At 41.5% G+C, this 121896-nt stretch overlaps 2 protein-coding genes across 4 annotated transcripts; one reads left to right on the top strand and one right to left on the bottom strand.

The window, feature by feature from the left end:
• Positions 1-20417: 20417 nt before the first annotated feature.
• GPALPP1 (GPALPP motifs containing 1) lies at positions 20418-87695 on the bottom strand. 3 transcript variants are annotated; one of them, XM_089678717.1, is made up of 8 exons: positions 87458-87695; positions 61549-61684; positions 60480-60578; positions 54164-54263; positions 42007-42153; positions 40434-40598; positions 32234-32332; positions 20418-22196 (listed from the first exon to the last, which is right to left on the bottom strand). In XM_089678717.1, exons 1-8 carry the CDS (start codon positions 87531-87533, stop codon positions 21978-21980), a joined length of 1041 nt encoding a protein of 346 aa, XP_089534843.1. In that variant the 5' UTR covers positions 87534-87695; the 3' UTR covers positions 20418-21977. The 3 variants fall into 3 exon arrangements, with proteins under 3 accessions (XP_089534843.1, XP_089534836.1, XP_089534851.1); XM_089678710.1 differs by having other exon boundaries at positions 61549-61690; positions 87458-87694; XM_089678725.1 differs by lacking the exon at positions 60480-60578 and having other exon boundaries at positions 61549-61690.
• A 241-nt stretch (positions 87696-87936) lies between these two features.
• On the top strand, positions 87937-118512 carry NUFIP1 (nuclear FMR1 interacting protein 1). The gene is made up of 10 exons (XM_089678698.1): positions 87937-88187; positions 98705-98778; positions 100729-100833; positions 101600-101662; positions 103156-103232; positions 105271-105363; positions 108796-109019; positions 110730-110852; positions 113914-114146; positions 117363-118512. The coding sequence occupies exons 1-10, from the start codon at positions 87983-87985 to the stop codon at positions 117660-117662; spliced, it is 1497 nt and encodes a 498-aa protein (XP_089534824.1). The 5' UTR covers positions 87937-87982; the 3' UTR covers positions 117663-118512.
• The last annotated feature ends 3384 nt before the right edge of the window (positions 118513-121896 follow it).

Raw genomic sequence — 121896 nt, 5'->3', positions numbered from 1 at the left:
TCCTGGCAAGATCACATTCATATATTTAGAATTACTTACTATAGGCAAATTCATTTGCACTTTTTTTTATGTGACACTTTCTATTATGTTTTTGTCATCAGCAATTATATGTCATCGTGATCAATAAGCTCTGATTTTATTGTGTTTGTGCCATTTTACTGAATAATGGCAGGAAATTTGTCGATGCTTGACATTTTCAATCTTCACAAATATATAAATGTTCAAATGCATGTTAATTATTCATATTATCTGAGAATATGCCAAGTGCCAAGCTAACACAAGCAGCCAGTGGCGAGAAACATTAATTGTACTTGAGGGAGCTAGGACTGTGAAGTAGAACTGGGTCTTACAAAAAGACAGATGGATCTCTGGTAGGTCAGAAAAAGATTTAATCCAGGACTTGATCTGCTATTAATCATAAACGCCTAGCAATTAGCTGAACACACAATTGTGCAAAATGCATATGAGAAATGTTTAGTCTGAAAAAATTATTATAATATATTACTAATTCAGTCCAGGCAGTCCTATCAGAAATTACAGTCAGAACGTTTTGCCAATTACATCTCTGTTCAATAGTTGAGCATAGTCTAGGACCCACCCAAAAACTGTGAGTAGATAATACAGAAACAGAAGCACACTGATATATAATCACCGGCTACTTTATTAGGTACACCTTGCTAGTGCGAAGAAAATACCCCCACACCATTACACCACCACCAGCCTGAACTGTTGATACAAGGCAGGATAGATCCATGCTTTCATGTTGTCTACACCAAATTCTGACCCTACCATCTGCATGTTATAGCAACCAGTCTGCCCATTCTCCTCTGACATCAACAAGGAATTTTCGTCCACACAACTGCTGCTCACTGGATATTTTCTCTTTTTAAGACCATTCTCTGAAAATGCTAGAGATGGTTGTGTGTGCAAAATCCCAGTACATCAACAGTTTTTGAAATACACAGACCAGCTTATCTGGCACCAACAACTATGCCACATTCAAAGTCACTTAAATCCCCTTTCTTCTCCATTCTGCTTGGCATACATCTAGATGCCTAAATGCATTGAGTTGCTGCCATGTGATTGGCTGATTGGCAATTTGTGTTACCAAGCAAATGAACAGGTGTACCTAATAAGGTGGCCAGTGAGTGTATATACTTGCATGTGCACCTATTTGTTAATGTTGGAAATTATAGAGATCATTAGCATACTATGGGGTTTATTTACTAAAGCTGGAGAGTGAAAAATCAGGCTCACTTCTGCACAGAAACCAATCAGTTTCTAACCTCAGCCTGTTCAATTAAGCTTTGGCAATAAAACCTAAAAGTTATTTGTTTTCTATGCAGAAGTGAGTCTGATTTTGCACTCTCCAGCTTTAGTAAAAAAACCTCTGTGTTTTTAGCTACCTTCTGTCTGCCCACTATACTTAAAGTGACACTAAAGGTTTATTTTAAAAAAATTAAATAAATAAAAAACATGCTTTGCACAGACCAGCCCAGATCCTCTTCTTTTCCGGTCCCCTCTGGTGCTCCTGGCTCCTACCCCTTGAGCAGTGCCCCCAGGGAAAGCCGTTCGCCCTTGGGGCACCGCTGCATGCTCATCCCCAAGCTGCAGCTGTATGCGTCCATAAGACACATAGAGCCGCGGCTCACCCACCTGCTCTCTCCTCATTGGCTAACTGGCTGTGATTGACAGCAGAAGGAGCCAATGGGCTCCCGCTGCAGTCTCAGCCAATGAGGAGGAAGAGTCCCCAGACAGCAGAGGCTGTTGAGAACATTGCTGAATCGGAGGGGGCTCAGACAAGGATTGGGGGGAGGGTGGCACTGCACACAGAAGGTTTTTTACCTTCATGCATAGTATACATGAAGGTGAAAAACCTTGAGCCTTTAAAACCACTTTAAACAGACTGAAGTTGGACAATGCAGAGCAGAAGGCCTTTTTTAAAATGGCTTTTTTCCCTTGCTCTTTCACACCCCTTAGCATGTGCCAGAGCAAAGTATTGTGATCTCAAAGTCTGTTGGCCAGTGCAGATAAATAAAAAAGTTACAGAGCCAATCAGAATGGTTTTGCACCATTTGTTTGCTGCGGTCAATCACAGTATCACACAATGAATGGTGTGTGAGAGGAAATAAACCTTCCTGATCATAGCCAGTACCCAGTATGAAATAGTACCAGTGTCATCCAATATTGGAAACATCAAGTACCAGTGACTGTGTAAGTTGGAATAAATAATACAAATAAATATAGAATAATAATCAATGAAATTACTAGATCAACAAATCATTATTAGATAGTGATAATCAATATAAGTGAACGAAGCGCTATGATGGGCGCAAAAAAATTCTGTGAAACTGTAAAAAGTCTTATAACAAAAAAGTGTTTATGAAATAGTGAAGGCTTGACGAAATCAGGTCAGCATACAGTGCTCCAAATAAGTCCTAATGCACAAGTGATATCCAATAAATCCGTGTGGCTTTATCCGTGCGAAAGATTGTAAGAAATGCGCACTAACTAGATGCGCATGATTATTGCGCAATATGTTGAACAAGAACCTGCAGGAAGCCCCCTTTAAATGGATATGACAGACAGCATGGAACCAGGATACCTCCTCTGGACACAAGCCTCCTCTGCAGCCACGCTTCCACTGGGGTCCTGGGAATCATTAGCTCAAACCTCTGCTACACTATTGACCGGCATCTAATCGGTTCGCAGCTGGGAGTATGAGAGGAGGCAGAGGAAGCAATGGAGGCAGCGGACAGCATGGACACACTGTCACAGCAGCTGCAGACCAATTAGATGCCGGTCAATAGTGTAGCAGAGGTTTGAGCTTATGATTCCCAGGACCCCAGTGGATACGTGGCTGCAGAGGAGGCTTGTGTCCAGAGGAGGGATCCTGGTTCCATGCTGTCTGTCAGATCCATTTAAAGGGGGCTTCCTGCAGATTTTTGTTCAACATATTGAGAATTAATCATGCGCATCTGGTGAGTGTGCATTTCTTACAATCGTTGGCACGGATAAAGCCACACCGATTTATTGGATATCACTTGTGCATTAGGACTTATTTGGAGCACTGTATGCTGACCTGATTTTGTCAAGCCTCCATTATTTCATGAACACATTTTTGTTATATGACTTTTCACAGTTTCACAGAATTTCTTTGCTCCCATCATAGTGCTTTATTCACTTATATTGATTATCACTATCCAATACTGATTTATTGATCTAGTAATTTCATTGATTATTATTCTATATTTATTTATAATATTTATTCTAACTTACACTGTCCAATATTATAGCGCTGCACTGTTTTTTCTGATTATTTGCAAGGCTTTAGGGTTCCTTTTTCAGTGCATATGCGGCTTGCGCAATTGGTTTCCTGAGCACTCGCTGATTTTTTGTCTGAAGTAACAGTGACTGTTCACCCTTCTCCTGTATATGTCAGTTCCATATTGTCTCTGATCTGACCTGTATATTAACCCCTAAACTCCCTTATCCTGCACATATCTAGATTAACCCCATTCATCTCCATCATCCCACTATATGTAACCTGTACATTAACCCCTTTACCTCCTCCCCCCTCTGTATGTGGCCTATCCTTTTAATAAATCTCATGCACGATTACCAATGTTTTATCCCCTTCAATACTGGCATGTTTCTTTAAAGAGGAGGCGCTGGCATCTTAACTAAGGGAAACAGGATTTTCAGCCAATTTGCTGGCGCATTGTACTTTGTGAATGGTTCCACAGTATTCTGGGGCCCACTGAGGTAATCCAACTGGAAGTTGCCCGTTCCCCCACTTCCCAAAAAGTGCCAATTGTTAAGGGGACGGGATGCAGATAGGTAAAACTTCCCCTTTTGAGTAAGGTTCTACTTTATTACCAAAAAACTGTGGCAGAAAATCAGATCAGATACTTTTCAAAAAGGGGCCGTAAATTAGAAGTAGAACTTCACTCTCTCAAGTAACATTGATTATTTGTAATCTTTATGCTGATAGCATTAGTAAATAGATAGGAAATTTACTTCCCGGTTCCCATGCTTGGCAAAATATGTCATACATCCCATGAGTCTTCAGGAGGGGAGGAGGGGATTTCTCAGCTAAGCATACCCTCCTGCCTGCATGCCTGAGCTAAGGGCAGAGGACTCAAGGATGTAAATGCTACATGAATTATCTGCCCTTACCCAAGATGGCCACAGCCATAAATGCTAGGGGGTGTTTTTCAAATAGATTTCTCAACTAAGCATGGAGACATAGAAGGATGGGAAAGTTTGCTGGACATTAAAAATGAATTAAACAGCGTTTTCGGTTTGTGGTGCTCAGATAAAGTGTAGTTCCACTTTAATAATGGAAAGTAAGAGAATTTTTTTGTTTAGATCGAAAACATCATTGAATAATAAATCCCACCAAAAAAATGTCCTTTCAGTCCCAAAATGATAGAAATTCGATTTGGGTACAGTGTTGCATGACTGAGTAATTGTCGGTCAAATTAACACAGAGCTGAAAACTGAAAATTGGCTGGGTCAGGAAGGGGATTTAACATGCTGGTCCTCAAGTAGGAACACATGAGCAACTTATTAGTCACATAACAAGCAGTGCAATGTTTTGGTCACTGTTTCCCTGAGGAGTTAGAGCTCAGGAGCATGGTACGGCTTGTTTTGCTCCTAAACATTTGCTCATATTTGAGAAACAATATGCTGGTGATTTCTACAATTACTGGAATAAGAAAGGCACAATATGTTGTGTACCTAGAAGGTTGAGAAGCTCTTTGGAGTGCACTGTACTCTCTTCATTACTGTTTGTAAATGTTTGTTCAAATGAGCAAATTGTGTAGCAAGGGGACACAATTTAAATGAATATGACTCTTCAGCTACCCAAAAGCTACATTATGGATGTCCCAGAGCCACTTACTTGATGGTAAGCTTTTCTCTCATTGTGAAATTCTTGTCCTCAGGTGGGTTTGAATGATGGGTTCCAGTCACTTTGCTTTAGGTTTTGTAGGTCCATTACACATGTGCATTAAGCAATGGGAAGAAGAATAAAGGGAGCACAGTATACCTGCATGCTTCTTGTCAAAACATTTGCTTTCAAGTTACCACTCTCACTGGGCTGTATGGATACTAAATCCTTAGGATGGCTCCTGAGGTTCATGTGGTAACATGAGGTTCAAGTAGGGACAGCAATAGGAAGGATCCTCTTCAGGAACCTCTGCAGTCTGCTTCCAATGGACCACTACAGCTCACCATTGCAGTCAATATCTTTAGAGAGGACTCTCTGGAGGGAAGATCCCTGCAGTACTCTACACCCCTATCCCATAAGGCCTAAAGCTGGTCCTACACTGTACAAATTGTGGACAGTTCCTGAGGAACCAACCAAACTTCCCTCAGTCAGTGACTGTCTGCTGTCTCCTTCCCATCCCTCTATCCCTTTGGGCTGGCTGTCAAAATACAATAGGCACAGTGGGAGATTCATTCATCTGTGATATATGGCATGGATGGAAGAATCTGTGAGGCTCGGTTCACACTGCTTCAATCCGATTTTGATCCGACTTTCAGTGGGATTATGTAGTGCTACTTGGATTCTACTTTGAAGTGGTTTGCATATTCTATGGGGCCAAAAGCTCACTGGAATTGCACCAAAGTAGTGCAGGAACCTTTCCAAAATCTCTCCATGCTGAGTCGCATTAATATGAATGGACACCATTGAAAAAAATGTGATATCCATTGTCATGAGATTCTGTGTGACTCAAGTCACATCTGAAATCATACTAATGTGAACCAGGCCTTAGTGTATGACTAGCTTAAGAACAAGCCTGGTTTCACAGCAAGGTCCTCTCAAGGAAAAACCATGGTAGGAAAGACCATGTACTAGGAAGTGCCTTAGATATTTATTAGCTCTCCCGGCACGCACAGCAAGTTTCCATAGCCTGCTCACTGGTCAGGTATCAAGAATCACGGAAATGTTAAACCTCGCACACCCTGCTGGAGCAAGTTCAACGCAGCATGTGACTTGAGATCATTTCTCTATGCTTAGAGAACACTAGCTAGCACAGAACTAAGCTGATTACATGTCACTAACATATCACAATACAAAAAGGGAATTTGTATTAAAAAAAAAATAAATACACGGACAAAGAAAAATTGTCCAGCATACTTTAGCTAAAGTTTGGAATGCCACACCAGCTCATTAATACACACAAACATGCCAGACTTTCTGGCAAAGCATTCACAGATGTACTGAGGCTCTGGTTTGCAAATAGAAAATATCCAATTGATGTTTGAAAGTAGAACTGTACATAGAGAGATTATTTCTGTCTGTAGTGCCATGCCCCATCACTCATATATCTACTGTATATGTCAACAAGGTTTGTTTTCTTTGTGAAGAGGAACAAAGAATGTAATATAGGTCAAGTTAAAAGAAATGATTTCCTGTCAGGCTGATGGGTAGATGTGGCTGGCAGTAAATTGCCTGTATACATCTGTTGCTCACTCGCTATTTTTCCATTCATTCCTCTGAGAAACGGTTAGTCTGCTATTTTCTCTTTGCTTCCAGGCTTGCTTAATTTCCCCTTAGAAACACATCTCTGCTGGCAGAGGAGGCTCTGAGAGAATGTGTGGTTCAGCATCCTTTCCCTCAGTATCTGCTACAAGCAGAAAAGAGTAAATTAAAGTACTGAGAGTTTTTTCCCCTGGTTATAACCAAAGACATAAACATAATAGTAGCAGAAAAATCCAGATGCTACATCATTTGAATTTATAAGGCGAAATATATAAAATTGGTAAAAAGTGCTGCTATAAATGTCTTTATTCAAATCGTATTTAAAGCTGCACTCCAACCTCGCCCTCAGTCTTGCAGTTGTACAGGCTGCTTTCCTGTAATAAAAAGGCTTACAGAGATTTCCCTGCATACTGTATTTCTTACAATATGCAGTGAAACGGCACCAAGTCAGATAGAACCTACTTCATTTTCTGGCTGGATGTCCATCGTGTCCAGGATGTCCATCATGATCTAGCTCTTTCCTCACCAGTTTTATGGCCTGTGTTGATGGGTTTTTGCTTGCTTTAAGACAGTTTTGCATGCCCAATACAAGTCTAATAGAATGTAAAACCTGCTTACAGTAGATCATATTAGGGTGACCAGACATCCCGTTTCTGGATATAGTCCCCAATTCTAGAAAGCTGTCCCCAGGAACCCCAGTTCGGGTGGCTCCAGGGTAACCCAGCTAGCAACATAATTTTGTTTGGCCTTCTGCATTAGGAGGCGAGAGGGATGGGGTGCATCTGCACTGTTGTGTCCAGGGTTCTCGTAGTCTCGAGAATGTTGTGGGAGGTGAGCAAGAGGATTAGTTGCCACCCTACCCTGGCCAGCTTGACCTGAAGTGCACACCTGGGTCATAAGCCTGGGAGAAATGTATTTTTTAAGCTGTTAAGTCAACACTACACTGGGGTACAGGGCCAGACAAGTAAGGAAGGAGGGCACCTTCTACAGCTGTACAGATGATACCATTAAGAATGAGGCCAGTAAAGCAGGTAACCAGGTGCCTCAATGGTACATACCTATTAAAGCCTGCACTCCGTATTAGTTACTCCTGGTCCCTGAATTCTGCATTACTTAATACTAATTGAGGGAATTCAACAGCAACGCAATCCCAAGGTCCGGTGATTATATTTCAAGAAGGGAAAAGGGAATTTGTGCTAGAAGATGTTTTGTTAAGGGGATGGAGGGTTTGTGTTGGGAGGAGAGGGGATTTTTGCCTTTGAGGCATTCTGTGCTTTACTTACTTTTGACCTCTACACTCTGTGTATTAATTACTTCTGATCCCTGCACCCTGTGTGTTACTTACTCCTCACCCTTGTGCTCTGTGCATTACTTTCTGCCTCTACACTTTGTGCATTGCTACCCTTGATCTTTGCACTCTCTGCATTACTTACTTCCCACCCCTGCACTTTTCTAACTTTTGGCCTCTACTCTATGATAATCGGTGCATTACTTACTCCTGACCCCTGCACTCTTGGCACTTACTTCAGACCTCTGCACTCTTTTTATTACTTACTCCTGACCCCTGCCAGCATCCTTTCTGAAACTGTCTCTAGCAAAACCAGCATTCCTTTACATCTGCGTGACACTATACATGTACCAAAAGCTCTTAGCAGTTTTCTGAGCCAAACAGATGAGCAGGGGGATGGGAATTCTAAGTCATTTTTAGACAGAGTATAGTTACCATGATTGAAAGGAAGAGAATTTAGGAATAGACAGGAAGGTGTTTTAATAGGTTTACTTCTTGTAATTAACCAGGCTTCTAGACCAGGGCTGTAATTGGTGAGAGCCAGGAGCTTTAGTGGTATCTACATTATAGATTTTTATGTCAAGGGACATGTCACTGAAGCTTTGACTAACACTTGGTTGCTGTGCTGATATATACAAAGTTCGTCCAGCATATAATGAGAATGAAGTTCCTCCGCTTGAGTATGGCTCTGTGAAGGGAGAAGTTGGCCAAGGTCACTTGGCGTGGGGTTCCAGGTGTACATTAGAACAGTGTTTCTCAACCTTCTTTCAGTCAAGGCACCCTTTAAAATTATGGACAGTCTTGAGGCACCCCATTCTACAATTTTAAAAATTGTTCTAATAGTTTTATATAACGCAGCAACATCCACACATGTAGGACACCCAACATTAGAGGTGATTTATTCTTCCAAAGCAAATACACTTTTGCACACTGGTACTGAGTAGCATTCCAATGTTTCTGTTCTCCCTCAGTTTTTCTTCATCAATGAGCTAATGTGACCCCAGCACTGATGGAGAGGGGCAGGGGAGGGTCAAGTTAGGATGTTGTGCAGGCAACCAACATCCTCCTTATCAACTGATGATGTTATTGGTTGTCAGGTTGCAGGTGGCTAGAAGGTTGTAATGGTGCACAATGAAAACCTGTGGCTTTGTGTAACTAAAAGGCAGACTTGTTCCACCCACTGGCTTGTATACAAGTTTTAGGCAATTTTTAGACATTTTACCAAGGCACCCCTGAAGAAACCTCCAGGCACCCTGGTTGAGAAAGGCTACATTAGAACACTGATAAGTTGCATTCCAGCCCTGTCAGAGTTGAGACATTCTTTTTTGGGACACCCCGTTCAAGTGCCTCATATTAAGAAGCAGCAGTACGCGATACAATTTTGTGTAAAAATGCCTCAGAAACTTTGGAAATGGTGAGGAAAGCTTATGCAGAAGCTGAACTACCATCTGCACAAGTGTACCAACAGCACAAGGCCTTCAAGGAAGGACAAGAAGATGTTGAAGATGAATAATGATCAGGACGCCCCTCTTTGGCAAAAATGGAACAGAATATGGATGCAGTGGTCTATTCTTACCTGGAAGTTCTTGGTCGCTTGAGACAAAGAATTTTTCATTTGCATCTTCAGATCGCCTCAACTTGGATCCTTCGTCATGACAAGGCACAGTGCTTTTGACTATCAGAGAGTTTTGGGCTTAAAAACACATCATGGTGCTTCCCAATCCACTCTAAAGCTCTGACTTGCAACTTTTTCATATTCCCAAAGATGAAGAAAGGTTTGAAAGGACATCATTTTGGTAGTTGGATAATGTTCAAAGAGCCACTATGCAGGCTCTGAATGCCATCTCGAAGAATGGAAAAATCTTACACTCACTAGGCGCATACTTTGAAGGAGATAATATTCAATTGTAAAAATGTTCAATTAAAGAATTAAAATATAATTCTCATTAGTTTCTGGACACACCTTGTGTGTGTATGTGTATATATATCTATATATATATATAGATATATATATAGATATATATATATATATATATTACACACACATACAGTTGTGTTCAAAATAATAGCAGTGTGTTGAAAAAAGTAAATAAAGCTCAAAATCCTTCTAATAGCTTTTATTTCCATACACACAAATGCATTGGGAACACTACACATTCTATTCCAAATCAAAACATGAAGAAAAATATATCAAATTTGTGCTGTACCTCTAAACAAATTGAAGAAAAGTGAATATTAGACTGTTCAAAAAAATAGCAGTGTTTGTATTCTTCTTTACAAACTCAAACATTCACTATATAAACTGAAAAATGTTTGAAGATTTTGCTTTCCTTTGAGTCACCTAATATTTAGTTGTATAACCACTGTTTCTGAGAACTGCTGTACATCTGTGTTGCATGGAGTCAACCAACTTCTGGCACCTATGAACAGGTATTCCAGCCCAGGATGATTGGACTACATTCCACAGTTCTTCTCAATTTCTTGATTTTGCCTCAGAAACTGCATTTTTGATGTCACCCCACAAGTTTTCTATTGGATTAAGATCCGGGGATTGGGCTGGCCACTCCATAACATTAATCTTGTTGGTCTGGAACCAAGATGTTGCATGTTTACTGGTGTGTTTGGGGTCGTTGTCTTGTTGGAACACCCATTTCAAGGGCATTTCCTCTTCAGCATAATGCACTGTAACCAGCATGTACAACATTTGCTGCCTTCCTTCCTTAAATAAGGGCAATAATTGCCACCTGTTTTTCAAAGAATGAATGACCTCACTAATAGAACTCCACACTGCTATTATTTTGAACATGCCCCTTTCAATTACACAGAATCAGCAGCATGCATGTCATGACTGTTGGGTCTGTTGGATTTCTATTACACCCGCTAGTAAATTATTTGCCATGTAGAGATATAATTTCTACCAAAAACAAAAACAGTGATTGATCAGGTTAGTGATGTCTGACTACTATTATTTTGAACACAACTGTATATATATATATATATATATATATATATATATATACATACACTGCTCAAAAAAATTAAAGGAACACTTTGAAAACACATCAGATCTTAATGGGGAAAAATATCATGCTGGATATCTATACAGATATGGACTAGGTAATGTGTTAGGAACGTCAGGATGCCCTATCGTTTGATGGAAATTAAAGTTGTCAACCTACAGAGGACTAAATTCAAAGACATCCAGAAAATCAAAGCAATAAAATTATGCAGCAGGCTAGTCCATTTTGCTGAAATTTCATTGCAGTAACTCAAAATGGTACTCAGTAGTTAGTATGGCCCACACGTGCTTGTATGCATGCCTAACAACGTCAGGGCATGCTCTTAATGAGACAATGGATGGTTTCCTGGGGTATTTCCTCCCACATCTAGACCAGGGCATCACTGAGCTTCTGGACAGTCTGAGGTGCAACCTGGTGGTGTCGGATGGACCGAAACATGATATCCCAGAGGTGTTATATTGGATTTAGATCAGATGAGGGTGGGGGCCATTCAATGGCATCAATTCCTTCATCCTCCAGGAACTGCCTGCATACTCTCGCCACATGAGGTGAGGCATTGTCATGCACCAGGAGGACCCACTGCACCAGCGTAGGGTCTGACAATGGGTTTAAGGATTTCATCTTGATACCTAATGGCAGTCAGGATGCCATTGTCTAGCTTGTAGAGGTCTGTGAGTCTAGCAATAGATATGCCTCCCCAGACCATCACTGACCCACCACCAAAATGGTCATGCTGAACAATGTTACAGGCAGGATAACACTCTCCACACCCTTTCACATCTGTCACATGCTCAGAGTGAATTTGCTTTCATCTGTGAAAAGCACAGGGTGCCAGTGACAGACCTGCCAATTCTGGTGTCCAGTGCAAAATGCCAATGCAGCTCTATGGTGCTGGACAGTGAGTACAGGGACCACTAAAGGACATCAGGCCCCCAGGCCACCCTCATGAAGTCTGTTTCTGATTGTTTGGTCAGAGACATTCACACCAGGGGCCTGCTGGAGGTCATTTTGTAGGGCTCTGGCAGTGCTCATCCTGTTCCTCCTTGCACAAGGGAGCAGATACCTGTCCTGCTGATGGGTTAAGGACCTTCTATGGCCCTGTCCAGCTCTCCTAGAGTAACTTCATGTCTCCTGGATTCTCCTCCATGCTCTTGAGACTGTGCTGGGAGACACAGCAAACCTTCTGGCAATGGCATGTATTGATGTCCCATCCTGGAGGAGTTGGACTGCCTGTGCAATCTCTAGGGTCCAGGTATCGCCTCATGCTACCAGTAGTGACACTGGCCCTAACCATATGCAAACCTAGTGAAAAACAGTCAGAAAATATGAGTAGGGAAAAAAAGGTCAGCGACCTCCTCCTGCAAAACCATTCCTGTTTGGGGGGTCATTTCATTGTTGCCCATCTAGTGCACCTGTTGATAATTTCAGTAACACCAAAGAAATTGAAACTGATTAACAACCTCCTCCGATACTTAACTAACCAGATCAATATCCCAGGATTTTAATTGACTTGATGCTGTACTCTGATTAAAAAGTGTTCCTTTAACTTTTTTGAGCAATGAGTGTATATATAATTTTTTTTTTAAATAACAAACATACTTACCTACTCTGTGCAATGGTTTTGCACAGAGCAGCCCTGATCCTAATCTTCTCTGGTCCCCTGCAGGCACTCATGGCCCTCCCTTATGCCAAGTACCCCCACAGCAAGATGTTTGCTGTGGGAGCACCAGAGCAGGCTTGCTCCCGAGCTGCTGCTCTGTGTGTCCATTCACACACAGCCACAGCACGGTCTCAACCCCACTCTCTCATTGGCTATGATTGCCATTTCAGCCAATGAGGGAGAGACCTGGGACAACCGAGGCTCTTGTGCACATCGCTGAGAGGGGGCTTAGGAAAGTATAAGGAGGGCTGCTGCACATAGAAGGTTTTTACCTTCATGCATAGAATGCATGAAGACCAAAAAAAAACCTTGAGCCTTTACAACTACTCTAATAAAATGGAACGAAAATGAACAAAAGAGAAATCCAAATCCAATTAATGTTTGGTGTGACCACTCTTTACCTTCATAACAGCATCAATTCTTCTATGTACACTTGCACACAGTTTTTGAAGGAACTCGGCAGGTAGGGTGTTCCAAACATCTTGGAGACCCAACCACAGATCTTCTGTGGATATAGGCGGTCTCTTCATACAATCCCAGACAAACTCAATTATATTGAGCTTAGAGGTCTCTGAGAACTAAACCATCACTTCCAGCACTCTGTTTTCTTTACACTGAAGATAGTACTTAATGCCATTGGCTGTATATTTGGGGTCATTGTCGTGCTGCATAAAAAATTTGAGGCCATTCACATGCCTCCCTGATGGTATGGTATGGCATGATGGATAAGTACCTGCCTGTATTTCTCAGCCTTGAGGGCCCAATTGATCCTGACCAAATCCAACTCCATTTGCAGAAAAACAGCCCCATACTTGCAAGGGACCTACAACATGCTTCATTGTTGCCTTTAGACACTCGTTATTGTGCCGCTTTCTAGCTCTTCGTGAACAAACTGCCTTTTGCTACAGTCAAATATTTAAAATTTTGACTCATCAGTCCAGAGCACCTGCTACCATTTTCCTGCACTCTACTTCCTATGTTTTCAAACATAGGTCATGGAAACAAGGCTAAGCAACTCAGCTCTGCACAAAAACATAGGAACTGGGTTGCAGAAAAATGGCAGCAGGTGCTCTGGACTGTTGAGTCACAATTTGAAATATTTGGCTGTAGCAAAAGGCAGTATGTTCATGAAGGAGTGGAGAGTGGCACAATGAGTGTCACTTTCTGCAGTGCCAAATCCAGAGACACACTGTAATCAATTAAAAAAAAAAAACATTTTCTGAAAGGAAAACTGCAAATAAGCATTGAAATTAGTTGATATTTCTGTGTATCTGTATAAAAAATCTAGTGCACGGCCCACAGAATTCTAGTTACATCTAGAAATGCATATTTGTTTAATTGTAGTTCCTGCTTATTCAGGTGAAATGATCAACAGATTTTGCATCAGAAAGCTATCTCTTGGCACAGCTTGTGAAAATGGAACATACTGTAGCTCTGAGAAGGAGGCAGTGTGAAAGAGTATTGCTGAAGGCTATGAGTCCTTAACCCCCTTGCTCAAAATTTTATGTTAGTTTTAGAACAACCTTGTAGTAGAGTGTAAACAAGATCCTGTGGCAAGGTGTACAGATCAGCCAGTCACGGTCATATTATAACTTTCAGTTTAGATTAGATCACTCTGGCTACAAATAAAAGTCTAGCTAAGCAAATATGAAATGTTTATTATGTATCCACATTCTTTACCTCATGTTCAGCTACACATAGCACCAGAATTAAATTTAAAAAATGGAGGAAATGGCCTCACTGGAAAATAAAGCACATGCGCTCACAGACTATGTGGGCCCATGGGTTGATTAAAAAAAAAAAAAAAAGATTCTTCCAAATCACACAATCAGTGATTTTATGAATAAATAGAAGGCCTCCTCTGATGGTCATGTATTTCTGCATCGAATTAGCAGATTTAATGGGAAAAAGACAGCCATCTTTTTACACTTTGGTTTATCCCTCTTGTATTGAATTGTATTGTTGCTGTATTGTCTCCCGTTATATTGTAAAGCGCTGAGCAAACTGTTGGTGATATAGAAATCCTGTATAATCATAATAATAATCTTTCAGAATTATGCCTGCACAGCTACCATCTACAGTATATATCAAAATGATATATATATATATATATCACACACACACACACACATACAGTTGTGAAAAAGTGAATAAAGCTCAAAATCCTTCTAATAGCTTTTATTTCCATGCACACAAATGCATTGGGAACACTACACATTCTATTCCAAATCAAAACACGAAGAAAAATATCAAATTTGTGTTGTTCCTCTAAAAAATGTGAAGAAAAGTGAATATTAGACTGTTCAAAAAATAGCAGTGTTTGTATTCTTCTTTACAAACTCAAACATTCACTATATAAACTGAAAAATGTTTGAAGATTTTGATTTCCTTTGAATTATTATTATACAGTATTTATATAGCGCCAAAGGGTATGCTCAGCACTGTACAGTAGCAAGGGGGACAGAACATGAGACAAGACAGTAACAATACAATACACGAGGGGTTCGACGGCCCTGCTCTTTCGAGCTTACAATCTAGGAGGGAGGGGAAGGTGGCACAGGAGGAGATGGCTGTGGGGGATGGAGTGGTGGGAGGAGTGGAGGAGGTTAGTTGTTAGGTGAGGTCGGGTGTTAGGTGAGGTTGGGGTAGGCTTCCCTGAAGAGGAGGGTTTTCAGGGTGCGCCTGAAGTTGAGGAGGGTAGGCGACAGTCTGATGGATTGGGGTAGGGAGTTCCAGAGGATGGGGGAAGTCCTGGAGAAGTCCTGCAATCAGGCATGGGAGGAGGAGACCAGGGAGCTAGAGAGTAGGAGGTCCTGTGAGGAGCGGAGGGCACGGGTAGGGTAGCATCTGGGTATCAGGTCAATTTTGTAGTTTGGGGCGGCTTCGTGAATGGCTTTGTAGGTCAGAGTTAGCAGTTTGAATTTGATGCGTTGGGCAATCGGGAGCCAATAAAGGGATTGGCGGGGGGGGAGGCAGATGTGGAGCGGTTGCTGAGGTGGGTGAGTCTAGCCGCTGAGTTTGGGATCGACTGGAGTGGAGATAGCGCTTGTTTGGGTAGGCCAGTGAGAAGGGAATTGCAGTATTCCAGGCGTGAGATGATGAGGGAGTGTACAAGTTGTTTGGTGGTGTCTGGGGTGAGGAATGTGCGTATCTTGGAGATGTTGCGGAGGTGGAGCCTGCAAGATCTAGATAGCAGTTGGATGTGGGGTAGGGAGGAGAGGTGGGAGTCCAGGGTGACACCCAGGACTTTGGCGTGTGGGGTGGGAGAGATGGTGGCGTTGTTAGTAGTGATGGAGAAGATGGGAGGGGGGGCACGGGGTGGGGGGAAGACCAGGAGCTTGGTTTTGGATAGGTTAAGTTTGAGGAAATGGAGCGACATCCAGTCTGTGTCATTTAGGAGGTGGGCGATGCGAGCAGAGAATGAGGGGGTGAGGCGGGGGGTGGAGAGGTAAATTTGGGTGTCGTCGGCATAGAGGTGGTAATTGAAGCCGTGGGAGTGAATAAGTTTGCCAAGGGAGGAGGTATAGATGGAGAAGAGGAGGGGTCCGAGGACAGAGCCTTGGGGGACCCCGACAGAGAGGGGGAGGGAGGAGGAGGTGGCAGTGTTGTAGGTGACGCTGAAAGAGCGTTGGGAAAGGTAGGAGGAGAACCAGGAGAGAGCAGCGTCCTTGATGTCAAGGGAGTGCAGGTTGGCAAGGAGGAGAGGGTGGTCAACAGTGTTGAAGGCCGTGGAAAGGTCGAGGAGCAGGAGGATAGAATAGTGGCCATTGGCTTTGGCGGTTAGCAGGTCGTTGGTGATTTTAAGTAGGGCAGTTTTGGTGGAGTGCAGGGGACGGAAGCCAGACTGTAGGGGATCAAGGAGGTTGTTATCAGTGAGGTGGGCGCTTAGGGGATTGTAGGCCAGGCGCTCAAGGAGCTTGGAAGTGAAGGGCAACAAGGAGATGGGTCTAAGGTTGTTAAGGTTGGTGGGGTCAAGGGAGGGTTTTTTGAGTATGGGGGTGATGTGTGCATGCTTTAGAGGGGAGGGGAAGGTGCCAGTGGAGAGGGAGAGATTGAAGATGTGGGTGAGGGAGCGAATGATGGAGGGGGGTGGGGTGACTGGAGGAGCTGTGAGGGGATAGGGTCCAGGGGGCAGATGGTGAGGCGGGCTTCAGTGAAGATCTTAGAGACCTCCTCAGGGGTAGTTGGGCTGAAGGAGCGGAGTGTTGGGGAGGTGATGATGTGCGGGGCATTAGGTATAGTGGGGGGTAGTGCGGCTATGAGGACGGGGGAGGGGACGGTTGAGGGGTTGAAGGAGGGCGGGAGGCTGGGTGGAGAGGTGGATTGCGAGTTGACAATGTCCTTATGGATTGCATCAATCTTGTTTTGGAAGTGATTTGCAATCTCGTGGGTGGTGAATGAGGTACTGGGAGGGGGTGGGGGAGGGGAGAGAGCAGGGATTTGAAAGTGGAGAAGAGCTGACGAGGACAGGTGGAGAGGGTTTTGCTAAGGGTTATGAAATAGGCTTGCTTGGCGGCGTGGAGGGAGGTGGTGTAGGCGAGGTAGGTGGCCTTATAGAGGGAGAACGCGCGAGGGGATCTGGTTTTGTGCCATAAGCGCTCCAGCGCGCGACTGCGTCGTTTGAGGCATTTCATGTGGTCATTTGAATCACTTTTTAGTTGTATAAGCACTGTTTCTGAGAACTGCTGTACATCTGTGTTGCATGGAGTCAACCAACTTCTGGCACCTGTGAACAGGTATTCCAGCCCAGGATGATTGGACTACATTCCACAGTTCTTCTCTATTTCTTGGTTTTACCTCAGCAACTGCATTTTTGATGTCACCCCACAAGTTTTCTATTGGATTAAGATCCGGGGATTGGGCTGGCCACTCCATAACGTCAATCTTGTTGGTCTGGAACCAAGATGTTGCACGTTTACTGGTGTGTTTGGGGTCGTTGTCTTGTTGGAACACCCATTTCAAGGGCATTTCTTCTTCAGCATAAGGCAGCATGACCTCTTCAAGTATTCTGATGTATTCAAACTGATCCATGATCCCTGGTATGCGATAAATAGGCCCAACACCATAGTATGAGAAATATCCCCATATCATGATGCTTGCGCAACCATGCTTCACTGTCTTCACAGGGTACTGTGGCTTGAATTCAGTGTTTGTCGTCTGACAAACTGTCTCCGGCCACTAGACCCAAAAAGAACAATCTTACTTTCATCAGTCCACAAAATGTTGCGCCATTTCTCTTTAGGCCAGTCAATGTGCTCTTTGGCAAATTGTAACCTCTTCAGCACGTCTTTTTTTTCAACAGTGGGACTTTGCGGGGGCTTCTTGCAGATAGCTTGGCTTCACATAGGCGTCTTCTAATTGTAACAGTACTCACAGGTAACTTTAGACCTTCTTTGATCTTCCTGGAGCTGATTGTTGGCCGAGTCCTTGCCATTTTGGCTATTCTTCTATCCATTCGAATGGTAGTTTTTCGCTTTCTTCCACGTCTTTCAGGTTTTGGTTGCCATTTTAAAGCATTTGCGATCATTTTAGCTGAGCAGCCTATCATTTTCTGCACTTCTTTATATGTTTTCCCCTCTCCTATCAACTTTTTAATCAAGGTACGCTGTTCTTCTGAACAATGTCTGGAACAACGCATTTTCCTCAGAATTTCAGAGAGAAATGCACTGTAACCAGCATGTACAACATTTGCTGCCTTCCTTCCTTAAATAAGGGCAATAATTGCCACCTGTTTTTCAAAGAATGAACGACCTCACTAATAGAACTCCACACTGCTATTATTTTGAACATGCCCCTTTCAATTACATAGAATCAGCAGCATGCATGGCATGACTGTTGGTTCTGTTGGATTTCTATTACTCTACTACACCTGCTAGTAAATTATTTGCCATGTAGAAATATAATTTCTACCAAAAACAATGAATGATCAGGTTAGTGATGTCTGAAGGCTATTATTTTGAATATATATATATATATATATATATATATAACAGTGGCTAAATGGTTAGCACTTCAGCCTGGCAGTACTAGGGTTGCTGGTTCAAAACCTGACCACGGCACAATCTGCCTTGAGTTTGCATGTTCTCCCTGTGCCTGCGTGGGTTTCCTCCGGGATCTCGGGTTTCCCCCCACACTCCAAAGACATGCTGGTAGGTTAATTGGCCCTAATATGTGTATGTATGAATGTAAGTTAGGGACCTTAGATTGTACGCTCCTTGAGGGTTAGGGACTGATGTGAATGTACAATATATATGTAAAAAGCGCTGCGTAAATTGACGGTGCTATACAAGTACCTGAAATAAATATAAATACATACATACACACATATATATCTCAATGGAGAAATGACCATTGAGATACAGGATATTAGTTGAACTCTAAATTAGCATTCACAACACATTCCTACCTTAATGTTAGTCTGTTCTCATGAACTGCTAAAGCAATTGCAAATATAGTAGAACTGTCATTACTTCTGAAAAGGGGCCAGTTAATTATAGATCTCTGACTGCCATTGTGAATGCACTTGCTGCTCTTGTCAGATCCCCAAGCCTCTGGATTTGACAAATAATTTATGCAGGAAGCAATCACTCTACTTCTTGAAATATAAAGTGATATGAACTGCTAAATCACAACCAATGATTCCAATATAAGCCACTTAGGCATAATTGAGTCTTACACATTCATAGGAGAGCAACGAGTATTATGATCATTTAATAAAATCAGACTTTGCAGTACTACCATTGTAAAGCACGTGGACCCATTCTTTGAATCAGGAAAGCTGTCTTGATAGTTAAAACACGTTTCACTGATCCCTATTGACATAATCCAATCCTGAGGCTATTTACAAGTTGCTGGGAAGACTGCCATGTATACACTTAGGAGATCAGCCTGCTATTATGTCATGCTGATGTACTGGAACATACAAGGGATTTTCTGCACATATTCTGCCCAGATTATAGTGTACCTGTGATTTAAAGTAAGAATTTAATAAAAATAAAAAAAATGTATCTGCTTGCATATTTATGTTTCTGAAAAACAGTAAGGCTTAGTTACTTGCGGTTAGGGCAGAAAAAAAACGAATAAAAACTAATAACATTGCGGGTGGGATGGTTTTTAAGTGGTTACGTTTTATTTGTGGTCGGTGCCCCTTTTAGGGAGATTCATCCTATTTGTCCTGTTTATCATGATCATCAAAAGTGAAAGTAAAAGAAAATCACAAATTTTGGGTTTCCCCAGAAAAAGAGGGAAACATTTTCCAATGGGTGACCTCAAGGAATTATCTTAATTTGCAGGGATTTTCTCTCACCTCCTGTTTGGTTATGGAACAGGAAGGGAAGGGACACAGATGGAAAAAAAATAAACTAACAGGGCTTATAACCCTCCATTACACTATGCAAAAAGGAAAACAAAGTTTTGCCTATAGTTCTACTTTTAACTATAATTCTTATAGTCCTGACAAAACCATGTTCAAAGCCATTACACATTCCCTTTACATGGCTAGGAAATGTAATTATGTTTCATTGTAAGCACTTATGCGTTTTAGAATACTGGCCATATTAATACTAAACGATAAACAGCTATAAAAATGATTTGAAGGTTACTTCACTCATCATCAAATCGACAAAACAGAATCAACTTTGACAGAACAAAGGGAAAGATAGCTCTTGTCAAATTGTCTCCCAGGGGAAATTGTTCCTTTGCAATGAAAACAATGCTATATTGATTGAACCAACTATTTATTGGAAATTATTTCTAAAAGATTCAATTTTGTTCACTCAAATGGTCGTTCGAACTACTGTATATGTTCCATGTATAACCAGTAAAGATTGTGAACACGTAGTTTAATTGTGGATAAAAACGGTCTTTATTCTTCTACAATTGTGAAGACAATTAATCACTTCCCTAGTTGGAAGACGTTTGAAGAAGAAGGAAAAAAAAAAAAAATCACAATGAAAGTATTTCTCACATCTTTTATTTCCATTTCAAATCCATGTAAAATATAAAAAACATTCCAGTTACCATTTCATGTTTAAATGTTTTTTCTTTTTCTGGCAGAAAAAAAACAAACAAACCAACACACGTACTTTAAATCTTCTATGAATATAAAACAATTTTATAAAATAAGGTTAAAAAACAAAAAAAAACAGTACTATCAAATCAAAAACAAATGCTCAGTTAGGAAGCTTTCACACTGTCCCTGCAGTGCTTTGGCCACAGCGTGGGTGCAACGTAATGTACCTACAGTTGTTATGCGGGTTTAGCTGAGCTTTCCCTTACAATTCTATTATGACCTGCAGTTCTGGTGTGCTTTCAGAAAATGCCCCAAAACCATGGGACATAATAGAAGTTTATAGTAAAGCGCAGCTAACCTGCAAAATGCAGATACACTGTACTGTGACCAAAATGCAATGGATCAGTTCGGTGTGGAGCTGCCCTTACAGTTAGTAAATTTCACATCTGACAGAGCCACAACAAACAGAAACATAACTGCAGCCTGGTCATGGATATCGTGTTCTATGTACGCAAGTACCCCATTCACGCTTTGTATAGTGACTTGCTGCGGTAAGGCAGCTCATGGTTTTCAATGTTTTGACAGCACAATTATATGTACAAAAAAACTGAATCTTAATTTTTGTTTAAAACGCAGTTACAACATGTGGCAGGTACGCATTAGTGTGATGCACTGCCTGCTACTACTGTATAACTGCAATGAGGTGCCATTTAAGATGAATGGCATCATGGTTCATGCTTTATCATAGGAACACAGGGTAAAGCGTTTTTTACCACACATTACCACAATACATGTGAATAGACCTCATTGACGCTGAATAAGTATTTAGGTCAGAAGTTCTTACTCCGTTGATTGCATGCCTGTCCCAGATCAGTGATTCACAAAGGATAATGATGACAGCCCTGTAGCTTACACTTGTAAAGACAAGTCACCAATGTAGATTCTTTATTTCTTCCCAAATGTGCACAGAAATGCAAAGATTGCACAAAAAATATTTCAAGAATAGTAAATATAAAAAAGTAAAACTTGGGCTCAAATACATTGCTTAATCAGCAAATCCTTGAAGACCTTGGTTTAAGTCATATGGTGAGCAAAAATGTAAGAAGAAAAAGTCCACAAAAGTGGACCGTTTATTGTACTACAAAAAACTTTCAAACTCTTAAAAATGCCAGGAAATGGTAAGGTTATCATTAAAATGCGCATCTTGTTCGGTAAAAATGTAGTACCATAATATTTACAAACACAAAGAAGTTACCATATGCAATTTCTGGACCACAGTTTAGATTGACCAGATTAGATTTACCATAAATTATCAGGCTATACTTGTATATATCAGCTGCAGTCAATGAAGGAACAGTAGATCAGTACAGACACAGCACATATTCAGTTATGAAAGACACTGTGTCTGAGTGAAATCTGGGTTCAAAAGAAGTTGGAATAGGAAGAAGACGGCATTCTATGCATATACAATAGAATTATTTTCTACCTAGTGCAGTATTGTCTACCTACAGAAACATACTGCCGCCACCATGGGAGAATTTCGTATTCAGCTCCTGAGATTTCCGTAACAAAGCTTTCTTTTGAGCCTCATCAAAGCGATTCACTTGCAGATCTTGTTCTCTGTCAAAGGGTCTTCTCTCCTTCGTTTTATCTTTATCTTCTTCAGCTTTCCTCTTCAGCTTTTTCCGGTGAAGATCTAAGAGTGATTCTGATCTTTTTGTATCCTGGCAGGAAAAAAAATAAATATCAGAGTTAATACATAAACTGGAGGTGTTGCCACTCGCAACTAGATAGCGGCTTCCATTGTCAGACCTGCTCTAGATAAAGAACAATGACTTGCTATAGAGCAAATCCCCACTGTTAATTATTTCTGTTCTTAGTAGAGAGATAAATTCATAGCCTTAGGCAGATTTCTGCCCGTTTTTTTTTTTTTTTTTTTTTTTTTTTAGAGACTGGGTAACATCAGGGGCAATACCACTGTTCTAAAAACTAGAGAGCTCTATGGGCGGAGTACCCAAAGGTTTGGAAAGCACCACATGCAGAGTCCAGTGCCTGAAGGTCACATTCCAGAATCTATTTGTCCTGTCCATGGGCCTCCCTCCCAACAGTCTTTGGGGAATGGAACACACAAGAGTACACAGCCCTGGTCCTGTAAACCACTCTGGGGCCAACAAACCAGTACACTCTGTCTGGGGAGTGCCAATAGCAAACACCAGTCACCCAAGACCACATTAAAGCCAACTTTGCATCCTTCCATGGGGGGTACAGGTACAGCTTTCAGGGCAGTGCCGAGGATTATCGGATTTGGATAGCTGAATATACAGTTGTGACCAAAATTATTCAACCCCCAATGCTGTAAAGGGGTTTAGGGACTATAGTGTACATTTGGAATTGTATTCAGAATCAAATCCTACAAGGACGTTGTAACTACCCAAATGCAACTAAAATGACATCAATTGTTTATGTAATACAGTAGTAAATGGTTCTTATGTGGTTTCTTCATTGCCACAATTATTCAACCCCTTAAAGACTACCACTCTGAAGAACAGAGGTTCATACAGGTGCTTTCCATCAGGTATTGAAAACACCTGTGGATGTCACCGAGCAGCAATCAAGCATAATAAGCACCAATTAGGCAGCTTTAAAATGACTGTGATACTCAGCTCCTTCTAGACATTTACTGGTGTGGTTACAAACATGGTGAAGGCAAGAGAATGGTCCAGGAAGACAAGAGAAGAGGTGATTTCTCTTCACAGGAAGGGCAATGGCTATAAGAAGATTGCAAAGATGTTAAACATACCAAGAGACACCTTAGGAAGCATCATTCGCAAATTCAAGGCAAAGGGCACTGTTGAAACGCTACCTGGTCGTGGCAGAAAGAAGATGCTGACTTCGACTGCTGTGCGCTACCTGAAGCGTAGAGTGGAGAGAAGTCCCCGTGTGACTGCTGAGGAACTGAGAAAAGATTTGTCAGATGTGGGTACAGAAGTTTCAGCCCAGACAATAAGACGCACACTGCGTAATGAAGGCCTCCGTGCCAGAACTCCCAGGCGTACCCCCTTGCTGTCTCCAAAGAATAAGAAGAGTCGACTGCAGTATGCCAAAAGCCATGTGGACAAACCACAAAAGTTGTGGGATAGTGTTCTGTGGACTGATGAAACAAAATTAGAACTGTTTGGGCCCATGGATCAACGCTATGTTTGGAGGAGGAAGAACAAGGCCTATGATGAAAAGAACACCTTGCCTACTGTGAAGCATGGTGGAGGGTCAATCATGCTTTGGGGCTGTTTTGCTTCTGCAGGTACAGGGAAGCTTCAGCGTGTGCAAGGTACCATGAATTCTCTTCAGTACCAGGAGATATTGGATGGAAACGTGATGCAGTCCGTCACACACCTGAGGCTTGGGAGACGTTGGACCTTTCAACAGGACAATGATCCCAAGCATACCTCCAAGTCCACTAGAGCATGGTTGCAGAGGAAAGGCTGGAACATTTTGGAGTGGCCATCGCAGTCACCAGACTTAAATCCGATTGAGAACCTCTGGTGGGACTTAAAGAAAGCAGTTGCAGTGCGCAAGCCTAAGAATGTGACTGAACTGGAGGCCTTTGCCCATGAAGAATGGGCGAAGATACCCGTAGATCGCTGCAAGACACTTGTGTCAAGCTATGCTTCACGTTTAAAAGCTGTTATAACTGTAAAAGGATGCTGTACTAAGTACTAAGATTGAATGTCACTTGGGGGTTGAATAAAACTGATAATGCTGTGAGCACAGAAAAGACATTTGTGGTTATTTCATTATAACTGTTATGTTATATTTGTCTGACCTACAAGTGCCTCTTTAATGTAAATGTAAGCAAGATGACTGAATGATCAAAAGCAATGTCAAACTGGCCAAAACACTCAATTTCAGTGGGGGTTGAATAATTTTGGTCACAACTGTAGATCCCAGCTTAGAAATGTGTGGGTTCAATACTTGACTGAAGAGAAACACATCCATAAAGAATCAGAAATGTTCCTCAAAACAGAAAAAAATACAGATAAGATTCTCCACAGTAGAGTTGAGCAGAAAGCATCCACTTACAAAAAAACCCTTGAGGCATTATAGTTAAGGGTGGGGTTATACAGTTGAGTGGCATAACTTATTTTTTTTTTTTTTTAATAATCCAGTCCTCTAAACAGTATAACCAAGATGACAAAAATAAAAATGATTTTTGACTTCCCTTTAAATTCCATATCTTGAAGTACAATACAGAACACAGGCTGAGTATTTATAGACCCTGGGTTACAGGATGGTTCCTTTGGGTCACTGGACACAGCCCTGGGTGTCCCCCTATAACCCTATCCTGATCAAAGTTCTCAGTTTTGTAGCAAGCAATGAAGAATACTACGGAATAGAAAGGTGGGTGGCCTTTTGTCCTTACTGTACTCCAAGATATGAGATTTTCAAACTTCCTTTAATCTTAATTGCACAAACAGGACATAGGCTGAGTATTCACAGACCCTGGGAAGTCCCCAAGCAATGCAAAAGGAGGGATGACAATGACGAAAATGATCAACTTAACAGAATCCCCATCTGCAAAAATATTGGATGACTACCTAGCAGAACACTGAAAAGATATTAACAGTGGACCAGGTGGTGGCTTTACAAAGCTCAGCAACAGAGGCCTTGTGCCTGAATGACCAGAAAACACCCAATGACTCGGTGGCATGAGCATACAAAAGTGCAGGAGTTTTGTCCTTTAGAGTGTAAGCTCTGGTGAAGAGTTGTCTTATCTGATCATCTAGAGATGGTGGACGTAGAAGCAGGATATTCCTTATGAGGGTATGACAAATAAGAAGTCTATCTTCCTCCAAGAAGCGGTTGCTTTGACGTGGACTCTGATGGCTCTGACTATGTCCAGACAGTGAAGAGCAAATTCCTTTGGGTGATTTGGAACAGGTCACATTAACAGCAGAAATATGTCTTCATTGAGGTGAACGACTGATACCACCTTAGGAAAAAGAAAAAAAATGGTCTTCAGCGTAAGACTACCTTGTCTTTGTGAAGAAAAAGGAATGACTCCTTAGAAGACAGCCACTAACTCCTAACTCAGTGACATGTCTCACAGAGGTGATAGCAGAAGGCCACTTTGCAGGAGAGATCATCAAAGAGGATTTCCTCGATTGGTTCAAAAGATGGCTCGGTAGAGCAGAGAGAACCAGACTGAGGTCCCTAAAAATCAAAGGGTGCTGTAAGGGAGGCCTGATCAAAGATACACCCTGAATAAAGGTTTTCACATAGGGGAGTGAGGCCAGAGGTTTTCTTTAAAAACAATGGACAAGGCTAAAACCTGTCCTTTCAGAGGGCTTAAGGTCAGGTTATTGTCAAGTCCTGATTGTAGCAAAGTCAGAATGCAATGCACAGAGTAATTTCTGGGATTGAATAGCCAGTGTTCACACCAAGTAGATCTTTCTGGAAGTGAATTTCCATGCCATTACATGCCATTAAAGCCAGTGACTGAAAGCAGGATAGAAGAGAGGATCTTAAGACAGCAAGTCTAGCTTGTTGGGAAGAGGCCAGGGCTCATCTTTTAGTCTGAGTATTTCTGTGTACCAGGTTCTTCTGGGCAAGTTTGGTGCAATGAGAATCTATGCAGGTGGCCACATAGCAGAGATGTTGCAGTTGTTAAAATTTCCATGACTTCCGCTTCCTTCAAATTCCCAGAGACATGAGGCACAACCCACTACATCCCGTCAGCTTGACAAAGGAGTGCACTAGGACTGTTATCTCACAGTTCATGCTCAGGACATGCGTCGGTACGATGACTGGTGACATTGCGCACACGCTCGCTCTGCTGTGCGTTCCAAGTCTCGGTACCAGATCTTCTCTATCTTGCCAGCCAAAACTCCTGGCACTGAAAGATGACAGATCATCATCTAGGACTGCACACTATGCTGTTCACTGTGGCAGAATCCCATTGATGGATATTGAAATGCCATTTTTAATCTATCCTCCTGTAAGTTGCTGTCTTTTATGTGCAATAAACAAGGTTTCCTGTTCACACTAAGAGGCACCTTTCACCTCTTTTTTCTTACATGTACCCCTCTGGACTAAGCTTCAATCCAGTGAAAGGCAGCCATAAGTGAACAGGAATCTATCCACCCTGCTGGTTACAGACCTGTCATCAACTGTTTGACAGAATATCCCTTCATCTCTTTACCTCAACCCTATTGGGTCAAGTTTATATGGTATTGTTATATACATGTCATTTGCACATTGATGTTTTCTTGCCTTTCTTTCACGGTTATAGTGCCACCTCCAGATCGAATATAGGTTGCACTTTTTTCTGTTTGATTTTTTAATTTCTACTGTGGAAAAGGAGCTGTCCCTTTCTGTGACATCTTTGAATGTGTCAATTGCCTCACCAAAAAGAAGTACTCCATCAAAGGGGATATGTATGAGGCGTCTTTTACCGGCAGATTCATCTGCCCAGTCTTTGAGCCACAATATTCTGTGGATGTGAATGCATATTACAGCCATACTGGACATTTGTCTTATTACTTGTTCTAGGGTATTCACACAAAAACACAGGGCAAAAGGTAATTTCTCAGTTAAAGTACAGTCCTGGAATACAGGAGTCCTGTTGGTTGTTCATTGCTCTAGTCCAGTTAGCTGTAGTTTGACAGACAGAAATTGCAGCAATGGTTTCTTGCAGAGCTGGACCTGCAAGTTTAGAGAGCACCTTTAAGAGTGTCTCAAACTTCCTATGTACAGAATCTTTGAATGAAAGAAATCTTCAGTTGGCACAGTGAGATGTTAATGACTGAGATGGCAGGATCTACAAATGGAACAGACCACTCTTTAGTGAACTGTTCTTCCACCGAATAGAGCTTAGTAATGATTTTCAGAACAGTGAACATTTTTTCTGGATTAGCCCAATTACCAAAATTGCCCATTCTATTTGCTCTTGAATGGGAAATGCTATTTTAGATTTAGCAGGTCTCTTTGTATTGAAAGGGGCAAGACAAGATGGGAGAATCAAGTGCGACAATGATTACACTTCTGCACACAGCAGAATTGAGTGTATCCAATATTGGAAGAATATTGCATGAAGCTCTAACGTCAGGTGCACAGGAGCCTGGGGGTGAGAAATCTTCTGCTGTCTCCTCTAACACCGTCTCTGGGTCCTTTTCATTGCCTTCTATGTTTGCCTCTTCTAAGCCAGGCAGACCGGGATCCAACTCAGGTGGTATTATTATTATTATAAAGGATTTGTATAGTGCCAACAGTTTGCGCAGCGCTTTACAAAATGAAGGTAGACATTACAGTTACAATACAATTTGGTACAAGAGGAAACAGAGAGCCCTGCTCATTAGAGCTTACAATCTAAGAGGAAGGGTTGAGTAATACAAAAGGTAATAGATGAGCTGATGGATGAAATAAAAGGCAGTTTACTAGGTAGAAGCAGGATAAGCTTCTTTAAAGAGAGGCTTGCAGGGATCGTCTAAAGGTGGATAGATTAGGAGATAGCCAGACAGATTGGGGTAGGGAGTTCCATAGGATGGGAGAAGCTCGGGAGAAGTCCTTGAGGTGAGCATGGGAGGAGGTGACATGGGAACTAGAGAGCAGAAGGTTTGGTTGATATTTTGAGACGAGGTTGGTGATGTAGCTGGGGACAGAGTTGTGGATAGCTTTGTAAGTTGTTAGTATTTTGAATTTTGTCCGGTACTCACGGAAAGATTCCGATCTCCTTCTGTGATCAGGACATTTCCCGATCCTGTGACTGCCGTGACAGCGAATCACGGCAGTCACATGACCCTAAAACCCCACCCGCCTCCTGGCTTCTGAAACCCTTAAAGGGCAGGGGGGCGCCGGCGCCAAGGGGTTAAGTATGGGCAAGACTAGCACATGTTTTAGAGAGTTGCGGAAGATGCCAGTAGAAAGGGAGAGATTGAAAATATGAGTTAAATAGTGAAAGATAGAGCCAGAGGGTAACCGTAGTATTTGCGAGGGAACAGGGTCCAGGGGACAGGTGGTTAGGTAGGCTTTAGAAAAACGTTTATCAACCTCCTCTGTAGTAGCTGGGTTAAACAACGGAAGTATTGATTGTGCAGGTGGACAAGGAGTGTAGGGCAAGGGAGGTATCTCTACAGTGGAGGTCTCATCACAAACTGAATCAATCTTATTTTTGACGTGATTAACGATCTCCTGGGCAGTGAGTGAGTTAGTGGGTGGAGGAAAAGAAGGACAAAGTTAAGAGTTAAAAGTAGAAGAGTTGATGGGGATTGCGTGAGAGGGTTTTAATGAAAGTGATAAAATAGGTCTGTTTGGCAGTGTGGTGACAGAAATTGTATTTTTGAAGGGCAGATTTATATTGGTCGAAGTCTTGCTGGGTCTTAGCCTTAAGCCATAAACGCTCAAGAGCATGGCTACATTTTTTGAGGCATCTGCTTTATTGTCCGTTTTCCAGGGCTGTAGCGGTCGGGGCCTAATTCTGTCTGTAGTGAGGGGGGCCAATGTGTAGACGGTGGATGACAGTGAACTGTTGTAGACAGAAGTGGCCAGGTTGGGGCAGGACAGGGCTGAGATTTTGTCATAGAGACAAACTGTTTCAGAAAAAGTAAGAGAGGGGTTAAGATAGCAAAAGGTTTCTACAGGTAACTGTTCGGTGGATGGAAGGAAAGGAGAAGGAAGCCAAGGAGAGAGTGAAGCTAATATGGGAGTGATCAGAGAGAGGAAAAGGAAAGTTGGTGAGGTTGGAAGGCATGCATAGGTAAAGTGGTGGAACTGGATAGGGAGTCTGGGAATGTTGAGCCCTGGTCAATGATGGGTGTATTAAAGTTGTGGGTTTTTCAAGGAATTTCTGACATAGTTGTATAAAAAACAAACAGTCTTAGTTAGGTAGGCTACTTGTTGGATGTCTGTGATGGAGATAGAATCAGATGCAGAGACCGGCAGTAAGATTGGGTCCTGCTCCAGTGCAATGAAAGCCTCATCCTTAGGAGATTGAGTGTTGTAAGCAGCAAAGTCAGTACTTTCCTGAGCTTTTACCATTGCCATGTTTTGCCTGGTTTTCACCATTGCTACAGGTGAGTGTTTTCTTCTGTGGGGTCATCAAACAGCAGGGTGCAGTAAAGTGTGCAGTAGCATCTTGTCATACAACCAAGCCAAAGTGGTTGGGTTTTAGTGCCAAATTTGAAAATGTAACACTGTAATACATTCCAAACACGCACTTAATTTTTACAGTAACAATCAGAGATACAGGGTGAACCTGTCCACATCACTGGTCCCTGTAAAGGGTCCAGGCTCCACCTGTCATGGTAGCATACCACATGAACTATGGACTGCAGCTCTGAACCTGTATAGCGCCCTGAGGCTAACTACACCTGCTGCACAAAGGGCAGTGGTGAACACTTATGCAGGATCCAGGGCCTGAAGCAACATTATAGGCCATCCCCACAGTGTGGGGTCTGGGTACGGTTCTCAAAGTTTTTACAAAGGTTGCACCGATCTGGAATGCACGGTTTTCTATGTTGTATTAGAAGACAGTAAAGAGTTGATTGAAGAGTCTTAAGAGAAAATAAGAAGCTAGTTGAGCTAAACTGGTGATTTCTCCATAAGGGAAAAGAGGTCTATCACCTTAGGACACTAGTCAAAAAAAATGAGGACACACAGAGTGGGGTAGAGTTATAAGAGGGGTGTCCAGTCACCTGAAGGCACCAGCCTATAGCTCAGGGTCTATGAAAACTATACGATTAAGATTTGTGAATTACCATAAAGTGGGTAGTCAGTAGTGTGTTATAGTCTCGGTAAACGGTCCACACCGATGAATGTACATGACCTGACCAGAGTAGTGCCACAAAACAGAGGATGTCACGTTGTCTACCCAACCCAAAGCTTGGTCAAACATCAAACCACCAAATAACCAGCAAACACAAATGCTCCTGAGTTTGGGGATGGATTCGATGCAGGCTACAACCACATTAAGAATGTCCTGGAACATGAACACCTTGCTGCTCTCAATAGACTGGGGAAATCCAAATATACTGAATGGGGAAAGAACAAACAGAGGGCGCACAGGCCTAGTGCATTACCATAAAAAATGTTTAATAAGAAATAAAGTAGGCATTTTGCTCACAAACGAAAATAAAGTCAAGGCACGTCATAAAAGAACAGCTGGGTCAACACCCCGCTGAGTAACAGTCCGCAATAGGGAGTGTAGACATCCAACAGGCTGATGCGTTTCGAGGACTTGCTTCTTCCTCAGAGCCACTCTTGTGTTTATTTCTTATTAAGTATTTTTTATGGTAATGCACTAAGCTTGTGCGCCCTCTGTTTGTTCTTTCCTAATCAAACCACCAAATGGCAGTCCAGGCCACATCATCAACCACCTTGTCACATCACAGGAATATATATGCAAATATAAATTTTAAAAAAATGTACAATAAGATAACACCAACATAGACATAATGCAGTAAAAAAAAAAAAAAACATAGGTCATCTCTAAAACAGGGGTTGGCTCCTACGACTCCCACAAGTAAGCATTTCCATATTTAACCTCTTTTTGGTGTATTTGTGAAAGTTCCCTTGAATATAGGTCATAGTATAGTTACCAGTAGTTATATATGCACACACCTTTTTTTTCCTTTTCAAGTGTATTGTGCGAGAGGGTTTGGGGCCACTATTGTTTGATTTTCTTTTTAGGCCACACTTTGTTCCACTGGCATCCTGTTACCAGGACAGAAAGTGAGAGGAACCCTCCCCAAACAGATGCACAATTAAATCTAGCAGATGTTCTAACATTACTAAAGTATTAAAATTTTTTTTTTTTTATTACTTTTCCTTAAAGTGAATCTGTCATTAAAGACGTATATGAGCTGCCATTGCTGGCCGCCTGTTGAAAATGCTAGTTGTTTGGCTGTGTCTGATTTAAGTATTATTGATCAAAAGTAGTTCTAAAGCCTTAAGGTTTTCACCTTAATGCATTCTATGCATTAAAGGTGACAAACCTTCTGTGCTGCACAATATCCACCAGCAACCCCTTATTCTTACCTGAGCCTGATCCAATCTAGTGATGTGCATGAGAACAGTGGCTGTAATTGCTGTCTCCCTCTTCCCTGGGCAGATTGATAGCAGCTAGAGCCATTAAAAGTAAAAATGCTTTCTAGACTTTCCCTTCTCAGAGGCCTGGACTGCTACATAGGGAGGCTCAGCACCTAGCTGGAGTACATCACAAGGCCTCTGTAAAGAGTGCCTGAGATTTAGAGGCTTCCCAGAAGCAGAGAAAGTGAGAATTTACAAAGGGGTATTCACAGGCACCAAATGATACTTACATACTGTGGATATTTGTCAGTTTATACAATATCACCAAAAAGGTGCACGTTAATATCCAATTTGAACTTCTGAACAAGAGGTAAACAGTAAAGTATATGAAACCCCACATGGAAAAAAGTAGGCGAAAGTATGAAAAATTATTACAGTCTTTCAGTAAAATTATTTTGTAAAGTCTATTAGGAGAAATGTAAAAAATATGGATGGATGAGAAATGATTACTTTTAATTTATACACAATGAGGCTTGAGGGCGTCTAGCAACAAGTTAACATTCCTGTCTTTTTCCAAACTCTGTACAGCAGAAATCACATTTTTTTAATAAACTAACATTTTTTATGAGCATAGTTTGCATACATAAACCCCACAGTGGCTTCTAATTTAGAGAATGAATTGTACCGTTCCACTTACAGGAAAAAAAAAAAGCAATGGCACACAAGGTTATTAACTTACATTATGCGTGGATACTTGATCTGCCAGTCTTCTGTCTCTTTCTGATATCTGTGGTGTTTCTTCACCTTTATTACTGGAAGCTTTACCCTCCTGTTTTTCCTTAAAATATTAGAAATGTAGGTTAAGAGGAGAACTGTACAGTACTGTTGCCCATTTGTCCAATGACGATCAAACAGTTATTATAAAATATTAATGAGCATGATGTCCAGTGTTCCCGCATGAAAATAAATTCTGTAGGCTATCTTTTAATAATCTCTATAATGAACTACAAGAAGTAAACAAGTCAATAAGTTTACAGTTCCTTACAATATGGTTTTAAATGGAAGCCTAAAGCTAAACTCTAGGCAGGTACAAACAAACAAAACAAAACAAAAAAAACCCAAAAAAAACCACAAACTATTTTACCCAGTTCATTTAGAGAAAAATAAAAAAAAATCAGACTCAATACATAGGAAAGTTTGATCCGGTAGTGGAAATGAATTATATCCTTTGACAGCTGTAATATTGTTCAAGGTCCAAAAGATGTTAAAGCAGAACTAACATCCTCAAATACTCATCTCTGCTCTAGCAATGCGATGTCCACAAACTCTCTCACTGGAATCAACATTTTCTCTCCGACTTCTAGGTACAGGGTCTTTGCCATTTTGAACTGGCACAGGATGATGGAACTTCCTTGGACGTGCATGGGGGTTATTTATCCCAGCATCTGACAAAATGCTGGAATAGTACACCAAGCTATGAATACGCAGCCCAGTGTACAGTGTAATTTCAGTATTAACCACTTGACCTCTGGAATATTTACCCCCCATGACCAGGCAATTGTTTGCGATACGGCACTGCGTTACTTTAACTGACAGTTACACGGTCATGCAATGCTGCACATAAATGAAATTTGTCATTTTGTTCCTCACAAATAGAGCTTTCTTTTGGTGGTATTTGATCACCTCTGGGATTTGTATTTTGTACGTTAGAAATTAAAAAACACCGCCATTTTTTAAAAACAAAAAACAATATTTTTTACTTTCTGCTATAAAACATTCAATAAAAAACTAATCAAAAAAAAAAAAAATCTAATTTCATAAATTTAAGCAAAAATGTATTCTGCTATATGTTTGGTAAAAAAAATCCCAATAAGCATATATTGAGTGGTCTGCGCAAAAGCGCCTGCGAATCGCGGCATATATACTAGATTTTTTTTTTTTACAGCCTGACACTTTGTGGGAACCAGTAACACTATTACAGTGATCAGTGCTAAAAATATACACTGCAACTGTATTAATGACATTGGCAGGGAAGGTGTTAAACATCAAAGGTTTGTGTGCCTAGCCAGTGTTTTTGTGTACCCTGTGTGTAGTTTTTCCCCCTCCCTCCCCCATGGATCAACTGTGAAATCATGTTTATACAAGTAATTTTGCACAGAATGTCCACCCTATAGCAGTAAATCTGCTATAGGGCAGATGGCAAGTGGTTAAATACCTGCTTGCATCTTAATTGTTTGCTGTAAAGTCACAGTTCCACTTAAAGGTACAGACCAACTTTTCTGTTCTATTACTAAAACAAAATCACATACATGAAATTACTTTTAGAGACCTAGGAAGTTCTTTTTTGTTAAAATGATTTTCTTCTAAGCTCTGTATAAAGACATTCCAGAAGAGAATAAACCTTATTTAAAAAAAAAAAAAACAACAAAAAAAAAAAAAACCAGAGCAAAAAACACAATGACTAGATCAGTTAACATTCAGCACATTTTCTTTTCCATTCAAACTTGATTCACTAGCTGTCAAAGGATGCCATACTTTGCAAATTCTCATTGTTCTTTACACTACTTTATTGAAGAAGTGTGAATGTATACTTGGGCATACTGATTTTTTTTACATCAAAGTTTATCTTACATAAACCACTTGCAGTTTAATAATTCATTTTCGATCCAACTTAATCTGAAAAGTGTTTATTTAGCATTATTTCTTCTCATGTACACCAATAAGCGCTCTCGATTTTAAGAAGCATGTGTCAGTCTGCTTCGTCTAAGGTTTTATTTAGATGCAGAAAGTAAGTTACATTCACTGCATCCAATTACACCAAGATCAAAATACTCACAACCTATGTGTGGATTCTTTGAATTTATTGTGGTGAAAAGAGAATTGGAGTATTCATAGAATTTTTGCTCTATATGCACTTTTAGGGGGGGGGGGGGGTGGTGTAGGGGATTTTATGATGAAAAATAATCTTTTTTGGGGGGGGCGGGTATTGCTCACTGAATTGGAGTGGTACATACGGCAACATGGTAGGATTACACTGCCCTCCCTCACCCCAACAAGTACTTCCTTCACTCGGTTGCTTACGTTTATTCCACAATGCCGTGTAAGGGTAATTTTGTAGCAGCTAAAAAGTCATTTGAACGTGTAAATTCCATATCTTGGGAGTACATGGGATATAGACACGCACCTTTAAGTAATTGGACACTGACAAGCTTTTGAGGACACACACACCCCTGGGGCACCTTCCTTATATCCCTACCCTACTTTGTGAATCCTTAGTTCTGTAGCAAGCAATGCAGAGTAAACCTAGGACAGGAAAGAAGGGTGGCCCATGCCGTTTACCGTACTCCAAGATATGGAACTTACAGGTAAGTAAAACATCTTTTTTATATTAATCGTACAGTACAAGACACAAGCAACATATTTATACACCATGGGGTGTCTCCAAGCAAAGAACATGAAAGGTTGGCAACAGCTAGACAAACAGAACTTTGCAATGGTGGATTTTGAAGCAGGGTGCCACTGCAATGTCCTGAGAAGGGAACAGACAGGGAATCAGTTATTCTTAGGAAAGCTGTAGTTTCAAATATACTCTAATGGTGCTGTCCAAGCCCAGGCAATGTAGACAATTCCTTTGCATGCTTAGGAGCAGGGCTCCAGAATGGCAATACAATGCCCTCTGTAAAGTTGAACACTGAATCCAGCTTTGGAAAAAAAAGAAAGGTTATGAGAGTAAAACAACCTTGTGGTTGTGAAGTATGAGGAAAGGCTCTTTATAAGGAAGGGCCCCCAGTTCAGAAACATGCCTAACATTTATCATAGCTATCAAAAAGTCCACCTTGCTGGCAAGAACGTCCAGGGGAATATCCCTGATGGGTTCAAAGGGTGGTTTCTGCATGGCAGAGAAAACCAAATTAAGGTTACTGGGAAGTACAGGGTGCCCAAATGGGAGCCTTTCCCTTGAAAAAGATTTGCAAGGAACAAATTGAACTGTGTTGTTTCCCTTGGCAGAGGGCACTTTGTGAAGAAATTCTAACACTGGGTATATGATAAATAGATAGATCCTTTCCAGTGGATATATGGGTATTGTGATGATTTGGTGCCACCTATTTGGAGGATGTACCATTGTTCCACAACAGCAGTTTTAAAATTGTACAAATAAAATACGACCAAATCCAAAACAGTTGGGATGCTGTGTAAGACCTACATACAAAAAGAATGCAATGATTTGCAAATCTCATAAACCCATATTCTATTCACAATAAAAAACTGAGAAAATGTACCATTTTATCATAAAAAAATAAGATGGTTCTGAAATTGATGGCAGCAAAACATCTCAAAAAATTTGGGACAGGGCAACAAAAAGCTGGCAAAGTAAGTGGTAATAACAGAGCTGGAAAAACATTTTGCAACTACTGCTTGAAGAACATTTTTTAAGAAAGTGAAACCCCCTTCCACAATCGGGTCAGTGGGGTGTGTCAATAGTTTGAATAGTCAAAAAACTATTAGATGAGCATCTTAACGAACACAATATACAGGGATATAAGAAATATTGACAAACAGATGCACACACCCATACTGGTATAACTGGATGGACTGGTATCTTTATTCAACCTTACTATGTAACTAATTAGATTAATTGGCAACAGGTCAGTAACATAACTGGGTACAAAAAGAACATTTTAGAAAGGTATAGTGTCTCATGCAATAAAACAGGCATGAGTATGTGATAGACATCACTGCATGGGTTCAGGAATACTTCCAAAAATCACAGTCTGTAAACACAGTTTGCCATGTCATTAAAATGCAAGATAAAGCTCTGTCATACAAAGAAGAAGCCATATCTGAACATGATCCAGAAACGCAGCTATCTTCTCTGCGCCAAAGCTCATTTAAAATGGTCTGTGCAAACTGGAAAACTGTTTTGGTCAGATGAATCAATATTTGACATTCTGTTTGGCAACCATGGCCATGACATCCTGTGGACTAAAAAGGAGAGGCACCTTTCGGCTTGATATCAGCGCTCAGTTCAAAAGCCTGCATCTATATGGTATGAGGGTGCATTAATGCATATGGAATGGCAACTTGCACATCTCGAAAGGCTTTAGAACAGCATATGCTCTCATCCAGGGAAGGACTTGCATATTTCAAGAGGACAATGCTGAACAGCATACTGTGTGTACTGTGACAACAGCATTGCTCCATAGGAGAACGACAATACAGGACTGTTGAGCAGTTAAAGTCCTGAATGAGACAACATTCCTCACCCAAAACTCCAGTAATTGGTCTCCTCAGTTCACAGACATTTACAGAGTGTTGTTAAAAGAAGAGGGGATGCTACACTGTGGTAAAAACGGCCTTGTACAAACTTTGAGACATGTTGCCACCATCAATTTCAATACTACCTTTTTTTTCTTTAAAAATGGTACATTTTCTCAGTTCAAACATTTAATGCTTTATTGTAAAGCTCTAGGGAACACAATATTTCACAATGAATTACACTAAAAAATAATTTTTAATGTATTACCCAATGTTTTGGTAAAATATAGATATTTAAAAGCCCCCTATAGGTCATCAGTTTAGTGCTATGAAGGCAGTCTGCCACTAGAAATATTGCTTTCACTCTGTCGTGCAGGGCGATATGTAGCATGTGTATCACAATCGACAGTTTCATGTGCAGGCTCCCCTGACAGGTGCGTCTATGTTGTTATGTGTGTATACCTGGGGGGCCCTCAAAAATAAGGGGGCAAGGGATTTTATGTGCTGGGGTGTTAAATTCATTTTTTACAATCTCTATGTGATGATTTTTTGGTGACAGGTTCTCTTTAAGGAGACATCCAAGGTCTAAAAGACCCTGGATGTGTTACTTGTGCTCCACTGAATCTAATGGAGTACACATCACACTACATTAGATTCTTTCCTGGCTGTGGTGGCTGGGGACACAGAGGGGGACCTGGAAGTGCTGTTTGACACCTCGCTTCCAGGTCACCAACAAGGAGAGGAGAGTGGACACCCAGCCTTTACCAGGGGTGTGTGCAAGTAATCAGGCACCTACAGAGACCCCAGACTGCTTTCATTTAACAGACGGAAGTCAGCTTGTCCAATGTACACACACGGTAGCTGCAGCTACTGGGTGTGTGTGTAAACCCCCCCCCCCGCCAGGTCCATATGATAAATGGAACTGGCAGCGAAAGGGTTAAAGCTGAAACCTGGGTAGAGTAAGCTTGAAGTTCATAATATTCTGCACATGTGAATGGATGTCATTTTATTCATGACATGTTCTAGAGCAGCTACACAAACAAGCAGAAGGCAATTGCTGTATTTGCTCTGTAACAGCAGGATCCTGAAACACATGGTCATGTTGGTTGTCCTACTCCAATTAGTCGCAGTTTGAAATACTGAAATTGCAGTGAGAGCTGGTTGCAGGGCTAGGCATGCAAGACTAAAAGGAGAGCCTTTACGTGTGTCTTCAATTTTTATATGAAGAATCTTTGAAAGAAGGAATTTCTTCAAAATGTACAGTAAGATGTTTGTTTAGGACAGAGAGAACAGGAACAACTACAGGAATAGTCCACTTTGTGAACTCTTTTTCCACTGGATAGGGTTCTGCAAATATTTAGGGGGAACATCCTTTCACAAGTGTCCCAATTGTCACAGGCTGTATATTCTATCTGTTCATGAAGAAGAAATATTTTGAAGGTCTTTTTTGTACCCAAAGGGGTATGGCGAGATGTGGGAGAGTCAAGTTGCGCACTGCCATGGTTTTTACAGACAGAGACAAGAGAAAAATCTTCCACACCTTCATCCAATACTGCCTCAATATCCTCTTCATTTCTTTGTGTCTGCATCCTCTAGGACCCACATATTGGATCAGTTGAGAAACAGGAGTAGAAGATTTTGGGTGTTTCCGAAATCTGTATAAAGATGGCTACATAAAGGCTGTAATCTGTTCAAGCAATTGTGACATACATGCAGAAAATTCTGCTTTTGTTAGGTAGGCAGGATGTTGCGTGCCTAAAAAGGAGGTAGAACCAGATGCAGACAGTGGTGTTAGAACAAGTTTTGCACCGGTGCAAGGGACGCATTGTCACTCTGAGGATGAGTATTGTGCAGTCATTCAGCAGTGCAAATGTTAGCCTGCAATTTTGCTTTGGCTCTCTTTGCTCTGGTCCCTGCCATAGCTACAAGGGAGGGTATTTTACCGAGGGCGGGAAGAAGCACCTGAGCGTCTTATAAGGGCTCTAGGAAAAGGTGGCATTACAAGTGTGCAACCAGTGGTGTGATGTAGAAATAATTTATACCTGTGCTCAAAGCGCAATAGCTTATACATATATATGACCCATCAGGTGCTAAAGGGGTGTGACCACACGTTAAGACTAAAAATTGTGATTGAACCCTCTCCACTCTGCTATACAGCCTTTCTAGAAATTTTTGCTCAAAACAGGGATTTTTAGCTAACATACATTGCAATATGTGTCTAAGCTGGCCAACTGCGTCAAGATAATCCCTCTCTAGCCAGCCCTACTCTGCAAAACGCAAATGCGCCAGTGGATATAGTACCAATATGGGACCATTGGACACAAGCTGTAGGAAAGCTACAGGTTCCAGTCTGATCAGTGGGTTCATTCAGAATTTTGTATTAATAGGTGGTTTCACCCTTTAATGGGTGGCACCTGATGGGTTATATACTGTATGTGTATAAGCTATTGGGATTTGGGCACAGGTGTATCTTATTTCTATTGCAGTGCAGGTCAGTGACCAGCCCTGAATCCAAAACATTACAAGCCATCCCCATAGCATGGGGTCAAGGTATGGCTCCCAAGATTTTACTGAGGTTGCACCGAACCAGATACACTTCTTCTGCGCAGGCAATAGAAGACAGTGATGTGTTGATTGAAGAATTCAAATACAATAAAAACATAACATAATAGACATTAGCAAAATACTGAGGATTCACAGAGTGGGGTAAGGTTACACAGAAGGTGTCCCAAGGGGGCGTGCCCTCAAAAGTATCCAATCACCTGAAGGTATGTACTTATAACCCATGGTGTATGAATGTTGCCTGTGTTCTGTACTGTATGATCAAGGTAACTGAATTGCAGTCAATGAAAAGTAAATGTCAGAAAGATACCAGCTTTCCATACTATTTATAGACTCAACATTTACAGAAGCTACTCATAGTATTCAACACAGCAGTGATTAACCCTTTGTTTCTCAGAATGATGCCCCATACTGAGGATATGTTAATGTTTTTCTTTTAAGATCTAGCAGCCAAAACTTTGTGAAGCCAATTGGTGTCAAACTTGGCCCTCAATTTCATCGCAGGTATCCACTAACGACTGAAAACCAATCAGAGTGGTTCCTGATCATGTGATCACTATGTCAGTTAAGTGAACACATTCAGACTCTCCGGGCTTTACTGATAAATAAGCCTTCAGTCTAAAGATAGCACTGCAGCCTGCAGGTGGATGTGGGTATCAGCTTAATACTGTAATTGCCAGATACAGTAACAGTACACAAAAGATATATTTATAACAATATTCATTAAAACAGTGTACAACGCACTGCATTGCCACATACCGTGTACTTTATCTCTGTTTTACTATCAATATTAATTATGATGTCATGCACAGCCGACAGTGTCCCAGGTAGCAAGGGGCTACACATGAACTAAGGATGGTGTGTCTACAGTATGGACACTCCAGCCTCAGTGCTGTCGCCTACACGTGACAGATTAGTAAATCTTATCCCAACAGACACATGAATCTGTTGCCGACATTGACAGTCATCATGTGAAGGAGTGACAGAAATCTAAAGAGTCAAAAAAATTGGTGCCATTGACCATAGCAAGATGCCTTGTTTTTCTCAGTGATTAAACCTATAAATTTGATTTGTGCAAACGGTTTAAATTCAGAACAGTCTGTTAGTTACACAGAACTTACTCGTGCTTTCCGTTCTCTGTCAGCAGGGGTGTCTGTCCACTCAGACCGATCACCAGACTTTTCATTAGCTCTCCGTTTAAATGTTCTTGGGCCAAGTCCAAAGTTGGCTAGCTCTGGAGGCAGCTCGGTCATCCATGTCTCCCTGGTTGGATTTTTGGGGCCATCCTTTAGAGAAACATACAGTAAAGCTGAACCTACAAAATGTTTAAACATGCAGAACAGTTTCTAAATATGTTAGCTAGAAAAATAGAGCCAGACATCTTGTTACATCAAGATATTTGCAAAATGTATGCAAGAATTCATAGCAACCGAATGGAAATCATCTTTTAAATAATCTTTTAGCGGAGTCTGACTGGCTGCTACAGGTTACAACACTTTACAAATTGTGGTTGCATTTCATAGAGCTTGAGTGAATAAGCCTTCACGTGTGTTTTATCCTTAATTTTCAAATGATATGCTTTCAATATATAGCATTTACATAGCAAACTGGGCAATGCAGGAATCCCAAAACAGACACATACTCTGTTCAGGGTCTAGACATAAATGGTTGTGTATCTCTGCTCGAAGGGAAAAGATATCAACTTTGAACTTAAAGGCCAAACTGAAGTATATCAAATGGTGGATCATTATATTAATACAGTTTAAACATGGCAAAAAAAACAGATCGCAAATAATGATTAACATTTTAAAAATTGGATATGCATCGGACAGATATTACTTGGCTACTGCCCAATGTAGTGAGACAGACTGTGTACTGAAAGCCACATAAGGACCATTAACAGTTAGGGACCATGTAGTGGTACAAGATGTGCTATAGCTAACGTGTATAGTATAGTTTATTATAAACGCATTGTAATATAATAAAAACAATCATTGAGGGTCTATTCCTACCTTGGCATCCAGGTGTTAACATGTGTTTCTTTTATATATTAACATGTGATGCGTTATGGCAGTCCATTCAAACGAATGGGCTGTCAACCTACAAAAGCATCTAAAACAATTGGACATTCTGGGCAATGCAGTGCACTACAATGTACAGTAGTGCATTACTGTGCATTGTGATGCGCTGAAACAGATGTTCATTGGAGCTGCATTGCCTGAATGTTAGGGTCCCATTCAAAATGAATGGCACTGCAATGTACCAACACATGTGACATGCATTGCAGTAGCAAGGAAGAATGTCACCAGCACACCGAGGATCACTAAGATGGGTCCAAACCTGCGAGACTCCGAAACGTTGCCTTACTGCAACTATGTGATCGTTCCTTAAAAGTTTTGGCCCATCTTGGTGATCCTCGTTGTGCTGGTGACATTCTCCCTTGCTGATTCTGTTCGGTTCCAGCCGACGGTTGCTGCAGCACCCACTTAAACACACCCATTTGTACCGCAGAATTGTGTGCGTTGGATTGTACACTTGTATGCATCGCAGTTGCACGCACCTTACTGTGACACACCTTGCTGGAAAGGCATGAATGGGGCCTGAAGATTATAAGCCTGTTTGAATAAATATTTGTACATTAAATTACCAAAAAAACATCTGTCCCATAATGGGAAGCAAAACCACTGAACTTACATCTTTTGCTGTAAGTTTCTGCTTCATCCTCCAAGCTCTACGTTCAATATCCTCAGCAACATTTGACTGAATAGGGCCTTTGGCAGGAAGAGGGCCAACAATTTCATCGTCATCATCATCATCATCCTCCTCTTCACTATCTGCTGACTGAAATCAGAACAAAACTTCAAACAACAAACTTTTGTCTAATGAGTTGAATTTAGCCACGTTATCACCTGCATGAAATGTACATTACACAGAAAAGTGTTTTGCGCCTCTGAATGCATAAATAAAGGTGAACAGATGGAACATTTATATACAGCAGTTGTCCTAGCTATTCTTCCCACTTCAGACTTTGCCATCATTACTATTCCTTTTTGTATCCCTGTACACAGTTCTAGTTCTCACAGAAGGGTTATTCAAGATGCTGGTTATCCTGAACAGACAGAAAAACCTAAAGGAAACCTGTCAGAGAAATAAGCACACCTCTAATTCAGAAAATACTATGTTCCTAGACATCACAATTTAATTTTGTTGTTCTGCAATCTACTGACAAATAAAGTGTCTGTCACTTTCATCTGCCGGGCACTTGCTCTGGGTCAGTGATGCAGAAATACTGAAGTCAAATACAGTCTAGCAGCTTCAGAAAGTAGTTGGTAACAGTAACCTATTTATATCATGATCTGCTTCAAATAGTCAAAGAAAGCTCATCAAAAATCTCAAGATAATGAACAGATGTATAAGGGCCACTTAGGCATCCCCCTCCCCCCCCCCCCAAAAAAAAAAAACTAAAGAAAAGATTTGAATGTGAGTGCAGTATTGAGGCCATGAGGACTAGTAGCTTTTAATTTATATATCCATCGAGCTGCTTGTCTAACAATTTTATTATCAAAATCGTCTCCCCTGGGATCCTGATAAGTCCTATCGGAGGCAAAAAAAGGAAATGACAGTTGGGACATATCCATGCAATAACCCCACGTTTGCCAATCGGCGTATACAGCAAACCTGCATCAATATAATAGAGATTATCCTGCACCCATCAGTTAAATGTTCCTTTAGTCTTCCCATTACCATCTTTGAGGAGGGCTCTTTAAACCACACATATAGCACCCTCTCAGGAATCAGCAGCTATTAACTTGTTATTTGATGCTGTGGTGAGCTGTAAATCAATACTGTGTTAATGTTTGAAATATTAATGAAAATGTTATTTGTATCATGAAATAATTGTTCAACTTTCTAAACAGTCCCATGATGCCCCTGATGAAGCAGCTATGAACTGCGAAACGCACCAGCATGTATGAACAGAACACAACACCAGCCATGTATTTGTATGGTTTTATGCAAGTGGTTATGTAAATAAATGTATGAATTTTTATATGATGGTTATGTAATTTTCCACCAGTTTTAATGCAATTCAATAAATACATTGCTTATGCAACTGTGCTGTGTATTTAGTACGACGCCTTTAAAAGTTCCTTTTACTCTGAGCGTTTTTTCCCTCTTTTTTTTGGTTTCAATATATTGGGATGTGGCACCATACGCCTATTTCCTGAGATAATGGTAATGTTGATTGTTATGGTAAGATCTCCCTGCAATAATACTTAAAGAAGTATAGCCAAAGCTATTTTGGTTGTACGTCTCTGGATCATAGTAGTGCAGTTCTGCAATTGTGTGACCCGTTTTCAACCTACAGCGGCTGATGTCACAGAGCCGATGCAGAGTCTGAAAAGATCCAGACCATGAGGTTGGGATCCACCTACAACCCTGGACTGGCAGCTGGCTCAGCCTCTCAGTGAGCCACTGAGAGACGGAGCTAGCAGCTCAGCGCTCCAGTGAACACGGGGGTGTCAGTCAGAGCTGAGAGCTGGAGACTAACAGGCCCCGCCAGCTCTCTGCTTACAGAATGCGGAGAACGGAGCAATCAGCAGTGTTTGTTTGCAGAGCGTTTTGTTTGATGCTGCATCAATCTAGTGGAGTATCTTTTTTTTTTAAATCCTGAACTTCTCTTTTAAAAACTGTTCCTGTGATTACTAAAAAGTGAAACTTTATTTTTATTATACTGGAAGGTTGCCTATACTGTAGGTTTACACTGAACCACCCTTTTTTGCTAATAGCAATACCACATACTAATACCACCTCCTAAGTGCTGAAACATAAACAAGAAGATGTTTCTTTAAGTGCTCTTAAGAGGAACCCTGGAATTTGTATTTTTTCTATGTTATCTTAACGGTCAAACCATATAGTGCCTTCATACAGTCATGGCCGAAATTGTTGGCACCCTTGATATTTTTCCTGAAAATCAAGTATTTCACACAAAAAAGGTATTGCATTAACACATGTTTTGCTATACACATGTTTATGCCCTTTGTATGTATTGGAACAAATATAAAACAGAGGCAGAAAAGCAAATATGACATAATGTCACACAAAACCCCAAAAATGGGCTGGACAAAAGTATTGGCACCCTTAACTTAATATTTGGTTGCACACCCTTTGGAAAACATAACTGAAATCAGTCGCTTCCTATAACCATCAATAAGCTTCTGACACCTCTCACCCGGAATTTTGGACCACTCTTCCTTTGCAAACAGCTCCAGGTCTCTCTTATTGGAAGGACACCTTTTCCCAACAGCAATTTTAAGATCTCTCCACAGGTGTTCAATGGGATTTAGATCTGGGCTCATTGCTGGCCACTTCAGAACTCTCCAGCGCTTCTTTGCCATCCATTTCTGAGTGCTTTTTGACGTATGTTTGGGGTCATTGTCCTGCTGGAAGACCCAGGATCTTGGACGCAAACCCAGCTTTCTGACACTGGGCCCTACAGTGCGACCCAAAATCCTTTGGTAATCCTCAGATTTCATGATGCCTTGCACACAGTCAAGGCACCCAGTGCCAGAGGCAGCAAAACAACCCCAAAACATCATTGAACCTCCACCATATTTTACCGTAGGTACTGTGTTTTGTTCTTTGTAGGCCTCATTCTGTTTTCGGTAAACAGTAGAATGATGTGCTTTACCGAAAAGCTCTATCTTGGTCTCATCTGTCCACAAGACGTTTTCCCAGAAGGCTTTTGGCTTACTCAAGTACATTTTGGCAAACTGTAGTCTTGCTTTTTTATGTCTCTGTGTCAGCAGTGGGGTCCTCCTGGGTCTCCTGCCATAGCGTTTCATTTCATTTAAATGTCGACGGATAGTTCGCGCTGACACTGATGCTCCCTGAGCCTGCAGGACAGCTTGAATGTCTTTGGAACATGTTTGGGGCTGCTTATCCACCATCCGGACTATTCTGCGTTGCAATCTTTCATCAATTTTCCTCATCCGTCCACGACCAGGGAGATTAGCTACAGTGCCATGGGTTGCAAACTTCTTGATAATGTTGCGCACTGTGGACAAAGGCAAATCTAGTTCTCTGGAGATGGACTTGTAACCTTGAGATTGTTGATATTTTGCCACAATTTTGGTTCTCAGGTCCTCAGACAGTTCTCGTCTCCTCTTTCTGTTGTCCATGCTTAGTGTGGCACAGACAGACACACAATGCAAAGGTTAAGTGAACGTCTCTCCTTTTTATCTGCTTTCAGGTGTGATTTCTATATTGCCCACACCTGTTACTTGCCCCAGGTGAGTTTACAGGAGCATCACATGCTTGTAACATTCTTATTTATCCGCAGTTGTGAAAGGGTGCCAATACTTTTGTCCAGCCCATTTTTGGAGGTTTGTGTGACATTATGTCGAATTTGCTTTCTTTCCTCCCTTTTTTTGTTTTGTCCCAATACACACAAAGGGAATAAACATGTGTATAGCAAAACATGTGTTAATGCAATACGTTTCGTGAGAAATACATGATTTCCTGGAGAAATATCAAGGGTGCCAACAATTTCGGCCATGACTGTATAAAAGCTAAGCAAACTATCCATTTAATGGTTTTCACTTTTTCTGGGAAAAAACAGATGATTCCTAAAACAAAATGCAAATACTACACAGCTGAGAAGCAGCAGGATATAACCCTTGAGGTTCAGTTACTATGGATAAGCCAAGTACTAAGCTTGCTGCTTTGCCTACTCTGCCCAGGAAGCGAAACATATAAAAGAGAAATTGTTTATGGTCAGCTCAAGTACTTGAAGAGTAGCAACTTAAGCACCGAAGAAAAGTCTCTTCTAGCAAAATGTTGATAAATACATAAAAATTCAAGGTACTGAATTCCTACAATTACATTCTGAATGTATTCAAACTGATACGGCTTCATAATGTTAATTATATTTTAAAGGACATTTCCATAGACACGGTCATCTTGGAAAATTCCACAACAACATTATGGATATGATCACAGTATATACAAACAGCTATATTCTCTAGGACTGAACACAGAGAAAGAGAAAAACTAGTTTATGTACTGTAGGTCTCAGAAAAACAAACATATTAAAGGAGCTATTACAACTGGAAAAGATTATCCACTCCACAGATGAACACATTCTCTCACATACAAACACACCACAGCCAGTCCAGCAAAAGTCGCAGTTAGATGGTTGAGACAAACCATTTAACACTGACATGGGTGCTTAAAAATGTCAACTATTATTTATGTAAAAACCTTTATACCAAAAGGAAAAATAAAAAACTGTTGCTGTAACTGCATATAAAGTGTTAGCTGAAGTTCAGCATTAAAGATTGTTACCTCAACATTCCAAATTCCTGATATGGGCCTGTTGTACCATGTACTTGTATGAAAAATTATGTTCTCTTTGTATTGCTTCCTTTCTGTGAAATACCTGGCTTTCCTGCCAGTCCCTCTGCTTTCCAATTAAAAACTTACAACACTAGAAATAACAGAAAACCCGTGGTCAGTTTTCTGGCTGTGCTGAGAACTCAGCCTGATCTTCTCCAATGATCAGACGTGTCCTGACACAGACCCACCCTGCACAGCCATTCACTGAGAAGTTCAGTGTGCTGCTTTCTCTTTCCACTGCTCTCTAAGCTCCTTATGCAGCTGAGAATATATTATGTGATCAGTTTTTCTATGTATACACAGTTGTTTTTCCTTTTGTTTCTATTCTAAATGGAATGGGTTATCTCCCAAGGTAAGGTTCACATACACAGTACTGTGCAAACGTTTTAGGCAGGTGTGAAAAAAATGCTATAAACTAAGAAAGCTTTCAGAAATAGAAGTGTTATTAGTTTATTTTCATCAATTAACAAAATGGAAAGTAAATGGACAGAAAATCCAAATCAAATCAATATTTTGGTGTGACCACTCGTTGCCTTTAAGACAGTATCAATTCTTCTATGTACACTGGCACACAGTTTTGAAGGAACTCAGTAGGTAGGTTCTTCCAAACATCTTGGAGAACTAACCACAGATCTTCTGTGGATGTAGGCTGCCTCAAATCCTTTTGTCATGTAATCCCAGACAGATTTCATGTTGCAATAAGGGCTTTGTGGGGGACAAGCCATCACGTTCAGTCTGCTGTAACCTCCCAGATATCGTGGCTGCTTCCGTGGTGCCCACCTGATCACAAGACACCTCTGCTCAGGGGTGGCATATGCTAACCTACTGGGATGTAACTTCTTGCATAGGTAGAGGATGAGATATTCCTCTCCTGCCTCTTCCTGGCCCAGGACTGCACTTGACCCAAAAGGTAGTGGCATTGGTGTGCGCCAGACCTGGGCAGGCGAATTCTGGGGCCCGCGTCACAGGTGCACCGACTGGTAACTCTGTCCAGGTTGAACTGTCCGCTGGCATGAAAGAGAACATTTTTGTCTGTTTTCTGTTTGGTCGGTCAGTCACAGGTTAATCTGAGACACTATAGTTGCACACCGCCATCTTACTTTAGCCAGCTGTACCCAAGAATGACTTAAGCGGCTTTTTGGCTTGGGGAGTAGGCCAGGCCATGATCACCTCAGCCTCCCCAGCTCCAGATTTCTGGTTGTCTCCTCCTACCAGATGTTCCTGCTACTGAACCCCTGATTTGCCCCTCTGCCAGTGCCTAGTTTGACATTCAAACACTGTAACTGTCAGTTTGTTCAAGACTGGTGACATGAGTCCAAGGTGTTCTCCCCAGACAGGGTCGAACACAGCAAGGCCCCCAAAAGTAGGCAACTGCACAAAGTTCCACTCCTCCCTGTGGGCCCCGGAGAGGTGGCTGGTGCTTTCTGGACCCCCAACTAACATTGCCATATATTCAGTTGAGCCACATGGTGGTGAAGGCTGACTCGTCCGGAGCATCCTGTGTTAGAGGGGTTGGCCGATACCTCTTGCTTAGGTCCCTGATGGTTAGACAGCGAGCACCTGCCCACTGCTCCAGTACCTCATGGTTCCTGGGCCTGGGGTAGACCAAAACAGCAGGGCTGGCGCCCATCACAACCCACTTTTTTGGCCCAACAGTATTGCTAGGGAGAACGGCATGTTCCTCAGAAGGAACCAGACTGCACAAAAGTGAACACCTTGGCAAGGCGGACCTGTGTCCCGAGAAACCAAGCCGGCAGCAGGAGTCTGTTCCCTCCCATGCAACCACCTGGGGGGGGGGGAGGTATACCTTTATAGCGCTGCTCCAAGCTATAGATGAAAGGAAAAAGATCATCCCACCGGCAAGTGAGAAGAGGGGAGCGTGAGTCCGAGCGATTCCAGTGTCAGCCAATGTAAGTTAAGGGATGGATGCTGCTCAACAGACCCCAGGAGTCCAATGTTGAGGAATGGCCTCAGCCGCTGTTCTGGCCACGCCTTCCTCTGACCAAGCCCCGGTGGGCGGGGTGAAACACAGAGGGTGTGACCAGAACTGCGGCTGAAGCCATTCCTCAAGACTTGACTCCTTGGATCGGTTGAGCAGCGTCCATCATTTCGCTTACATAACCTGAGGGGGGAGGTGTAACGGTCGTGCATACTGGGCACATGAATAGCTGTGTGTACCAGCCATTTTGTTCAAGTCACCCATGCCATTTTGTCATAAGGCATAGCACAGTGACCTTTCCCTCCCCCCCTTTCTTCCTTCAGTTTATACAATACACAAACTGTTAACTTATGCCAGAACCTTCGTATCAGACCAGGACAGATACAGGCCCTCTCATGTCTATTAGCCGAATCCACACGCCAGTCTGAGGAACCCTAATAAAAAAATTAACCCTTGCAAGCTTGAGCAATCTAGAGATCTAATAGATACCCGGTCGTAAAAAGCTCAGCTGAAGGGAATGGCCAATCCATATTTCTGCTAGACTGGTTAACAGCCAAGACTCTAAAACTTCAGCATATTTCATAACTCAAATAATAATAGCACAACCAGAAAATAGACATTAACTTTCTTCACTTAACTGGTAATGTTTCAAGTCCAAACACCCCTATGTCAGACCATATGGGGAACCACTGGCACCCCTTATCCCTCCTAGGTAAAGTAGACATCTGAAACCTGCCATATTTATATTCATTCCAAAGCAAATTCCACACTGGACAATAATAGGCATGTCAACAGTCTGTAAACAATAGATAATAGAGATAGTAAAAAAAAATAAAAAAAAAAATTAGAAAACGATCTGGATCTTGGTCATAAAAGTGGTGACCTCCCAGCAACCACCCCTTAAACTAAATGGTTAGTCAGATGGCCTCTGACAACACCCCCTTAAGATCTCAGAAAAAGACTGCCCCAAAATTTGACAGCTCTCATTTTAACATCAAACCAAGGAACATCTAACTGGACTTGAGAGCCACTGTATTGTTTTTGCTTATTCACTGGACTCTGCAACCCAGGACATTAAGTATTCTTCATTTTCAACTACTTTTTAGTTCTCTGTTGCATTATTGTCGCTTTTCTTTCTTTGTAACACCCTTTTTCTGTAAATTTTATTTGCACCATTTTGACCTTTTTCAATATTAAACCCTATTTTGAAAAGTGTTGACATTGTTGCTAAGGCTTTTAATACAAACTAAAAGAAACCCTTTCTTTTAAAAAGTACCACTGTAATGTAAGTCTCCATTCACACATAGGTGTTTCAAGTGGAAGGCGAAATCGCAGGGATTCTGACCGCAATTTGAAAACGCGCATTAGCATATTCACGTGTCATTCATTTCAGTGGCACCTGAAAAACACAGGACATTTTTTCCTGCAATTGTGGCGCTTTTTCTGCGTGACAAATGCGCCGCGATTGCGCAAACAAAATCGCGGGTTGCCCAATAAAGGTTCCAGAAACTTGGCAAAAATGCCACACACTGTCAGATGCCATTGAAATGAATGGCACCTGAACATGTTAGGTGCATTTTCACATTTTAACAGCGTGTTTTCAAGTTGCGGGCAGAATCGCAGAGACTCTGCCCGCGATATGAAATGCTTAAGTGTGAATGCAACCTAAAACCCCGTTCACACTTTTTCAGCTCAAGGTTAAAAAACAATTAACAAGTAAAATCCCATTATTTTCAATGGCCCCTGTTCACACTTAAGTGTTCTGTCGCATGTAGCTCAAAAAAGTACTGTCACTACTTCTCAGGCAGATCTGAGCATTTGTCCTCATAGACTTGAATGGAAAATGCCTGAACAGTGGAATTAAGCGTTTTTCAGGTGTTTTCAGCTCAAAACAGAAGCTATTTCTATTGGCCACAAAACCGTTTAAATGAAAAACACACCTATATTTGCAAATCTGCGAAAAAAAACCCCAAATTTTCAAAAACACCTTAAAAAAACACTTGAATAAATGCCTGAAAAACACTCAGCTCAGTATGAATGTAGCCGTAATCTCTGAACATACCTGTCTGTGGTGACAGTGTGTGTTACAGACAATTATTCTAAAATCACAGTTTTTATTGCTGAGATTAAGAGTTTCCTCCTTCTCCGTAAAGTGGTGGTGGTAGTTTAAAGGGTTAATTGCTTAACTAACTTAACCTAGTGACAAATCGCTGGAACATCTTTGTGCAGGGTGCAGCTGAGAGTGGCACTGTTAGGCAAATGACAGCGCGGTGTGAGATTGACCACTCCTTTGTCACGAGTTGGTGAGAAGGGCAGGGGTCGGGCACCACGGCCGTCACACAGCCATCACATTTAAGGATTGGCAAGCTGCACTAGTGAAATACGTTGATTACAGTCTATGTGTGCATGGACACAAAGGATAACATGCTGGGGAGTTTACTGGCTGTAGAAAAAAACCCGCCAAAAGCCAAAAAACAGCAGCTGTAAAAACTTCCAGTGTGAATGAGGAGCTATACCTAAATGGTGATACCAGTTTTTTTTTTATCCATTATGCTCTGGTATGCTTTGTATCGTGGGGGAAAATAAGACCCCATTTTTTTTCTAACTGCACCTATAATTACGGCCTTGTACCTTACGTACCTTAAGTACCTATTGTGATCCTTTTTCTGTGCTAACCTTAACAAAAGTTACTGTTTAACGGAAAAAATTATAAATGCACATTGTTACATAGTTTGCTTAGACAGCACTGGAGACTCAAAGTCATAATTTATTTGTGTGAACCCAAGAATCAAGGTAATGTTCATCACCAATGTCATGTTTCCATGTAGAGGAGTATTTAGAGGAGAATTCAGTACAAACACAGGATGCACTGCTTCAATTTTCAAGAGAGGAGAGTTTTAAACAATATTAGTCTACGAGCCAGTAAAACTCATTAACCACTTGCTCTCTGGAAAATGTACCCCCTTTCCTGACCAGGCCATTTTTTGCTATTCGGCGCTGCGCTATTTCAACTGGTGATTGTGAATTCATGCAATGCTGTACCCAAATGAAATTTGTGTCCTTTTTTCCACACAAATAAAGATTTCTTTGGGTGTTATTTGATCACCTCTGGGTTTTTAATTTTTTACGCTATAAACAAAAGACCGAAAATTGTGGAAAAAACACAATATTTTCTAATTCTGGTTATAAAAAAATATCCAATAAACTCAAATTTCGTCATCAATTTAGGCCAAAATGTATTCTGCCACGTCTTCGGTAAAAAAAAAAATCCCAATAAGTGATTAATTGGTTTGTGTGAAAGCTATAGCATCTACAAAACGATAGTATAGATACTGGAATTTACGCTATAAGTTTAACTGACAACTGAGCGGTCATGCAATGCTGTACATCAATTACATTTGTAATTTTTTCCCCACAAATAGAGCTTCCATTGGTGGTATTTGATCACCTCTGGGTTTTTTTTGGGGGGCTTTAAAACAAAAAAGACAAAAAATTAAAAAAAAAAAAGTCTATTTTCTGTTATAAAAATATCCAATAAACTCAGATTTGTTATAAATTTAGGCCAAAATGTAGTTTTCTACATGTCTATGGTAAAATCCCAATCCCAATAAGTGTATATTAATTGGTTTGTGTGAAAGTTATACAGGTTGATCTGAATCAATTAGAATATCATAAAATTAATTTAAATTAATTCAATTAAAAAAGTGAAACTTTTAGATTCATTAAACAGAGTTATACATTGCAAGCATTTCTTTCTTTTAATTTAGATGATTATGGCTTACATCTAGTGAACACCCAAAATTCAGTATCTCAGAAAATGAGAATATTGTGAAAAAGTTCAATATTGTAGACTCATGGGGGTTGATTTACTAAGAAGAAATAGAGGTGAGACACCAAATTTCAGCTAATTAAAACAATTAAGACCTTGCTGTGGGAAACGGAAAAGCGTATTTACCTTCAGTAAATGTCGTATCGGCATAGTCATGTTTACATAGTAAGCAATACGATTATAGACCCCAGTCTTGATAGATTGGACTACAACCCCCCTGCTCATACCTCATCTCAAATTACTAGATTTTGTAAACTGTTGACAGAATTTGCACTGGTTGACACCTAGAGATACCTGCACTCCATGACTAAAAAAATTACTCCTGCTTTTCCGCTTCCCACTCTACTATGTCCCGCATAGATTTTATATTTATATCCAAATCATTTACCTAATTTGGAGGAGGTGGGTTTTGCCCCTAGGGTGTTATCTGACCACTCCCCATATTGGCTGACACTTCGAAAATCCTCTTCCCCATCTATGTATATGTGGAAACTGAACTCCTTTTGGTTGACTGTTCTTCCTAATTTGGAGGGCGTGCAGGCTGATTGGGCCTACTTCTTTACCAATAACGAGGGGCCAGCTAATTACGGAATAGTATGGGACTCCTTTAAATCGCATGCCCGCAGCATTTTGGCATCCTGCATCTCTAGGTAGAAGGCTACATCAAGACTGTATGTTTACCGCTGGTCAAGGTAGAGAGACTCCCAATCACCAAGCACAACTCCTCCTGTAGGTGGTAGCTCAGCTCGTGTGCTGCAAAGATGAGTACAAAAAGGACGTCCAATCAGCTGCACTCCAAACAATCCACTTTATTGAACCAAGATAAAACCAATACAGACAGTGGAAATAAAGAGGGGGACAGGTAGGTAACCAGACTGGTTATGCAACAGGCGGAGGAACGATTGCTAGACTTAAAACACTCTTTTCAGGCAAACCCCTCAACTGAGGCCGCTTGATTAGTGAAAATACAGGCTCGCCTGGTTAATCACCTGCTTTTTGAAAAAGCCAAACAAAACATCTTTTTCAGTAGACAGAGAATATTTGAATATGGGGAATGAGCTGGTCGTTTATTGGCATACTTGCCACATCTGGATCTTAGGTCCCCTACTGTGATTTCCCTGTGCGAAGCCTCTGGTACCCATATCACTGACCCAAACTTAGTGGCAGGGGAGTTTCGCAACTTCTTTTCCGCACTTTATTGTTCCACGCTTACTTGCTCTCACACACAGTTTCTCAATGTTTCTCTGTGCATTGCGGAGAGCAGGTAAGTATAACACATTTGTTATTAAAAAGAAAAAAAACCCTGTACAATCACCTCAATGCAAATGAAATCAATGTGTAATGCCGTTTTTAATAAAAAAAACAAAAAAACAAACAAACCACCCCCCGAAAAAAAATCCTTGAAGCTCAGTTGTTCTTTTATCAAGAATTTTAAGAACTACCCCCCCCCCCCCCCTCATTCAACATTTGCTACTGATAAATGATGCTGTAAATAACAGCTGTGTGAGGAGTACTGTATCAAACTTCATTGAAACGGATAAATGCCTTTTTAATTTAGTCACTTTATAAATATACTTTGAACAAGATATATTTAGTCTAAAATAGAAAACTGATGAGTACAGAAGTCATATTCCCCATAGTCGCAAAACAATATACTAGTATGTTTATGGTTACTCCTGCATTCTTACCTTATGCTTGGTGTCTGCAGATGCTTTAGAATGAGACTCATCTTCAATATCTGAATCCTGTCTTTTGAAGCCAGGAGGTAGGGCAGGACCTATAACAGGCCTAAAGCAAACACATTCTGTTAGTGATGCCAGAAAACTAAATATACTGTGAACAGAAATAATGAATATGTTTCTGGTTAGCTGAAGCAGCAAAGGAATGTCCCACAGATACATCAACAAGACCAATAAATCAGAACTTCAGGCAAAAATCAAAAACAAAAAACCCTTTTCTATTACGTTCATTGACAGACACAGCCTCTCTTCTTAATCTTGAAGAAACAGGATTTTATAGTGCCACCTACAGGAGTAGGACACTAGGCAGGAAAACTCGGCACCTCTGATGGGCAGCCCTTCGGGTACAAACCCCCCCTCTCTGCTACAGTATATGCAAGCCACTTATTCTGCCTAGTGTTCAGGTGCAAGGACCTAGCTACCAGCTGGGACCTATGGTTCCACAAGCTTTTCCCCCCCTATTTTCAAGGTTTTCTTCTACAGAGATCTTCTATCAACAAATGGGTGATGAGCTGGATAATCTAGATCCAGAGGTCACCAGAGTCTGGCTAATGAGCACACACAGACCTTTTAGCAAAGTGCTGGGTCGGTTGCGATAACCTCCGTCCTGGACTGGGGTGGACAGCAAGTTACGTTTCACAGGGATACATATGACCAGACACTTTCAGTCTGTGTCACAGTGTTACCCTGGCCGACAGCCCCTACTTCAGTGGAAAGGAGCACCTGTCATCGGAGCCTTACCCGCACGCTCTGCTGGACTGTTAAGTAGATGCCCCTTCCCTCCCTAGATGTGGTGTGGAGCCTGGGTACTCCATATGGTGGTCAGTCCTGTGAGGTCCCCTCCTGCCTCCCAGCTGCTGGTATCCCCTCTGCCGCCTTTACCTGAGCTTCTCCCCCTCTTACGTGCCGCTTGAGCATCTCTTCAGCCTGGGTCCCCGAGTTAGGGGCTTGTGTGCTGTGCTGGTGGGGCTCTGTGTTTCCCTATTGGGTCTGGGAAGTCCTGCGCATCCGCCATGTGTTCCTGGTTGGCCAGCAGCCATGCTTTGGAGCTGCGCTGGCCATTTTGATGGTGATGTTGGCAGCCACTTTGTTGGAAGTAGATGGGTGGCCCACTTTGCAGTGTACCTTCCCATAGATATGCATAGGAGCTGGCTGGGGAATTGCATGGCGGCCATTTTCCTGTAGCTGCCCCAGACTCTCAAACTCTCAGGCTGGGTACTTGGGCAGTCTTCTGGGATGTTCTCTCTGGTAGGCACACTAATCAGTCGCATCCAGGTCAGCATCCATAGGTAGCACTCCATGCGGTATGGCATCCGCAGGCAGCATTCATGGCTCTGCATGGTGACCCTTCTGGTGTGGGGGGCCTCTCTCTCCCTTTTTGTTACCAATCAGTCTGGGGTGGTTTTCTTCCCTTAGGAGTCCTGTCTTGTTGTGGTGCCTCGCCTGGTTTGGTTTCCGTTATGGGGCCTTCGGTGCAAGTTCCCCCCAATACTAATTTGAAGGTGGCAGATTCCTCGGGGCTGTTCTGTACCCCCAGACATGTGCCTGGTGTTCCTGCAGTCTTTCGTCTACTGGGTGGAGGCAGCCTTCAGGTGCCAGGCAAGCAAGAACCCCCCCACACCATCTCCTTTGTCGTCAGACATTTCTGAGCCTGAGTCCCTGTGTTTTTTGCAGACCCTGAAGTTTCATCCTGTTTTCTTAGATAGCACTGGTTACAGCACTAATTACTTCCAGAGATGCAAAAAACTGAGGACCCCAACTGAGTGTTTGTCCCTTTAGTACACATATGCCACCTAGGTCCATTAAGGTTTTTGTCCTTAGCCTGCACACTTAAATTTATATACCAAGATTGGGAACATCCGAATTGTCCCTTTTGTTGTTCTGAAGTGCTTTGTGGTAGGTTTTCCCTGTGAAGGGGACCTTCTGGAAAAGTGGCCTCCTTCTGTGGTGATCCCCTCCATTTGGAGGATATGCAAAATTTCCATGCTACCGGTGGAGAAGTCCCCCTATTAAAAAGATCTTGCTGACTGCGAAACAGGGTTGGTTGTCCGCTCCATGTTGAGTGTTGCAAGGTCAGCATTGTGGCCAGTGTTGGCCACAGTCAGGATGTCTCAGGCACTTCTTCACCGATTTAAGATCCTGTAATGAGGTTTGAATGCCAGACAGGTGTTTCAGGTGTATGTGGAGCTGGTGGTTGGAATGGTCCGGGGCCTGACATGCTTTTGTGATGTACCCTTGGATGCTTTCCTGCTCCTTGCCAAGATCTCGGTCTCAGTGGTGGTGCTTTGGCAGTGCTTTGTCTCAAACGTTGTTCTGCCAAGGCCCTGGAGGGACCTCCCTTTCCAGGGTGACAATCTCTAAATTGCTATATTGCACAGCAACATTGATAACCTTATGGATTGCAGTAATTCCATCTTCCCACAAGCCAAGAAAATATTAGGACTGCGTTGAAGACCCAGGCCTTCCTTTACTGCTCACAGGATACTTTGCATTCTCCTGGCTCCTCTGATAAGGGTTTTAAAGGACCTGTGTGGGGGGTGCCAGGCTCCCCTGGACTCACAAATCCATTTGACCACGGATGGATCCACCTGAACATGATGGCTTTGTCCCCACCCATTTCCAGATTGGGGGTCATCGTTATCAGGTTTTTGAGCCAGTGGACCCCCCTTTTTTTTTTTCATAACAAGTGAATCCACAGATGGATCGCATCCAGCTACAAAATAGCTTCTCATTCCACTGGGGAAATTCTCTCTCAAAGTTTGACTTCCACCGTTGCGCCTAGTGTGGAGCTGGCGGGACCTGCTTCCTCAGGAAATGACTGTACTAGTGCTTGAGCCAGGACATGCTTTCCAAGGAACTATGGGGTTCAACCGATGATGGACCCAAAGGCCCTGAATTGCCTTGCCAGGGTCCTGAAGTTTGGATGGATTCTATTCATTTGGTGGTGGCCTTCCTTATCAGGGGATTTTCTGGCATCTGTAGACATCAAGGACATGGCTCCATCTTCGTGGGACATCTGCAGTTCCTACGCCTTGCAGTTGGGGGGGCACGCATTATCTATTTTGTAGAGTTTCCTTTTCGGTCTGGCCTCTACTCCCGGGTATGCTTCAAGGTCTTGACCCCCAGTCTGGGTGTTACTAAGATGACGACGCACTTCCTTCAGGACATTGGCTAAGTCCTGATCGTCAAGAAGTCTGCCTTACCCCCACCAGGAGCCTGAAGTATCTGGGCCCGATTCTGGTCTCAGAGCAGACCGAAGTGTTTCTCCAGGTGGACAAGCTTTGAAAGCTTGGGACTGTGGGTCTATTACTCTTGTCATACCAGCAGTTCTCCCTGTGGTCTTGCATGCAGACTTATGGTGTACACCTCTGAGGTGGACCCATTTGTGCAGTTCCTTATGAGAGTTCTGCAACAGAGAATCCTGTTGAAAGAGGACAGACTCCCACTGCCCTGGACTGGGCTGGTTGACATGGGCCTCCCCGCTCTGGTCTTGCTCCTTGAAGGCCGAGAAGTCTTGTCTTCTTCCACTGGATGGGGTTACCAATGGACGCCAGCCTATCCAGCTGGGGAAGTGTTAAGAATCCAGCAATCTTGTGCTGATCTCAAACCCAGAAGGAGGCACTGCTGCTAGTCAACGTCCTGGGGCTGCGAGCAATCAGGCTGTCTCTAGAGCACTAGATGGATCTCCTCCTGGGGCTCCCGGTCAGGGGCCGATGCAACAGCAGTAGCCTATGTCATCCACCAAGGTGGCACAAGACCTGCAGCACTAGTGAAGCAGTCTGGTCTTTTTGGATATCCCAGGTATTGGAAATTGGCAGGTCGATTGTCTCAGTTGCTAGTAATTGGATCAGGGGGTGCGCCCCTACTCCTGGATGCAACCTATGTGTAATAGCACCGCAGGATCAATATCGCCTCATGCATTTCCTCCTTTCAAGCTGCTTCCTCACCTGCTGCAAAGGCTTGCAGCCAAAGAGATTCTGATCATTCTGGTTGTTCCAGGCTGGTTTTGTGCCCATGGTTCGATGACAGGTGCAGCTTGTGCCAGATGCTCCCTGTCAGCTGCCATTTCTGGATTATTTCCTGTCCCAGGGTCCAATCCATCACCCTGCTTTACTGGCTACAACGGCATGGCTACTGACAGCCTAACCTGGGGGAACAGGAGTTTGTTGGGTTTGGTGATGCCCGCAATGTTGTAGGCATGCAGGTCTACCTCTCAAGAGCTATGTTGTCACGCCTGGAAGGCTAAGATTGTTTGGTGCAAGGCTCCAAGTGTCTACCAACATTCCTTGCAGTGAGGCTCTTTCTTTGGGCCTTCTTCCAATGGGGTGTTTGACATCCTGCTGTTGTAAAGTTTTGTACCGTTAAATTGTTTTTCAGCGTTCCTTAGCCATGAATTTTTTGATCAGCACTTTCTTCCAAGGGTTCGTCATGTGGCGCCCCTTGGGCATTCCCTGTTGATGCTGTGGGGCTTTAATTTGGTTCTTCATTGCTCCAGAAGCCTCCCCTTGGAGATATTTGGGTGGCAGCCTTATTCTGTAAATCTCCATATCTGGTCTTGCACAAGGATAAGGTGATTTTCTGTCCAGGCCCTTGCCTTCCTTCGAAGGTGGTGTATTTTCACCTGACTGAGGGCATGTCCTGTCTTCCGTATGTCCACAGTTGTAACGTCCTATGAGGGTTGCCTTGCACTCCTTGGACGTGTTTAGGGCGGTTTGTGTGTACCTGCCTGACGTGCACCTTCCTGAAGGCTGTATAACAAGTTTTGGTCTGGTATGTGTGGACAAAGCATGTCTCAGTCCCAAAATACAGTGTAAATAAAAGAAAGATGTCCAGGGGACTTTACGGAGTCATGCCTAACCAGTTAAAAATATTACATTTTATTCAAAATGAACGCATATAAAATAATTGAAAACAGACACGTAGATCATGATCAACAACACAATACATCAAAATCTAAAATACAGGTTCAGATGAGAAAGCATTCAACCTGGTCAACACATTGACATTAATCAAGATCTTGAACCAATACCAGAAAGACGGCCCATAGGAGGTGCAGAGTTCTTTTCTGACTAGTGTCCTACTTCTGTAGGCAGCACTATAAAACCGTTTCGTCAAGATTAAGAAGAGAGCCTATGTCAGTCAATGAACTCAGAGGAAGAGATATTCCTTATGGTGAGTAACAAAAGTCCAGTTTTCACAACTTTCTCATTTGGGGACAGGCGAGTGGGAACACATAACTTAACTCATTGCTCTGCTCAAACCTACACCTGTGCCAACACATGGGAAAAAGTTACATGTTCGTCTTACATGAGGGACAGTAAGTAACATTAGCTATTATCCTGTCCCTAAAGGAGACAGACCACAAACAGGATTTCTTCCCAACTCTAACCAAAACTAAAAAAAAAAAAACAAGCTTTGCATGGGGTTGAGCTTTAAAATCAGACCTAACCTCAGACAACCATCGCCTTCAAACATTGTGAGACAAGTCAATTGTGAATATATTCTTAAATAGAAGCACAAAACGGTCACCATATCTGCATTGCATTCATGATCAACACCTACAGCTTGATTATTTTGTGTAACTGTCTCAAGAGAAGTCCCTACTCTGACACACAAAAGCAAATTCCTGAGTTGACATAGAACGCACTGTACTAGATCCAGGATTTAGACTGACAAGACGATAGTAATTACTACACATCGTTACAAGAGAAGGATGTGAAGGTACACTAACTGTCTAACATTATTTGGGAGTAGCGGGGACAGTATTTATTTTTCACTACTAGGACAGAGCATTTGTAATTCTTGCAGGGAAGTAGACTTCGATCCCATCATGTATCCAATCCCATGTGTATAAAGAACAGCCTAATGGCATAAATCTGGCATCTTAATATTCCAATACTGCAAAAATCGAATATACAAAGGTCTATTCGAAAGTAGAGTCGCTCAGTCAATATAGCTCCTAACTGAAGGGCAATCAGGCAGCAATAGGTTAAAACATAAAATGATCCATATCAAAATGTGACATTTTGAGGTACCACCAAGGCTTGGAACTCCATGCTTGAAAAAGAGCTAGGTTGATGCTCGAAACGTCGCCTTTTGATAAGGAGGATTTTGTACTTTATCCTGTTGCTGCCTGCTTGCACTTCAATAAAGAGCTTTATGAATGAAGCTATTTCAACTTACAATTACTTTGTGCAGATGATTTTGCAATACTGAAATTTAGAATTCTGCAAAATTATTTTTTTTGGGAGAAAACGTAGTATACCTATCAGGGGATTCAGATTGTTTCCTAAAGCCGGGAGGGAGAGCAGGACCAAAAAATTCATCATCATCATCATCATCATCTGAAGCCTTTCCAATTTTTCTGGAAAAAAAAGAAAAAAACAAAACAAAAAAAACACAATAAAAGTCCTCTTAAGTGACTGCTAACACAAAGGGTCTGTGATCAGCATGACATTCGCTACCTGTATAACAGACATTTGAATTAAATATACTGGCACTTGTTTTTATATTTGGATTAAGTATGCAGCGTTAACACACTTTTTATGAAGGAGTTGAAGCAGGGATATGCCCTGTGAAATTCATTGCAGACAAAATCATATACTGATGTTATGTGTGATTTTTTTTTTTTTTTGTACTAAAGACTGTAATTTTAATCCTGAATTCAAAGTGCGAGACCCAAAATCTTTTATTTCAGCATGTTTGTCATCATTCCTTGCTGAATGCAGCTTTCTTAAGCAAACCATTTTTTGGCTCTAATGTAAAGTTTCTTTAACATTAGGTAAACATATTTTGCTTTTAGTTTCAGTTACTGTTTTTCCAATCACTTGTTGATTGGGGACACTGGTGATGTAACCAAGGCCACACAGGTGCATCTCGAGAAGGCTACATCACCAGCTCCTTCCCCCTCAGACAATGTGAAGTGTCACATGTTCCAGGAGGCAGACAAAGAGATCCAAGACATAAAGGGAGATGGATTCATGTCTCCTCAGTTATAATGGCCACTATGAGAATAACAGGGAGGAAAAGAAAAATAAGGTATGCAAAGAATAAAAAGCCTACAAACTGCAATTATTTGTAAGTATCTGTTTGTAGAGTGCCCATACAAAATATTTCTGAAAGGTGACTTTGGGGTATACAAAGAGATAATAAACAAACAAAAATGTGTGTGCTGCATGCTACTGTCTTTAAAGGACAGAGAGCCATGTTCAGCTATAACAAATATATCAGTAAACACCCTATTACCCCTAATAGACAGATATGGGCAATGTGTCCTGTATATATCAAACACAAAGTTTCCTCTAATTCAGAAGTCGGTGATTCTTTGAGCTGACCTGTTTGTGGAATCGTTTCTGTCCTTTCCAGTAGATCGTCTCTTGTGGTGCCTGTGGCTGGATGAAGTCTCTTCATCACTGTCCTCGGATGAGTCTGAACTGTGGTTGTACTTGTAACCAGGCGGCAATACTGGACCTGCAACTAAACACAAAAATCCATCTTAGGATGTAAACAGGCACATAGGACCATGATTAAGTCTGAAAGATAGCCAAACACCATGGCGGTTAGGTTTACTAGAGCCAAAGACAGTTTTCCCATGCAAAGTATGCTTTAGCCTGCATTTTGGCAGTCTTCTAATTGCTACATGCCTTAACAGAATGCATTAGTATTGTGTTAATGCTATCTAAACCAGCCTCTCTCAACCAAGGTGCCCAGGCACCTGGAGTACCTTTAGGTGTCTTCAGGGGCACCTTGGCAAAATGCCTAAAAAATGCCCAAAAAAGTGTATACATGCCAAAAGGTGGATCAAGCCTGCCTTTTAGTTACACAAAGCCACAGGTTTTCATTTTGCTCCATAACAACATTCTAGCCATTGGCATTCTAACAAAAAGTGATGTAATTGATTTATAAGGAGGATGTTGGGCGCCTACACAGCATCCTTGTTTGCCCTCCCCCTGGCCCCCTCTGTCAGCACTGGGGTCACATTAGCTGAGTGAGGGAGGGGGGGACTGAGTAAGAAGAGAAACACTGGAATACTAGTCAGTACCAGTGTGCAAGAGAATATTTGCTTTGGAAGAATAAATCCCCTCTATCCTTGGGTGTCCTATATGTGTGGATGTTGCTGAAATATGTAAAAATAGTTTTTCACATTTTAGAACTGAAAAAAGGTTGAGAAACACTCATCTAAACAACAGGAAGCCTACACAGCAGCACTGCACTCCATAAGTAAAATAGAACACTGGTCAGTGAAAAAGAGATATAGAATATGTCACGCAGAGCTTCAGAAGAGGATATGCTAGGAAAAAAAAAAGTAGTGGGGCACAGAGTTTGAGAAATTAGACATTTCTAAAAATCCACAGGCGCAGCTTGAAAGAAAAAAAAAAAAAAATTTAAAATATGGCATCAGTGAGTCCTATGTGTGGGCCCTTGGTCCTGACCCTTTTAAAGATTTGTCCAGACCTGGCTCTTGGAACATCATTTTAACATAATTATTTATTTCAGGTACTCATACATAGTGCCGTCAATTTATGCAGCGCTTTACATATACACACACACACACACACACACACACGCACTGTACATTCGCATCAGTCCCTAACCCTCAAGGGGCGTACAATCTAAGGTCCCCAAATTATACTCATACATACATCTACTAGGGCCAATTTAGACAGGATCCAATTAACCTACCAGCATTTCTTTCGAGACAAAAGGGGGGAAACCAGAGTACCCTGGAGGAAGCCCACGCAGGTACAGGGAGAACATGCAAACTCCAAGCAGGTGGTGCCGTGGTTGGGATTCCAACCAACGACCCTAGTACTGCCAGGCAGAAGTGCTTACCATTTAGCCACTGTGCTGACTCTAAAATCATAAAAAAACCATATGGAAAATCTGCTTTACCATGTACAGGTACATGAAAGAAACCAGCACAGGTATCATACTGATTACAATAGGCTTCTAAACTATCCAGATGGGAGTTTATTCTATGTTGGCATTAATGAAAGCGTTTTTTTTCACAAATCAAATTTTCCATACACAGAGTCTGAGATGTTTGAAGAAAAAAAAAAGAAATTAGAAGGAATAGCTTTTATTAATATTATACAGGATTTACATAGCCCCAACAGTTTGCGCAGCGCTTTACAAAATGTAGGTACAAACTTCATTCTGTTATAAACTCATGAGCCCTTGTTCTCATTGGCAGCTTCTCTATACCACAGGGACACTTCACATTCTGTCACTAACAACATAGTTACATATATTTATTATGTCCCTGGCACAAGGCCTTGAAACATCTGCTACACTGCCATGTGATGCCAAAACACCACATATCCATCTAAACTGGAGAAGTAATTCACTCCCACTGACAGATAAAATAAGTACAGTGTTTGTGCTAATATGTCACTGGATATCAATCTGTTGATACCCTTTATTTAGGATGTCAACACACATACATGGATTTCTATAATAATTAAAAAAAAAACACAACCATCATTAGTCAGGTTGAAAAAAAGACAAGCCCATCAATTCAAACCAACTGAAAAACAAAAAACAAACCCCCCCTCCCCATAAAAAAAACAAACAAAAACACATAAAATTTCCATATACACAATTCTAATACACACAGTTGATCCAGAGGAAGGCAAAAAACCCCAATAAAGTATGATCCAGTTCAGGAATCCTTCCTGATCCCCCAGGGGGCAACTGGATATTCCCTGGACCAACTACCCCCTTTTGATATTACCTACCGTATTTTGCGCTCCATAAGACGCACCTGACCATAAGACGCGCCTAGGTTTTAGAGGAGAAAAACAAGAAAAAAAAAATATTCTGAACCAATGGACTGCAGACATAGTACAGGAAGCGACCAGACACTGCAAACAGTACAGGGCATGACCAGAGACTGCAGACAGTACAGGGCATGACCAGACAGTACAGGGCATGACCAGACAGTACAGGGCATGACCAGACAGTACAGGGCATGACCAGACACTGCAGACCTTTAGGGAGGGAGGGGGAGCGGGTACCTGAATTTGACAGGTACCCGCTCCCACTTCCATGGAGTTCTCCTGCCTATACTGTGGGCACCCGACTTTGACAGCCGGGTGCGCACTGCGCATGTGCGAGAAACGCTGCACTTTGTGAATGGCCCGGCGTCTTTTGGGACCTGTCATGTGTCCCAGAAGACACCGGACCATTCACAAAGCGCAGCGCTTCTCGCGCATGCGCAGCGGGCACCCGGCTGTCACAGATGCTGGGGCGGGAAGAAGCCGGCGCTGGAAGACTACAGTGCTGGACCGAGGAACAGGTGAGTTCCTGCCGCAGAGAACAGCTGAGCGGCCGGCCCGGTATTCTGACATGGTGGCGGCGGAAATACCAGACCGGCCGCTTTATATTCGCTCCATAAGACGCACTGACATTTTCCCCCCTTTTTGGGGGGAAAAAAGTACGTCTTATGGAGCGAAAAATACGGTATATATGTTAATATCCAATTATATTTTGTGCATTTAGTTATGCATCTAGTATTATTCTTTACTATTTGACCTCTAGAATATTTAACCCCCTTCATGAGGAGAGCCTTTTTTGCTGTTCAGCATTGTGGATCATTTATTCACACAAAAAGCTCTTTTGATGGTATTTGATTACCACTGGGATTTTTATATTTTACTATTTAAAAAGAAAAAAGACTGAAAATTAAAAAAAAAAAAAAAAAAATCTAATTTCTTCATAAACTTTGGCCATAATGTATTCTGCTACATGTCTTTGGCAAAAAAAAAAAAACTCCCAATAAGTGTATATTAAATTGTTTTGTGAAAAAGTTATAGCATCTGCAAACGGTGGTATATATACTGGAATTTACACAGCTATGATGCTATACTAGTAATGGCGGTGATCAGTGATACAATGGGATGGTGATAGAGTGGCTGTCAATCTGGCACTAGCTGAAGCTGGCTGGGAAGTACACTGAAGTCAATAGTGATCAGTGCGAATACTGTACACTGTACTAATGGCACTGGCTGGCTAGGAGCTAACATTAAGGGGAAATCATAGTGTGCCTAACAAGTGCAATGTGAGTAATATGTGCTGCTTTTACCTACAGATCTGGCTATTTTTTCTCCCTACTTTTCAGGGAGAAGAAACAGCCAGATCACCAATCTGTGTACAATCTGTGCTGTGATTGGCTACAGACGATCAACAGGTGTCAGCCATAAATCATTTGCCAGGACCGGCTGACAAAATCCCACTGTAGCCAGTGACATCGGGGTTAGCAAACGGTGCTCATGACCCAGAACAGGCTGAATGTTGTACAAATAATTAAAACAATCTACTGAGCTGGCCAGAACAAGTAGGAGTCTATTGCACAGCTCTGATGGGGAGATTGTATATTATAGATTACATACTTCCTTATTAATGTTGGCCTCAAAAATGTTGAAGAATGCCTCCAAGCCTTGGTTAAAGCGCTATACAAGGACAAGGTCTGATTACCTTAAATAAAGGAATGTGGCTATTTGGACAAACCAGACCACTGCTCTCCTTTTTGTTTGCATAGCGGGTGGGTTTGTCAATTGCTTACACACAAGTCCAGTATATAACACACAGCTAGACTGGAAATATTTGTCTCAACCTTTATCTCCACCAGCTGACACCAATGATGGAGCACCATGCCCCCTACTGACACCATCAATGGGGCACTATTCTTCTCATTGATATCAACAATAGGGCACAATTACTCCCAAGAAATCCAAATGATGGGGCACGGTTGACGGGGTATTTTCTACTCTCACTGGCCACATTTCAGGCCATTTAAAGCCTGAAGGACAGTAAACTGGCCCTATGCTTAGAAAGTTTGGCGACCCCTGCCCTATATCACTTATAAATATGTTAAAAAGGAAGGGTCCCAACATGAGTGACCTGAATCCAACTGTTATCTATTTGGTACTGGAGAGAGACTGTAGGAATGAAATTTGGTATTCCAGGGGCAACTGTCCAATTTCTTCTATATTTATCTATCAATCTCACAGCTCTCAACTGTTCAAGCAGAACTACAGTCACTGGACAAAACTGAGATCTTGATGTCACCACCCCTCCTTTCCACTTTGTATAATCAGAGAATGCCTTCATGGGAAAAAAAAAATAAAAAATGAATGATGACGCTGTCGAGTGAGCGAACCTCCATGTTCAGAATATTGCTCACACAGAACATGGAAGATCACAGAACCCACTATATGTAGCATTAACTACCACAGCATTAAAGTGATATTAAAAAGGCAAATTTTTTTTTTTTTTTTAATAACAAACATGTCATACTTAATGTACCTGCTTTGTGCAGTAGTTTAGCACAGAGCAGCCCTGATCCTCCTTCTTGTGTCCTCCGCTGTGCTCTTGCCCCCCCCCCCTCCTGCTCCCATAGTAAGCAGTTTGCTATGGGAGGACCCGCAGGCTTGTTCCCCAGCTGCTGCTCTGTGTGTCCATTCACACACTACTGTGGCTTGGCCCCGCCCCAATTCTTTCCTCATTGGCTGTGACTGACAGTAGCGGAAGCCGATGACACCTGCTGCTGTCTCAGCCAATGAGAAGGAAGAGTCCCCAAAGAGCTGCCGCTCTCGTGCATATCACTGACTCAAGTGGGGGCTCAGGTAAGTATTGGGAGGGGCAGTGGGGCTGCTGCACACAAAAGGTTTTTTACCTTCATGCATAGAATCACTTCAATTAATAAAATATACTCAGATCAGCTTTATGTTTGATTAGTATTCCTAAAACTTTAGAGTGGTACTTTCAAGTGGTGGTAAATGCTCCCAGGATGTGAGATGTAACCCTTGGGGTAGCACTGGTTTAACACCCTGGATTAGGAACCAGACTGCAGTGATGTGACTGTAGCACTCCTTATCCTGAGATCCTTATTGTGAAAATTGTAGAGGTGGTACACTACTGCTCTCTGTTAATATCCCCATGGTCTTCCTAAAGCTGACAGCTAAATCAGAGAATGGAAACAACAGAGGAAGATTTGGGATTTTGTCATGCTACTAGAACAGTACAACCTTTAGGCGAATAGTGTTTTCAGAAAGGTCTGCAGCCTTCATGTGTCTCTTGATATGGGATTTCAGTAAAAGTTTGTTTTAGGAGTTGTGGGAAATGAAATGTAAACTTAATCTACACTGAGATCCTGACATCTAGCTCCCCAAGGCTTTTTTTTCTTGCGGATTCAGAAAGGCTGATTGAACACTTAGAATTGAATACTACAACGCCTTGAAAGCGTATTCATACCCTTTGAAATGTTCCACATTTTATCAGATTACAACCAAAAAACGTAAATTTATTTTTTTGGGGATTTAATGTGATAGACCAACACAAAGTGGCACAACTGTGAAGTGGAAGGAAAATGATAAAATGGTTTAAAATTTTTTTTTAAAAAATAAATATCCGCGCATTTGTATTCAGCCCCCTTTACTCTGATACCCCCAATTAAAATCTAGTGGAATCAATTGCCTTCAGCAGTCAGTTAATTAGTAAATACAGTCCACCTGTGTGTAATTTAATCTCAGTATAAATACATCTTTTCTCTGAGGCCCTCAGAGGTTTGTTATAGAACATTAGTGAACAAACAGCATCATCAAACAAACAGGAACACACCAGACAGGTCAGGGATAAAGTTGCGGAGAAGTTTAAAGCAGGCTTAGGTTATAAAAAACTCTCAAGCTTTGAACATCTCACGGAGCACTATTCAATCCATCATCCGAAAATGGAAAAAAGCCAAGAGGCCCATGGTAACTCTGGAGGAGCTGCAGAGATCCACAGCTCAGGTGGGAGAATCTATCCACAGGACAACTATTAGTTGTGCACTCCTCAAATCTGGCCTATATGGAAGAGTGGTGTGTTGTGTTGTGGGGATGCTTTTTTTCAACAGGGACAGGGAAACTGGTCATAGTTGATGGAAAGATGGATTAAGCCAAAATACAGGGCAATCTTAGAAGAAAACCTGGTAGAGTCTGCAAAAGACTAAAGACTGGGGCAGAGGTTCACCTTCCAGCAGACAACGACGCTAAAAATACAGCCAGAGCTACAATGGAATGGTTTAGATCAAAGCATATTCACGTGTTAGAATGGCCCAGTCAAAGTCCAGACCTAAAGCCAATTGAAAATCTGTGTCAAGACTTGAAAATTGCTCTCCATCCAATCTGACAGAGCTTGAGCTATTTTGCAAAGAAGAATGGGCATAAAATTTCACTCTAGATGTACAAAGCTGTTAGAGACATCCCCAAAAAGAATTGCACCTGTAATTGCAGCAATAGGTGGTTCTACAAAGTATTGACTCAGGGGGGATGAATACAGATGCACGCCATACTTTTCAGAGATTTGTAAAAAATTTTGAAAACCATTTATCATTTTCCTTTCATTTCACTTTTATCATTATGTGCCACTAAATACATTTACGTTTTTGGTGGTAACATGACAAACTGTGATAAATTTCAAGGGGCATGAATACTTTTTCAAGGCACTGTATCTATAGCCTTTCTTTTGGGATTAAAGCAGGCCATTCACTTGTTAGATTTCTTTCGTTCAGACCACAGGCTGAACAAAAATAACAAACAGATTCCTTCATTCACAGTATACAGTGCAGATGAATAAATCTCCCTGGCGGTGGTTATATTGACAGCCAGCTCCAGTGGCTGCCAGAATACCTAAACAGTAGCTGCAACTGATTGGATACAAACGATGCTTGGCCAAACATTTTTCACCCAACTCCTTTAGCAAAACCACGGTTACACTTACCAGGTTTTTAACTATGAAAAATTTAAGTTACACCCAAGCACATAACATCCCCTCAAAAAAAAAAAAAAAAAAAGTAAATTTGAGCCTTCCCCTCCAAATGAACGTACAAACGTAAAAGCACATACTGGGGTGCCTACGCATGTAAAAGTTGACCGAGATGCACGTTACATATTGCCGCGCATGCCAGAATGAGACCAATAATTCTAGCACAGGACCTCTTTCGTAACACTATACTGATGACCCATAAGTGCTTTAAAAAAGAGTCGCCTATAGAAAATATAGGGCACTTAAAGTTTGTTGCCATTTCACGAGTACTCGCAAATTTAAAGGTTTGGGCATATTGGATATTTACTTGGTGCAACATCATCTTTTACATTTTACCAAATGTAAAAGGGTAAATTACGGCTTTTGTGTACGGCCCTAAAATTAATTTGTGTATTTTTTACAGAAGTTTTGCATTTCCTAGACCTTTGTGGAAATATAGAGTGACATGAAAAATTGGAACTACCACTATTTTATTATCTAGGGTCTCTGCTTTCAGAAAATATGTAAAGTACGGGGTTTTGTGCAATCTTCAAGCCTAAAATGATTTTTTAAACGTGTGCAAAAATAGCGCTGGTAATGGAAGGGATAAAAAATAAGCCCAACACCCCCCTATCCTGAGGAGCACCCAATCAGGGCTCATTATACTGCAAAGTCTCTTCCCTCCCTGCTAGTCTCCGGTTGTGGAGCTGGAGACAGGTAGTGAGGGGAGAAGGAGATATAAAGCTCAATGCTAAAAAAATTTTATGTTTAAGTTGCCATAAAGCCCCAGGCATTCCTAAAAGCACCTCAGATTTAAATACGGTTTTGGTTAAAATGTATTTTTTTTTTTTATCTGGACAAGTAGATTGTCATGCAAGACAAGTAAATTGGGACCCAAATTTAGTCCGTGGACAAGTCATTTTTTTCAAAAATGTCCAAACCCCTGAATACTCCTACCTTAGGGGAGGACCACTGCCTGCAGAACTTTCCTTCCAAAAGCCAAGTCTTGGCTAGAAAGAAGCTCCACACGGTAGTGTTTAACAAATGCACAGTTATTGGACCAAAATGCCGCCCTGGAGATGTCTTCCCATGAGACACCTGCCCTTTCTGCCCAGGACTGATCCTTATTCACGCCAATCAGTAAAAAATCCAAAACCGTGGGAATGGAAGCATCTAACCTTCCAGATCTAGTCCTCAAGGAGTGGAAGGTTCTCCAAATCTTAACATAAATCTTCCTAGTGAGTCTCGATTGCTTTTTCCAAAAGCCCCTTGGATTTGAGGATCCAGCTATCAGCTTCCACGCTGTCAGGTGAAAGTGACGAGGATTGGGATGGAGAACCAGTCCCTGATGGAGCTGATCCGGAAGCACCCAAGGGGAAACCGATAGTGATAACAGGATCAAAAACAAACTCCTCTTGGGCCAGTATGGTGCTATGAGAATGACTTGACAGCATTCCAACATGATCGTTCAGACTACCTATGGAAGAATTGCCAGTGGGTGAAAGGCGTAAGTCAGGCTGAAGTTTCATCCGCACTGCGCAAACTGTTGAAGCTATATAAATCCTGTATAATAATGTATAGCGCTGCGCAAACTGTTGGCGCTATATAAATCCTGTATAATAATAACCCAGCATCGGTAGGTCTCATCCCAGAGCAAGCATTTCCCTTTCCAGCATAAAGAAATGCTGAACCTTTCTGTTCCTGCTGGAAGCAAACAGGTCTATGTCTGGAAGACCCGACTGGGCTGTGGTCTGCGCAAACACCTCCGCATTCAATTCACATTATCCTTGTCTCACAGGATTCCGACTGAGGTAATCTCCCAGTACATAGTCTGAACCTCTGAGATGAGCTGCTTTCAGGGACTCCAGCCAAATCTCTCCCCAACTCAAAATCTCCTGAGCCAGGGCCAACAAATCTTGTGCCCTCCTGCTTGTTTACATATGCCACTGTGGTGGCGGTTTCAGAAAAGATCAACATGTTTTGATCCCGGACACTACTTGAAAAGGACTTAAGGGAAAAACCTACAGCTAACAATTCTCTTGGAGCTGGAGGAAACCTCTTCCAAATCTGGACTCCACGCTCCCTGAGCATGGCAAGAACCGGAATGGGCCCCCCAAACCCAGGAACTGGCATCTGTAGTAAACTTTATCGGGTCCTTTTGAGACAAAGGATGCCCTATCACTAAATTCCGATGACTGACCCACCAATTTAAGACCTTGTGACCTGTCCTGTAAAAGATTTACCACCTTGTCCAGGGAAATGTGCTTGTGGTCCCATGAAGACAGCAAGAAGGACTGAAGCCCTCAGGAGTGCAGTTGGGCCCAAATTTTCTCAGAATAGCTGCAGTTATGAATGTGAGAATCTGCATGATCCGCCTCAATGAGGCCTGCCGCTGACTCTGCAGATCTTGGACCGAAGAAAATCAGCCTCTGAACTTGTGTCCGTGAAAATAAGTTTTTAAGAGACAGAATTCACTCTGTAACCCAAGAATTCAACTGTTTGGGCTGGCACTAGGTTGGACTTCGGGGAAGTAAACTGTCTACAGGGGAGGACAAACTTCAGCCTGCTAGCAGTCAGCCTCTTCTACCCATCCCTTAAAGGGACCTCTGGTTACCTGGATCCGAGTAATTTCGATTCTGGGCATTTGATGACTACTACCCTGCGGGAGGATTACCATAACCTTGACCAGACCCATATCTGATGAGGAAACCCCTGGATGCAATATTTAATACGTATAACTATTACACATTTGGTGAGTGTGTAATTCTCACGGAGCACCGCCATTGAATTTAACCAGTCACCTGGCACTTTATAATCACACAGACTGTTGTTTACATTGAACTCCGATTATTCTATTTATTGTTTTACTGTCTATCACAGTTTTAGCACTGCACTGTTTACTTATTCTGTTCATAAGGCTTATGTTGGTTACCTTGAGTGCTTGGCCCATTAGTGACAGAGAGGGGCAAGGAAGGGCCAAACAAGGATGTCGTGCAGGCAACCGACATCCTCCATATCAACTCATGGTGTCATTGGTTGTTAGTACGCCAGGCGGCAGGAACACTGTAATAGTACATAATCAAAACCCATGGCTTTGTGTAACTAAAAGGCAGGCTCGATCCACCTGCTGGCTTGTGTACAATTTTTGGGTAATTTTTAGGCATTTTGCCAAGACACCCTTGAAGAAACATCAAGGAACCCTGGATGAAAAAGGCTAAACTAGACAATGTGTAACATATGGCTATATCCCTGTACCAAACATATGTTGTATCACAAGAACAGACACTACATGAATGCAGCAATACAAACTATCACACCATCTACACATGAAGCTGAGGAATAGATATAACAATGGGGTACAGGACAGACACCCCCTCCCCCCACAGAAAATGCATAAGTACAAGGTATGGTATGCAAAATGGACTTACAGTTGTAAATGTAAATTTGCTGCAACAATCCACACTAAGTGAAGCAATGCCAAAACAAGACATTCCAAAAATGCTTTAAAACTTTGGGAAACTGAAATTCTACCCATGCGCAAGGGAAGCTATGAAGAGGGAACCACTGTGGTACAAGGTAGATACCACCAGTGCTCATAAGTAAAGCATATGTAAAAAGATTTACTGTTCTAGTTACACCATTACATTAGTGCTGTAGAGGAAGCCCGAAGACATTCTCTAGATGTTCCAACGCAATGTTGTAAATAGATGACACATTCACTACAAGGAAGTCATGTAGAGGTCTAAAACTGTGGTCTGGGATGGATAACACCAAGAACCACACGTTCAGTACATCCTAGTGGTAAAACACTAATTGGCTGCACAACTCTGCAAAACAAATGCACCCAGCTGTACATGACCTAGCCTAAATAATTAAAGCGTCTGCAAAAGAAGACTATCCCAACATATAGACAGAAAGTCATGAGAGACCTTAAAATTGTGGTATGGGATGGACATCAGAAGTACATGAGTACAACACATGTCCTCACAAGGGCTTATACTGTAACTGACTGCAACACCAGACCAAAAATAAGCGCTGGCATGCAGCAGCACAATACATTACATAAATGTATTAAACCTATGTAATACCAGAACATACATAGTATATAAAAGAGTTAAATATCTTCTGCTGACACTTAAATGCCATGCAGGAGACCCCTGCTGCTGCCACTCTGATGACAGAAGCCTCTTCTGCTGCATTGCCACACCTGAATGCCATCAAGAATACTGTGCAGTAAATTATATTATTTAGTGAAAGAGGTTACAGATGGCAGCAAGCAGAGGTGAAATACAGCAGCAAGATGTATTAATACACCCTGGACTGGCACACCTTAAGATCCAGGCCAGAGTCTAAGCATAAGAGTCACATGCAAACATAAAATTATAAACACTCCACAGCGCAAATAAAGTATACATAAAAATTAAAATACTATAAATAAAAGTAAAAAAAAAAAATATATAGAGTCAACACAAAAAAATATTTTTCCTAAAAATATATGAGTTGTGCTCAATCCCAAAAAAAAAACCGTGCTCCAAAATTCTTCAAACAAATGTGCTCACACCATCCGTGATTGCTCTATCCCCACTCGCCAGATGGAATGGACTCTTTGCTGATATGGCAAGAGTCAAACAAGCTTAAAGTGACTGGGCATGTCCTCCCAGATAACTCTGTACTCAATATCCTCCAGAAACAACTCCCAGGATTGGATGACAATGGAAAACAAAAACAACAAATAGTGCAATACTGTAAAAAATCTTTAATTTTAAAAAAAGGCTGTCTTCTATGCACTCATGTTTAAAAGTATACTCAGGCTTTCATAATAGGCGCAAAGGCTCATATTATAAGGCTTATTTCCATTTGTAGAAGTGGACTGGCAAAGATAGATAGAAATCCCTTCCAAATAGCAGGAAGTCACTCTGGAACGCTGCAAATCAGCATGCGTTCCACTCACTGGAAGTGCCGTCACCACGCACCCACCGAAACCGGAAATATGGCGTCACGTTTCACCCTCCTCCAGGGCGTTATTTTGTTTTACATGCAAACATAAAGCAACGTCACATGCAAAACCAGTAACACAAAGTGATTACTACACATCAGGTACTAGATGTATAATACACCAAGACCTTAGTTGCCAAAAAGACAAACTTATGTCAAGACTGTAGATCTACTCCAAGAGACAGATCTCGAGCCCAGTAAACATGGATGGCAAGGATCAATGAATGTGGCCCCAAAAACCATATATATTAGGTCTATATATCCTGATCCAGAGTGAAGGCCATGGTATACCAGCAAACAAGACCATTCTGAAAAGCTAAGATTTAGAAGTTTTAAAAACGCCAGTAGCAGCTGTATTAAGTCATGTTAAATACACAAGTTATTCTGCATTTTTTAGCGGTTTCATTAGCATTTACCTGCAGTTTTTCGCGTTTGCGGTTTGTAGACAAAAAAAACTAACATTTTTGCTAAAAAAAACACCGAAAAAAATGTTGGTTTGCCGCAGTGACGGTGATGATTTTAGCATAAGCGTCTGCAACACACACTGTCACCACAGACAGGTCTATTTAGAGGATTACTGTATACAGTAGCATTCTTCAAGAGACAACAGGGATTCTTTAGTTTGCATTAACAGCTTTAGAGACAGTTTCAACACTTTACAGAAAAAGAGGTTACAAAGACATAAAGGGAACAATATGCAACAGAGAAATAAAAGAAAGGAGTTAAGAAGGCAGAAAACTTGCAAAGTTTTGGTTTACCAGAGTCCAATTGTCCAAGCAAAAACATTGCCTTGGCACTCAAGTCCGTTAAGATGTTTCTTGATTGATTTTAAACGAGAGCATCCCTTCACCAGACCTGTCAGTCCTTTTCTATGATATTAAAGAGGTGTCGCCTGAGGACAACTTACCAATCATCTGGTTTAGGGGATGGGTGCTAGGAGGTCACCAAGTTTATGAGCAAGTCCCAACTACAATTTCATACTAATATTAATAACTTCCAGTATGTGCAGGTGGTATTCTAGCAACTGGCAGATTCATATTCAGAATTCTATTTCAAACCCAGGGATACCAAACACAGCATACCTTTGTCACCCAGGAGGGAAGAGACTGCTTTCTCGCCTTTCCTATGTGCTAACATAGTCATGTAGGACCTTTTTTGGTTCGGCATTATATGCTCTATTCAAATATACACTTAATATTAATTTGCCCAGTTCATGTTGAATTCTAATTGTATGCAGAATTGTTACATGTGGAATAGACGTTTTGTGGCACGCTCTGCATTCCTAGAGCACTAATGGCCTAACAGGTCCTGTGTGACGGCTGGATTGAGTTATTGTTTTATGATAGGGCAGAGGAAAAGTGTCTTTGCAAAATAGACATCCTGCCAAGACTAATTAGTGGTTTACAGCTCTGAAGATGGCCTCTATTTGTGTTTTATTTAACATAAGAGGCTCTTTTTAAGTTCGTTTCAACTTACAGCTACACATTCCATTTTCAAGAGGAGAAAGGAAGGGAGAAAGATGATTGTTCATGAAAAACAAAATAGCCGAGACCTTAACAAGATGGCTGTCGTGTACAGCTTCCATGTCTCTATTGCACATAATCGTTACAGCTGCATTTTACCACATTTACCAGCGTTAGAGCGTTTTTACTGCTAAAAAACTCCTCTAGAAACCCACTAGTTCTAGGGGTTTTTTCTAGCCAAAAAACGCTGATTACAGTCTATGTGTGCATGCACACATAGGATAACATGCTGGGTAGTTTACTAGCTGTAGAAAAAAACCACCAAAAGCCAAAATTGCAGCTGTAAAACGTCCAGTATGCATGAGGACTTATAATTCAGCCTCTCCAGCTCTGTAGTGGAAATAGAAGGCTCTGTGAGACAGGTGAATGTGAAATTGCTGCCAGCTGCCTTGTGTTAACAACTGGGAAATTGTAGGAAGGAAAGCCAAAACGCCTATGAGGCAACCACACCCAGGTAACAACTAACAGAAACAATTAGGATTAAAGTGTATTTTAGTAAATATAAACTGCTAAATACTTTCTCATCAGAAGTTAGAGCAGTCTTGTGGCTTCTATCAATCAGTGTTCAGCCAAGCACTAGCTAAAGCTTGTAGGAGGAGTTTTCTTTCTGCTCTAGGAGGATGCAAAACCCCTGACCTCTGTCTGACCAGTGCCAATTAGTCCTGTGCTGATCACATGCACTCTCCCAAAAAAACCAAAACACCTCTTTAGCAATACACACCAAACTGAGCATGTGTAGAATGGCTACGGTTCAGTCTAAATTATCAGGAGAGAAGAGGTGGTCGCTTAAACAAGGGGAGAAACGGAGCAATCAGGAACAAACAGCTTTTTTACAGAATGCACTGGATTAACCCCTTAGGTTCCACAGCGAGTATAACAAGCATGCTTTACTGCATATACAGACTGATTTTACTGTTGTGGGTTTAGTAACACTTTCATGTGATCTGTGAGCAAGAAGTGAACTGCAAATACTCTCTCCTCTCTTAAAAACTTACCTCGGTGGATACATTATTGGTCCAATGCTGCATCTCTCCCCCCTGCTGGCTATAAGGGTGAGAACTCCGCAATCACATGACCGCATATCATTGAGTTCTCGCAGCCGCTCTGAGTAGAGAATCGGTGATTGGCAGTCACCGCTACCTGCTCTCCACCCATGAGCTCACTGGAGCACTGGGCTGTGAAGGGGGACGAAGCGGCTGGCTCAGTATTTCAGCGGATCACTGCAGCAACCTCCAGCTTACCCATGTCCCGCAGGTGCCAAGGGCGCTTGTATTCACCTGAGCTGCAATCTGCAATGAAGAATACAACATGCCGCATTAGCCCCTCCACCTGTAGTGTAGACAATTTGTGAAAACTGTTTAAGTTCTTTAGATTGATAATCATGCTGAAATTGACAGATACCCAACCTCTGGCGCCGGAAGCGGCAGCAACTCCATCTTGGAACCCCCATCAATAAGTGTCTGAAGTGACGACACCGCTGTAATTTTTATTTTGGAGGATTCCCCAGGGAGAAACACTATGTGGATTCAGCAATATACCCACCAAAACAGTGGGAAACCACCACAAATAGCCAAGGTCCTGCCACCCCCCCCCCCCCCCAGGGCAGATGTGCCTTCTTCCAGCAACACAAATGGGGTATGAGAGGAGCTCCTGGAGTCGATCCACACAGCCTGGAGTAAAAACCTCTCATTATAACAAGGCCTCAAGGCCATACCCACAAGTAAGCCAGGCGGACTGAGAAAGGAACAGCAGAAATCCACAATCACCCACACAGTAAAAAACAAAGGGATATGTTCACCTGAAGAGTCAGAAACACAATAACAATTGAGGACAATGTGGATAGAGAGGCTATTTAAACTGTTTCTGTATTGTGTTTTCTGTAGAGGTGGAGCCAGTATCTTTCATGTAAACCGTCCAGGAATAAGCTCTGGGAAAAGTGAATTGTTCAATCAACTTTTGTCGATTCATGTATGCCAGCCCTTTACTGACCAAAGCATGCGAATTCTGGAAGAAGCAGGGATTCATATCACCTGACGCCCGTGACATGTGGTTCTGGGCAGGTAGGGTTATTTTAACCCTGAACCCTGCTGCGGGAAAGTAACAGGGCTCACCTGTTAGGTGGAAGCATTCAAGCAGCAGCACTGTCACCCGTTTGCTTCCACACAGCCCACTATATGTCCTGGTCTCCACTCGCCCATCTGAGGGCCCGAGTTCAGCTCAGTGGCAGCCGGCGGGTATAGGGGAGGGAGGAGAGCAGATACATCCTCTCCCCTCCCCTTCTTGTCCTGACCCGGAAATGATGTGACATCACTTCCGGGTCCCCATTGAGATTTCCGGTCATCAAGACCGGTAAAGAATGTAATGCAGTGCGATGTGCACTGCACTACATTCAGTGTAGTATAGGGGAGACATCCAGGGTCTTTGGATGTCTCAAAGAGAACCCGATGGAAAAAAAAAAAAAATGTTTTCTTCAACTTTCAAAAATTAAAGTTACAAACAGGCACATAACCCCCACATGAAATAATTTGAAGGCCCCCCACCCCAACATATATACGCATGTACAAACATAAAAGCACACGCTGGGGAGCCTACGATTGCGATATACGTTACATATAGCCGTGCACGCCAGAATGAAAGCAATAATTCTAGCACCAGGCCTCCTCTGTAACACTATACTGATGACCTATAAGGAGCTTTAAAAGGGTCGCCTATAGAAATATAGGGTACTGAAGTTTGTTGCCATTTCATGAGCACACGCAAATTTAAAGTTTGACATGTCGGATATCTATTTACTCGGTGCAACCTCAACTTTTATATTTTACAAAAAAATTGGATACATTTATTGCTTTTTGTGCCCTAAAATTCACTTTAGTGTATTGTTAACTGAAATTCTGCCCATTTTATAATATTGCGCGACATAAGAAATTTGAACTACCACTATTTTATTCTCTAGGGTCTCTGCTTTCAGAAAATACATGTTTGGGGGTTTTGTGTAATCTCCACCCCTGAAATGATTTTTAAAATGTGTGCAAATGAATCCAAAAACAGCTCTGGCAGTGAAAGGGATAAAGAATAAGCCCAACACTCCCTTTTCCTGACGAGCACCCAATCAGAGCTCATTACACTCCAAGGTCTCTCCCCTCCCTACTAGTTCCTGGGTGCCGTGCTGGAGACAGGCAAGGGGGTGAGGAGGAGAAACAGCGCAATGATAGAAATATTAAACGTTTAAGTCGCCATAAAGCCCCTTTTGATTTTAAAAGCCCCAGGCATTACTAAAATCACCTTAGATTTAAATACGGTTTTGGTTCAAATTTGTAGATTGTCATGAGGGACAAGTAGATTGGGGCACCGATTTAGTCCTTGGACAAGTAATTTTTTCAAAAAATTCCACACCCTTGAGAAGTACAGTATACTAAAAGAGAAGAGTTTATGAGACAGGCCAGATGAGGCTACCTGGACATAAGCTTTTCAATAAACAGCAAAGGTTCTTCCCTGAGAGAGTAATGCAAGTTGATATTGTACATGCAGGTTCAATATGTGGGGTGTAAGGGCTCGTTCACACCATGGTGCAGAGATGTCGGTTTTTCTGCAAGAGCATAACAAAATTGATTGTTCTCTAAGTGCACTGTTCACACCACAACACTAGTATCATGTGCAGATTTTTTTAGCACAGGAATCTGCAAGGTGTATAAAATACATTGAAGCGCGCTTGAGAATTGATGTAAACTGATGTTTCTGCAAGTGAAACCTGCATGTCACTTTCTATCAGTTTTTCTGCATGTATGGTGTGAACAAAACATAAATGGCTGTACTATCAGAATATATATATATATATATATATATATATATATATATATATATATATATATATATATATATATATATATATATATATATATATATATATATATCTCAGAAAAAAAAGATCACTAAAAACACAAACATTTATATTTTTATTACTAGTTCCCCTTTTGGGTATTTCTGTCTATTTTTTGTGATGCAAAAATGCGGTAAGCATGCCACCAAAACATTTAACAATACAAAAAAAAAAAAAAGAAAAAAAAGCAAACGCAACCATCTGTTAGATCTTACGTCCCCTGCAGACTTCAAAATACCACCATTATGGCCAAATCCCCTTTCAGTTGTAACAGGCAAAGCTCTGCACCAGCCAGTTTCTTAGTGAAAGTGGAACTAAACCATCCTATCCTTTTCAGCTAAGGAAGCTGCCATATTAGCCTCTGTTTGATCTGCAACTGCCATGATGCTGCACATGTTATCAGTTTGTGACACCTGACATTTAATAGTTTGACAGTTTGGTTGAGAGCACAAGCAGATGTGCCACAATGTTCTGGTTTTTTGAAATTGTTAAAATTGATGAGTTTAGATCCGATTTAAGGGCCAGTAACAATGTGTAGGAAGCCAAAAGAAGAAGCAAGCTCCAATAGTTACAGGGCGTGTTGGCATTTAGCCTACTAAAATGGTCTAGGATAAGACCGAAATGGGTTCTGCTGAAGGTGTCTGCACTTTATACCTTTTCTTTTTTTAACTAATTTTTATTGAGTATATGTAGACAAATATACATTCATGGAGAAACATTCTGAAGATAGGAAAACATATCCAAAATGTCTTGTCAACAAATAACCAGAATATAAGAGAGGTTATAGTGAACAAATGTAGTCAAGATAGTATATTGTCAGCCCAAACTGAGCTGCAAGTCACCCAATGTTTCAACCTAGAATTTTTCCTGGAAGGAAATGTGTGCATCCCTATGCCGGTGGTCCCATAGATGTCCATGGACAGCACAGTGGCTAAGTGGTTAGCACTTCCTCCTGGCAGCACTGGGGTTTTTGGTTCAAATCCCAACATTAGCACTTCCATCCTGGAGTTTGCATGTTCTCCATGTGCCTGCGTGGGTTCCTCTGGTTTCCACCCACACTCAAAAGACATGCTGATAGGTTAATTGACTCCTGTCTAAATTGGCCTTAGTATTCATATGGATGAATGCAAGTTAGAGACCTTTAGATTGTAAGCTCCTTGAGGGCAGGGACTGATGTGAATGTACAATATATGTAAAGCGCTACATAAATTGATTGCGCTATACAACTGTAATAAATAAATAAAATAAAAAAAGAAAAGAGGTCATTGTTGTGCTTGCCCTTATTGTAAGCGTAATAAATGGAAGGGTTTGGGCTTAAAAAACAGTAACATAAAAACAAAAACAAAAAAACCACACATCAATTGTGTACTGCTTTTGACAATTGCACATAGAGGTGGTAGAATATCAAATATGGCCAGCACAACCAAACAAAATAACAAATAATGGGGCTACGTAGTGGGATCTGCTATCAAGCAAAGAAGGGAATCTGTCATGTCCTGGGTGTCTAGCCAAGGTTCCCAAATTTTGAAAAGCACTTTATGCCTTTAGCTTTTTTATTATTTTTCTTATGTCAGAGCCTCTAATTTTTAATTGCCACTTTACACACAGGAAATGCTCCCCTCGATGGAAGGAAAAAAAAAAAGTCACATAAGCATGAAAAACACATAAAACTGTATGCATTTTGAAAATCCAGTGTAAACAAGAACCTCTCCTTTTCTCCCTCACCTTCTTCTGAAGAAGCAGATATATCCCGGCTCAAACTTCTGTCACTAAACACATAACTTCTGGTTGTGCGGATGCATGCAAACCGTGCTGTCTCCTCTCAGCCTGTCATTATTTTGTACAGGCTGAAAGGCTGCCGCTGTTCAATTACACCTTTCATCCGGCTGAAAGAATCCACTGGTTCTTGACACTGTAATCCAGCGTATGCATACACTGGACTTTTTAGAAGTTAAATATACATACTTGAAATGAAGTTTCAATTCTATTTTTTTTCTAAACTGGAGTTTAGTGTCACTTTAACTGTAACAGATAGTATGATGTAATCTTCCTGGCAGTGCAGGGCTGTGTGAATGCCTGAATTGCTAGGAGGGAGTGTCTGCTATTTGGCCTATTTTGAGTTAACTAAAAATGTCTTGCACTGGGCTCCACCTTCTGGCTAAAAAAGGTAAACGTGAAATAGCAATACACAATTGTTCATAACTATCAGCTGACAAAATTACTTAACCACTTGCCTACCGTGCACTTATACCCCCTTCCTGCCCGGGCCAATTTTCAGCGCTGTCGCACTTTGAATGACAATTGCACAGTCATGCAACATTGTACCCATATGAAATTTTTATATTTTTTGTCACAAATAGAGCTTTCTTTTGGTGGATTTAATTGCCACTGGGTGGTTTTTTTTTTGCACTATAAACAAAAAAAAAAAAAAAAAAAAGCATAAAGTTTGAAAAAAAAAAAAAAAAAAGTTTCTCTTTGTTTTCATAATAAAATTTTGCAAACAGGAAATTTTTCTCCTTCATTGATGTGTTGATGAGGCTGCACTGATGGGCACTAATAGGAGGTGGGTGACACTGATCATCAGCACCCTGATCACTTCTCTGACAATTGCCGGTTATTGGCAGTACTTTCTTCATGTTGTGACAGCGTGAGGAAAGTGCAGCCGATAACTGGCAACTGTATTTACCCAGTTATCTGCTGTGTCATTGGACACAACTGATCACGTGGTAAAAGGACGCTGCGATTGGCCGTTTACTGTATCACGTGATCAGCTGTGTCCATAGGACACAGCAATCAATGGCGGCGCTGGGGGCGTGCAGGGGGGTGTTCTGGAATGACGTCCATGGACATCGTCCCAGAACTAGACAACCGCGCTGTAGCCGTCTTTCTTTTATAACTTAACCCTGCTTTAAACATCTCCACATCTTTATCCCTGACCTGTCTGGTGTGTTCCTAGGCCTTCATGATGTTTGTTCACTAATGTTCTCTAACAAACTTCTGAGAGCTTCAAAGAACAGCTGTATTTATACTGAGATTAAATTACACACAGGTGGACTGTATTTACTAATTAGGTGACTTCTGAAGGCAATTGGATCCACTAGATTTTAGAAGGGGTATCAGAGTAAAGGGGGCTGAATACAAATGCATGCCACACTTTTCAGATATTTGTAAAAAATGTTGAAAACAATTAATTTTATTAAAATGGCCTTTTCATTTCAATTTGCAATCACTGTAGTTTTCTGAAACAAATATCGCTTCTGCATACCATTGGTACTGGTTTGTACCAAGATTTATCAAACATTTTAGGCATTCCCTGCAATGGGAGAATCAATTTTGATGAGATACCACCAATGGCTTGTCTACTTCTAACAACATCTTTTCTACTTTAAAAAAAAAAAAAAAAAAAAAAAAAAAAGTGCTCCGATGGATATACACTGTTTAAAAAAATTAAAGGAACACATCAGATCTCAATGGGGAAAAATATCATGCTGGTTATTTATACTAATATGCACTGGGTAATGTGTTAGGAACAAAAGTATTTCCCATCATTTTATGGAAATGAAAATAATCAACCTACAGAGGACTGAATTCAAAGACACCCCGAAAATCAAAGTGAAAAAATTATGCGTCAGGCTAGTCCATTTTGCTGAAATTTAATTGCAGCAACTCAGAATGGTACTCAGTAGTTTGTATGGCCTCCACATGCTTGTTTGCATGCCTGACAACGTCGGGACATGCTCCTAATGAGACGATGGATGGTGTCTTGGGGTATTTCCTCCCAGATCTGGACAAGGGCATCACTGAGCACCTGGGCAGTCTGAGATGCAACCTGGCGGCATCAGATGGACCGAAACAGGATATCCCAGAGGTGTTATATTGGATTTATCAAAAAAGTATATAAGCAAGCGCAAAATTGAGAAAAAGTATATATATGAGCATACAAGCAGCTGCTAGCACTTCAGGGCATAGGCAACGGTGCCTTGTTTGGGGTTTGCTGAGAGCGGTGCTCTAGTTAGTGCAGTGTGTTAGCAGAGAGCACATAGATGGGGCTGTGCGGGCTCGCAGGACGTACACCACACCTACATGGACAAGTTCTGGGCTATCTTTCCCAGGACAAGGGATACTCGCCCCACCTGTACAAGGATGATGCTGGAGGATAAACCCCTAAACTACTTCTCTGTTCCTGCACCCAGATTTGACAGATTGTAACAAATGCTTGCTAACATATAATTTATGGTGAGTGTACACCCATCTGAGGTGGTGGATTCCCTCTGTGGATATATGCACATCTGCACTTTTTCACTTGGATGTATTGCAAATCAACCTGAGGACTATTATTGCTCATTTTTTGCGGATTTGATTTTAGATATATTACGGACATTTATTGATTCACTTTTATGCACAATTGCACTTAATAGCACTTTATTATTCTGCACTTATATATTTTATGAGAATTATCGTATATATTCTCATATTATTTGTGCATTTATAGAGCTGCACTTTATTCATTTACACATTAAATTGGATTTAGGTCACGCGAGCATGGGGGCCATTCAATGGTATCAGTTCCTTCATCCTTCAGGAACTGTCTGCATACTCTCGCTGCATGAGGCCAGGCATTGTCATGCACCAGGAGGAACCCAGGACCCACTGCACCAGCATATTGTCTGACAATGGGTCCAAGGATTTCACCCCGATAACTAATGGCAGTCAGGGTGCCATTGTCTAGCCTGTAGAGGTCTGTGCTTCCCTCCATGGATATGCCTCCCCAGACCATTAGTGACCCATCACCAAAACAGTCATGCTGAACGATGTTACAGGCAGCATAATGTTCTGCACGGCTTCTCCGGACCCATTCACGGCTGTCACGTGCTCAGGGTGAACCTGCTGTCATCTGTGAAAAGCACAGGGTGCCAGTGGCAGACCTGCCAATTCTGGTGTTCAATGGCAAATGCTAATCGAGCTCTATGATGCCAGGCAGTGAGCACAGGGCCCAGTAGAGGATGTCGGGCCCTCAGGCCACCCTCATGAAGTCTGTTTTTGATTGTTTGGTCAGAGATATTCACACCAGTGGCCTGCTGGAGGTCATTTTGTAGGGCTCTGGCAGTGCTCATCCTGTTCCTTCTTGTACAAAAGAGCAGATAGCGGTCCTGCTGATGGGTTAAGGACCTTCTATGGCCCTGTCCAGCTCTCCTGTATTAACTGTCTGTCTCCTGGAATCTCTTCCATGCTCTTGTGACTGTGCTGGGAGACACCACAAACCTTCTGGCAGTAGAATGTATTGATGTGCCATCCTGGAGGAGTTGGACTGCCTGTGCAACCTCTGAAGGGTCCAGGTATTACCTCATGTTACCAGCAGTGACACTGACCCTAGCCAAATGCAAAACTAGTGAAAAACAGAATAGATGAGTAGGGAAAAAATGTCAGTGGCCTCAATCTGTAAAACTATTCCTGTTTTGGAGGTCATCTCATTGTTGGTCATCTAGTGCACCTTATTAATTTCATTAACACCAAAGCAGCTGAAACTGACTAAACCCCCCCCCCCTGCTACTTAACTGACCAGATCAATATCCCAGGAGTTTAATTGACTTGATACTATACTCTGATTAAAAAGTGTTCCTTTAATTTTTTTGAGCAGTGTAATAATGGTAGACCCTCCCATTCAAATATCAATCTGGCATGGTGGTAGGAATATGCAACAAAGTTTGACAAAATTATTTTACAATGTATAGAAGTGACCTGGAGGGGATTATGCTCTTCATGACAAAACCACAGTTATACTTTGTAACAACAATTGCTGAGCTCACCACCTACAAATGCTAGTTGTCTAGTTGTTATGCAGACTCCATGACCCAACACTTGAGTCATTGACTCAGAAGTAGGAGATGATGTTCTCCTTCATTCCTGTCCCACATAATTGTCATTGGCTCAACTAACTCATACTTTGCCCAATCAAGCAAAATCAACTGCTTTACTTCGCTAAGCTTGCTTGCATTCCCCCACTACACTGTTTATCCATTAAAAATTATAGTTTCTGGTCAGTGCTTAAAGGGTAAGTTCACCTGACGAAAACTGAAAAGGTGAACACCAAATATCCTGGCCACCCCTCTGAACCCTGATGCACATACTGACTGTGATGCCCCGTGCTGTTGGCGTAGCAGTCTTTACATTGTTCATCACAATACACAACCCCGGAGTGAGTATCCATCATAATCAAAAGGCAAGTGCTTTTTTTCTTCTGGGACACCTTACCACAGGAATAAGGCCCAGATGCCTTTCTCATTGATCAACAGTCAAGTGGCCAATGAGCAATTTCCACTGTGGGCATTATAATGGATATTCACTTCAGGACTGTGTATTGCAGTGCATGGTCTGCTAGTGCACAGGATGGCATCAGAACAATGAAACGTGTAGGCTACGGCTTCACAGCACTCTGCGAGAGGTTTGAGTGCAGAGGTACACCTGTATTTGTCGTTATAGCCATCCACGTTAGCAGCATCAATTTGAGGTTTTAAAGGGATACTGGCAGTTAATTTTATTTATGCGACTGCACTTATTTTAGTTTTAACAACTTTAATACCATATGGAGTACTATGTCTGCCTTAGATTCTTTTGAGCATTGATACACCTTACACCACCTGAGCTGTGGATGACTGCTGGACTCACCAAAAGTGGGATTTCTGAGGAGGATTGTGTGAGCCCTGGAGAGAGTCCAGCATGGTCAACAGAGTTTTTATTTGATCTATATGAAGGTGCAATAAGACCTTTGCCATGAGGGTCAATTTTATAAGGTGAGTGTGTTCAAAAAGGAGAACAGTGGAGATGTCTACTACCACACGTTCTTCTCAATGAACTGGATCATAGAATCATGCATGGACATTTGTGGTAATGACCTCTTTTGATGATTTTAATCACAAGTGTTTTTTATATTAAAAAACATAATTTTATATATATATATATATATATATATATATATATATATATATAAATAAAATGGTACACAGTTTTGTTTGATATTTTGATTCGTACAATTTACTAGTGCAGCATATTAACATTTATCAGTTTAGGTGATTCTTTGCTTGCAGCTTTGGGTTTTATACAGCTGGTGTGCAGGGTCACTTTGTATACAATACTTGTACCTGCATTCAGGGCCAGTAAGAGGAACCACAGAGCACAGCAAGGTACAAGGCATCTTAAACACCCAGAATTGTCAACTGTTAAGATATTGCTGGGGGCTGTAGCTCTTTAAGAGAGTTACGTTCAATATCATTTCCTGTTAGAAAACCATTGGGCTTCATTCAAACGAAAAATCAGCCTGCTTTCACACTGTTCCGAAGTGCAATTGCAGACGTGTTTTTGACACATTTTTATATGAGTTTCCAGTGTGTTTTCTGGTTGCCTGCACCTGTAAAAAATGGACATGTAACAAAAAAACACACCACAAATGCAAACACGTAGCGTTTTTGCTGCATTTACCATTCATTTCAATGGGGATCTGCATTTTTTTATGTGGTTTTGAAAAATGCACCAAAGATGCAGCACTTTTCAAAATACATAACACCTGCAGCAAGTGGTGTTGTAGTTACATCCTGATCATAGAGGAAAACTAGGAATTAAAGGGGTGCTTACATGACTGGGGAGGGCACAGCAGCCACCAGTCTTATGAAGTGGAAAATGGGGTGAGTGAGCCCTGGAAGGGAATTTTTCAGCTGAAAAAAGGGGTATAGAATCATGGAAGGTAAGAGATCTCCTTTACACAAGTGAGTTTCTAGTTGTGTCTGGGGCCTCCTGACATACTTGTTCCCTGTCAGTGATCAGCAGACAATGAAGGAAGGAGGACCATGTCACCTGACAGCTTCAGAGATAAACCAGCATTGCAATCCTCATGTGTGATCTACACAGCCTGCAATGCTAAGTGCAGCTTTATTCTTCACAACCAATCAGCATTAAGTATAAAAATAATACCAGCTGTGATCTGATTGGTCGAATTCATTAACCCCCTGAATTCTATGTTGCACTGCCCCCTCCACCTTCACTCTATTGCTGTACAGTTCCCCGTCTCACCCTCCTCTTTGTCTTCCTCTTCGTTAACAGGACGAAATCCTGGAGGTAGAGCCGGACCGATTATATCCCGGGACATCTTGAACTAAACCGGCGCAGCAGTGTGACGTCACTAAAACACTACATTTCCGGTCAAATTTTGAGGGCGCAAATTAAACCATGGCGGGACTACGATTCTAGACTTGAAATGACGGAGTGACCTATATGAACGAGCCGTGCCAGCCACTTATGAATTTAGCGAATAGAAATCAACAAGCGCCCGAAGTCTATGATAGGAAGTGACGTGTGCGTTCCAAGGCTGCCATGTGACCGCAGTTGGGCCACCATCTTTGAGTCGGGCATTCCATTTTTATAGAATAAATTTCATTATTTGGGTTAAATAAAGCATATGGAGCGTGCTAGTCAGGTGTAATTATACACGGGTGATAAGTGTGTGGAAATGGAGGCCATAAGCTGAGGGCTGTGTGGTTTGTTATGGGGACCCGGAAGTGAGGGTTCACGCACGTTGTCATCCTACATGCTCCAAGCATGGAGTACAGCGCTCCCTATCCCGCTCCTGTGCTTCGTCCTCCGATGTTCACAGCCCCTCCAGACTCCGGCACACAGGGCTCCTGGCCCCCGACACCTGCCCAGGCCTATGCACACTGGCCGCCTGCTTCTCCCCAGAGCCCCTGGTATGGAGGATGGAGTCAGTGGGGGCCCCCGCCGGGGCATTTCCCGGGTCTGCCTCGAGGTGGGTGATGAGAGGAGGACACATACCCAGGAACTGGCCATAGTCGTCCTCGGACATTGCTCCCTCATATGTCCTCTGCTCTTCTTCCTACTAATTGATGTGTTTGTATTGCAGAGGAGAGAACTAGGCTGGAGGTCTGTACAGGCAGACTGCTTTTCCCTGAGGGGCCCCAACACCGCTCAGGCCTGCCTGTGATAAGTCTGAGAGCTGACCTCCAGGTATGGATTTGTAGCATCACTCCAGGGTAAGTATGCATATTCCATGCCCATGGAAGCAGAGAAGCGCTGTAGTAGTCACCGCTTCTACAGTAGTCACCATTTCTTCTGGGTGTCCTGTGCTTAGTGGCTCTTTTCTGCATAATAATCACATGGGGTGCCTACCTGGCATGGGTGCCATTCACAGAACCTCTTGTATTTTTCTCATTGAATGCTGTACGGGACACCAGGCTTGGGTCCAGAACAGGAGATACATGGCCCTGTTATTTTGGTTATGGTCTCTTTGGGTGATGCAAGTTTTGAGTATTCAGGTATTCTCATCCGCGAGGGCGTCTGGGGTTGTCTGCTTGGAGAATGTCTGATTTACAGTGCCTTCAGGATTAGTAACTTCTCAATTGTGACACAGAATTTAGAGGCTTGGAGAGACTTTGGCTAAGAAAGACTCCAATCCTGATGACAGGAACTGAATGGGTTCAAGCGGCAGTTAACAACCCCCCCCCCCCAAAAGAAAAAAATGGGCCCCTGCAGGATAGTATTGTAATGTGCATCACACATTATGACAGACTTACCTAGTCCTCCATCTTCACCTGGTTTTCCTTTCGGGTTCGCAGGCTCTGGCCGCTTGAATGGCCAATCTGCGATGCCGGTCACTCCCACTCAATGGATGGTATGCTGCTCATTAATAATGCTGCATTGGACTGTCTCTTTGCAATATAGAAATGTCTCTTTACTGGATTGGACTGTCTCTTTGCTATATAGAAATGTCTCTTTACTGGATTGGACTGTCTCTTTGCTATATAGAAATGTCTCTTTACTGGATTGGACTGTCTCTTTGCTATATAGAAATGTCTCTTTACTGGATTGGACTGTCTCTTTGCTATATAGAAATGTCTCTTTACTGGATTGGACTGTCTCTTTGCTATATAGAAATGTCTCTTTACTGGAGTGGACTGTCTCTTTGCTATATAGAAATGTCTCTTTACTGGATTGGACTGTCTCTTTGCTATATAGAAATGTCTCTTTACTGGATTGGACTGTCTCTTTGCTATATAGAAATGTCTCTTTACTGGATTGGACTGTCTCTTTGCTATATAGAAATGTCTCTTTACTGGAGTGGACTGTCTCTTTGCTATATAGAAATGTCTCTTTACTGGATTGGACTGTCTCTTTGCTATATAGAAATGTCTCTTTACTGGATTGGACTGTCTCTTTGCTATATAGAAATGTCTCTTTACTGGATTGGACTGTCTCTTTGCTATATAGAAATGTCTCTTTACTGGATTGGACTGTCTCTTTGCTATATAGAAATGTCTCTTTACTGGATTGGACTGTCTCTTTGCTATATAGAAATGTCTCTTTACTGGATTGGACTGTCTCTTTGCTATATAGAAATGTCTCTTTACTGGATTGGACTGTCTCTTTGCTATATAGAATTGTCTCTTTACTGGATTGGGTCTTTTTTTTGCTATATGGAAGTGGCTCTTTGCTGGATTGGGTCGCCTTTTTTTGCTATATGGAAGTGGCTCTTTGCTGGATTGGGTCGCCTTTTTTTGCTATATGGAAGTGGCTCTTTGCTGGATTGGGTCGCCTTTTTTTGCTTTATGGAAGTGGCTCTTTGCCATTGTGGAATGCCTTTGTTGGATTGAGATGGCTTTTTGCTGAATTGGGATGTCTCTTTGCATATATGGGGATGTCTCTGCTGGATTGGGCCGTATCTTTGCTATGTGGGGATGTCTCTTCTGGATTGGGCCGTATCTTTGCTGGATTGGGTCTTTGTTGATCTTGTTGCTATATGGGGGATGTCTCTTTGCTATATGAGAACTTTTGCTGGATGAGGCTGTCTCTTTGCTATATTGGAATGCCTTTGCTGGATTGGGCTGTGTTTTTGCAATATGGGGATGTCTTTTTGCTGGATTGGGCTGTCTCTTTGAATATATGGGGGAGGTGAAATTTAAGGGCTATATGTTTTTTAGGAGGATTTTTTTTTTGTTTTCTTAGATCTGCTAGGGGAGGATAGGGGGAGGAGAGGTCATTGTAGGGTCGTGCTCAAAACAGTCTACCTTGTTGTGGTGGTTGGCTTCATATTTTTTTTTTTTTTGGCCAAAATATCATTCCTTACTGTTTAAATCTTGAAAGCACTAATGACGTGGAATACACTTTTTTTTTCTTTTTCATATATTAAGTTGAAAGAGTGTTACAATAAAAGTAGGTGCACTGAAGGACTCGGTGGGAAGGCCAGTGGACGAATGCTGGGGAATGTTGGGGGTCAGACCAGGAGTGGCCTAGGCCTAAAGCTGCGTAAGGGGCCCCAACATTTCTGGTGGCTTCTCTGTTGAGAGCCCAGTGTGCATGTGCCAATGATGTCACCAGATGCTACTAAAGTAAATATCTCCTAAAGCAAGGCTTGACAAATTTGGCTTTGAATCTAGGCGCCAACTAAAAAAGTTAGCCAGTTTTTTTTAGCATAGCGTGGGTTGTCCGTGTCTGGGGCAAGGCAAGTAATTTGTGTCCCCTAACTTACAGCAGAGTGACCAGCCAATAACCCCGACGTAATGCCGGAAAGAGGATGGGAAGGTGAGAGAGGTGTCACCAGCGGCCAAATCGCCAGTAAACTCCCAACACAGACCTGATCATGGGCACCTCCCCATGCACCTGATCATTGCTTAGGTGTGCCCATTCAGTAAGACAGGCACTACCCCTCCCACAAAACCCCCCCACAGGTGTTCGGCTCCCGTCCATTAAATTCTGCAGCCTCCGTGCTTCGCATGCTTTCCAGTATATGAACCCACCCAAATGAAACTTCCAGCCAATGGTGGTCTCTGCTGTCCGGCATAAGAACCTGTCCAGCTGAAACCTCCAGCCAATGGCAGCCCAGCACTTTGCCATCTCAACCTATAGCGGCAGGAGGGATTTAACTCTTGGAGGGCTGCAGCACCTTGGACTTGCAGCCCAACAGACTGTGCCTCTCTAAATGTTGAAACTGCACTGGCTAACCCCCCTGGGCTGACAAAAGCCTAGGTGCCAGGATGCAATTTCTTGTCCCCATGGGATTTGTAGAGCCCTGCCCTAAAGAGTGCTCATGTTGGAGATATTTACTGTACCTACAGGTAAACCTTATTATAGACTTATTTGTAGGTATAACTAAAAAAAGCAGACTTTACTATTTCTTTAAAGTGGTTGTAAAGGCTTAAGGTTTTTACCTTCATGCATTCTATACATGAAGGTATAAAACCCGTGTGCAGCAGCCCCTCCAGCCCCCTCAATATTTACCTGAGCCCCATCCTGATTAATTGATGTGCACAACAGCCTCGGCTGTCCCAGGTCTCTGCCTCCTCATTGGCTTAGATAGCAAGCGGTAGCCATTGGCCTCTACTGTTGTCAATCACAGCCAGTCAGCCAATGAGAAGAGGCAGGGTGGGGCAAAGCTGTTTGCTGAACCTTTGTGGCATCCCAAAGCAGATAGGAGCCCTAAACCCCAGTTTGCGATTAGCGCTTTAGCATTGAGCCAAGGTGATATTCTCATCATACCAGTATTAGGAACTGTTTTCATTTGGTTTGCTGAACAAAGCTACTTTTCTTGATTGTTTTTGAGTGGACAATAAAGATATTTACAAATGGCTGGATGGTGATCCTGATTTCCCATATCACAATGCAGAGAGTTCTCTGATTTGACAAGGTGGGGTGGTGATGTCACGCTCTACATTTTTGTCCAATAAGAGAGAGCATTTTATTCACTGAGTAAAGAACAATACATTCTGTGAATGGTGCCCTTGCCAAGCAGGTATACCAATGTGGTAACTATGCAGAAGGGAGACACTCCGTATGGGACCTGGAAGATGGCGCAAATCATAGCGGCGGAAACTATAGTAATTCCCCACTTCCACAGTGACTAGCCAGGTATGGATTATACATACCTGGACCAATGTAACAATACAAAAAAAAAAACATGCCTGGAGGTCAGCTTTAAAGTGTTACTAAACCCACAACAGTAAAATCAGTCTGTAAATGCAGTAAAACATGCTTGATATGCTTACTGAGAAACGTAAGGGTTATCCTCTGCATTGTATAAAAAGGATGTTTGATCCTGTCTTCTATGATTCTCCCCTTCTTCCACGTTCCCCATTTCATCTGATAGAACAGAGCCTTGGGGACACTGCACATGCTCAGTTTGGTGTGTACTACTAGAGAATTTTTTTTTTTCTTGGGAGAGTGCATGTGATCAGCACAGGGCAAATCAGAACTATCCAGACAGAGGTCAGGGGTTCTGCATCCTCCTAGAGCAAAATGAAAACTCCTCCTATAAGCTTTAACCAGTGCTCTGCTGGACACTGATAGAAGTCACTGCTCTAACTGTTGATTGAAAAAAGGTATTTAGCAGTTTATATTTACTTATATAATTTCATTTGTTCTGTGTACTGTGGGAGACCAGATATAGTGAATGCAAGGTCCTGGGTTTAGTAACACTTTAATTTACACTAACTCCTTTTTCCAGGGCAAGTGTGCTGTGTTGTTGCAAGTGCAGCTGTATTCAGCTACAATAACTAAAGACAAAACTTTTTTTTGTTTAGTTTTGCATGGAGTGGTGAGGGGTTAGAACATGTCAGGTTTTTATTAAAGTCTGTGTCTGTATTATGCTACTTTCACACTGATCCATAGCAAAAACGTGTTAAAAAGGCATCTGCATTTTTGCAGCATTTTTATGGCGTTTGCAGTGTGTTTTTACTCAGGACATGTGACTCAAAAACATTGCGGGTGCGTTTTTTATGTGTTTTGACACATTTTCCATGCATTTCAAAGGAGAGATGAGTTTTGTGTGCATTTTTAATTTTTTTTTTATCGCAACAAACCTGCACTAAAAATGCAGTAAGCAGGATTTTCCTAAACACAGCAGACCCACAACGTATCAGTGTGAAGAGTTCCATAGGATTATATGGTCACACGTTTTTCTTCCGCCTTTTTTTATTTATTTATTTTTTCTACACAAAAGTGGAAGAAAAACAGATTATTGTGAAAGCAGATTTAGAGAGATTCATCATTTCCCTTAGGACACATTAACATGGGATTTTACTTACAGCTGTGGCATGAATCCAATTGTATTTCTGCATCTGGATTAGGTGGAAAGTTGCATTTACTGAGCCTGTACAAAGCAATGACAGGCTGACAGTGGCCATAGCTGTGTGTGTTTGTATGTAATCACACAGGGAACGATTACCTGTGGTTAGGGACAGATAATTGCCCCTGAACACAAGCAGCTCGCCCCTTGTTTGTTCCTAACTGCAGGCAATCACTCCCTGTGCTGTTACATACAAACACCCACCCATTGAAAGAACTATGACAAGTAGAGAGGGGATGCATTAGAATTCTCTCAGGTTTCATTGTCTGCATCTATTGAGGAAATTGTCTTTAAACTGTCACCTCACAAAGTGGGGTAGAATCAATCTGTAACATGGATGGCAATAAAAACTAAACATTCCCCACTATATCTAAAATTAAGTAGATACATCCAGATCAAAAACTCAACTTTCTTACAGTATGATGTGGTCTTAGATATTGCTTCCACTGTCATTTTGCTTGTCTAGGGATCAATTTGTAAATCCAGAGCTGACTTCAGATTTTACAGTAGCTGCCTGGACTAGCGAGGTCCCTACGAAACCAATGCTACATGTGCCATCAAGCTGCCAGGTTTTCTTGCCAAAGCTTATTTGAACAAGCTGCGGTTAGAAGCTGGTTGGCTACCATGCACAGCTGCACCAGATTCTGAGTGAACTAGCTTTACCCCTGGTTCACACCTAAGCATTTTCCACAGCGTTTTTCAGAAACGCACTACAGTCCAATTAAATTATTTCCTATGGGACACGTTCACATCTCCACATTTCCACCTGGTGAGTTTTTTTTAATGCAAAAAATTTGCATTTTTGGTTTTGTAGACTTCAATGGAAATGCTACAGAAAAGCATGTAATGTGTTTTTGCGGTATTTTGCATTTTAAATCTGCCTAGCAACAAGAAACAAATGCATTTGAAAATGCATGTGCCAAAACTCAATGCAAAACTCACTGCAGAAATGGATCAAATGCAAATTTCATAGGAGTGAACCTAGCCTTAAAAAATCTCACTCATAGAGTTCCTGACAGTTCACAGTTCTTATTGATTGTTTTGTTTTTGTTTTTTTTCTCTTTGATCAGTCAGAATAGTGTTGGATCTGCAAATTGTTTTTTTTTTTTCTTTCTTTTTTCAAGCACTAACTTTGTTTACTACATCTAACTTAAGAAGGAACTTTACCCACTGTGTCCCCAGGTTCATTTTATTGTGCAGCCTCTTTTTACCTTTTACCATTAAGGGCTCGTTCACACTTGACTGTTTTACCAACGCTTGCCAAACGCCCCTATAGCGTTTGGCAAGCGTTGGTCCGGCCTTTGCGGAGCGTTTTTTAACGCTCGGCAAACCCTCTGCAAATGCATGCGCGGTTTAGTGGCGGTTGCTAGGCATTTACCGAACGTTAAAAACGCCCCACAAATGCCTATAATAAAGTTTGAATGGTGTTACCGCTTCGCCACTGCACGTTTGCGGAGTGGCATCATAGACTAGAATAGGAGGCTTCAACGCCTCCTGACTCGACCAGAGGCGCCCGTTTTGACGCGACGCTAACGCTCCCGTTAGAACAGCACCATGCGCTTCAATCTGCAGAATTGTCCGAGGCGTTTGGGAAGCGGTAAAAACGCTTCCCAAATGCCTCTCTGCCGCCTGCACACAATGCTAGTGTGAACGTAGCCTAACATACTCGCTCTCCCAAGTGAATCCAGTGTTGTCCTGCTGTAATCCGCAGATTCCCACACTTCCATCTGTCTTTTACTTGCATCATCAGAAGCTGGCAGTCTCTCTTGGGTAACTGCAGCCCCACACCCTGATTATTGCTGCTAGGTCCCTCATCCTCCAGCACTCTGGGATATGTGACATGGATAACCCAGGAGGCTTCAGGAAGGCTCCATGCCTCTTTCTCTCATACACACAAAAATTGGCTTTTTACATTGTGGAGGAGGGAAGACTATAACGGGGCAAAAGGTGTTTTTTTTTTTTTTTTTTTTTTTTTTTTAACTTTTTTATAAGATTCCCATGTGATATTTTCTAATGGCCTATCTACACTTTCAGTTCGAGGGTAGTAAAAACAAGTGGTTGAGCCTCATTTGTACCATCCTCACTTAAGCTACAAATGCTGCACATGGATTGTGGTGCAGCAAAAATGATGGGCAGGAATGCCCACTGAACATGACTCATTCAGCTAAATGGGGCTGCCTCATGCCGTGCAGTGGTGCCGGTTTTAACGGGGGGTAAAACAAGCAGCGAGGAGGCAGCGTAAAACCATCAATTAACTGCCCTCTGAAAAGCGGTCCACCACAGATCGATCTTTAGAGGGTGACACCTGTGTAAACAAGCTCTATTGATGTTTTAGGAAAATGCATTGCAGACACAAAAATAGTGTGTCCTTGAGTTGTTTAGGAATTAAGCTCTGATATTTTTATTATACCTTTTTTAAAAGTGCTAAAGTGAGTAAAGAATACATTCCCCTGGACTGAACACTTGATCTTATCAGGAGGAGGCATTACATATGATTAAATCTAAAAAGATAAATTAGCAGATTAAATCCAGTTATTCTGTAAAGTTGGTTATTGATGATGAATAGTTGACGACAAACTGATTAAAAAACACAAGAGGATCCGATCCTCACATTAAAAATCCTTGCTCTGTAAAGCTACATATAGAATGCAGTGAAACTTAATAATATTAAAGCAGTTCTTAGAATTGATTAACCCTGCCATTACATCTAACATGTTAATTTATTGAAGTTGCTCTTCACATTATTCAGTAATAAGAACAATGAATCACCGTGTAAGCATTTAATTCCCAGCAATTTGAATGGTATTATATTAAATGGCTCCAATAACTTTGTCCGTGTGAAAGCACAGGCTCCAAAGGCAGTGAACAAAATTCATGGAATATCAAATTAAAATATTTTTTTTCAAATGGTATTAGCAAAATGATGAACGCAGCTGTGAAAATGAAGCTCAGGTCTCGTGTAAAAGGGTGTTTGTGGTTTGCCTCTGATATCAGATAGTGACATATTTTTGATAGATATGGAATACAATCTATTTATTTTTCATTAACGCTTATGGAACACTGTACTGTCCATGGAATCATAATCTGTTGTTTTAAGCAAAAAAACTGGATCATGAGCAATGGGGAAATAGTCTGGTCTACTGAGTCATCATTCACCCTTCTTTTTACATCCAGATGGATTATGCTTGGAGAGCAATAAAGGATGACTGTTGCCAACTGTTAAACATGGTGGATTATCCATAACAGGGTGAAAGTTAACGGGTCCAGGGATTGCACTTTATTTTAGTTAGATCCTAACACTTGAGGCCATGTCACAGAACCAAGTGCACCATATGGTACAAAGATAGCTCTCTAATGATGTATACAAATATATGTGAGCTTGCTGGTAAACCAATCAGTGTTGTATGTACGAAAGTATGAAGTCAAAGTTTGCATGCCCTACTTGGTCATCAGCTCTCCATCTGCAATTCAGGCCTTGTGTATTCTGTTCAGTGTTCTGCTGATTATTTTGTAGAAAATGGGTGGCCCTACCCTTAAAGTGTTATTAAACCCACAGCAGTAAAATCAGTCTGTATATGCAGTAAAGCATGCTTGCTATACTTGCTGTGGAACCTAAGGGGTTAATCCCTCTGCATTGTGTAAAAAGGCTAATGCTTTGTCCCCCACTCCCCATAAGGATTGGCACCTTTTGGGAATGGGGGGGGGGGGCGGGTACCTGATTTTTACAGGTACCTGCTCCCACTTCCATCGCAATCGCTTAGGTCGATCGGAAGCGGAAGTTGCCTTCCCTGTAGTCTTCTGAGACACGTGACAGGTCCCAGAAGACTACAGGGCCATTCACAAAGCGCGCTTCTTGCACGTGCGCAGTGGGCACCCATCTGTGAAGCCGCAAGCTGTAAGGGAATTTTTGTCTTAGGGCAAATGCTAAGGGTTGATACATTCACCCGGCGAAAGCCAACAAGGAAACTATTACACACATTATTAACAGTATTAACAGTATGAGAATTATTTGTTACACTTGCACAAATGTTGAGACATTCGCAAAGTGGGTTTTATAAACTGGTCCCTTAGCAGGGAAAAAAATGTATGCGCGTCTTGGATTAGAATGTAATTGAAATATATCTTTCTAGTAATTAAAGGATAAGTTCACCTTTGGGGAACATGTTACATGTTCCACCCGTTTTTAGGTTGGAACATGTAACATGTTCCCATAGCTGCGGCTGCGCCCCCCCTGACAGATAATGTGGGGAGAAGTCTCCCCGTACTATCTGTCAGATTTGAAAACTGCGTGGTCATGTGGGGCTCCGCCCACACATCCGCATCATTTATTCACAGACATCCTTGAATGAATGAACTGCAAGTGCTGACAGGCTTAGTGGCTGTGGGCTTGTAGTTTTCAATGAACTATCATGGCGCTGTGGAGCTCCGTGGTAGTTCATTGAAGCTTATTGTCAGAATATCTGCTTGCTCATTCATCCCCTATGGCTAACAGATATTCTGATAGGTCTGTAGGAGACCTACATAGCATCAGCGATCTACTGTTTGCTAATGCAATGCTTTCCAGGCTCTTTTGGACAAAAATAATAAATGCACATTTTTTTTTTACCTGCACAAAAATGTGCATTTATTGTGTCCAAAAGGTGAACTTATCCTTCAAAACTACAGTATATATATCTTTAAGGGTGTAAGAACATATTATAGTAAAAAATGTTATCAGGATTGGTATGTGAGGAATATTCACACAAATATTTGATAGAAATATAATAAGGTAGAAATGTATTAGTTTTCCAGCTCAAAAAATTACCCAGAGAATGTATAGCTTAATTGTTCAGCCTGGCAGCAGAACACATGATTAAGACTGGTGGAGCTTGTGATGTTTATAGGTTTGGTATCCAAGTTCTGCAAGCTCTCCTTAATTTGACTTCAACAGCATATGCATGTTGTACGTCAAACGCTTGCTGTTCTGTTGATGACATAACTAGTAGTATTCAAGAGATCTGTGGATTAAAATGTCATCCAAATTATTGTAGCACTATCTAATGAGAAGTGTCATGTGGATCACAACACTTCTACATCCACAGTTCTTTTTGTGATTGGATAGGGCTAGGTTACTATGGAAACAAGTAACAAGGGCATTACATAACTAATGTAATTTTCAACCTTACATAGATCCAATTTCTCTCTTACAGGTGGTCCTAAGCAGTATGGTCATGGAAGCTACATGCAAGTAGGAAATGGTTGTTATGGAAACAAAGGCCATAAGGTATTAAACTCTAGTACTAACTAAACTGTATACACTTTTTCGCAGTGGTCTTCCATTGAAACAAGTCTAATGCACACAGGAAAAGGAAAAGACTTATACCCTTTGGGGGGGGGGGGGGCGCCTCTGTTGCAAAGCTGTGAAGATGGAGGTACAAGGATATACCTCTCCTTACCTGGTCCTAAAGCAAGTGATGTCATTGCAGTAATTGATGATGTGCTGATGATACCCCAATGTCTATTCACCTAATATAAATTCACGATGTCACTTGTTATACTTGTGCATGGGGATATACCCAGTCATCTCTCTGTGGAGGTTCACAAAATCCTCCCTACATAAATAATAAGGTACAAACTATCATGCCAAATGGTGCAGTGGCATCAGCAGTCCAGGTCTCATCAAACCTTACCGGCCAGGGAGCTGCTACACATTCAGCTGCTGAAGTAATTTCTTCAATGGTCATTGGTGTTGATCTCCGTCATGTCTGTGCTTTCAGTCCCATGATTTGGTATTGTAAAGGAACCGTTAAGCACATTTTTTTACCATTTCTGGTGACTATACTCTTGAGAATTTTCCCATAGCTGTCAGCATTCTAAAAGATTTTGGAGGGCCTTTTATGTGCATTGTCTGTTTTTGAAGGTGGTCGTCAGTGGCAGCATCCAGATTTCTCCAGCACATTTCCTTTAAATTGGCATATAAAATGTTTCTAGTGCGTGTATACATTTTATTAAAGTGGGACTTCAGCCTAAAGGGGAAGTTCCACTTTATGTCCTTCTATTTGTGGCACTTTTTTGGGTGGGGGGTTACCTGGTTTTGACATGTACCTGCTCCCTCTTTGGATTGGATCACTGCATTGATCCACTGGAAGTTCTCCTCCCTCCCCACTTAGCGCCTGCAGCCTTCTGGGATACCTCACAGGTCAGAGAAAGCTGCAGGGCCATTCACAAAGCTCAGTGTGGCTCTCACATTGGGCAGGCAGCTGTGAAGCCACAAGGTATCACAGCCAGCTGCTCACAGTAAACATGCCAGTGCAAGTGAAGAACCAGTTCGGGTGAGGACAGCGCTGGATCCCTGGACAAGTAAGTGTTCCTTTTATTAAAAGGTAGCTATAATATTTTAGCTGCTAACTTTAATTTTTTTCAAACTGGGCAAAGAACCCCTTTAAGTGGTCCTAACTATAACTTAAACTCCGCTATAATTTTTTTTTTTTTTTTTTTTTTGCTCTCAGGAGGTTTATTTCATAATGTGCTAATATGCACAGCCTGTCAAACAATGCCTCTAGCACTGTGCTGTCTGCTAGTCCTGGGGGCACCCATCTTTTTCCAATCTTCCTTTGGGGTGCAGGCCATGATGGCATCACTCCTGTGCTTGTGCACAGAAGCCACTTCATTACAGCTCAGAGATTTGCTGTAAATGTACTGTATACATGTCCGCTGACAGGCCTGGAGAAGCATTTATGATTAAAGAGACCACTTTGGACTCTTCTGTCACAAGAACCCTACTTGTGAGCAGTATAAATAAAATTTGTTGTAATTTCGCTGTATGGCACATTTTTATTTTAGTTTTAATTAGAGAGGAGAGGGATTATAACGCCGGTTTTAATTGCAGTCTGTGCCCCTGTTAGAGAGATTCATGCTCTTTATTTGTCCTGTTTATCACTATCACTGAGAGTAAAGTGAAAGAAAATTGATGGGAAACCTTCCATTAGGGACACTAATTTTGGTGACAGTCAGGAATTTCCTCTCACTTCCAGTTTTGGTTATGGGACAGGAAGTTAAGAGAAAACTCTCAAATGGAATACAGAAACACAAAAAAAAAACTGAGGTATTTATAACTTTTACTTACTCTTTCAAAATGAGAGATTTAGTTAAGATTTGCATGCTTGTTAGGCCATTTGAAAGTGGCTTTTTTAATAAAAAAAATACAAATATCTTGTTTGCTTTATACTTTTAGAGAAAACATAAAAAAGAACCGGTTTACACACATTACTGTGATACATGTGACCGGGGCTTTCGCAACCAGGAAAAGTACGATGAACATATCTCGCAACATGTAAAGGTAAGATCAAACATGGAACTTATGTTACATTTTATGCACATAGAGTATAGCAGCCTGCCAGCTGTGGAAAAATCTGCTCTTTTATTCACACTATCCGAAAGCTAAACTGCTCTGTTTCAGTGTGCAAGCTGGTGTTCATTGTGCAGGGTGTTGATGGCAGGGCTGCAGATAAGGTAGTATAGACAGCCCTCCTACCTGCTGGGGCCAGCTGTACTGCCTTATTGCTGACACTTGTGACTCTTGTGCATCCCCCTGCTGATTTCTACTCCTCTTTCTCCCTCTGGCTGCTCTGTAGGGGGATTGGTTCTTTGATCTGCATCCCTTTCCACTTTCCAGTGCAGCCGGCTTCAGGATGGAGAGCAGGGAAGGAGCGTAGGGGTGTGGTAAATGTCATATTTACCGGCCCCCTTGTAAACTGTGTTTACTATGCTTTAGCTTGTGAATGAACTGGAAGCCTCCAAGCGCTTCCCATTCATACCCTGTCCAGTACAGCTAAGGCTGCAGAGAAAGGGACTGATGAATCTGTGTCTTCAGCCCCTTTCTCTGTCAAATTTGAGACAGTCGTCTGTTTAGACCCCTGATATTTCACCATAGGCCCCCCCAACAGGGCAGTTAAACAAAGGCAGCCTTCGGTTTTTGGTATTCATACAAGTTCTGTAGTTGCAAATTGTCGAGTGTAGGAGAATGTACAGAAATGTAATACAATATACAGATCTGCCATCTCTTGAAGTAACCATCTTCCTTGTACACTTTTCTGTGTCAGTAGTGCCGGGAAGCAGGCTGCAGTTTCAGCGCACATGAGAAGCTGGTACAATTTCACTGGAAAAATGTAAGTCGTACAAATAACTTTATTTTTAGCAGTGGAGTTCTGACATTTGGCTTATCTGCTAGAAGAAATATCAGTGTTTGGCGCAGTCTGGATGTATTGACAGAGTATATGCTGACGAATTAATTCTGCATACCAGCTATCTGAACTGAATTCTATCTCCCAGAAAAGTATTCACTCACTTTTATAGACATTGCTTTAACGTAGCCATCAGGCATTTAGGCTTTGTTATACATACACAGAAACAAACTAACAATGGCAGCTGGTGGCTAAATAGAAGTAGCAAACAGAAGTCATCTGTTATTTTAAGTCGTTCATTTTTAGTTCTGTTATGTTTGACTGTATTTTAAAAGGGTTAGTTCACCTTGACTCGCTGCTTTGACTAAAAGTGGAAAAGGCCCTTATGACTGGTCCTCCAGACTACCTTCTTGAAATGTACCTATATTACTGCCATGTTTTATGGTTTATCTGATGAAAAGAAATCCTATGTATTACCTTTTTAAAGCTGATGTTGATTATGATGGAGGTGCAGGATGGGATAGAGTGCAGCATGTTTGTTAGTTTGCCTAATTGTTAATGGCTTTGTTTTGTGACCTGTATTGGTTCTTTGTATCTTTTAATTTGTAACACTCAAAATAGAATTTATAAAAAAAATCGCTGGCCAAAAGTTGAATAATGCCCTTTAAATTCTTTCTTCTTGCTAGGAGGTTACTAAGACACCACCAGCCACTACTGCTTACCATTGTAGGAGAGAGCTCTCAAAACCCTGGACATGTGGTGTTCACTTTCTTCTCTGTTGCAGCATCACTGAGCTTAGAGCTGCCATAGGGAAGAGAGGGTGCATGTGGGAGAGTTTGAATCAGCTGGGAGAGTCTTGGCAACAACTTTGCAACAGTGATAACCCCAGCTTTGATGTCAGTGGATGCAATATCTGCTTCTTTCAGGAAGACTGATTCCCTTTGTCTTCCTGGATGGATCCTTTAAGGGTGCACTGGCTTTTCCTTCTGTCATCTACGGTTTTGGCCTCATCCGATGCCAGCTTCAGCATAAGGTCCGTCAGGCTGCTCTTTGAGCTGTAGGCAGGCCCCAGATCAGTAATTTTGTACTCTCCTCTTGGAATTCTTTAAGGGGTGCAGGTTCTACTCCTGTGTGGTGTTTTTTTTTTTTTTTTTTTTTTTTATCATCATACCTTTTGGTACCACTCTACTACAAATCTAAGGTAAGCTGGTTGCAAGAGGGGTCATCCTAGGCTGAGCTACAGGTCGTCTTCTTTTTTTTTTTTTCTGTTGCCAGTGTCCAGTCCTGTTGTAGGCGGCATGATACATGACTGTAAATTTCCTATGTTCAAATTCCAAGTAAAAGATTTTATAGTGCATACAAGACTCATTTTAATAAACCTTACCAAATTTTTATTTTTGAGTCATCTATAACCTTTCTGTGATTTTAATGACGATATATTTCATATAAATGAGCTTCTAAAATTGATTGTATTCTAGATGCATGGACCTGGAGCTAAGCGAATTAAGCTCGATACCCCAGAAGAAATCACCAAGTGGAGAGAAGAGAGAAGAAAGTAGGTTAACATGTAGTACTCTTGTATTCTAGGGACTGATTCCTGAAAACTCAAGCAGAAAAAGTTTAGAATATGCCACTTATCAGCTTTTATACCATCTTTTATGTTACCAAACAAAATTTGGTTGACTACTCTACAGCTTTTATAAAACCACACTCTTATGACAAGGATTCTCTGCAAGTTAATTCTTCTATACATAGGTTTATGATTTCTACCTGATAAAAAAACAGTAATTATTATTGAGTCCTTAGTTGAACATTACAATAACCCCTTCTTATCTGTATAAAATTAGAATATTTTATTATTTTATATGGCACAAGGCTAAGTACACAATTCTTGACAACATGCAAGGCCAAATACACGCTAGGGTCAATCTAGGTAAAAATTGTATAATCTTGTCTTGTTTAAGAGTGTTTTTGGATTGGGGTAGGTAACCAGAAAATGTAGAGCAATTATTGAGGAAACATACAAGCTCCCATGCACATTGGGTCCCTGTTAACATTCGAAAACTAGAACTTGAAAGGCATAAGTGCCATCTGGTTAACCACTGAGAAGAACAGAGATTTAGATCCTAAAGAAAATGGATGATTCTAATAGTAAATTTCAAGCATAAATTTATATATAAAATCAAACTTCGTTATTTTGTACTTCATCTGTTATTTTTGGTTATTGCAGCTTTGAAACTGATCCTGGTAAAGGTGCACACAATGTTTTTCCTGCATTATGGAAAAGCAAACTGTATTTATAACTTAAACGCCTGCACATTTATGGAAGTATAATCTTTATAACATATCAAGAATATTAAATACTTGTCTAGTTCAAATTGCTTATGTTGCTGAAGGTCACGTTTAGCTTGAAGAAAGTAGTTTAAAATGGTTGTTGTATATAGTAACATAGTGGGGTGATACTACCTAGCCTGCCTAACCTGTGTGTGTATAAAAAAAAAAAGATCTGTATGCTTCCTTTTTCTTTTTAATATGCTCCAGTTCTGTCACATGCTCCTTCAGCTTCCCTGTGTCAGGGAGTGCTCAGTAATAGCTGGGAATTCTGTGAGTCGTGATGTCAGTTGTAGACACCCATAGCCCAGCATTGGCGGCACAACCATCTCTACCCTGCAACCGCCGCTTACTGATGTAGGTGAGGTGTTGCTGCAGGATCACGTGACCAGAACAAACTAAAGGAATATAAGTATACACAGGTTGACCAGAATAGTCAATAGGAAGGGGATCTGCCACCAGTGCAGTGATAGGTCTGTTGCAGGAACTGTCACAGTTCGCTGTGAAAGATTGCTAAAGCAGGGTTTTTGCGCACACAAATTACATGACTGTGGAAGACCATTTAATTTCTGCTAGAAAGACCCGTTTCTGCAAACTTACTTGACAAATCCTTCTCGGTATGTCCATGTAATCATTTTATTTTTTATTGTAAAGCAGTTAGAGAAAAAAAAAAGTTTTTTTTTTTTTTGCAGCTCTAGTTGCGTTAATTTCCTGTAATGAATACAATTATTTCCTTAATAACACCACCTCTAACATGATTTGTGAATGGTGGAGACTCTGACCAGTCACAGGATTGTCTCCTCCATTCACAGACCATGTTACAGGCAGTGTAATCAGTGAAGAAGAGGAGAGGGCTGGAGGGGACATGTTCCTATCTGATCATCTTTGGTGCAGCTGAGTCTGAGATCTGAGGTTGGTAACCCCCACAGCGCTGGAAGTTCAGCAGCAGGAAGAGGACAGGGCAACCTCGCAGTAAAAATTTCTATAGAATCCAGCAGCCTGCACATCATGGGACATACTCCATTACAGGTAAGTATTGTAATTAAAGGTGTAGAAAAATAAAATAGCTTTTTGATTGTTTCATTTGAAATGTGGTTTCATTTGTGTTTCTTTTAAAGTCCACAGTAGTAACATTGAAACAGCAGTTTGCTTTGAAACAGTAACTTGAATTTACCTTGTCCTTTTTATGGCCTCTGTTGTACTTTCCAACAAAGGTAAATTCTACAGTCATTAGCATAACTGTGTGTATTGTCTAACTGCAGAAACTTCCCGACATTACAGAACATTGCACGAAAACTTCAGATCCAGAAAGAAAAAGAAGAGCGAGGAGAGGTGCTGAAGACGGCTGAGTTTGGGTTGGTATGAAAATACAGCATCTGCTGTGATTGCTACAATTCTGTAATCTGATGGGAGAGGGCTGGAAGCCATATGATAAAAATAAAATGGCTTGTTGTATATTCCGTTCTCCCATAGTGATAACTTTTATGTTTTGCTGATACTGCCAGGAAATGTTTTATCCTGCTGTATCCTGTATGAATATGTTGTTCTATTTAAATGTTGCTTCAGGGTTTATTCAAGCTGTTTGGACTTTTATGTAGTGTAGAAAGATGTAACGCCCATTTATTTATGATCATATGCTGCCTTATTGATCTGGCGTTCTTGTGGACCCATTCACATTTTATGCATAATTTTGGTGTACCCAGCACCTTCTATGCTTTGTGGTGCCTTGCAAAAAACAGTTGTCTATTTTTTCTGTGGATTAGGATGTGCTGTCAAAATGAATGGACTGCCTTAATGTTAGAGACTTTTCCGCCCTTCCCATGTGGGGCGAGGTGTCAGTGTATGTGCAAAGGGAAACCTCCAATGACCCCCCCTCCTTTAATCATTACACCTATTCTTCCTCACAGCTTTATGCTCCCAACTATCCTCCATGCAAAGAATTTTCTGTGTTATTGCTGCCAGATGACTGCAGACTGTGCCCATGTAAACAACTGATCAAATACTGTCTATATCTGTTAACATAAAGTTCACGGGAAACGTATAGGGCAGGAGTCTCCAAACTTTCCAAACAAAGGGCCAATTTACTGCCCTTCAGACTTTAGGGGGGCCGAGCTATCGCCATTGCGAGTAGAAAAGGTCCCAATGTCAGTGGGGAAAAAAACACTGACGCCATGTTTGTTGTCATTTAGAGGAATTGTGCCCCATCATTGGTGTCATTAGACCCCATTGTTGGTGTCATTGGGAGAAATTGTGCCACATTGTTGTGTCAGTGGGCCCCATTGCTGGTGTGGGAGGAATTCTGCTCCTTCATTGGTGTTAGTTGGGGGAATTATGCTTCATTGTTGGTGTCAGTGGGAGGAATTGTGCCCCTTCGTTGGTGTTAGTGGGGAGAATTGGTATCAGTGGATGAAATAGTGCCCCAAGGGTCAGATAAAAGCAAGGAAAGGGCCGCATCTGGCCCCCGGGACGCAGTTTGGAGACCACTGATATAGGGTCTAATACATCTCTCTGTAAAGACTACCTGTCACCTGCACAATGCTTACATGGAGGGGACTTGTAAGCCCCATTGTGCAGCAATGCCCCATAATGAAGCAAAAAAAAAAAATTTGTTAAATGATAAAATCTAAAAAATAAAAAAAGAGAAGTTTAACCACTTGCCCTCCAGAGGATTTACCCCCCTTCCTGACCTGGCCATTTTTTGCAATTCGGTGCTGCGTTACTTTAACTGTCAATTGTGCGGTTATACAGTGCTGCACCCAAATGAAATTGACCTCCTTTTGTTCCCCACAAATAGAGCTTTCTTTTGGTAGTATTTGTGCAATTTTTTTATTTTTTGCGCTATAAATAAAAAAAGACCGGCAATTTTTGAGGAAAAAACAATATTTTTGACTTCTTGCTGTTAAACATGTCCGTTAAAATTTTTTTTTAAAATCTAACTTCATAAATTTATGCCAAAATGTATTCTGCTACATGTCTTTGCTGAAAAAAAAAAAATCCCAATGCATGTAAATTTAATTGGTGTACATGAAAGTTATAGCGTTTACCAATGGCGGTATATATTGTATTTTTAATTTTTTTTGTTCATACTAGTAATGGCGATGATCAGCGACTTATAATGGGACTGCGGCGGGCATTCTGACACTGGGGGGAACTGACTTGGTGTCACTGACGTCCCTAGTGACACCAATACAGTGATTAGTGCTAATAAAAAGCACTGATACTGTACTAATAGCACTGGGCATGAAGGGGTTAACATCTGGAGCGATCAAAGGGTTCACTATGTGCTGTTTCACTGTGAGGGCTGTTTGTGTGCTTCACTGCAGGAGCTGACAGGGGAGAGATCTGATCTGATACACGAGTCCACAAATGGCGGCGCGGGTGCGCTACCTATTCGGAACTGCAAATGCACGTGTGTGTGTGTATATATATTTGTGTGTGTGTGTGTGTGTGTGTGTGTGTGTGTGTGTGTTCCTAGATTGTAAGCTCGAAAGAGTAGGGCCCTGTTACCCCTCGTGTGCTGTTCGTAGTTGCTGTAATGTTTCATGTATTGTCCCCCCCTCTATTGTACAGCGCTGAGCAAACCCTTTGGCGCTATATAAACTCAATGTAATGGTGTGTGTGTGTGTGTGTGTGTGTGTGTGTGTGTGTGTGTGTGTGTGTGTGTGTTGCCTACGGAGCAGACATCTGCAATGTGATATGCACTTAGAACTCCATTTAATATTGCTAAAGCTTTCTCCTTTGACACTAACCGGCTGCCATTGGGAAGAGAGAGACATGAGGAGTGGACTACTGCTCAGCTAGACTGTTTCAAAGTCTTTGTGGAAAAGATTTAGTCTTTCATTGCTGACCTTAATGTTTTAAAATGCTAGTTGCCTGGATGTCATACTAGGCTGCACTGCCTTCAATATTTTACTGCTTCACTGACCCAGAACAAGTACAGAGTTGAGGAATTCTGACCTATTCTATGCTATACAATTGTTTCAAGTGTGTATATTAAAGCATATTTAAACCTAAAAGCAAAAATTTATATATTGCAATTTACACATAACAGAATGTGGTGGCTGTATTAATTTCCTTTTTTAAGGCTTTTTTTTTTCTCTTTAACTTCTCCTGGTGATGCAGCCAGTAACATTCTTACTGTTTTTGGGTGACTTCACTTTAGTAGCAATGTATCGCATTTTTGCTTTTAGGTTTATGTAAATTTTAAGGGTAGATTTCCACCAGGTGTGGTAGAAATGCGTTGGACACATTCCAGTCCCACCATAGGACAAGGCAAAATGCCTTGTGCCCTACCTGGCCAGTTCTTACCATTTGTGTCGCGGTGGTGTGCAAAAGTACTGCATGCGCTATACTTTTTTTTTTTTTTTAATTTATTTTTTTAAGCTCTGTACAGTGCAAAGTACTCCACGGCCTTGCACCTGTGCTGCAGCCAATAGAACTTCATGAAATGTCATTCTGTGACCTTTCAATAAACTTAAAAAAAAAAATGAAAAAAGTGAACTATGCTATCAGTGAAATTCCCACCACACAGGCACTGCTGTATTCTACCACAGTGGCTGGTATGAATATACCCTAAACATGAAGTGACCCTGTAAGGTTGTGGTGTTTTGTCCATCAGGTCTCCTGGTTTGCTTGATTTAGAAAATATGTGAAAAAAAACGCTGTAGATTCTCTCCTTTTATTGTAGAAGGGACTACAAAATACCAATTATTTTTTATGCATACAAATGTATAAACCTAAAAAAAAAACAAAAATAACATTGAGCCATAATTTTTTTTTTTTTTTAGAAAAATGAAGGGAATGAGGACTAATCAAGCAGGCAGTGCTAAAAATAAGCGATCTTGGAAGCACAAAAAGCAAAATAGAGGCCGAAAGATGCATAGGGGAAATGAGAAACAAAAGGCTGAGTGGGTGGAAATTAAAAATGAAGATGCCTCTGAGAAGAAAGTAAACAGTCATAGTAGTGAGAACACTGTGAACCCTCTCGATATGCTGGTAGGCAATGACCCAGGTAAGGTATCCTGTTTTGTGTTTTAATAAAATAGAAAAGTATCAGTGGCAGAACATGAAAAGTGTTGCTGTAAGGCGCATTGTTTAGCCTTCCTTTGCTGTCCACTCACAATCTGTGTTTGGATTGCTCTTCAGATAGCAGTAGACAGGCGGTGAAGAGGTGTTGTATCTCCTTCTCACTGCCTGTTTTAACCCCCTAATTTCTGGACTATTCACTTGACCGGCACCATTCACTTTATTGGGTTGCACTCAACCCACTGAGTACAACAGAGTTTAATACTTGCCACAGCCATGAAGCAAAGCATCATGGCCACAGCATGTGTACGTCCTAGGCCACTGCCTCTGCAGCAGAAGGGGGAAGCGGTTAAGGGATAGTAAAATGCAGCTCAACCACAGGGTTTTATTGCCCTTCAATTGCTAGTGTGAACAAGGCCTTACTGCTCAAAAAGTGTTAGCTGGAGTTTGGTTTCAAAATGTTTAGCATGTCTAAATTTGCATTATTATTATACAGGATTTATATAGCACCAGCAATTTGCACAGTGCTTACAGCTGACACTACCAACCCCCCCCCCCCCAGACTGACAATGCTCCAGTCCAAATGTGTTCTCTATTGCTCATTCATCCAGAGTGTAGGCACTCTAATACAGGAGATGTGTTACTGGCCAGAACACCAGGTGAAAACAGTAGGGAAAAAATTAAAACGAGTGCAGCCACCACATCTCATGATCTCATTTTTGGTTTTGGGTATTACAGCTTGAATGCTCTGCAATTTTGTTTAACTAAGTACTGTACATTGTGGAGCAAGTGTATGCCGGCATTTTACCTCAAGGAATAATTGGACAGGCTTCAATTTATCTTAAATTGTATTACATATGCTGAGGCTGATTTACTTAAAATAAAGACAAGAATGGATAAACCACAAGTATGCGTTTGGATCATGTGCTTGCATGTGAGTGGCCATGCGCCATAGTTTGCTCACGTCTGATTGTGAATCATGAGCCCAACTAATCATGTATATGGTGTGGTCCTAGTTTGCCATGCTTGTTCATGCTGCTTTTATGCCCCTTGTTCCTATAAGGTGCCCTACAGGTTACACATGCCAAATGTTTTTTAAAATTAAGCTGAAATAAAATATTTCTGACTTTCCATACAATGAAACAGACATACACAAGCTAAAAGGCAAAAAAAAAAAATTGGTGCTGTCATACTAAAAAGGTGTAAGTAGTTGTCATCGGAATTTGTATTCCCAGCACCAATGTATCAATTCTCATACCCTTACGTGTGCTTGTGTGCTTCAACTTAGCTTGTGCAGTATGATACCTCTCCAGGTATGTTCTCTAATACTTTATACATACTAAGGCTTACAGTCTTCTCTCTAGCATTTTTATTAGCATTCACTTCTTCAAAATGCAGCTCCCTGGTTTCCCCCCCTTTGCTGAGCTGACCACCTGCTCCACGTTAGCTCTACAAAACCTTCTTGGTCCTTGTGCCTGGCACATGTGTAACCTACACTCTGTTTGCGATATTAGATGCCGCTCAGCAAAGATGGCTGCAGGGGAAGTGCATTTTGGGTAGGTATGCATGGACGTCTCATTTAAAAGCTTTTAGATGTTCTAGTTTTACCTCATCATCCAATGCTAGCAAAACCTTTACTAAACTCTTTCAGTGTGTTCAAGCTATATCACATTTACATTTTTTTTTCTGTTTTCAGAATCTGACAGCGGTGAAGAGCAACAAACAAATAATGGTTTAATAGTTGTTCCGAGGCAGGTGACCTCTGGACTGAGTAATCTCATTTCTAGTTATGGGAGTGCATCTGACAGTGACCCTGATGGTAAGCTTTTTCCTTTTTGATCAAGCTAATGAAAGTGGAAAATACACCTATTGTGTATGTAGAGGTGTTTCATTTAACAGCTATTTCACCTGTGGTTGGTGTTTTTGTTTTTTTTGCACTTTTCTCATGTGTCCTTGATAAATGTGTGCATAAAACGTGGTTAGGTTGCATGCTGTTAGTCTGTTAGTGGCAGTTCACCAGGTGCTTAGTGATTTCAACTTTTGTTTAGTTTAATAGCTATCAAAAAAACCTTAGGACTACATCACTATACCAAGATTATTCCAGTCATAACAGATCATCGGTGCTGGACTAATTATGGTTTATTTACTAAAGCTGGAGAGTCCAAAATCAGACTCCAATGTCATCAGACAAACCAATCGGCTTCCAGGTTTCATTGCCAAAGCTTAATTGAACAAGCTGAGGTTAGAAGCTGATTGGTTTCTATGCAGAAGGGAGTCTGATTTTGGACTCTCCAGCTTTAGTAAATAAACCCCATAGTGTCTAGAAACTGTGCAGTTTGGGAAAAGAAAAAAAAAAAAGTGATGTGTAATGAGTATAGTCAATCTTTTTAATCTGTCTACCATGCACTGGCTCCCTCTGCTGGAGATTTATATCCACACATGACTAGATGGTATATTTTGCCATTGATTTAACCACTTGACCTCCGAAAGATGCACCCCCCCTCTCATGACCAGGCCATTTTTTTGCAGTACGGTGCTGCATTACTTTAACTGACAATTGCGCGGTTATGCAACGCTGTACATCAAATTTATACTGAACGACATATCAGACTGGATGTCGCTCCACTTCCTTAAACTGAACCTCTCCAAAACCGAGCTCCTAGTCTTCCCCCCTGCCCGCACATCACCCCCCCCCCCCCATTGACTTCTCCATCACGTCCAACAATGCGCAGGCCAGAGTACTTGGTGTCATTCTGGACTCCAACCTATCCTTCCAGCCCCAAGTCCAATCATTAACAAACTCATGCAGACTTCACCTCCGCAACATCACCAAAATCCGCACTTTCCTAACCCCAGAAACTACTAAGCAGCTCATCCACCCCCTCATATCACAACTCAATTACTGCAACTCCCTTCTCAGTGGCCTGCCTCGCCACAGGCTATCCCCGCTTCAGTCGATCCTGAATATGGCAGCCAGACTCATTCACCTTACCAACCGCTCCGTTTCCGCCACCCCCCTCTGCCAATCCCTCCACTGGCTTCTGATTGCGCAACGGATCAAATTCAAAATCCTAACACTGACGTTCAAAGCTGTCCACCATAGTGCCCCAAATTACATCACCGACCTAATATCCAAGTACCACCCAACACGCACACTCCGCTCCTCACAAGACCTCCTTCTCTCTAGTTCCCTGGTCTCCCCCTCCCATGCCCGCCTCCAGGATTTCTCCAGGGTGTCACCCATCTTCTGGAACTCCCTGCCCCAACCCATCAGACTATCACCTACTCTCCTCTCCTTTAGGCGCACCCTGAAAACCCATCTCTTCAGGGAAGCCTACCCCACCCCCTGCTAATTTGCCAACCTTCTCCACTCTTCCTACCACTCCATCCCCCACAGCTATCTCCTCCTATACCACTATCCCCTCCCTCCTAGATTGTAAGCTCGAAAGAGCAGGGCCCTCGAACCCCTCGTGTATCGCATTGTATTGTTACTGTACTGTCGCATGTTCTGTCCCCCTTTGTAATGTACAGCGCTGAGTAAACTGTTGGCGCTTTATAAATACTGTATAATAATATAATAAAAATATAATTTTTTTTCACCACAAATAGAGCTTTCTTTTGGTGGCATTTGATCCTCTGGCTTTTTCATTTTTGCACTATAAACGAAAGCAGCAAAAAAAAAAACAGTATTTACTTTCTGCTATAAAAAACCCAAATTTTTTTCATACATTTAGGCTAAAATGTATTCTGCTACGCATTTTTGGTAAAAGAAATCCCAAAAAGCATATATTGATTGGTTTGTACAAAAATTGTAGCGTCTACAAATAACGGTGTTTATATATACTGGAGTTTTTTTTTTTTTTTTTTGGTTTTTATACTAGTAATGGCAGCAATCAGCGACTTCTTGCAGGACTGCAATGTTGCGGAGGACAGTCTGACACTAATACAGTAATCAGTGCTAAAAATATACACTCTCTGTATTAATGACACTGGCAGGGAAGGGGTTAAATATCTAGGGTGCTCAAAGGGTTAGTTGTGTGCCTAGCCAGTGTTTTTGTGTTTACTATGTGCTGTTTTTACCGAACAATCTGCTAGATTTTGTTACCTGAATAAAATGTAGCAGGTCGCTGCTGACAGAACACAGCTCTGCCTTATTTACATAGGCAGAGCTGTGTTGTGTCAGTCTCCTTGGTGATGGGTTGCCGGCACTCATCCATTAACCGGCACCTCTGGATCGGCGCGCTCCGGCGGCGCACCCTCTGCCACATGTGGTGAAAGTGCAAAATCATGTTTATATGCATGATTTTGCACAGAATATCTGCCCTGTAGCCGTAAATCTGCTATAGGGCAGACTTAAAGTGGTTAATGAGATTGCACTGATCATCTGTAAAATTGTTTTCTGCTCTGTCTATACCAATAATGGTTAATTTGACTGTTATTTGGTACTGCATGTAATTGCTCTTTACAATTTAAATATTTTTTTTTTTCGTTTACCTTTTTGATTTGTAAATGCACTTTACACAATAAATAAGTTTCACATAGCAGACAGATTTTTAGGCTTCATAATTTCTCCCCCCACCCCCAAGTCTGTGAATGGGTACCTCAGTTGGAGTTTAATTTTAATTTATCTTCATTCTGGCAGGATAGATGATGTACATCATAAGAGTCTCATGTAGGGCAGGTAGATATCAGTAACAAATAGGTTGCTGCTGTTCAACTGTTAGTATTTGCTTACAAAGTCCCACTTGGTGTTGTGTTTGCAAATGGCATGGTATAAGTTTCTGTTCCTCTTTGAATTCTAATCCTAAAGTTTGCTTTTTCTCCCTATTTTTATCATATTGAACTGTTTTGTTGAACTCTGCTCTTTTTTGTTCTTTCAGAACTCCCCCTTAAAACTGTGGCTAAGGCTTTAGAAGACAACAAAAAAATCTTTGCAAACAATCCACAAAAAGTGTATCCTGAAGAAGCAAGCATGAAAACTGAACAGGCCATTAAGCCATCACACATGGGTTCTCAAAACAGGCCACCACAAAATAAATTTCAGGCCAATTATAGACAAAATGTAATGGGGAAATCAACCGGAGCCAGAAAGCGAACTACTCTTCTGGAAATGGTAACTGCAATTGTTCTGTATTATTTACGTGTCTGTGTATCACTACAGCTTGTCCTGGACATCCTAGAAAATTATGCTCACATATTCTTCTTCAGTTTGTACTGCTTTCATTCCTTTATATATCCAAGCCAGCTTTGCCATCTGTAGGCACTTCTGTTTTTATAACTGATTTTTTGTATATTTGTTCTGCAGAGGTATGGCTTTTTTTAAAAAAAAAAAAAAAGAGACCTGAACCAATGGCATTATGAGGCCATACATTGTTGACCTCCTTCTGAAAATGTAAGATGTCTGGCTGTTTCTGACAGCAGTACCTTTTTAGGAATCCCAGATCAAGAACAAGCATGCTGCAAGTCAGAACACCTGATCTCCATGCACATTCCTGGTCTATTCCTACAGAAGCAATTGTGGCTATAGGATCAGCATGATGGGCAACTAGCATGTTCAGAAGCAGAGATTAGCAATAAAAGCCTACTTATATCTCTCAAAACAAGTTTCCTTTAGATCTCATTCACAAGGGCATGCCGTTCTGTACACCTGTATGAAGATCTGCCTTTACCTGTGCAGGTTGCACAGGTGTTCCATGCAGACAACCCCTTGAATCAATGATAGGCAAATCTGCACAGATTTCCAAAAGCATCCCCAACTGTACATCCTTGCGGTACTGATGTTCCGATCAGAAAGCAGTCTGTCTGGACATTAGAACACCAACGTGCATTCACAGTGGAAAATGAAGTATATATGTATGCTGCTGTTGGTGGCATTGTATGGTGGGAGGCTGGGGTGCAGCATTTGAGATGAACAAAATTGGAAAAGCAGAAAATACAGTATAAACATTCAAAAGAAGCAGGAAATGGCCTTAGGTAAGAACACAAGTGCAAGAATAAGGAATGCGGAATCTGCAACAAATTCACACATGCTTTGAAAGCTAGAACAGCAGCAGTGTTAAAGAACTGTATTATTACACAATAATGGATGTTTTTACAGAAAAGATGTGGGCATTGGCAGAAGGGGTTCACTGCAACTGTACTTTGCTTTAAAGTGGTCCATGGAGTCTAGAGAACTGTTGAACTATATAAACATACAGAGGAAGAGTACACTGTATATTCTGTATAGTACATTGGATTTGAAGTACAAATACCTCAAAGATATATTAGGCCGGTTCATTCTGAACTTAGAAACCAGTGGTTTTTGCCTGCATTTATACAAATGCGTGAAAAACGTGCATGTTTATGATATGATATTCCATGGCCCTCAGCTTTGTACTGAGTGGTACTCCCATTTTTAAGATCCCATGCTTTCAGGGATGAAGGTCTGAAATGCAGAAGACCTTATTTATTTTCACACAAGACTTGCACAACATTTACCCAGGTTTCACTTGTTTGGATTCAGTTGGGAAAATGTGTAAATCCTGGGTGAAATTTGTTTGAATCTTGTGTGAAAACATTTATAAATAGACCCTTTAGGCTGGCCATACATTGAGTGATTCTTTCCTTCAACCCATGGTTGAAGGAAAGAAATTGCATAATTTCTCTTCCACACAGTCTATGTTGATAGGGCAATCCTTCCTGATGCCCTGTTTTATTCTGACAATGGGATGTTTCCCAGCCATCAGAATACAATGATCACCAAAACCTGACAAGCTGGTTGTACTGAAGTTCATTGATCAAATTCAGTACAACCAGCCTATTCATAGATGGATTGAAATCTGGCCAGTTGCTTCTGAACCGGAGGCCCTTGTTGAGGGCATGTGACCTGGTTTGGTTCAGGTGTGGGGGAGATGCCGGGCTGCATGCTCAGATAAGGGTCTGGAATGGATTGGGATGGATTTTTATTTTTTTTTAACTTTCATATTGGCGTGGGGTACCCCTGTACTTCATACCAGATCCAAAGGGCCTGGCAAGGATTTGGGGGGGGGGGGGGGTTCTCCTTTTTTTTTTTTTTTTTTTTTTTTTTTTTTTTTTTTTTTTTTTTCTGTGCATGGCCAAGTTGCAGTACATTGAAATCGCATTGAGTTTGCACTGAAGTTGCGCTTAAACTGGACCAAATCGCACCACTTTGACGTTGCACCCAGTGTGAGCCAAGGCTTACTGTTGACTGACTCAGTACCTCTGTTGGAAGTCCATTCCAAGTATTAACCACTCTTTCAGTAAAATAATACTTTATAAGATTAGTTTTGAACTTTCCTCCAGTTAGTTTGAGATTATGTCCCTTGGTTTCATATTGAAAATACTACCCTCTTGAACCTTATTCACCCCCTTGATATATTTAAAGGTTTCAGTCATGTCTCCCCTTTCCCTTCTTTCCCTCAGACTGAGCATCTTAAGTGTCTCTTGATTTGTTTTATTCCCCAGACCTTTCGCCATTTTTGTTACCCGTCTCTGAACTTGTTCTATCTTATCAATATCTTTTTGTAAGTGAGGTCTCCAGAACTGGACACAGTTCTAAATAAGGTCTCATTAAGATCTATGTAGGGGAATCGGACCACCTTCCTCCTGCTGGTGCCCCTCTAGTGATACATCTTAGAATTCTATTTGTTTTTCCCACTTCCTGGTCACATTGTTTGCTCATTTTACAATAATCTGAAAAATAGGTACCTCCAAATCTTTTTCCTCCCTAGCACTGACCAAGCCTGTACCCCCAATATTCTGTAAAAGGTTTCTTTTTCCCTAGGTGCATTATTTTACATTTAGAAACATTGCTTTGACCAATCTTTCAGTAATGCCAAATAATTTTTAATGTTAGACACCTCTAGAGATATCTTACCCTATTACACACCTTTGTATCATCAGCAAAAAGACAAATCTTACCAAACATCCCTTTTAGTTATATCACTCCCCTATAGATTAAGACAGGACCTTTGTGGTCTATTCTTCTTAATTGTCCTTTATGCTGTATGTTGTCTCCTAGCGCCATCCCCCACCTGTGAATCATAGTGCATAGTTTTCTGACATTTAAAAAATGATGTAGTCCTGTTTGTGCTATGATAAACCAAACCCCTTTCCGTGTGCAGTTAACAGCCAAAAGACATTGAGCGCAACTGATTCTATTCTTGACGAAGCATGCATTTACTATTATTTGATGTATAACCCTTCTTAAAAATGGTCACACTTTTTTTTTTTTTTCCCTCTTCCCTCATACCTGGGGCTACTAGTTGCTTTATTGTTCCATTATTTGATTGGAGTTTAATTTGATGAATAAATATTTTTGTTTTTGTAGTTGCTGGCACGGGACATACGCCATGAAAGAAATGTGATTTTACAGTGTGTGAAGTACATTTACCACAACAACTTTTTTGACTGCTCACGGGATGGCACTAATAATGTGATAAATGAACATTCTTCAGGAAACACCAAAGATTTAAGCAATACAGAGACTAAATCTGACCTGCGAAATGGACAAGATGTCGATGTTGCTAAAGAGAAGCCTAGTCCAGGCCCGTTTGTGAGGCATTTAGAACCCTTGGATGATGAAATTTGGGAGACAAATATTAACTGTATCGAGACATTTGCTGTTTAATATATATTTATAGAATGCAGGATTTTGTTTTTTTTTTGTTGTTTTTTTGGTTTAACTTTATATATTTTTTCCAATTGAATTATTCACCCAATACAGTTTAAGGAAGGCCCCAGTCATTACTGTATATTATTATTATTATTATTATTTTTTTTTTTTGTAAGAATCTAATCGGGTAGGCGGTGCACATACAAGTGGTGTGTTTTTTTTTTTTTTTTTTTTTTTTTTTTTTTGTTATTGATGTTTCTCTGGTAACCTCTTTACCTCACTGCTTTCTTAAGTGTTTTTAGGATTGTCCATAGGAGTCATTGGAGTCAAATCCAAGTTTGACATAGAGAAGCAGGAAAGGAAGGTGAAGGAAGTGATCTTAAGAGAAATTTTGTTACTGAATCTAAATAGAGGTATCAAATATGGGTATTTTTTCATAATACCCTGTTATCCCTCATTAGAACATTGTATAAATTTGGGTGGAAGCCTTAAACTACTGCTGGGGTGAGATACAAACTCTATGGTACAATTTGTGGCAGAGCAGATATCTGTCTCCTTACCCCATAGATATGTAAGAGGACTACTATAAACAAGTAAAATCGGCATTGAAGAAGCTTTACTAATAAAAAAAAAAAAAAAGCACACAGCGGTGGAACTATAAAATATACAAATATATAGTATTTATATAGTTTTGTCTGTGTACTATATAGTGTAATTCTCCAGAGTGGAGTACAAACTATGATAAAATGTAACCAGCATCTTTTGCATGCTGTCCTTTTCACTGCCAAGGTGTGTTACAATAGGCAGTGAGCATATTATTGTCAGATATAATAAATCTGTTTTCATTATTATAAAACAAATCATACATGTTGTGTTGTCTGTCTTTGTTCATGATGGCTTTCAAGAAGAATTCCAGGTATGGCATTGTACATTGTTACATCAGTCCAGCTTGTAACTATGTATATACCATACCTGTGGGATCCCCATGGAAGCTAAAAATAACTGTAGTAGACACTGCTAATGCCACTAGCTTCTGGGTCCTGTGCTGGGCGGCTGCATTGTGAACACTGGAGGTTGGCTGCTCAGCACAGGTGCCATTTAGAGAAAGTTATGCAAAAAGTGTCTTCTGATTGGATGAGGTGGAGGGGCAGGGTGGTGACTATGTAACTTAACTGTAATTGTTTAAAAATGCCATGACTTGATCTCTTCTTTAAACAATGAGATTTATTTTATGTTATCCAGCTTAAAACATCTCTAGCCCAGGATGAAAAGAGAGAGATTATTTTAAAGCAATACGTTGACAAAGTAAAAGTGTGCTAAGCGAAGTATGTGGGCTACCATTGCTGACTTCTGAAAATGCCAGCTGCCTGGTTGAAATTGCTAGTCTAGCTACTTTGAGTCGCCATGTGGAACCAGTATACAGATAAAGATCTCTGTATTTTTCTGTCAGCGACTCAAGTATTGGAGCCAGATGATCAGCTAGGCAATTTGTGTTTTCATAGGATGATCAGCTATGGCAGCCTACTGTGCCTTGAAAAAATATTCATACCCTTTAAAATTTTCCACATTCTGTCATGTTGCAACCAAAAACGTAAATGCATTTTATTGGATTTTTATGTGATAGACCAACACAAAGTGGCACATAATTGTGAAGTAGAAGGAAAATGATAAATGGTTTTCAAAAGTTTTTACAAATATCTGAAAAGTGTGGCTTGCATTTGTATTCAGCCCCCTTTACTCTGATACCCCTAACTAAAATCCAGGGGAACCAGTTACCTAATTAGTAAATAGTCCACTTGTGTGTAATTTAGTCACTGTATAAATACAGCTGTTCTGTGCCCTCAGAGGTTTGTTAGAGAACATTAGTGAACAAACAGCATCATGAAGGCCAAGGAACACATCAAACAGGTCAGGGATAAAGTGGTGGAGAAGTTCAAAGCTTGGTATGTTATGTATGTATGGATATATAGATATTAGTCAGGTCCATAAATATTGGGACATCGACACAATTCTAACGTTTTTGTCTCTATACACCACAATGGATTTGAAATGAAACGAACAAGATGTGCTTTAACTACAGACTGTCAGCTTTAATTTGAGGGTCTTTACATCCAAATCAGATGAACGGTGTAGGAATTACAACAGTTTGCATATGTGCCTCCCACTTGTTAGGGGACCAAAAGTAATGGGACAGAATAATAATCATAAATCAAACTTTCACTTTTTAATACTTGGTTGCAAATCCATTGCAGTCAATTACAGCCTGAAGTCTGGAAAGTATAGACATCACCAGACGCTGGGTTTCATCCCTGGTTATGCTCTGCCAGGCCTCTACTGCAACTGTCTTCAGTTCCTGCTTGTTCTTGGCTCATTTTCCCTTCAGTTTTGTCTTCAGCAAGTGAAATGCATGCTCAATCGGATTCAGGTAAGGTGATTGACTTGGCCATTGCATAACATTCCACTTCTTTCCCTTAAACTCTTTGGTTGCTTTTGCAGTATGCTTTGGGTCATTGTCCATCTGCACTGTGAAGCGGCGTCCAATGAGTTCTGAAGCATTTGGCTGAATATGAGCAGATAATATTGCCCGAAACACTTCAGAATTCATCCTGCTGCTTTTGTCAGCAGTCACATCATCAATAAATACAAGAGAACCAGTTCCACTGGCAGCCATACATGCCCATGCCATAACACTACCACCACCATGCTTCACTGATGAGCTGGTATGCTTAGGATCATGAGCAGTTCCTTTCCTTCTCCCTACTCTTCTCTTCCCATCACTCTGGTACAAGTTGATCTTGGTCTCATCTGTCCATAGGATGTTGTTCCAGAACTGTGAAGGCCTTTTTTTAGATGTCGTTTGGCAAACTCTAATCTGGCCTTCCTGTTTTTGAGGCTCACCAATGGTTTACATCTTGTGGTGAACCCTCTGTATTCACTCTGGTGAAGTCTTCTCTTGATTGTTGACTTTGACACACATACACCTACCTCCTGGAGAGTGTTCTTGATCTGGCCAACTGTTGTCAAGGGTGTTTTCTTCACCAGGGAAAGAATTCTTCGCTCAGCCACCACAGTTGTTTTCTGTGGTCTTCCAGGTCTTTTGATGTTGCTGAGCTCACCGGTGTGTTCCTTCTTTTTAAGAATGTTCCAAACAATTGTTTTGGCCACGCCTAATGTTTTTGCTATCTCTCTGATGGGTTTGTTTTGTTTTTTCAGCCTAATGATGGCTTGCTTCACTGATAGTGACAGCTCTTTGGATCTCATCTTGAGAGTTGACAGCAACAGATTCCAAATGCAGATAGCACACTTGAAATTAACTCTGGACCTTTTATCTGCTCATTGTAATTGGGATAATGAGGGAATAACACACACCTGGCCATGGAACAGCTGAGAAGCCAATTGTCCCATTACTTTTGGTCCCTTAACAAGTAGGAGGCACATATGCGAACTGTTGTAATTCCTACACCGTTCACCTGATTTGGATGTAAATACCCTCAAATTAAAGCTGACAGTCTGCAGTTAAAGCACATCTTGTTTGTTTCATTTCAAATCCATTATGGTGGTGTATAGTGCCAAAAATGTTAGAATTGTGTTGATGTTTCAATATTTATGGACCTGACTGTATATATTTCTAACCCTGCTTTAACCGCTTCCCGCCAGCCATATAAGGTAAGGGCAGGTGCAAGGTGGTTCTCGTGCTGGGAGGGCGTCATATGACATCCTTCCACTCTAACCGCTCGTATGTGGTGAATGGTGGTGCGCTGTGTCCCTTGGACACAGCGGATCAATGGAAAGAGCCAAAGATGTCGGCTTGGTCATGTGATCAGTTGTGTCCAATCACAGCTGATCGCATGTAAATAGGGAAATGTCGGTTATCGGAATTTCTCTCCTCATGAGCTGTCACGCTGACGGCTCGAGAGGAGAGCCGGTAATCGGCATTCCACAGAAAGGACATGTACACTGATCCTCAGTGTAGCCCCAGCAGTGCCATCTGCCAGTGCCCATCAGTGTCACCTATCAGTGATGCCTGTCAATGCCCATCAGTACCACCTAGCAGTGTCTCCTCATCAGTGCTGCCCATCAGTACCACCTACCAGTGTCTCCTCATCAGTGCTGCCCATCAGTGCCCATCACTGCAGCCTCATTAGCGCACATCAGTGAAGGAGAAAAATCACTTTACAAAATTTTATAGCTAAAACTTTTTTTTTTCTTCAAAATTTTCAGTTTTTGGTTTGTTTAGCAAAAAATAAAA

Source organism: Staurois parvus, unplaced genomic scaffold (assembly GCF_062004578.1).
Source record: "Staurois parvus isolate SC_StPar_1 unplaced genomic scaffold, SC_StPar_1.0 ptg000017l, whole genome shotgun sequence".
NCBI lineage: Eukaryota > Metazoa > Chordata > Amphibia > Anura > Ranidae > Staurois > Staurois parvus.
This window is presented reverse-complemented; position numbering and strand designations above follow the sequence as displayed.

Bases quoted from the DNA above. Each gene is read 5' to 3' on its own strand.
- GPALPP1 (XM_089678710.1), bottom strand. From the start codon at position 87,533: ATGTCCCGGGATATAATCGGTCCGGCTCTACCTCCAGGATTTCGTCCT. The intron at 54,264-60,479 runs GTATACTACGTT...TGTTTGCTTTAG, and splicing joins CAATCTGAATCCCCTGATAG to GCCTGTTATAGGTCCTGCCC. The intron at 42,154-54,163 runs GTAAGAATGCAG...TTCTGATTTCAG, and splicing joins CTGCAGACACCAAGCATAAG to TCAGCAGATAGTGAAGAGGA.
- NUFIP1 (XM_089678698.1), top strand. From the start codon at position 87,983: ATGGAGTACAGCGCTCCCTATCCCGCTCCTGTGCTTCGTCCTCCGATG. The intron at 109,020-110,729 runs GTAAGGTATCCT...TTCTGTTTTCAG, and splicing joins GCTGGTAGGCAATGACCCAG to AATCTGACAGCGGTGAAGAG. The intron at 114,147-117,362 runs GTAACTGCAATT...TTGTTTTTGTAG, and splicing joins GAACTACTCTTCTGGAAATG to TTGCTGGCACGGGACATACG.